At 55.9% G+C, this 136,173-nt stretch overlaps 7 protein-coding genes, 1 long non-coding RNA gene and 1 other non-coding gene across 13 annotated transcripts; 4 read left to right on the plus strand and 5 right to left on the minus strand.

Moving 5' to 3' along the window:
* Positions 1–34,180: 34,180 nt before the first annotated feature.
* On the plus strand, positions 34,181–50,929 carry LZTS1 (leucine zipper tumor suppressor 1). Of its 2 annotated transcripts, XM_032712752.1 has the most exons (4): positions 34,181–34,256; positions 46,832–47,235; positions 47,712–48,545; positions 49,269–50,929. In XM_032712752.1, exons 2-4 carry the CDS (start codon positions 46,888–46,890, stop codon positions 49,932–49,934), a joined length of 1,848 nt encoding a protein of 615 aa, XP_032568643.1. In that variant the 5' UTR covers positions 34,181–34,256; positions 46,832–46,887; the 3' UTR covers positions 49,935–50,929. The 2 variants fall into 2 exon arrangements, with proteins under 2 accessions (XP_032568643.1, XP_032568644.1); XM_032712753.1 differs by lacking the exon at positions 34,181–34,256 and having other exon boundaries at positions 46,706–47,235.
* A 3,785-nt stretch (positions 50,930–54,714) lies between these two features.
* On the minus strand, positions 54,715–55,497 carry LOC116799586. The gene is made up of 3 exons (XR_004361087.1): positions 55,389–55,497; positions 55,009–55,093; positions 54,715–54,918 (listed from the first exon to the last, which is right to left on the minus strand). It is a non-coding gene; the product is annotated as an uncharacterized LOC116799586 (long non-coding RNA).
* Positions 55,498–56,394: 897 nt separating this feature from the next.
* Positions 56,395–65,365, minus strand: ATP6V1B2 (ATPase H+ transporting V1 subunit B2). The gene is made up of 14 exons (XM_032712720.1): positions 65,244–65,365; positions 63,249–63,304; positions 62,518–62,616; positions 61,846–61,939; positions 61,677–61,754; positions 61,062–61,201; positions 60,836–60,937; positions 60,249–60,346; positions 59,950–60,073; positions 59,238–59,388; positions 58,893–58,975; positions 58,699–58,803; positions 58,002–58,131; positions 56,395–57,914 (listed from the first exon to the last, which is right to left on the minus strand). The coding sequence occupies exons 1-14, from the start codon at positions 65,350–65,352 to the stop codon at positions 57,772–57,774; spliced, it is 1,512 nt and encodes a 503-aa protein (XP_032568611.1). The 5' UTR covers positions 65,353–65,365; the 3' UTR covers positions 56,395–57,771.
* Positions 65,366–69,046: 3,681 nt separating this feature from the next.
* SLC18A1 (solute carrier family 18 member A1) lies at positions 69,047–77,674 on the plus strand. The gene is made up of 15 exons (XM_032712616.1): positions 69,047–69,202; positions 69,956–70,316; positions 70,840–70,898; positions 71,147–71,230; positions 71,402–71,494; positions 71,716–71,805; positions 72,668–72,711; positions 72,829–72,889; positions 73,002–73,097; positions 74,683–74,761; positions 74,881–74,932; positions 75,475–75,538; positions 76,274–76,393; positions 76,752–76,885; positions 77,167–77,674. The coding sequence occupies exons 1-15, from the start codon at positions 69,067–69,069 to the stop codon at positions 77,278–77,280; spliced, it is 1,587 nt and encodes a 528-aa protein (XP_032568507.1). The 5' UTR covers positions 69,047–69,066; the 3' UTR covers positions 77,281–77,674.
* Positions 77,675–78,735: 1,061 nt separating this feature from the next.
* On the plus strand, positions 78,736–82,104 carry MAK16 (MAK16 homolog). 3 transcript variants are annotated; one of them, XM_032712688.1, is made up of 11 exons: positions 78,736–78,889; positions 79,209–79,258; positions 79,456–79,565; positions 79,877–79,941; positions 80,307–80,458; positions 80,595–80,649; positions 80,726–80,800; positions 80,908–81,013; positions 81,095–81,100; positions 81,186–81,244; positions 81,507–82,104. In XM_032712688.1, the coding sequence occupies exons 1-11, from the start codon at positions 78,875–78,877 to the stop codon at positions 81,693–81,695; spliced, it is 882 nt and encodes a 293-aa protein (XP_032568579.1). In that variant the 5' UTR covers positions 78,736–78,874; the 3' UTR covers positions 81,696–82,104. The 3 variants fall into 3 exon arrangements, with proteins under 3 accessions (XP_032568579.1, XP_032568578.1, XP_032568581.1); XM_032712687.1 differs by lacking the exon at positions 81,095–81,100 and having other exon boundaries at positions 80,908–81,078; positions 81,188–81,244; XM_032712690.1 differs by lacking the exon at positions 81,095–81,100 and having other exon boundaries at positions 80,908–81,012; positions 81,188–81,244.
* Positions 82,064–85,966, minus strand: TTI2 (TELO2 interacting protein 2). Its single transcript, XM_032712686.1, has 7 exons — positions 85,186–85,966; positions 84,712–84,898; positions 83,932–84,024; positions 83,389–83,582; positions 83,058–83,201; positions 82,434–82,596; positions 82,064–82,205 (listed from the first exon to the last, which is right to left on the minus strand). Exons 1-7 carry the CDS (start codon positions 85,803–85,805, stop codon positions 82,125–82,127), a joined length of 1,482 nt encoding a protein of 493 aa, XP_032568577.1. The 5' UTR covers positions 85,806–85,966; the 3' UTR covers positions 82,064–82,124.
* A 287-nt stretch (positions 85,967–86,253) lies between these two features.
* Positions 86,254–86,347, plus strand: LOC116799587. The gene has a single exon (XR_004361088.1). It is a non-coding gene; the product is annotated as a small nucleolar RNA U13 (small nucleolar RNA).
* A 469-nt stretch (positions 86,348–86,816) lies between these two features.
* Positions 86,817–93,557, minus strand: RNF122 (ring finger protein 122). 2 transcript variants are annotated; one of them, XM_032712692.1, is made up of 6 exons: positions 93,484–93,557; positions 89,371–89,527; positions 88,580–88,625; positions 88,322–88,363; positions 87,369–87,451; positions 86,817–87,298 (listed from the first exon to the last, which is right to left on the minus strand). In XM_032712692.1, exons 1-6 carry the CDS (start codon positions 93,506–93,508, stop codon positions 87,184–87,186), a joined length of 468 nt encoding a protein of 155 aa, XP_032568583.1. In that variant the 5' UTR covers positions 93,509–93,557; the 3' UTR covers positions 86,817–87,183. The 2 variants fall into 2 exon arrangements, with proteins under 2 accessions (XP_032568583.1, XP_032568584.1); XM_032712693.1 differs by having other exon boundaries at positions 87,369–87,448; positions 93,484–93,551.
* Positions 93,558–95,035: 1,478 nt separating this feature from the next.
* Positions 95,036–100,047, minus strand: DUSP26 (dual specificity phosphatase 26). Its single transcript, XM_032712691.1, has 4 exons — positions 99,830–100,047; positions 97,228–97,500; positions 96,368–96,576; positions 95,036–95,772 (listed from the first exon to the last, which is right to left on the minus strand). Exons 2-4 carry the CDS (start codon positions 97,404–97,406, stop codon positions 95,573–95,575), a joined length of 588 nt encoding a protein of 195 aa, XP_032568582.1. The 5' UTR covers positions 97,407–97,500; positions 99,830–100,047; the 3' UTR covers positions 95,036–95,572.
* Positions 100,048–136,173: the final 36,126 nt, after the last annotated feature.

A 136,173-nucleotide genomic window follows, 5' to 3' on the forward strand; every position in this document is an offset into this window, starting at 1 on the left:
TGATGGAAGTTGGGGTGCAGCCCATGCAGGATTTACCACCAGAGCTCTGTCACTCCCCGTCCCTCCCGTGGCATCTTCCTGCTCCTTCCCACACGGATTTTACATCCCCTGCACCCCCCCCCCCTTCTGGCACGATGAGATATTTATATGTTTATCACAGATGGCCTCGGTTTCAAAACCCAACCACGCTGCAGTCACAAGGAATGTATTAATAATTACACAGCACAAAGTGATAATTGCTTCCCAAAGCAGTGTGAGGCAGGTCTTTTGTCTCCCCTGCTCAGATGAGACAGTTATTTCACCAGCGACAGGGAAAGTCAACAAGTGTCAACCACAGCGCTCCGTTCCTGGGCCGACAGCATTTATTAAAACTGCTAATGAATCTAATAATTAAACACATAAATATCAGTTACCTCAGGTATTAAATCTAATTATGGGGCCGGCGAAAATCAATTTTTTTTTTCCCGTGCATATGCAGAATAACAAACGCGGGGCAAAGTTAATTAGAAATGTCCGGATCAATATTTGAATAATTCGGGAGCGACGGAATCCCCGTCTCGGGAGCGGGTCCGGACGCCGCCAGTGAGTTACACTTCAGAAATGAATGCCTCCTCCTAATGGAGTTTACCCCTGTAAATTAATAATACTCCAGCAAATCTGCGAAATAAATGACGAAGAACCTGTTTGCCCGAGCGTTTGCCCTGGGGGAAATCATTAATATCCTTTGTCAGCAGCTGAGGAGGAGGAGGAGGAGGAGGTCAGAGCCCGGGCTCTGCTCCAGCTCCAGTCCTGCTCCATGGGGTGGAGCATGTCCTGCTCCATGGGGTGAAGCACGTCCTGCTCCATGGGGTGGAGCATGTCCTGCTCCATGGAGTGGGGCATGTCCTGCTCCATGGGGTGGGGCATGTCCTGCTCCATGGGGTGGGGCACGTCCTGCTCCATGGGGTGAAGCACGTCCTGCTCCATGGGGTGGAGCATGTCCTGCTCCATGGGGTGAAGCACGTCCTGCTCCATGGGGTGGAGCATGTCCTGCTCCATGGGGTGAAGCATGTCCTGCTCCATGGGGTGGGGCATGTCCTGCTCCATGGGGAGGCCCCTGGAGATGGGGGGGTCTGACCCTCCTTCCCTGCTCCTCCCCACGCTGGGTGGCTCTTGGGCAGCATTCCCACTGGATCCCACCTTCCCCACCAGCACTGCCCCGTCCCCCCGGGGCTCCTGCAGCTCATCCCACCTCTGGCAAAACCCACCAGAGGAATCATCCCACCTGTCCTGGAAATGTGACCCCTGGGAGGGTCCAAGGGCTGGGCTGGGGTAAACCAGGGAAGTGGAGCTGGGGGATCCCGCTCCAACGGCACTGAATCCGGCAGCCCTGGCTCTCCTGGAGCTCTCAAGCCCAAGGGCTGAACCCTCAGCTGATTTTTAAAGGCAGCAAAATCCCTGCCCGGAATTCTGGCGGGGGGAAGCCTTGGAAAAGGAACTCGGGGCAGTTCCAAATTGTTCTGCTTTGCTTTGCTCCAAAGGAAGGGCCCTGTTGTGGCTTTTGAAGCCACAGGTGACATCCCCGACTCTGCTGGCTGCCAGGGGGACCTGAGCCAGGCTTTTGCAGGATGTGTTTTATGAAATCAGAGCCTCAGCGAGATAATTTCATGTGGAACCCTCCTCTGCCACCTCCCCTCACCACACTGCGAGGGGTCAAACCTCTCTGCAGCCCAGCCTTGTAACCCTGGCTCTCCTGAGCAGCAAAATGCAGCCCCAAATGAGCCCCGAATGCAGCAGGAGCATCCCTGTGCTGCCCCATCCAGGGAGCCTGTCCCCTCCACACGAGGACCTTCTGCCTTAAAACCCTGAGGGGAAAAAGAGCTGCCAAGGGAAAACATCATCTCTGCCTCCCCCAGGAGACAAACACCCAGAGCGTGGCTTTCACAGCTGGGCAAAAATCAGTGTCTGGCCCCAAATTCCCCCAGGCCAGCGATGCTGCAGGGGTGAGGGGGACGGGCTGGCTGCAAACAGCATCACCTCGGGTCCTGGTTCACCTCCTGGGGCACTTTTCCCCTCTAATTGATACTTATTTCCTTGAAGAATGGGTCAGTGCTCGTTAAGAAAGGTGCAGTGAGGGGCTGCTGATGGTGTAAAGCCCTGGAGAGGGGTGGGGGTTCCCCAGAGCCCTCCTGGACCTCTGAGTTGAGAGATATTTGGGGAGTTGGCAGCCTGGAGCAGCTCAGTGAGCAAAGCCACCAGAAAATGGGTGTAATGCAGGACTGCTCCCTCTGAAGTGGGTTCTGTGTGCTAATCAAAGGCAGAGGCACAGCTGCTGTGCAATTACAGGCACAGGGACAGGTGGGAAAACTGGAAACCCAGAGGACATCCCTGCTGTCAGGCGGGCGCTGGGCAAAGGGACCCTCCGGGGAGAGGCAGCTCTTGGAAAGGGCAAAGTCGAGTCCTGGGGCAGGAGTTCAGTCGCTGATTTCGGCGGTGGCTCATTTATAAATGATTTATAAAGGCAGAATCTCCACTTCACAGGCATGTCAGGCATGCTGGAGCCACGGTGACCAGTGTGTGGCACGTGGCCGGGGGACAGGAGTTGTTGTGCCTCAGCCTACGGCGGCAAATTAAAAAGAAGCCCTGGAGACAGCAAAGCAGCGGCTTTATTGAGCTGTTGGGTTCTGAAGCAATTAATTCTCCATTCATTAAAACATCTATTTGTCATTTATTTCCCCCCTCCTGGTGCTATTTATAAATTGGTTCTTAATAAAGTGCACTGAGGTGTCACCAGAGCTGCCCCGGGGGGGGGAGGATCTGGAGCTGTCGCCCACAGGGATCCACCCAGGTCTCCCAGACCCTCCCCATCTCTTTGTACAGCAGCTTCCCCGTCTCTATTTGTTTCTGTCTCTCCTTCCCTCTCCTAGGATAACACCATCTTTCAATCTACTCTGACACATTCGTTTCCTGAGGGCAATTTAAACTGAGAATGATTCCCTGATTGCTCACTTTGCCTCCTCCTCTCTTATTCTGCAGGGTTTTTTTTTTTTTTTGAAGGATCATAAAATAACATGTTTAGAAATAATTGCATGATAGGGATGTTTTCTTGCCATGTGAGTGTTGCTCATTTCCTCCCCAGACACTGTTTTTCTTCTCGGCATGTTCGTGTTTGGTTTTCCCCCCGTGGCAGGAGCAGCCCGGGCAGGGCTCTGACGACTGAGTCAGGACATCAGGGAGCTCCTGATGGGGCCAGTCGGGGCAGGGCTGGAGATTTGGGATCAGATTTGAGCCAGGTAAACTCCCAGCACTGAACCAGCCCAGAGTGGTTTGGGTTGGAAGGGATCTCAAGGATCAGCCAGTGCCCCCTCTGCCGTGGGCAGGGACAGCTCCCACCAGCCCAGGTTGCTCCAGCCTGGCCTTGGACACTTCCAGGATGGGGTTAAAAGCATCCTAAACCCTGAGGATTCCCCAGCAGGAGCAGGGAGCTCTGCCCTCCAGCCTAGACCCAACACTCCCAAATTAACCCGGATTTTGGGGGTGGCAGAGACACCGAGCTGTGCCGGGCTGGCAGGCCCTGCTCACTTCACCACAGCATCAATTCCACTCAAGAGCTCCAGAGTGTTTCTATTTAGCTGCAAATTTATACGTATTAGATTACATATTGCAAGTGCAAATAAATTCCATGTATTACCCGAAAGCCACTTGATTCCGTCCTCGATAACGAGCAGGTGCACTCCGAGGCAATTCACACCATCAGAAACAAGAATTATGAACAGGGCTCTGGTTTTCCCCTTCCTTCTTTTTATTTTTTTCTTACTTTAACCTTTTAGAGGCCGCTGTCTCAGGACTTTTGAGCTGCTAGAACAGGGTTTGCAGTTCCCTGTTGCTGTGTGAAGCACAGGCAGCCACGGTTGTATTTTTCTTCTTTTTCCTTTTAAAGAAATACAACTTTCTATTTTTTTTTTTTTTATCGGTGGCTTGCTTTTCATTTTATATCCTTTCCCCTTGCTTGAAATGAGAAAAATGAGTCTCTGCCACAGGCTCTAAAGTTTATATTCCCTCACTATCTTCTCCCTTATCTAATGCCAAGGCAGGAAGCAGAGGGAGGCCGGGCAGATTATGCCATAAAACCTGGAGATAAGGGCAGGGACCAGCCTGGGGGGATGGAAGGAACCTGCCTCCCTTCCCTGCCTCCCTTCCCTGCCTCCCTCCCCTTCAAAGCCAGCCCTTCAATCAACCCCTCAGTGCTGTGAACTCCTTCCCTTAAAATTTGATAACAAGGCCCGTGTTTTCCTTTGGAGATCGGGCCGGAATAACGGTGGGAGGATGGATTGGGGGGAGCAGAGCCAGGGTTTGGGAAGAGCAGCAGCACAGCCGAGCCCCAGGGCTGCTCTGCACGCCTGCATTCCTTGGCTGGTCCCAATAACCCAGCTGAGAGACCACAAATGTCTCCAGCAAACATCACAGGCTGCTCACTGATCTCTGTTTGTTGTTCCTCTCAGTCGTAATTACTCACCTGGATTAAGGGGTTTGGTGCCCGGGTGTGCCAGGGCAGGCAAAGCACCACCCCCGGGGGCAACGATGCCATCAGGGGCTCCATTCCCTTGGGAAATCCCGGGATCCTCCGGGCTGGAAAAGACCTTTAGGATCACCAAGTTCAAGTGTCAGCCCAGCACTGCCAAGGCCAGAGCTCACCCCTGTCCTAAAAGTGCCACATCTGCAGGGTTTTGGGGGCGGGGAGGAGAGAAACTGCTGGGAGGGAGGGAGGGAGGGAGGGAGGGAGGGAGGGAGGGAGGGCAGCAGAAGGACAGGGAGCAGGATTAGCTCAGCCCTGTATTTACTGCTCAGGATTCGGTGTCAGAGATAACAGCTGGTGCCTGAGGGGCTGAACACCAGCACATCCTGCAAGTCCCTCTCCACCCAGGTGATCCTGCTGCCTGCAGGGCCAGGGGGGACAGGGGGGCAGGAGGAGTTGTTAACCCTGATGCTGCAGCATCCAGGGCTGAGCTCCCAGGGGGCTGCTGGGGCAGCAGGAGCAGGGCAGGGATTGTCCCCCTGTGGTGGCACTGCTGGGGCACCTCGAGGGCTGTGCCCAGTTCTGGGCCTTTCATGGTGAGACACTGAGGGGCTGGAGGGTGTCCAGGGGAGGGAATGGAGCTGGGAAGGGGCTGGAGCAGCAGGAGCAGCTGAGGGAGCTGGGGGGGCTCAGCCTGGAGAAAAGGAGGCTCAGGGGGGGACCTTCTGGCTCTGCAACCCCCTGAGAGGAGGGGGAGATAGTGATAAAACTGCCTGGGAGGGGAGGGAAAAGAGGATTTGGTGTATCCACTGGCCTGGGAGAATAAAGGGAGCTGCTGAGAGCAGATTTCCACAGAGAAGAGAGGAAAGGCTGAGGAGAAGGGAGGGATGTGGATGCACCGGGTGAGTGGGACATGGAGCAGATGCTTCTGCCTGCTGTCTGTGCTGCTGAGGCAACGAGAATGCAGCCCTTGAAAGGAGGCAGGAGAAGGAGCAGGGGAGAATTGTGCCCAGCCTGCTGGTCCCTGGCACACGGAGCTCTCACCTCTGACGTGGGGAACTCAGAGCTCACAGGGACAGGCGTGTTCCAGGCGTGCTCCAGGCGTGTTCCAGGCGTGTTCCAGGCGTGTGTGCCCTCGCACGCATCACCTCCCGGTGGAAAAAAAGCGGGGTGGGATTTATCCCTGCAAACATTTTGGGTGTCCCAAGCAGCTCGTCCCCTCGGCGGGAGGAGAAGCCACCTCGGCGCTCCCCGTGCCCTCGCCCAGCCCGACTCCGTGCGCGGTGCCAGGTCCTGCCAGGGCACCGGGACAGCGCCGGGGAGGCTGCGGGAGCCGAGAATTCCTGAGCCGCGGCGCGCTGGCCGTGCCGGAGCTGCGGCACAGATTCGCATTGCCATCTAGCGGGGTCCCCGCCAGCCCGGCCCCGCGGGTCGCAGGGCTTGTGGCTGCCCACAGGAATCCTACACATCACCCCTGGGCTGCTTCCATCGCTCCCTGCCGGCCCCAGGAAGGAGGGTTTGCCGGGACAGGGGGGATCCAGCGATGCCTGAGCCCCGTCCCCTCCCAGCCCCCGGGATGCTGCTCCCCGTCGCAGCCGGAGGAGCTGGAAGTGAACCCTCAGACGGTTTTTGTTCTCTCCAGCCCCGCAGTTCCTGCTTTCCGCACAAACCTCCCCCTTCTCCAGCTCCTTTGAGCCGGGAGGAGGAAGGCAGAGGTCAGGCTTTGCCCCGGGCGGATGGAGCCGGGTTGTTTGGGTTGTTTGCTCTGCTCCCCTCCGGGCAGAGCGCACAGACACCTTCGGGTCGAAGGGAAAGAAAAGACACCACTGAGTTAAACTCGGGGCAATGAGGCACAAACGTCCTTCCCCGGGGCACCGAGGGCACGTTTCAAAGGGGGCCTTTCAGCTGCCTGCGCTGGGATAGCAAAGCCCTTGTGCACAGGGGGGGAGCTGAGGGTCAGGAAAGGGGGAATAACTCGTCCGAGGCCACGTCTTGCAACCCAAAAAACCACTCCCAGGCAGCAGGTCCAGGACCCCCGTGGGATGCAGGGCAGGGATGCCACCCCCTCAAATCCCCTCTCCCAGTTCTGTGTGGATAAACAGCTTTTCTTCCCGGGGCTGGGAGGGCAAAGCACGGCCCTGTCAGGCACTGGGCACCCGAGGAAACGGCCCGTGATGGGCAATAAATGTTTCAGCATTGAGGAAGAAAGGCAGCACAGGGCAGCTGGAGAGCTCTGACTGCCATCCAGCTCCCTCTAAATCATTCATGTCCCTCCCTGCCTGGCCCAGGAAGACCCAATTATCAACATTTTCTTCTGAACGTTGAGATACCCGAAACTTTTTGTTGCAGGAGGAGAGGAGAGGGTTGTTTTTGGCCAGCACTCGGTGCCCAAAGCCCCAAGGTGGATCCACAAAGCTCCTGGTTCAGCTTGGGGAGGGCAGAGCTGAGGCTCTGGGGGTACCAGAGCCCCCTGGAGCACGCCTGGGGAAGAGCAAGGAGTGACAAATCCCAGAACATCTTCACCAGAGCCAGACCCTCTGCAGCTGGAACACAACAGCAGCGTCAGCACTCTTCGGAATTGAAATTTTCCAAATGTGCACTTAATTCGGAATTAATGGGATGATTTTTTTCCCCCCTAAGTTAATTGAAAGGGAAAAAAAAATGATTATTAAACACAGCTTTGTGTCTGAGCCTTGACAACTAGGTAGTAAATATCCATCCAGCACATGGCTGCTAATTCCCAATAAATATGTTTCTTTCAATAACCAGCTGGTTTTAATTTAACAAACAAATAGCTGTCTGGTAAAATCTGAATTAATTGAGTGCTGAGAGACCTTAATGGGAAATAGCAGTTGTGTCTCAGCCCCCACCAGTGGCCTGTGCAACCTCCTCAGCCCAGAGCAGTGGGGATGGTGCTGGTAACATTTGGTGAGGCCCAAAAGTGCCTCTTCCCTCTTTTTCTGGCTGCTCCAGGGTGATGGGATTAATAAATTAATAAATTAATAAACACTTTCCCTGCTTGGGATGCCAGGCAACAGCTTCTACCAAAAAGGAACAGAAAAGCAAATCAGTTATTTCCCAAATCCTCCTTTTCCAACCTGTGGCACTTCATCCCTCCCGTGGAGCAGCAACAAACCCCACGGAGCCTCTTCCCCCTTTGCTTCCTAAAGGGGGTTGCTAAGAGCTGAGAACCCAGCCACAGAGGGTGGTTGGCACGGGAATTCAACCTGGAGAAGTGATGTGGGAATGAGAAATTCCATCAGGGGACTGCAGGGATCACCACCTGCCCTCCATCCTGCTCCCAGCCCGGGGAAATCTCCTTCCAGGAGGAAACGCTTTGAAAAAGCAGCAATGGAGTGACCCCATCAATTGAGTGGAATGGAGGGAAAGTGGCCCAAATTATCCCGGTGGGGGAGCCGGGCACTCCAGCAATCACACCAAATCACCCCAAATCACCACCAAATCACCCCAAATCACCACCAAATCACCCCAAATCACACCAAATCACCCCAAATCACCGCGCTAAGGACCGGCTGTGCCTCCGGGCTCTTGTTTTGGGGTTGGAGTCATTACAACAGATTTGGGAGACTCCAGCAACGCCTGGTGTCACTCAGGAGCCTCCCTTCAGGGTCTGTATATGGAGGAAAAAAGAGATGAACGGCACAAAGTGCAGCCTGGGGGTGAGGGACACCCGAAAAGCTGAGCTGCAACTCCTGCTTCCAGCAAACCTCCTCATCCCCGGGGCACCCGGAGAGCCCAGGGGGGATTTGCCCCTACTCCTCCAGCCAAGGGGCCCTAAACATCCTCCAGGTTCAAATTCTCCCACTTGCCCACGGCTTTTCCAGCCTGTTTTCCCAACACAGCCACAGTAGCCCCTGGAAAATGCACCTTCCCCACACTTTGGGTCCCAGGAGGCGCAGCTGGAACCCCGAGCCCCGGCACATCAGCAGCTCCCACGGTGCTTTCCGGGGGATCAAACCAGCATTCCCAGGAGCAGGAGACACCCTGGCCCTCAAGGGCAAGGCCAGAGGCTCCCCCGGGTCAGGCAGAGGCAGCACAAATCCTGTTTGACCTCCCAAGTTATTCACAGCGTGGTTGGGAAGCGGGAGAGCAGAGGGGGAGCTCGCAGAGCCACAGGTACCAGTGGAAGGGGCAGCAGCAATGCTTTGAAATCCTTCAGGGGTGGTTTGGCTTCACCTCTGGGGGTCGAACCAGGGCTGAGAGGCAGAGAGGGACGGGCTGAGCGTGGCCATGGCCCCCCAGCCCTCCCCTCCCTGCTCCGGGAGTGTCGGGGATTAAAGGGGCCCAGAAAAAAGCTCTCAGCAAAGTGTTTAATCAGAAAATTGCCTCTTGACCAGCAGCAGACGCTGCAGCTGCCATGGAGACCCCTGGCTTTGTGCAGAGTCAAATATCTCTTTATTAAAGCCCAGCCTGGTGCTCGTTGCCCAGAACAAGCTGTGACTTTCCCCCCCCTTTGGAGGTCCAGGAGCCACGACACGACAGGGAGCTGGGAATGAATCCCAGGCATCTCAGGGAGGAGATGGAAGGGCAGCTTTCCTCCCCACAGCCTCCCCCAGGCTCCCACTGCCTGCTGGTGCTTCCCTCCAATCCCACTGGGAAGGGGCAGAGCCGGGTGAGATCCTTGGGATGGTGAACCCAAACAACATCCAACAGCTGCAAATTCCCCGGGAACTCTCCTCCTCCCCAGCCCCGTGCACAGGGAGCTGATTCCCCACCTGAAAAAAATCACACACACAAAAAAGTCCCAGAACAGCTTTGCTCTAAAATCCCAACAGAAAGGAGGAAAGAATGGTTGATGTCTCAGGGAAAAAAAAAAAAGTCATTTCCATCCCCATTTTTCGAGCTGAGTGGGTCACATCCTGCTGGACACCAGCACAACCCTCTCCCCAGGGCTCTTTGGCCCCAGCAATTCCTGCATCCACGGCAGGGAAAGCTTGGAAAAGGTGATATCTGGGGAGAGGGCCCCAGGCTTTAATTAATTGTATCTGATTCCACTCGGTTCCTGTCACAGCCGTGACCGTGTTCTTGATGGTTTTCCCTGGGAAAATGGGAGTTTTTACAGAAACGCTCGTGGTGATGATTGCAACAAATTGGGGAGGAACTGAAAACATCTGCAAGGAAGAGCTGCAACTTTGGGGCTGAAGGACAGCGGGCCAGGGGTTGGGTTTTTTTCTCCTCAAATTAAACAGTGGGTGAATTGGCTCAGAATTGGGTCATTTTAGATGTATTTAATATAAGTGTATGGAAATCAGCTTTTCTTTCCATTTGGGTGTGTGTTGACACTCAAGGAACCAGGGAATTATTTAGAATAGGAGGGGAAAAAAAAACAAACCTAAAAGGGGTAAAAACGCACTTTTAGAAATGCTGGACTGCGACAAAACTGAATTTAATTCCTGTTTAATGCTGGACAGCGCCCCTGGGGGAAAAAAAAAATCCAATACACTCCAAGTTAGGTTTTTCTTTCTGCAAAAAATAAGTTTTCTTTCTTCTTTCTTGGGAGATTTAGGGGCTCCCCACATGTGGAAACACACAAGCCCCACGAGGCCTCCCCAGGAATTGGTCTGAGCCTTATTATAATAAAAGATGTGAAAGTATGAGGCCTCTCTTGGAGTTCTCACTCAGACCAGCTCTGCAGTGACAGGAATTGCGTTTCCACCAGTTTTTCCAGGAGAATCAGGATATTTAAAAAAAACCTCTATTCTACATCAAAAATCAAAGTATCTTTATTTTAAAAAAATGACATTTTCAATACGTTTCTCACAGGGTGAGGGACTCCCCACAGCTCTGGTGGCACTGTCCGTGTTTCCAGGAGCTGGAGGAAGGTCCCGCTGGCACCACTTTGGGGTTACAGACACTTTGGGGGACGCTCAGCATCCCACCCCCCCTCCTGGTCCCCCGGGAGCCGCGTCACCCGGCGGTGCCCCCGATCTCCTCCTCCCACCAGCTGCCGCGCGACTCATTAGCGGCTCCTCATTTCCATGAATTCCCTGTGAATGGGATTCAAACGAACCTCGGCTCGCGGTGATCAAAACAAATCAGGCGAGACATGAAAGCGGGGAGGTTGAAGCAGAGGTGAGGTGCTACAGGAGTCATTTTCATACTTCTATTCTTTTTTTTCCCCCCCCCCCTCTCCTCTCTCTGTCTCTTCCTCTCCATCGTTTCCTATGGAATGATTCGGTTCAGCTGCAGATTTGACGGCTCAGGGATCTGAGGGGCCTCGGCTGCCGGGGGCTGCTCCTCGTTTAGCATCTCTAATAACTCACAGACACCGCGACACCGGCCCCAAAAAACCTCCCAGCGCTTGTCAGACAAGCAGATGACACCAAGCTGGGGGGAGTGTGGATCAGCTGGAGGGCAGGAGGGCTCTGCAGAGGGACCTGGACAGGCTGGATCCATGGGCTGATTCCAAGGGGATGAGGTTCAACCAGGCCAAGGGCCGGGTCCTGCACTTTGGCCACAACAACCCCCGGCAGCTCCAGGCTGGGCCAGAGGGGCTGGAGAGCAGCCAGGCAGGAAGGGAGCTGGGAGTGGGGATGGACAGGGAGCTGAACAGGAGCCAGAGTGTGCCCAGGTGGCCAAGAAGGCCAATGGATCCTGGCCTGGCTCAGGAACAGTGTGGCCAACAGGTCCAAGGAAGTGATTCTTGCCCTGGACTCAGCACTGGTGAGGCCACCCCTGGAGTGCTGTGTCCAGTTCTGGGCCCTCAGCTCAGGAAGGACATTGAGGGGCTGGAGCAGGTGCAGAGAAGAGCAACGAGGCTGGGGAAGGGACTGGAGCACAAGTGCTGTGAGGAGAGGCTGAGGGAGCTGGGGCTGTTCAGCCTGGAGAAGAGGAGGCTCAGGGGAGACCTCCTCACTCTCTGCAACTCCCTGACAGGAGGGGGGAGCCAGCTGGGGGTTGGTCTCTTTGCCCACCCAACCATCAGCAAGACAAGAGGGCTCGGGCTTCAGCTGTGCCAGGGGAGGGTTAGGTTGGAGATTAGGAAGAATTTCTTTGCAGAGAGGGTGCTCAGCCATTGGAATGGGCTGCCCAGGGAAGGGGTGGATTCTCCATCCCTGGAGGTTTTTAAGGTGAGACTGGATGTGGCATCAGTGCCACGGGCTGGGGGATGAGGTGGGGATGGGGCACAGGGTGGACTCGGTGACCTTGAAGGTCGTGATGCCCTTGAAAGGTCTTTCCCAACTTCAGCGAGTCTGTGATTCATTCTCCTCTGTGACTCCGAAATCCTCCCTCCTCTCCCAAACCTGGGCAGGAACACTCTGGGGCTCTGATCAGGACTAAAACAAGCAGAATGTCAGAGCACCCTGGACAAAGCCCCCAACAAACAGCAGCAATGCTCTGCAGCCTCAGCTCCCTGGCACCGGGGGTGGCTTTTGAAGACGACTCAGTCATTTCATCTCTCCATCCAATCTGGCTCTAAAAACAAACTGCTCCTTTCCTCCACGTTCTCAGGTACAAAGCAGCACAAGTGCTTTGTAATTCAGTTGAAAGAAAGGAGGTATTTTCTTTTTAATCCCCTAAGCAGCACTTTTTCCCTTCTGCAAAGCGTCGAATCTCGGGGATTTTTTTTTTTTTTAGGTTTGTTGAGGTTTTTTTTTAATTTTAATTTTAGAGGAGAAATTAATGCACGGAACAAAACACCGCCAGAGAACAAAGCAGAGAGGGTTTGTTTGTCCCCAGCAAAGGCTGGAGATGACAGACAGACAGCCATCCACTGCAGGCACAGACAAGGTTTGAGGGTATTTGTATTTTGCCTTTGATGCCTCAAATGAAAATGTGGTGGATGATGGTAATTAAACAAACAAAAACCCAAAATAAATCCTGAGAACCACTTGGCTTTTTGCATTCATCAGATTCCTCAGCCCTCGTGCCTGGAGGTCAAACCCTGGGAGGGATCTCTCAGACCCTGGGAAGGATCTCTCAGACCCTGGGAAGGATCTCTCAGACCCTGGGAAGGATCTCTCCAGCACGAGGTGTTGCTGCAAATATTCCTAATTGGAGGGGAAAGTGGGCTTCAGTGTGTGAGATTCCCTGCAGGACAACAAGGGTTGTGATGGAGCTGGAGAGCTGAGGGAGAAGGGGAACCCCAAATCCTTGCAAAGGGGGTGGGTCACAGCATCCCAGACCAGTTGGTGTTGGAAGGATCCTCTGGAGATCATCCTGTCCAACCTCCCTGCCCAGGCAGAGCCACTTGGAGCAGATGGCACAGGAACATACCCAGAACTGGGGCAGAAAACCAGGGATTGGGCATTTTCCTCATCACACCCCCCACCCCAGCCTGCACAGCTTCACCTCCCTGTTCCTAAAAACTCCTCCTTATCCCCCTTTTCCAGCCAGGGTGTAAACACAGCCCTTGTGCTGGGCATGGGACTTGCCTGGTGCTCAGCCAGGGAGGCTGAGGGACCCTCCAGGCTCTTTTTGGGGCTCTGCAAATGAGTCACAGAGGGGCCTGGAGGGGACTCCTTCCCCCCCAGTGTGAGTCAGCCCTGGGTGTGCCCCCCCTGCCCTGCTGGGAGCACGGACACAGCCTGGCTCTCCTCCCCTCCCCTGCCCTGGAATGTGACTCATCCTGGCAGTTTGTCCCCGTGGAAGGTCGTGAGGCTGAAGGAACGTGGGTGGAGATGCTGGGAATGGCTCTGGGAGTGCAGGGGAATGATGATGTTGGGGTGGTTGCCACACAAGGGGAAGGGGGTTCGGTGCTGTTTGAGAACTGCCAGGCACAAAAATCACGGAAAAGGCCTCCAGGATCACAGGGGTCAGCTGTCAAGCATCCCCCAGGGTCACATCTCCCTGTCTCAGATCCCCCCAGGGAGGATGTCACTGCCTGAGGAAGAGGGGGAAGGAACTGTCCGAGGTGATTTGTAGCAGAAGGTGAGAGGTGCCCCCCCAAACATCCTTCCCATGTCCCCAGGCACAGGAGACCCCACTGGGCCAAGTCCTGCTCAGGCACTTGACACTGATACACAGAAGAAATTCCTCCCTGGGAGGGTGGGGAGGCCCTGGAATGGATTTCCCAGACAAGCTGTGCCTGCCCCATCCCTGGAAGTGCCCAAGACTGGGTTGGAGCAATCTGGGACAGCAGAAAATGTCTCTGGTCGTGGCAGGGGGTGGCACTGGATGAGCTTTAAGGTCCCCCCACAGCACAGAGCTCATTAAAGCACCTCTGGATTGCAGGAACAGCTGCTGAAGGTCAGTCCTAAAATCAGAATCAAAGTCACGCGGCAAAAATGGGAACTGGCTCTGTGAGCAGCAGCAGCAGCCTGGGCTGAGCCAGCCGGGGGAGTTTGCCCACCAGGAGCTGACAGCAGAAGGAAATCAAGCCCCAAATCCATCTCCTGGTGCCCGGATGCCCCAGGCCACGGCCCGGGGGCTTCGTGGCAGCGAGAGAGGAAACAGGAGCACAAAAAAAGGAGCACAAATCGCATCCCGGGGGAGCAGCAGCGCCCGTTGTTTATCAAAGCAGGGCGAACAAACAGATTTGCATCCATTAATAGCTCCGTGATCAGCTCCTGATAAAGAACGGGCTGCTCCACCCTTGAGCTCGCTGCTCAGGCACTCGGGGCTGGTAACGCAGCCGAGCAAACACGAACCAGCCCACCCGGGGAAACCACAAAGCCTGAACTTAAGAGTGCAAAAGAAATCAAGTCTCCTCAATTTCACTGAATTGATCGTCTGCCAGACCCGAGGAGGTCCACGGGAGTGAAGGGGATGTGGCAACATCTCCTGATACCTCGTGGTAGGAGAGAAACAGCCTCTGTCTTAATTACCTCCCCTGGGAAGGCAGAAAACAGTGCTGGAGTAAACATTCAAACTACACACATTAATTTATGCCGGCTGCTGCCTTCGGATTTTGGAACGAGCTGCACCCTTTTATTTATTTAATTTTTTTTTTGCTTAATTGCTTGATGAAACGTCCCATCAATCCTGTCAACGCGAACAATGCCACTAAATAAGGGATGCCCACGTGCCACCCAAACGGCAGGAGGGGTAATTAGAGCCACAAAGGGGCGAGAGGTGACCCCCCCCCCTCCCCTCCAAGCCACTTCCAGCCCCCCCGCGCTGGAAGGGAGATGGGCTGGTGCCAACCCGTGCCTGTCCCCGCAGCGCCTGGCGCTGATTTGGAGCTTGGCAGCTCTTCCCCAGCCCCTCCCCGCCGTCCCCCCGGGGCTGTTGCAGCCCAGCCGCGGGACTGGATGTCCTGCCAGAAGGACAGATGTCGGCACAGCGCTGTCCCACCCCCTCCCCGGCTCGGTGGGACACCCCAAAAACGCGTCCCCAGCTGTCAGTCACCAGTCCCACCCCAGCTCAGAGCTGAGCTCCGTGTGGTGGGAACTGGGGTGATCCCTCCCAGGCACGAAGCTCTCAGCCCAGCAGGGCTCATAACTCCAAAATAAAAAAAGAAAAGAGGGGGGAGAGGAAAGATTAAAAGAGAAGCAAAATATCTTAATAAACCCTAACAAGGTTTCTGGGTTTGTTTCCGTTCTGTGCTGCCTTTGAGCTGCACGAGGATGATTCATTAACTTGCTGTCTGTGTGCTCTGGATTATTCCCCACTGTTTTGGCTGCGCTGCTCCAGCTAATTTTTGGCAGAGAGAACGAGCAGGTTTTAGTGCTTTTTGAAACAGGTACAGCACCGGCATTGTCCTGACAGGCAGCACCAATAATTGATTTGTCGTTATTAGGGAGATAATTTACTTAAACACGATATCAGGCCCTCGTTGAATAACGCACCAGCTAATTCCAGCCCGGGATTAGTGCAGCCTGATGAGATTAGTGTGGACTCCTGGAGCTCTCAGTCCTGGGTGCTCTCAGGCCAGGAGGGACTGTGTGCTGGAGAGAGGGGCAGGCCTCAGAGCACGAGGGTGTTGTGTCATAAACACTGGCATGAAATCTCTTCAAAATCATCCTGGAGTGCAGGACACTTCACCACCTCCTCCCTCTCCATCCCCTGGGAGGCAAGTGAGCAGCCACGTTCTCCTTCCAACTCTCCAAATCCCAAAGGAGCGACTCAAACCTTCGGGTTTTGTGGAGTTTTGCTCGGTTCTGGTCTCTTTGCAGGCTCACAGGACGGGGCAGGTTGTCTGTGCCTGCATCTGCCCCCCAGAACAGCCACGTTCGGCCACTGACACCCTCATTCAGCACAACCACCCAAAGCCAAGACCTCCAGCTCCACCTGGGGAGAACTTCCACCCCTCAGCCTCTTCCAACAGCCCGGAGAAGGGGCAGGACAAGCTCCGGACGCAGAAAGGGCTGAGGGAGAGAGGCGGCAGCGATCGGGAGGGGATGTGCGGCGAGCGGTGCTCATTAGACACAACCTCGTCCTCCTCCCTCCTTACCTGAGCATCGCCCCGTCACCCGCGGAGCAGCCCCGGGGCTCACACGGGCGCTAACAAAGATGTTGTTTAGCAGCTTGTCAGCAGCTGTAAATTGGCCGAGGAGCGGAGCCGTTTGCATTCTCCACGGGGCTTGAACTGAGAATTAAACCGTGGCAGCAACTGCTGCTGCTGCCTGATGGAGCAAATCAATTCTCTCCCTCCCTTCCTTCCCCCCTCCAGCACCTCCTCGGCCTGGATTCATCGCGGCACTGCCCACGTAGGGCAACATTAGCCAGACAGTCCTTCAGGGCCGGCAGAAAAAGGCAGTGAGAGATCAGGGCAATTAACCTGAAAGGCCCCTGGAGAACGAGAAAGGAGGAGAGATTGGGGTAAAATTCAGGATCCGAGCCCTCCATCTGTCCACACGCTGCTTTAATTGATCTGGGAGTCAATCAAAGCAGCAGCAGCTTTTACTCAGCTAATCTGAACCCTGTGCAAGGTGAGCAAAGCAGGGAGAAGGGCAGAGCAGGATCCTCCGGCATCACTGCCCAGCACAGGGCAGAGCTCTGACTCCGGGAACATCAATCAGGGCAAAGGGGAGGCAGGACAGCGAGGAATCCCTCCCTCACCACCAGCTGATCCGGTGACATTTTGATGTTTCAGGTTAATGACTGCAGAGAAATCCAAAGGCCTGCCCTGACCCGGAGCATCCAGAGGCAAAAACTCACCTGGAGTGACCCAGCGGGGCTGGAGCTGCTCCCCCTGGGCTGGGGGAACTCACTGGCCTGGGGGTTTTGGCCACCTCCTGACACAGCCAAACCCCTTCACCCTCCCCTGGCCAGCGCCGAGTTTTTGGGTGCCCAAAACTCTGCTGTTCCCACAGTGTCCAGGTGCTGCCCCCGAGTGTCCCGGTGCAGCACCAGAGTGATGAACATCAGGCACATCCCAGCTGGGGCTGCCCCATCCCTGGCAGTGTCCAAGGCCAGGCTGGACAGGGCTTGGAGCAACCTGGGCCAGTGGAAGGTGTCCCTGCCCACGGCAGGGGGTGGGACAGAGGGATCTTTAGGGTCCTTTCCACCCCAAACCATTCCATAACTCTGTTAGACTCTCCAGATCTTCCACCCTTCCCCACATCCCACCTGCCATCACAGTCCGGTCTCCACACCCACCCACCCATTTTTAGGGGGGATAATCAACCCCCTGCCTCCAGACCAGTGCTCCCACCCCCGGATTTCAGCACACAGAGGCACAGGCTGGTGTTATCCCTCTCCCTGATTCCCTCAGCCCGTGAAAAGTGAAGCAACCCTTCATCTCCCCGCCCCAGGAGAAATCTCCCAGGCAAAGAATCGAAGGGGGGGAAGCTGTTTCTTTTGTTGTTGCTACAACATTTGGTACCAATCTTCTCCCTTTCAGGTGTTCCGGAGATTGATTTTGTATCATGTGTCTCTCACTCGGGTTTCTGGGCCCGATAATATCACAGCACCGACTACAGAGAGGTTACAGCAGCACAGCAGAGGCTCGCAGGGAACACCATTAGGGAGCAGGATAAGTGACAGCTGCTGCCAGGCTCCGAGAGCAGCTCTAAAAGCAAAGTCTCAGCGAGATGAAAGTTGTAACAAGACTCAGAGCAGCGCAGTGTTTCCCTGTGCTCTCACTGAAAGGGCTGTTTGGCTGAGCCACGGTGCTGGGGATGCAGCAAAGTGCCCCAAACACACACAGCTCCTCCAGCTCTGGGCTCTCCTCCCCGGTTTGGAAAAGCTGAGTGGGTAAGGATTGAAAAAGGAAGCAAGGTGAGTTTGTTGGGCGGCTAAAGGTGAGAGAGTGGGGAATGTGTATGTGTAAAAATCTGGTGTTCCAGCCCTCAGGACTGGGGCTCCCCAGGGAGGCAGAGCAGTGGGTTCCCGGCCACAGCTCTCCATGAAAACACCCCCCAAAAGCAACCACACGGGCTCCAAACCTCAGGGCAGCCCCCTCCCAAAAACACACGGTCCAAAATCCCAGCCGGGATTCTGCGGGTGGATCCAACGCCAGCTCGTAAAGCTGCGCCAAATCCCCCCTTCCCGCGGCAGGGCTGCGCCCCTGGATTGCGGGAAGGGCGGGAGGCAGAGCCCCAAATCCGGCTGGAGAAGGGGATTTTCGCCGCTTAAACACGTCCCAGTCCCCGCAGCTCCGGGCGAGTCGGCGGATTTCCACTGGAGTGGATTTCCAGAGGCGTCTCAGCCCCATCCCGGTGCGTGACTGACTCCTGCCATCTAGCGCTGCTCCCGCAAAACCCCGCTCCCGAAAAATCCCGCTCCCCCCGAGCTCTGCTCCCCCAAAAGGCCGAGGGCAAACCCTCCCCAGGGACCCGGGGACGCGGCCCTTTCCCTCGGGGCAAAAATCCCAGCGCAGGGAGGGAGCAGAGGGCAGAGGAGGAGGAGGAGGAGGAGGAGGAGGAGGAGGAGGGTGTCGGCGGTGCCCCAAGGGGGGGATGGAGAACAAGGGCTCTTCTCTGGCGGCTGCTCCCCAGCGCCCAGCACAGCTCGGGGGCAGAGGCTGCCCTGACCCACCAAAACCCTTCTGTGTGACCTCCTGGGTCGCTGGGTTTGACCCCGGAGTCACCCACGTGCCGAGGAAAACTGGGGGCCAGCAGCCCAGGCTGCCCTGGGAATTATTGGGAGCCCTTGGAGAGGGGTGGGGCCATGGGGGTGACAAATACAAAGTGGGAAAAGCCCCCCCCGGCAGCTCCACTCCTCCTCCCCAGCACTGCTCTGTGCCTTCCCACCCTCACTCCTGCTGTGGCATCCCAGGGGAGTGCCACGCCTGGCACAGGGACAGCCCCAGGTCCCACCTGGGAGCCACAATCCCTTCCCAGCTCTCCCCACTCACCCCAAACCCACACACGGATAAATCCACCCATCATTCAGCTGCAAACGCATCCCCTGGGCTGAGGAGTGTGCTGGGAGGCTGAACCAGCAGGGCTGGGGGGTCTCACCCCCCCCTGCACTCCACTGACACCCCAGGGGGGTGTTCCCAGGCCACTCATCCCCATCCCAGCACCATTCCCCATCCCAGCATCACTCCCCATCCCAGCATCACTCATCACTCCCCACCCCTTCCTCCAAAGTGTTTTTTTGTCATCCTAAGCAGGACTATTAGGCAAATTTTGTTATTGACTGCTTCACATTAGATTACTTTTTTTTTTTTTTTTTTTTTTGGACTTTCACGGCAACAGGACTAATAAAAATGCACTTTATCTTCCTGGATTTATGGGTTCGTAAAGCTGCTTCCGTGTACCTGGGGGAATCAGGGGATTAGAGCTGCATTAAACACCTCCAGTGAAAATGCCACTCAGGTGAAAAGGGGGAGGGAAAAAGGGGAGGGGGGGAATTCAAGGGCAGGGGAGGAACGAGAGCAAACTTGGCAAAAAATACGGTCCTAATATATTATCTGAAGAATAAAAACCTCATCACAAACTTATGGCCGGGCAGGAGGAATCCATAATCCCTCTGCTTGTGAATTCTGCCACCAAGTCCTGCTCTGGCTCAGCCCTGAGAACCAGGGAGTGCAGAGCAAGGAGCCCTCCTCCAGCACCCCCAGGAGGGTCCAGGCAGGTAAATCCCTGTGTTAGAGCTGATCCCGGGCGTTTTTGGGGTCAGAAAAAGCGTTTTCTTGTGCTGTGCGTTGTTGCAAAGTCACATCCCAAGTGGATCAAGGCCCTGTGGTGCCAAATATCCCCCGAGCCCTGAGGTGGATCCCGAGCAGGGGAAGAGCCAAGAACATTTTGGAGGCCAAAGGGAGGGGAGTGGCTGTTTTAAATGAAGGGGGAGTTTTTCAGCTGCTGGAAAAGAGGGATCTATTTAACGGTGCAGTTTTTACCCCAAGAGCCCAATTCCCGACTCAGGATTACTCAAACACACGCACAGACAAAAGCAGAGGGGATTAAATATCCCCAGAGTATTAATTTTCGTGCTCCAGGCCACAGAACCCATCTGGGGGGTGGCTTCACGTTCAGACAAATGTCAAATGCAGTGAGAAAAATTGGAATATACAGATGGTTTTCACCAACCACAGGCAATGAGCCACTTGTGCTCACCCCCTCAACTTCCAAGAGAGTTTCCTTGAGTCTCATTTTCTCTCTGCAATTACCTTTTCTTCCCAACAATCAGACGCTCACAAACAATCATCCAGAGGACCGAGGTAAGAGCCCTGCTAAATACAGGGCTGTAATACAAAAACCCTTGTTAAAATATTGCATTACTTGGCAGATTTGCACAGCACACCTGAGAAAATCCGGGATTCAGCAGAACACACATTCCGGGATTTAAAGGGAGAAAAGAAAAAAAAAGAGAAAAAAAAAAATCTAATTTTGCTCTCCAGATTAGTTAGCAGGGCATCACCACACAGAAACCTTCGGGGGGTGTGTGGAGTCTTTTATAGCCCAAATTACCTCGGTAATACCTTCTGTGGACACACACAGAAGCCTCAAAATTACACATCCTCCCAATTAACGCCAGGTAAAGACACGGCTCTGCTGGGGGATTCGGGAAGTGTGCTCCAAGTGCCACCCTGAAATGTCTCCTCAGCAGATGGAATTTCCCTGCCTTGCCAGGGTTTTATCCAGCTGCTCCAGGGGAAGGTGTCAAGCTGAGCTTTAGGGTCCCTTCCAAGCCAAACCATTCCGTGATTCTGGGAATCCTCTGACTCTCAGCTGCCTCTCCAGGAGCTGCTTTTCCCTCTGCCTTCCCTCATTCCCTTCCTTCCCTGAGCAGCCCAGTGAACACTTCCATTATTGACTTTTAATCACGGGGCTTGAAGGCTTTATGTGAGCGTTAAAGCCTCTGTCGGTGCCAATAAAGCCGTGGAGCTGGAAATATTATCCAGGGAGAGGGGGACACAGGGAGGAGGAGGAGGAGGAGGAGAGAGGGACACAGGGAGGAGGAGGAGGAGGAGGAGGAGGAGGGAGGGAGAGCCAGGGAGAGGGGGACACAGGGAGGAGGGAGGGAGAGCCAGGGAGAGGGGGATACAGGGAGGAGGAGGAGGAGAGAGGGAGAGCCAGGGAGAGGGGGACACAGGGAGGAGGGACAGGGAGAGGGGGACACAGGGAGGAGGAGGAGGAGGAGGGAGGGAGAGCCAGGGAGAGGGGGACACAGGGAGGAGGAGGAGGAGGGAGGGAGAGCCAGGGAGACCCAGAGGACGAGGCTCGGGAGGGAAGGTGAAGACCAGGAAGCTCAGAGCTGGTTTTCTGGGCCCTCAAGGAATCACCTGCAGTTTTCAGGAGAGGCAGGAGGGCTCTGGCACCTGGGAGGTTCCTCCAGCAGCTTCACAGGCAGCACTGCTGGCTCTGCTGGTCTCTCCTGGATCATAAAATCCTTCAGGTTGGGAAAGCCCTCCAAGAGTCCACCCTGTGCCCCATCCCCACCTTGGCACTGAGTGCCATGGCCAGGTCTTCCTTGGGCACCTCCAAACCTCCCAGGGCAGCCCCTTCCAGTGTTTAACAACCCTGTTCTGTGAGGAAATTCTTCCTCGGGTTGTCTCCTGGAGATGATGCTCAAATGATTGTGTTTAGGACAGTGTCACACAAACTCCTTCCTCTGCTTCACCAGGGAGGGGCAGAGAGGGCAGGTTTGCACTGATCCTGGACTGACTCTCCTTTCCAGAGGGCACCTGCCCGCTGGTAACCACCCCCTGCTTGCTGCAGACCTTCCCTTCCCCTACAAAAACTGTCGTGCCTGGTTTTAGTCACCCTCCCCAAGCCCTGACAGGCACACTCGTCGCTTCCTTCCACTCCTCTTCGGGAGATAAAGCTCTGAAACCTCCAGAGAGACCTTCACCCCGAGCTCTGACTGATACAAGGAGACAGAACACGAGTGCACAGAGTCGTCCCGGGGGGCTCCCAGCCTAAAACCTCCTCAGCCGTGGAGTGGAGCCGCTCCTTGCACGGCTGGAGGAGCAGCAGCACCAGGCACAGCCCCTGCAGAGCACCCACAGCTTCATTACCATGTGCCACTCTCCAGCTAAGTACTCCCAGGGTGTCGAGAGGGGCTGGGAAGCGGAGGGGAAGGAGCACCTGGGCTGCAAACATTTAGATATTAATATGAAAAAACGCCTTGCTGATAACTTTTTCTCATTATTTCCCGTGTTATTGTGATTTCATGCCACCTTCTCCTTTCCCCACGCTGCTCCTGACTGCTGCTACACTTGTTCCAGCCTGGATTTGCCCCCCAGCGATGCTAATAATGGCTTCAGGATCATTTTTATTCATTTTCTGTTTCACTCACAGTATTTCATGTGACTTATGTATCCCCCAAAGCTCATATTTCTATTTGAATTGCAGGGCAAGTAGTGGGTTTTAGCATTCTGACTGCACACACATTCTCCTCTCCCTCAAAATGAAAGATCATTTGAACTTTGAATTGCATTAGCATGACATTTTTCTACTAAATTACCCTGGCTGCACTCAGTCTGAAAGGAAACAAACCCCTTTTAACTTCGTGTGGGTTATGAGATGTTCAAACACCGGAGGCAACGCTCAGGGGAGAGGAGGGCAGGGCAGGGGTTTGCTCGGCATCCTCACCCCAGGAGAGGCAAAGTCCGCCTGGGAAAGCTCCAGATCCGAGCCAGGATCCCCCTGATCCCTTCCCAGCATCTCCCTGACCCCTTCCCAGCATCTCCCTGACCCCTTCCCAGGACGGACTGGGAGCACCAGGGGCTGGACATCAGTCACTGGCTCGGCAGCAGCAGCACCTGGGTCGGCCTCACCTCTGCCAGGACAACACCCCAAGCCCTGCAGAGCATCCCCCCACCTCCCACCCCCTCCTGCTCCCTGCAGGACGAGGGACAGGAGTGCCACTCATCCCTTGGGGCTCAGTTTTCAGTGCTCACCCCACGGGCTGCACCTCTCTGGGGGCAGAACATGTCCCTGGTGCCCGTTTTGGGAGGCTGGACGTGGGCAGCAGGATCCTGCTCAGAGCCCAGGGGGGGTTTGGTGTCTTTTTGTGTTTTGTTTTGTTCACAGAGTGGTTTGGGCTGGGAGGGACCTTAAAGCCCACCCAGTTCCACGGGCAGGGATACCTCCCACTATCCCAAGTTGTTCCAACCTGGCCTTGGACACTCCCAGGGATGGGGCAGCCACAGCTTCCCTGGGCACCCTGTGCCAGGGCCTCCCCACCCTCCGTGTGAAGAATTCCTCCCCCAACATCTCACCTAAATCCCTCCTCTTTTAGTTCAAAACCACCACCACCCCTTATCCTTGTCCGGGATTTTGCTGGTTTGGCTTTATTTCTATTTTTTTTCAAAAGCCACCCTGTGGTGCCAACACACGACAAACCCTTCAGGCCTGGAGAAACCCCTGGGCCAGCCCAGCTCCCCCCTCCTCCCACAGCCTCATTTATCCTCCCACAGCCTCATTCATCCCCCCATTCCCCCACCCCCGGCCCTGCTTTGATCCAAGTGACTCAGGCACTTGACCACCGGGGGTTTTTCTCTCCCAGACAAGACGCTTTTCCACGCCCAGCCTGGCTCCTCTCAGGATGGATCTCGGGCTCAGCAGACCTCTGCCTCTCTCTCTCTCCTCGCATTTACAGGCAGCGCATTTCCATCTGAAGGGGAATTTAAAAACTATTAGTCAGGGAGCACAGCAGATAGTAACTATAGCAATGCATCAATCACAGCCCGGTAATTACACAGAGCTGGGCTACCTGGCAGAAAATGGCAGCAATCAGCCAATTGGCAGCACACACAATCCAGCAGCATTTGTAATTCTTAGGGCTCCGTGTTCCTCGGCTGGCAGGGGCTGGATGCTAATCAATGGGTTGCCATGGTTACCCGACATCCCTGACCATCAATACGCAGCGAGTGAGGGAATTAGAGGGGCTTGGGGGGGGGGCAGGGGGGGACCTGGCTGGGTTGGACCCCCCCCCTGTGCCCCTTGGAAGGTTGGAAGGTTGGAAGGTTGGGGCGGATGGTTTGGGTTCTGCTCGGGGCTTTTCGTTGTCACCAAAAGTGACAAGAAACCAGCTTTGTGCCCCCCAGCACTGAACATCCTTCCCTAGGGGAGGACCAGGGTGGGAAATCCACGGTGAATCCCACGGGAATGCAGGAGGTGCCTCCTAACAGGGAGCAGGACACGCTCTGTGCTCCAGGAGCCACCAGGGTGGACCTGGCAAAGGGACCGAGGCTGGGACTGCAGGGACAGGCAGCCAGGGGACACTGCCAAGCTCAGAGCTCCAAATCCGCCCTGGAAAGGGAGCAGGCAGCTCCTGGCTCAGGTCTGGATCGAGGAACCTGCAGCAGAACAGCCCAGGCTGGCCAGGGAAGCGGGCAGAGGTTGCCTGTGGTGGCTGCCAGAGCCCAGGCCCAGCCAAGGTCAGAAGGCAAACCCAGCCCTGTCAGGCTTCCCTTCCCAGGAATTGCAAGGATTGTGTTGTTTTTCTTTTTTTTTTTTTTGCTAATAACTTAATTATGTTAATAGGTATCAGCATTTAAAAAAAAATGACGTTTGATGTTTGCAAAGTTTAAGTGGAGTTACAAATCAGTTCCCTTGATTGTTCTTAATAAAGTAATTAAATCACCTGCTGAGCGCTGGGATCTCCTGGGAAACCAGGAGAGTTCCCCTCTGTTTGGGGGTGTCAGGGATGCACAGCTTTGGGGATATGAGACGTGCCAAGGGCTCTGCTGGCCCTGCAGTGGGAGGGAAAGGGATCCCAGGCTCCAGGGAACGCCCTGATCTGGGGTAGCAGCTCTTTTTTTATTATTTTTAGCTGAAAAAAACCCCCTTCTCCACCGAGGAAAACCTCTCCATAGCAGTGAGTCTTGTCCCAGAGCAGCCAAGGGTGGTTGTGTGCAGCTCTGCCCTTGGGGTTGGTTCATCCCCACCCAAAAAGGGGAGGCTGGACCCCGAATGCTCACCCTGTGCCTCCCTTCCCTCCCTGCTGGAGAGCACGAGGCACATCCAGGATTTCACAGGCCAAGTTTTCAGGGGTGAATGAGGCAGAGAGGGACAAAAACACCCCCCAGGCTCAGCCCTGCCCTGGTGCCAGCACCTTTTCCCAGGGGTGACAGCCCCGCACGCCTGGAAAACGCGCGATCCCTTCACACATTTGGAGGGGAAGGAACTTCTCCCGGGGCCCTTCTGGCCTTGTTTTCCCGCCGCTCATCCTTCGGAGCGAGAGCCGGCAGGAGGATGCGGCGGGAATTAGGGATGTTTCCGAACTGCACCAGCAGCCTCTGGCGGGCGAGGAGGGTCCTACAGCCGGAGCATCGGGAACGCGCGAGCTGTCCCACTGCTCAGCAGGACAGGGGAACGCTTGGATAAGGAAATGCAGCACCACCAAGCCCCCCCAACTCCCCTCCTTCCAGATGTACAAGCGAAAAAAACTCCACTTACCCAGGGCTGGGATGGCAGCAGTCCCTGCTCACCGCTGGAATCTCGCCCCAGCAAACCCTTTAAGGCCAAACTCATCAAGCCCTGACCCCATTACACCTCTGGCAGCTCACAGATCGAACGGAATTAACTCAAAATTACGTTTAAATGTCATCGCGTTTGAAAGGCTTCAACCCGGCAGAATCACCCCGTGAGTGAGCAGTTAAATCAGCTTTCTGCACCTCCTGCACCCTGCCTGGGCTCGGTGCTGGCTCCAAATCACACTCTGCATAGATAAGCCAGCCCTTATCTTGTCAGCAATCCTGTTTTCTCCTCCAGTGTCTCCCACTCAGGCAGGAGCAGCCGTGATTTTATCTCCCAGCGCTCCACGAGGGCCACTCCAACCAGATGCCACTCAACTCGCTCCAGGCAAAACCTGGGATTTACTCAGAGCTGCTGCCTTTAACCTGCCTGCACTTAAAGACAGGGCCAGGAGATAAGCCAGGAGTGCAGAGAGCAGGCAGAAAGGAGGGAAGGATCCTGCCCAACGCCACCCAAACCCCAGAGCTGTGCCAGAACCAGCAGCATAATCCTCTCAGCTCAGAGCAGGCACAAAGTTGTTTAAATCCCACTCCCTCCCCAGCAAAATCCTGCCCGTCCCCACCTCTACAGCCCCACGTAATCATCTTTGCAGCCTCCAAATCCAGCTTTTTTTTAAGTAAGATGGACCGTCTTGAGAGGATACAAATTGTCACTGCAGGGTGAGCAATGGTTGGAGTTTTTGTGGAAAAAACCCCGGGCAGAGCCAGCTCCTGCACACTGACACCCCCCCAGCCCTTCCCAGAGGAGGTGCCAGCCTTTGGAAGGGTTTCCAAGGGAAAAAAGCCTCGGCTCTGCCCCATCCCAGGGTCCTCCCTGCAGCAAACAGGGCAAACCACCCCTCCTGCTCCAGCACAGCCACAGCCCCTCGTGCTCCGTGTGTCTCCTCCTGCAGCCAAACCCAGGAATTTGGGGGAGAAAACGGCATTTCCCTGCGGGGTTTTGGGCCTGGTTATCTCTGGTGGAGGTGCAGCTCCGGGTGTGGGTCGGGACTGAGCTGGGACAGGAACCTGCTGAGCTGCCAATGGGTCCCCTGCTCTCCTGGGGGTGGGAATGTCAAATCTCTGCCTCCCCCAGACCAGTCTTGGCTCAAATCAACTTGAAACCAGTTTAAACTGCTCTGGAGAAAAAGCAGGGAAGAATGGCTGCTCCGGGTTTTGCTCTGATTTAGTGAAACCACCTTAAATCCGTGTTTATGCAGCCCCTGGTTCAATAAATCCCTGAATTATTGCCCGTGTTTACGAGTGATTTAAGTTGATTTACGGGGATTCGGGTTTGCAACAGTGTGGCCAGATCGGGAATTCGCACCCGGGTGAAAGGAATAAACAACTCCTGGTGCCTCCCAGACACCCCCCCCCTCCCAAAATTGGCTCTGCATGTGCTGGCTCCCGTTTCTCCCACAGGAAACACGGGATGCTGCAGCTCCCGAGCTGCTCTGCAGCCCCCAGACTGTCCCCTCGGGGCCTTTTAACCCAGTTTAAACATCCTGTGTTTGAGCTGGGATAAAACCTCCTCACCAGAGCTCAGCACCGGGCCGGTTTCTGTCTGTCCCGGTGGGAACAGCACAAATGTTTCATCCTGCACCGGGAGATCAGGGAATGCCAGAGCGGGTTGGGTTGGGAGGGACCTTAAAATCGTCCAATTCCACCCCCCTGCCGTGGGCAGGGACATCTCCCACTAGCCCAGGTTGCTCCAAGCTGGCCTTGGACACTTCCAGGGTTCCAGGGGCAGCCACAGCTTCTCTGGGAAATCTCAGGTTGCCCCATCTCTGCTCAGCTCTGAGGGCTCCTGAACTGGGACTGCGCCGGAGCAGAGGCAAGGGATGAGTCATGACTTCCCTAAAAATACTCCCTGGCATCCCTTCACGGCTCCTGCCCTGCACAAACACCCCGTGAGTGCCTCCAGTCACCCCACACCCTCCAGTCCTCACCCAAAACCGCAGCAGGGCACCATTTCTCAGGCAAGGGGTTCCCTGTGCCCTCTCCCCATGGCAGGGGGGCTCCCATACCCCACCCCAGATCCCCCCAGGCTGCTGTTTGCCCCCAGCTCTGCTCATCCTCCCACCCAGGGAGGTGCCCTGACCCCTGCCCAGCCCCTGCTGCTGCTCTGATCCCACCTCTGGCAGGTGGGAGCTGGGGCAGCACAGCCCTGGGGTGCTCTGAAAACCCCGTGGAGAACCATCTGGGGTCATTATGCAAAGGACCCGCTCCTTTATGGGGTTTGGGTGATGGTTTATGACACATAAACTGCTTGAACTGCAGAGCACATTCGGTTTTTATGGGAGCCACCAACAGCTGGGCCGGGAGCTGGGAAGAAATGATGCTGGATGAATCCAAACCCAGGGATCCTGTCCCTGTTTCTCTGCTGCAGTCATCCCACGGCGTGGGCTGAAGGGGCTCCTGGGCAGCAGCACCACCATTTTCTCATGACCTTTTTGAGGTTTTTTGAGTTTTTTGGGGGTTTTTTTTTTTGCTGCCACCCCACCCCAGCCCCAATCCCTGGGAGAGCAGTTGTTTTTTTTTTTTGGAGGGGGGATATTCCCCAGGCCATGGCTCTCAGGAGGTTTGGGACCCCCAGAGCCACTCAGGGGGGTGCTGGTGGTGTCAGCCCAGCTGCCACAGTCCCCACTCTGGCTGCAAATCCCACCTTTTATTGTGGTAATTGCCAGGGCTGAAAATCAAATTATTACTGGGGGCAGAGATAAGGCCCAGCCCCAGCCCCACACTGGGGAGGGAGGGATTTGGGGAGAGGGGGGATTTGGGGAGAGGGGGCTCTTTATCACAGGGATGCAGAGGAGACAGGGATGGGAAACGCAAGGAGAGCAGTTGGGGATTTGGGGGATTTTTCACAGCCTGATTTGCTGGTTGGTAGAACAAAGAGGGTCTGACCAGTGCAGGGGAATAACCAGCTTTATTCTTGCCTTTGCAGGATGCCCAATATCCAGAGGGAAGATGGGAGACTCCCAGGTCTGCACAGTGTGATGGTGCAGCCCCTCATGGCTCAGCCTGCTCCCCACTTCCAGCGGCCCCAGGAGCTGCTGCCCCTTTGCTCCCCTCTCCTGGGAGTTCCTGGGCTTTTCCCTGATCCCCCCCAAACTCTCAGGGATCCACGGAAAGGGAGGTGGGAGGATGGAGGAGTGTCCATGGGATCCATCCCCTTCCCAAGCCCTCGGCACGGCTGCTTCTCCCAACAGCTCCGACGGGAGCATCTTGGCTCGACCAGAGGGAACCTTTGCCCCGGGAGGGAGCAGAGGGAGCCCCAGAAGCTTTGCTCTGCGGGGTGATGGAACCACATCTCCCCCCTCAGAGCTCCGGGATGAATTATTTACACCCCTCCGGCGCGGCAGCTCCGCTGAATTATTTAGGAGGATTTGGATTCGGAGGCCAATGGAGCAGAAGCAAACTGAGCTGAGCAGCACATGGAGCAGTGCCAGGAGGACGCCAGGCCCCCTTCCCTCTCCTTTTTTTCCCCCTGGGAAGCAGCAGGGAAGCAGCCTGTGCCACGCTGGGGGTGAGTCCCGGGAGCCAGGCGGACACAGTCAGACAAACTGCTTTTTCCAGCAGAGTATATTTTTTTTTTTTGCTGCCCAACTGGTTGCTGGCGTGTGCAGGGCTGGGAGACAGCATTGCATAACTGGTGAGTAACGCTGAGGAGGAGGGAAGGGGAGGGGAGGGAGGAAAAGGCTGCGGGAGGGAAAACTTCTGCTCCCGAATTCCCGGGTGCGGACGGCGCAGGGGTCGGGATGTTCCAGCTGGGCTGATATTCCTGCTCCTGACCCCAGAATGGGATCCCTGCTCACCCTCCCACCTTCAGCTGCTGAGGTGCCACCCATCAGCTCCCTCCAGGAAGCAGGAGCAGGGTTTGGAGCACGGGATGCTCTGGGAGGTAAAATATTGAGGGTCTGTGGGCGTGTTGCCTTTTGTGCCCCCAGGAGCCACATTTTCCAGCTTCTCTTCCCAGCCCAGAGAACCAGAAACTGTGTTTGCTCTCAGCACTCAGGGAATCAAATGACACCAGGATGGGGCTTCAGAAGAATTCCTGGCTGTGTGAGATCTGGACTGGCCAAGGAAGGCTCTGTGGGGTGATGGGGTGTCCAGCCCACTGATCAACACCAGAACCACAGGAAACTCATCCTTGTTCCAGCTCCACGGGCACAGGAAGCAGCTTTGGTTAACTCTGGACCAAACCTGGGGCTCTGGGGATGTGGTTTGGGGTCATCCCTGTTTTGGCATCAATCAAAGGAAGAGGCCCAAGAGCTCACGAGGAGCTGAGACGTGCTCTTATCATCAGTTTTAATGGGAAAGGAACACAGGAATCCCAGAAGTGGAAGAGGAAATATCAATCTGCTTTTATAAGCTGGGCTGGGATATGATTTTCTCATGACCTTTTTGAGTTTTTTGGTGGTTTTTTTTTTGCTGCCAAACTGGCTGGGATCAAAACCAAAGCCACTGGCTGCTTCTCGGGGCCCCAGGAAAGGGAGCTGGGAGCAAAGTCTGGCCTAAGTAGGCTTGAACTCACCAAGTGACACTCTGCTGCCGGGCTGGGAATGCCACGTGGAGTTTACTTTTCAAGCTTCCCCATCCCTGGGAAGTGTCCCAGGCCAGGTTGGACGGGGCTGGGAGCAACCTGGGAGAGTGGGAGGTGTCCCTGCCCACGGCTGGGGGTGGAATGAGATGATCTTTAAGGCCCCTTCTGCCCCAAACCGTCCTGTGGCTGTTGTATTTTGGATTTTACCTGGAATGACAGAGTGTGCAGGGAGCACAGAGGAGCTGGCAAGGGTTGTGTCGAGGCCACGTCGCTTCTCGTGGCCCTTAAACCCTGTCAGGGAGGAGGACACAGTTGGAGGGGATTATTTGAGTGGATTCTCCCCTCAGCCTCAACCAAAACAAGAATTATGCCCAGCCCTGGCTGGGACTGGCTTTGTGCAACACAATGGGGACAATCTCAGGGATATCAGCTGGTGGCTTGGCCCCAGCGGGGCTGAGCTGGGTCATTAATATGCATCAAGAGCCTTAAAGCAAAGCCCATCTGACACACAAACAGCCCCCACCAGCACCAGCCAGGATCCTCCTGGGCCACACACACACGAGCTCCTCTCTCCCTGTGTCCCAGCTCATGGAATCATGGAATGCTTTGGGTTGGAAGGGACTTTAAAGCCCATCCAGTCCCACCCCTGGGCAGGGACACCTTCCACTAGCCCAGGTTGCTCCAAGCCCTGTCCAGCCTGGCCTTGGACACTCCCAGGGACGGGAGTGGCTGTTCCAGGTCCCTGCCAGTGCTTCTGGCTGCTCTGAACCCCACAATCCCCCCGGGGAGCACACGAGTCCCTGCGGCTCCAACACGGCTGTGCCGGGGCAGGTTCCCATCCTGGCTGTCCTTTGGAATCCACCTGCCCAGCAGAAAGGGTCCAACACCAAACACTCCTTCTTCTCCACTGTATTCCAGCTCCAGCTCCCCAGGCAACCCTCCTGGGTTCATTTCCTCCTCCCAGCCTTGCCTCGCTCTTCCAATATTGCTTCATGGCTCTGTAGGGGAAAAAGTCATTAAATACACCTACTTCTTGCTTTTATCACTGATCTTATTATCTTGTAATTCCCCTCCCAGAGCAGTAAATTAGTGTGAACTAACTTCTATCCAATTTCAATGGATTTGTAAATAATCTGGTAGTAGTAAAAAAAGAAAAAAAAAATCCTGTCTTTGTCATTTCTGCTTATTCTTTATCCTAAAATATAAGGGAGAAGGGGCTTTTTTCTTTTCAATCTATCCATGCAAATCCACTTAGGGCTGTGTCCAGGATGACTATGCTCAGTGATTAAGGAAGACTTAAGTGGAAGGGATGAGGAACTGAGTCACTGCCCCACTACCTGTGCCCGTGCCCTGCAGCAGCCCGAGGTGCCAGACGTGGTGAGCGAGGTGGGTGAAGGTTCCTCTGCCCAAACCTCCTCCGGGGGAAGCAAGTCACTGGTGTTTCACCCCCTGTTTGCAGCCAAAGTGCAAAAAAACCAAAAAACAAAAAAAGTGGATTGTTGTAAATTGGGGTGGGTTTTTTTCAGTTGGATTTTGCTGGAGGGATTTTTAATCCCTGCTGGTGAAGGTGGGAGACAGGGCAGTGTTTGTAGGGGCAGCCCAGCCCCCAGATCTGGGGGGATTCAAGTGCTGCACTGAGCTGGAAGCACAACCAGGATTCAGGGGGGGATCTGCCTGAGCACCCCCCGGATACACACAGCCTGTGCTCCCCAGCAACCAGATCTCCACGAGGGTTCTTCCCTGTTTCTCTCCGGGGCTCCCTTGCCCTGGGAAAGCTTCCAGGTGACTGGGGAGCTGAGGCAACACCCCCTCGCCAGACTCGTTTGCAGACGGGGCGAGTTCTGACACGAGCGAGCGCCGGGATGGAGGAGCCGGGGAGGACGAGTTTGAACCCCAGCACGAGGCCGGGGGGGTGGGAATATCCCCCCCCCAGCCCGGCAGGGACAGCCAAGGGACACAGCAGGGCCCCCCCTGCCACCCTGTGCCCCCCCTCCCGTGATGGTCGAACTCCTGAGCTCCCGGCTGCAAACTCTGCCCCAAAGTCAAGAGGATTCCTGAAAAGCTGCAGATCCAACCGCTGGCCCATCTGGTACAAATAAAACTCCTTGGCTGGGCCGCCTTGTTTTGTTACAGCTCAGCTACAGAAACACGAGGCTCCTGCGAGGCCCAAAATGAATCATAATTTTTGTGGGGTTTTTTTTTGTGCTTTTTCCCCTTGAGTGGAATCCTGCTCAACCATTCCTCCGTGCTCACGTGAATGTGCTTGCTCCTTCTCCTCCTCCTCCTTCTCCCTCTCCATCTCTCTTTCTCCTTCTCCTCCCTCTCTCTTTCTCTCTTGTCCTCCTCATCTCCTCCTTCTCCTTCTCCCTTTCTCTCTCCCTCTCTCCTTCCTCTCCTTCCCTTCAATCTTTTAGCTCCCAAAATAGCAAATTCCAGCTGACTGCTTTCAAGGCAACGAGGCACCCGCGGGATTGTGGGAGCGCTGCTCGAATCAGCAAGAGAAACCAACGGAGCTGCCAGGAAACAATATTAAAAAAAGCAGGGGGTGGATCCCGGCTGCCGAGCGCCAGCTCCATAAATCAAAGCCCTCGCGGTTCGTGCCGGGCTCAAGCCTCGGTGCTCCCGGGGCTCCACCCCGGCAGAGCCGTCCCTGCTCCGTGTCAGGCTGTGCCTCCTGCCCGTCCGTGGGGTGCCAGCCGGGCTCCCAAAGCAAATCCCAGGCTGCTCTCCTCGAGCCGTGCCCCAAAGGCTGGCGGCCACCACCCACGGGACGCGACCCCGACCCCGCGGGGGCCCATCAGAACGGTTTGAGACTGGTTTAGTCACGGTCCTCCCGTCCCTGGGGGTCCTGCTGGACCCCCGCGCTGCCGCGGGGGGTCTGTGTGTGCTCCCGGGGTGGTCTCCCAGGATGATTTTTGGGAAGGGAGCGGCTGCCACGCTCCTGCCAGACACGCGCTGTGCTGGGCCAGCTCCTGCTGGGGCTCCCGTCCTTCCCGGCCCCCTTCCCTCCTGGCAGGGGCAGGCTCGGGGCTCAGGGGAGCTGCCGGAGCGGGGGGATCCCCCCTGGCCGCACACCTGAGCAGGACACGGCCCCGGAGAGGGGGGATCCCCCCTGGTCGCATACCTGAGGGGGACACAGCCCTGGAGCGGGGTGATCCCCCCTGGCCGCATACCTGAGGGGGACACAGCCCCACATACCTGAGCAGGACACGGACCTGGAGCGGGGGGATCCCACCTGGCCCCATACTGGCCCCATACCTGAGCGGGACACAGCCCCCCGCACACCTGAGCGGGACACAGCCCCCTGCATACCTGAGTGGGACACAGCCGCCCGCACACCTGAGCGGGACATGGCCCCGCAGCCCCGCGCGCGCGGGGCAAGTCCAGATGTGCTTCCAGCTGCCCACGGATTCCTGAGCGCTGCGTCAGCGCCCAGGGCGAACTCGGCACAACCTGCCTCGTGCAGGAAGAGATTAGCGACCAGGTGAGGCAGAGGGAGGCAAACAGACCTCCCCCAGGGGCAGATGTGCGGGGAGGGAAGGGATGTGGGAACGTGACTGCACCGCCAGCCCGGTTCCGGGGAGCACCGAGGGATGCGCCGGGTGCTGCTCCGTGCTTGGGAAAGTCACGGCGCGTGGGGAAACCTGGAAAAATCACTCCTGCACGAGCGGGATGGGCCTTACCTGTGGACAAGCACAAACTGCTCGGGCTGCAGGAAGCGGAACCAGCCCGTGCCCTGCAGGAAGGGGATTCAGCAGAGATGTCCGGGGGTTTCCCTCGGCATCCCTCGCACTGATCGGCACTCAGGTGAGGCCAGGAGGGGTCAGGAGGCCGATCCCCCCCACCCCGGTCTGCAATTCCCACAGCAATTCCCAGCCCCACCGACTCCCTTCCCCGTGGTCAGAGGCCTTGGGAACGTGTCCTTATTTTTGCCGTGAGGACTAGTTGTGGCATGCGCCGGTCACACCCCGCTGCTCATCCCCAACTGGGCATATTGGAGGCTCGGTTTCAAGTGCTCGCTCCGAATCAAGCAAAACAGGAACTTCAGCCCGGACCTTCCCCGGCCGGGCGGGCTCCGGGTGCCGGCAGCTTCCCCCGGGCTCTCGGCTCTATTCCCCAAGAGCTTCCCCAAGCGCCAGACTCAATCCCAGTGCCGGGAAAGTCCCAAATCCACCCGCGTTCCCTCTCTTCCAGCACCTCTCTCCTCTCCCTCAGCGTTTGCCCCCAGAGCGAGCGGCCAAACCCCCCCCTTCTCCACCCCGCGGGGCCGAGGCGGGGCTGGGGGCGGCCGGGGGCCGGCACACAAAGGCGGGGGCTGCGCCGGGGCGGTCCCGGGGCTCGGGGCTCCATCCAAGGCTCCTCCTCCGCCGCCGCCAAGCCGGGGATGCTGCGGCCGGGCCGGCACCGGGAGCCCCGCGGAGCCCCGCGCCGCGCCCGGGACACGGCGGCCACCCGAGGTGGGCACGGGGGACAGGCGGGGGGCACCGGGGGTGGGGAGGGGGCCGTGCCCGGGAGCTCCGGGCAGGGGGACGAGCGGGAGGGGGAGGCGGCGGCGAAGCGCTGCGGGACGTGCGGGGGAGCTCCGGGAAGAGGGATGGGGGTCCGGGAGGACCGGGGGGACCGGGAGGGGCTGAGCTGCGCTGGGGGGACTCTCCGCACTGCGATCGGGGCGCGTCTCCTCGGGGTGAACCTCCCACCTCTGCCGGGCACGGGGCGCGGGGCTCGGGCACGAAGGGTCGGGGGGGGCGGCTGGACTCGCCCCCGTGGCCGGCTCGCATCCCCCCCTGCCCGCCCGCGGCTCCCCCGGGGCTCGGCTCTGGCTTTTCGCTTTCCCTCTGAAGTCTGGAAAACTTCTTTTTCGCACGGCAGCGAGAAAATTCTGCGTGTTCAGCACCTCGGTGGTGAGGGCTGCCTCGGGTTACAGCGTCCCCAAACTCCCCGGGAAGGGAAAGGAAAAGGAGCGGATGCCTTTGGTTTGCTGTCATCAGCACGGAGCCATCCCGGCAGAGGGGCTGCGTGCCCGTGCAGGGATTATTTGCCGCCGGAGCCCGCGGGCGTGCGGGCAGCGCGGGGCGAAGGAAGGGGATAAGGCAGCGCAGGGGATGTGCCCGGCGTGGGCATCATCGGGCACCTCCGTGGGAGATGCCAGTTGCGCCTGGATGCGGCATCATCCAGGTACAGACGGGGATCGCTGGAGGGGGCTCAGCCTTCTCTCGGGTGCGCAGCGCTGGCTCTGGCGATGTCCCCTCGCCGTGCAGGGGCTGTGCCTGGTTTCGCAGGCAGGTGAAGGCGTGGGCGGGGGGGGGTCAGTGCCGCGCCGAGCCCGCACAGCTCCCGGGGGTGCCCGCGCGGCTCCGGGAAAGCCGGGGATTAATCTCGCCTTTAAAAGCAGCGCTGGAGAGCTGCCACGGCTGTGGCAGGAGTCAGCTCCGGGCTGTCGCTGCTCACCCCGCTGACGCTCTGCCTTCAGCGCCAGAGCTGCAGAGCCCAGCGAACCCAGCGGGGACCAAGCGCGGGGACGGGTCCCGGGCTCGGCTCGCGGCGCTCCTGTCCTTGCTCAGCCGGCTGAGGAGTGTCCGTCCTGCTGTCTGTCCGAACAGGCCAGACACCTGTCTGGGCTCTGCAGAGACCACCTCGCTCTCTCTCGTGCTTCAGGGGTCTGTGGCCACAGGACAGGTCCCCAGGGGTGTGGCAGGAGGGTCCCACACGAGTGGGACCAGCAGACTGTGGGGGAGCCCTGACAGCTCCCATCCAGGTATGCCCACACACCCCCTACCTGGTACCACCACGTCCCTGCTGCACATCCCTTTCTCCCGGGGCAGTTTGCATTTGCCTTCCCCTGTCCCGTTCTGCCACCACCCCCCTGGCCCCCGTGTCAGCTCCTTCCAGCAGTGCCGAGCCCTCCCTGGGCACCTCCTGCCCTGGCAGAGCAGCGCTGGGGGGGTTTCTCTTTCTCTTTCTGGTGCTCACAAGTGGGGCCCGTGACCTCCTTCCACGCGTGCCTTGCTGTGCTCAGAGGGACCAGCCCCTGACCCATTTTCCCGGGCAGGCCTGCGTTTCCATGGCTGTCCAAATTCCCTCCCCGGAGCCTGTTTTCCACACTGGAGGCTGCGGCAAGTGGAATATGAGCCGGGGAGAAACTCCTCGTGAGCCTCCGCTATCTCCCATCGCTCCAGACACTGATTAACCTCCCTTTGAAATCCCTGCCAGGGCAGAGCCCGTCCGGCTGCTCCTCGCCTGGTCCCAGCCTCCCACGCCAGCCTGGCTGTGCCCTGTCACACACCATCACACAGCTCCCCGTGTGCCCAGCTCACCCCTACACCCCCTGCCAGGCTTCTCCGGGGGCTGCAGAGCCCCCCCCCCGAGAGCCGCAATTAATCACCGGGGCCATTAATCGGCGGGACAAAGGGCTGGAAGCGCAAAACCCTCGGCGCGATCAGCCCGGGGGGGGCAATTAGTGGCAGCTGCCGAAGCGCCCTCGGGGATGCGAGCGCCGGCTCCGGGGATGCTCCGGGGATGCTCCGGGGATGCTCCGGGCTCCCGCGGCCGAGCCCCCTTGCCCTCGGAGCCCCCCAGCCGTGCCCGTGGCCCTCCGGCTGCCCTCGGCACCGCAGGCTGCTAAATCGGGCTCGAGCCGATCCCTCCCACCCGCCCCTTAGTCACTCTTCCCTGGCAGGCGGCGCTGGCAGCGGGTGGGAGGCGAAGGGATGCGAGACTCGGGCAGGAAAAACGAGAGCTCCGGGAGAGCCAGGCTCCTCTGCGAGCCACCGAGGCGGGCACAGGGATTTCCAGGGCAGGATTCCCGTGCCCAGGGTGTGCAGGGCAGACTCTTCCCCACCCCGGGTTTGGGCAGAAGGAGGGGGGGTGTCTGTGCTGGCTGCTGAGCAGGGATGGGGATGCTCCCCCATCCCGCGCCTCCCTTGCTCTGCTGGTGTGTCCTCAGCCCTAAATCACTGTTTTGCCCCTCTCTGGGAGCCTCTGTTTTGCGGTGGGCAGGTCCAGTCATGCTCAGGTGAGCCTCAGGTGAGGCATGTGCAGCACGCAGGGGTGGGCAGAGCGGCCACTCTGGGTGCAACAGGCAGCAAAACCCCGGATCATCGACCTGCTCTCCTTGAGCCCACTGAGAAGCAGCTCTGGCAGCCAGAGCTGAGCTCCAGGGTCCCTCCTGGGGACACTCAGTCACCCACAGACAGAGCTCAGTGCCTGTGCTACAAGGTGCTGCGTGGACAAGTGTGAACACATAGTAGCACTGCGGCTATTCTGGGAAACTGCTGCTAAAACTGGTGCTAGAACTGGTGCTAGAACTGCTCCTAAAGCAGCCCAGGCTGGCAGGGACAGGACCATGGCCCAGCATGGCTCCATAACACAGTGCCACCCGTGCCCTGCACCCCGAGCCGTGGGACCTTAATCCTCCAGCACTTCACCCTGACAGGAAACTTGGAGGCTTTTCCCCCCCCAGCCTCCCCCCTAAGCCCTGACTTGCATGTTTTTAAGTATTTCTTTCTCTTGGGAGGTCTTAAAATCCACCCCCCTGCCTCGTTTCCTTGGTGTTCCTTGTTTGCCAGCTGCCCCTGGGTTTGCTGCTGTGGCTTTTTCCCGGGAGATGCGGAGGTGCAGGAGCTGTGGAAGGGGCAGGATGCAGGGAGGAGACACCAGGGCAGCAGTGGCAGGACCTCAGCGGACAGTTTCCATCAGGGATTAGTTAAAAATAGCCGGGAATGCACAAAGATCTGGCACGTGGCTCGCAGAGACTCCCCTGCACGGGGGTTGTTTGCTCATGGAGACGAGCCCCACCAGGAGCAGGAAGGCTCAGCTGGGTGAGCAATTCCCAAATCCTTCGTGGGAAGCGCTGAGTGTGCTCAGAGGTGGCCACTGCCCGGGTTTGGGGAGCCAAATCCAGGGGCAGGGGCTGCACAAGCTGTGCTGGGGCTCCTGCTGGCTCCTCTCAGCAGCATTCCCGGCCTGTCCTTCCTCTTCCTCGCAGGCAGGAGTTTTCCCCCTGGGCTAAAAGATCTGCCTTTATCTCCTGGTGGCAGCACAAGGCCTCTGAGGAAGCAGCTCCCTCCAGCAGAGGGTAGCAATGCCTGTGCACGCTCCCAGATAAGAGGATTTTTAATGATTTACAGAAGAGCCTCATCCCCTGAGCCTCTGACTTGTGGAGGATGGAGCATCCCTCCCCAGTGGGCACTGGCAGTGCTCAGCTCTGAGAGCTGGAGAGGAGCTTTCTGCCCTCTCCCTGGAAAAGAAAAAGCCTCCCAAACGCCCCTCCAGAGATCCCAGGAGCTGTTGCCATCGCTGTTCTCTCACTTATTCCACGTTTCCTAGATGCAGAGCCGTGGACTTGGCCACTTGCCTAAGCAAAGATAACCCTGTCAGAGGTTCTAGCTCAGGGTGCCAGTTGGAAAGAACATTTAGATATTTAATTGCCTTTTTTTTTGTTTTTTCCAGCGAGCCAGCAGCCAGGACTGTCTCCACAGACCTGCTCCTCCAAAACCCAAGTGCCTGTGTTTAGCTTTTTTAAACAATTTAGCGACGTCTCTCTAAGCCAGTTAGGGATGATCTCCTTTAAAGGTTAATTGAATATTCCTTGCAACTTTGATGTACATTTTTCTGTTGAGAGAATTGCTCTATTTGGCAGCCAGGCATTAAAGGGGTGGTTTTCACCAACGGGCCAAGTCTGAAAAATAGAGGAGGAGGAAAATAGGAAGCGAGAACTGAATTTGCCTTGTTGGTTGGGTTTTTTTCCCCCTTCTGCTGCTGCTGCATTGAAGCAGAGCAGGGATAGGGAGGTAACAGCCTGGGAAACAAGAGAGGGAGCTGAAGGGTGAGGGGACAGCAGCAGCAGATGCTTTTGCAGCAAGGCCTGAGATGGCAGAAGTTGCCTTTTCTCAGCTCCCACCTCACTGAGCATCAGGCAGGGGATGAAAATACCCACATTTAGACAAATCCACGGCATAACTGGTATCACAAATGGGGAAGGGCAGCACAGAAATAATCACAGCTCAGGTTTGGAGCTGAGCTCTGTGAAGTCAAGCCTAGATTTGACACAGAGGTTAGTTTGCTGGAAGGTCCTTAGCTCCTACCCCAGAGAAGTTCTTCCTCTGATACTCCTGGCTTTCCTTAGGGTAAGGACAGGGATTGAGGGGTTTCAGCTACTGCCAGGGCCAGTTATTTCCCCTCCTGTTTCTCAGACAGTCTCCAGCCTGTGATTTCAGGAATATGCCCCAGCCCAGCCCCTGGCTGCTCATGTCCTCACCTCCCTGGCCATCACTAGAGTGAGGGAGAGCAGGGCTGGGCACCCTGGCAGGGCTCCTGGTGCCCCTGAACCCGGCAAGGCTGAGAGAAACCCGCTTTATGGTCCCCCAGACACAGCAGGGAGGTGCCAAAAGTGGCACCTGGAGGAGGTGAGGGAGCAGAGAGGGGACCCAGCTGGGCAGCCAGGGAAGGTGGGCTGGGCAGTGTGGCCACCAGGAGCACGGGGGGCAATGCCAGCCCTGCTCCTGGCTGCTTTTCAGCAGCCTGGGAGAGGGGGGGAGACAATAAAAAGCAGGAAGGTTGCAAACAGAGCCCTGTCTCCATGGCAGCCTGCGGCACCGCTTCTAAATTTTCCCTGAACGTGGAGAGGATGCTTTTCTCCCCTCTGTGTTCTTGGGGGGGGGGGTTTGCAGCAGAAAGGGCCTTAGCCCAGGTGTTTCCTGGTGCCTGGGGAGGTTGGTGGCTTGTGGAAGGATCCCTTGGTGCTCCCATCTTGTCAGAACCCGGGGGAAAGGCTCTCTGCCCCTGGTTTCACCCGTGATTAGGGGGACGGAGGAAGACACGTGCAGAGCCCGTGGAAGCAGCAGAGCTGGGAGGAGAAGTATTTAGGGCTCATCTCGAGTTACACCAAGTCCTGGCTATTTTTAGCCGCACAGAACAAAGCCCTTCCATCAGCTGGACCCCGGGGGAGGTGCAGGGGAGGCAAACCCAACACCAAACCCAACAGCCCCGGGCACGGAGCTGGGGCTGCACAGGCAGCAGTCACAGGGCCCAGGAGGGGATGCACAGAGAGCCCCTGAGCTGCCCAAATTCCCCGCAGCAGGCCGGGTTGTTGGGTGCCCAGCCCTGGCAGATTGTGTGGTGCGAGGTGGGAAGTGGATGCACGAGGAGGGGCCCGGCGGCTCCGAGCTCAGCTGTCGCCCACCCCGGCACCACCTGCCAGCCCCAGACGGCTCCCAAAATAACCCAACCCGGCCCCCTGCACCTGCTGCCTGGCAGGGATGGGCCACCCCGGGTGGGGACCTGCTGGGAGGTGTCGCCTCTCCCCCCCTCCAAAAAAACCCTCCCCTGTCAGCAGAGGGGGTCCTGCCCCGCTGGGTGCTGTGGCTGTTCCCCGGTGGATCTGATGATTCCCGGCGTGGGAGGGGAGTGAATTCACCAGTGGCCGTTCCCTGGTGGCAGTGTCACCACCCAGGTGTGCCCGGCCAGCCCCCGAACCTGCAAAAAGACAAAAGCAGGAGAGGGAGAGCGGCATTTGTGAGCTCCCAATTAGCAGGGCTTTAATTGCAGTATTAGTTGCTCATTAGTGGGAAAAGCCAGATGCTGGGAGGAATTAGCTAAGCTGAAAAGATCTTTCTCTCCACCCCAGGAATATTTAACTATGTCTCATAGAAGTGTTTCCTTTGTCCCCGGAGCATGACTGATATGACTTGTGTGGGTGCCGTTGAATCACTGATGAGCTCCAAAATCCCTGTGACAGGAGGCTGCTGTGACAGGGTGGGAATAAAACTGGGGAGACCTGGGTGGCACAGGTAGGGTTTGGCACGTGGTTGGGAGCTCTGGAGGGCCCTGGAGTTAATTTAACCTAAAACAGAGGGAGAAAGCACTTGGGCTCTGGGCTGAGCAGGGAGCTGGGAATGCCACAGGTAGGACTGAGGGTGACCTGCAGAAATGTGGGGTGTCAGGAGAGTGAAGAAGAGCTGCAGACCAAGCTGAGGTGGATAAAACAGGGAGGACCAGTCTCCCAGGATATTCCCACTGTTCCCTGCTGATGCTTGTGGGAACAGCCCCTGTCTGAGGTCAGACAGGGGCAGCAGGGGAGAGGCTGGGGGGGGTCTGAAGCCCAGCTCCTCGCAGTGCTTGGGTTTCCTTGCCCCTGGAGCTGTTTAATCCAATCTGCAGCTCTCTGGGGAGAGCTGAGGCCTTTCAGCTCCAGAAATCCCTCCTTGCTCCGTGCACAGAGGCACTGGGCTGGCTCAGGAAGTGATGCTCACACTGGACAGCCTCCAGTGGGCTGGGCAGGGAGCAGCAGCTTCCCAAACAGCCCGTCAGTGACACCAGTCCGGCTCTGACCGCTGGCTGGGCGGGCAGGTGGGAGCAGGAGGGGCAGGGGATGTTGTGTCCCCCGTCACCACACTGCTGGGTGACATTCTGAGCCCGAGGATCAGTTCAGAGAATCACAGAACACCCTGAGCTGGAAGGGACTCAAAAGAATCAGAGTCCAGCTCCTGGCCTTGCACAGACACCCCAGCAGCCCCACCCTGTCCCTCAGAGCGTTGTCCAAACCCTCCTGGAGCTCTGGCAGGTTTGGGGGGCTGTGCCCAAACCCTGGGGAGCCTGTTCAGTGCCCAACCACCCTCTGGGGGAAGAACTTTCCCAAATATCCAGCCTGACCCTGCCCTGACACAGCTCCAGGCAGTTACACCTCCCCAGCCCAGCCGTGACTTCCCCACGGGCTGTAACTCCCCACTGGCTTCTCCTGGGAATAAACAGCTTCTGGCTGTGGCTGTGACCTTTCAGCCACCAGCAGCAAGGTTTGTCTCACTTCTACATCCCTCTCGGGCTGTGGGACAGAAGGATTAATAATCCATCCCTCTTCCAGCCCGTGTGTTTGCTCAGAACAGCTGCCCGGGCAGCGTCTGCTGCGGAGGGAACACGAGGCTCTGCAGAAACACAGGTGTTGGGAGTCACAGGACTCTGCTGACACCAGTTTTCTGTGGGTTGAGCAATCGTCCCCGGGCAGGGACAGGAGCCTCTCCCTGCTCGGCCCCAGGGGAGCGGTGGGAGCAGTGTGGAAGCGGGAACAGCACGGTGGGTGTGGAGCCCAGACCCTCAGAGCTCACCCTGCCAAGGTGATTCACTGTTAATTTGAGAAATTCCTCTCCTTCCAGGACTGGCTTCCCCAAACAGTCCCACCTACATCCTCTCAGGGATGATCTCACCCTGCTCTCCCAGCAAAGCCACTCGCTGGCACATCCCTGGGCACATCCCTGGGCAGGAGCGGGGCCTCCATCGCTCCATGGGTGGAAGGGAAGTGCCCGCAGCTCCTCCAAGCCCTTCCCAAAGCTGATGCTGGATTCAGCGCTGATTCCTGGCTTTTCCAGCAGGAGGGAGGGTGACACAAATGCCCTTGACCTGAGCCAGCCTCCCACAGGAGCCGGGTGCAAGGAGGCAGCGCTCGGTGCTGCCGAGGGGCTTCCGAACGGAGGCAAATTGCCTTTTTTCGCCTTTTTTTCCCCCATTGAGCGGTCGCACCTTCGCCTGCAGGGCCTGCAGCAGGATGACCAGCTGCCAGGGCGCACCGGCAGGGCCTCGGCACGGTCCGGGACCGCCGCGCTGGCACGAAGCCCACCCGACCCCCTGCCAAAGGCAGCGAGCGGCTCCTCTAACAAGCGCCGGGCGGGGGGTGTGAATTCTCTCGCTGTTCATTGAAAGAACATTAAGTGTGATGGACTCCCGGGCTATTAGAGTGGATGTAACGTGTAATTGAGGCTGGTTTATTCTTCCTGTCGAGTGTCCCCCTCGGCCGCTGGCAGATCGGGGCGGAACACATGGTGCGCGCTTTGTGCTCCATTCACTGCCCGCCTGCCATCGAAACGATCCCGATGAATGACAATGAAGGAGAGGGGACAATGGCCCGCGGTGAATGGGAGCCTTGTCGTGGGGCCCCGAGCCACAATTGAGCACCACGGGCTGGCGCCTGCCCGGGCAGGCTCCGAATTGCCCCCCCTTAGCGCGGGGAGGGGGGACCATTACGGGGAGGGGGCAAGGTCGGCGCTCTCCAAGCCCTTATTGCTGCCATTTCTTTGGAGACCGAAATGAGCAGGTTTTGGAGAGCCTGGCTCCAGCTGGGCACGGGCAGGGCAGGCAGGAGCTGGAGCGGGGACGGGCAGATGCTCGCACAGCCCAGGCTGGACTCAAAGCGTCAGTCGGATGCTCCACGAGGCACGTGGGGGGCTTTTCGCCCCAGAAAATGCCCACATTTCCCCCCAGGGCCGCATCCCTGGCGCCTCAAAGACCCGAATCACCGCGTGAAACGGGGGCACATCACCTGGCAGCGATCGAGGGAAAGAGGAAGGAGGCTGATCCCCGAGCCGGGCTCCTGGCAGCTGCTCCCTGTGTTATCTGTGCCTCTCCCAACAAACACCCAAATGTGTGGGAGCATCTGCACAGAAAGGATGAATAATAATTCGAGAGGGGAAAAAGAGTGGGCGAGAGATTGCAGGGAAGAAGGAAGCTTTGGCGTTCTGAAAGAGGGAACAGGGAAGAACAGGATCAGCAGGGAGCCAAGTGACACCGCGAAGCCCGGGAGGAAACGAGGGCTCTTTTGCGAGGGTGACCTGTCGGGGAAGGTGGGGGGAAAGCTGCTGCCTGCGCGAGAACTCTGCAGGGGAGAGGGGGAAAGCCTCAAAGAAAGCGTGCTGGGAAGGAGATAAGATTAAATTCCTGCAGCCCATTGAGGAAGGAGGCGACGGGAAGGAGCTGCTCTCCCACGTGCAGGGAAGGCATGACTGGGATGATGAGATGCCATTCATTTTTTCCCCCCTCTCCCTGCACAGGCAGGAGTGGGAGCATCCACGTGCTCAGCCCCGAGCCCGTGGGTTTAGCCCGCACTGCCTGAGTGTTTGTTGGGGGGTCTGTCCCCCCCAGGAGCACCGCGGGACCCCCACACACCTCCCCACTTCACCTGGGGGGTGGGTGACCTGCAGAGCTCCCCTCCCAGCCTGACTGTTGTGTGATTCCGGGATTCAGGGGTTTTGTTCACAGCCCCTGAAGGGCCGCGGAGCACAGACACTGCTCTGGGGGTCCGGGCTCGTGCTGCCGCCCCCCCGGCCCCCTCCCCACCGCGGCGCCGACAAAAGAGCCCGGAGGGGCTCGTTTGCTGAGCGGGAGGGGAAGGCTCGTGTCTTTTCTGGCTTTCTCTCCCCGCTAATTGATGAGTGACGGGGCAAATCGCGGCTCAGGGTAATCACATTTAGCGCCCAGAGCCCGGCGGGGCTGGGGCTGAGCCGGGGTGGGGGGGGCTGCAGCGTTTGGCTTTGGGGACAGAGCCAGGCTGGTACAGTGACATTGCCACCGCAGTGCCCGGGCTGGGGCACCCCTGTTTTCATTGCCTGCACTCTCAGTATCACTTACTTTTCATTTTTTACCCCCCACCCCGTTTTACACTTTGCAGCAAAGCCCGACCCGACCCAACCGTGCCTGTTGCCGAGCTTGCAAACCCCTTAAAAATACATGTGTGCATCCACACAGCCAAATATACCTGTGTGCACGTAATGACTGGGGTTGGGTTGGCTCAGCAGACTGATCTGGCTCCCTGTGGAGCCACACGGTCACTGGATGTGATACAGGGAAGATGCCAGTGTGAGGCTGAACAAGGAGGGGGACAAGTCTGGTCCCCCTTTTGGAGGTCCCCCGAAAGCTGGAGCGGGAGCCTGTGCTGCCTCCAGAGCCTTCCCCTTCCTGCAGACATTGCCCATGAATTCCAACTCCTCCACGGCTTTCAAAGTGTTCATTTTTAAGTGGGAAGGGGGAAGGAGAAGAAAAAGATGTGCCCAACCCTCTCAGGCGTGTGTGGGAGGGCTGGGATTGATTGAAACACCTCCTGCCAAGAGGCTGGAAAGTCCCAGCTCTCCCTCTCGGTATTTCTCCCTTCTCCTGCAGGCACCCAAAAACCCAAGGGCACATCTATCCAAGGGGACAGAGAGCCTGGAATCCCTGGAGCAGCAGCTCCACGCAGCCTGCAACCTCTGTTTTAAGGGATCAAACCTCCCCCTCCCCACCTCTGCCATAGGTGCCTGTAAATACACCCGGGTGTAAAATATGTGTCAGCACACCGGGGCCACTCCCTGGCACGTGTTGAGCCCTGCCCGGGGTTGCTGTCACCGCAGTTGGCAGCTCTGCTGCCTCCCGTGCCACTGATCCCCTCCCCTGCGGCGATTCCTGCCCCTCCCTGCCCTCTCTGCCTCTTCCCCTGCACGAGTGAGGGAAGCCCAAAGTCGTTTATCACCTCTCACACATCAGCATCCCGGCAGCAGCTCAGGCCTCGGGTCTTACTTGCTCCTCCTAATCCCCCCAAAATGGATTTAGGGATTAGAATGGTATCATCTGTCTCTCCAGGACTTTCCTTGGATACTTAAATCAATCTGGGTCCTGGGGGCGTGGAGAAAAGGGAACAGCTGAAGCTGAGGGGTGGGCACAGGTCGGTGTTGCCCTGTTTTTGGGATGCAGAGGGGCTGGCACTGGAGCAGGGGTAAGGCAGGACATATCCAAGAGTGGGAATCACGCAGGAGTGACTGCCTGGAGCTGGAGGATGAGGACGCCCTGGCACACCCCCTCCACCCCCCACCCCTGTGCCACTGCCAGGGGACACTGTGAACCCCCAGGATTCCTGTTTGGGTGATGGGAGCTGGGCCTGGGGTAGCTCTGGAGAAGAGCTGGATCACACAGTGCCAACACCGGGAGCTCTGAGCTATTCCAAAGGAGCAGAAATGTCTCCTCTCTGCTCATCCTGTGCCAACAGGATTTAACTCATTTGGCTTATGTCCTTTCCCCCTTTCTCCCCCTAATTACCTGGATGGAAGGTGCATCTCCATTTGAGCCCTGGCTCTGGGAGCCAAGAGCCACAAAGGCCACCAGGAGCTGGGGGTTTATTTTCTGTATCTTTTTCCCCCCAGCAGAGAGAGCGAGCACAGAGCCCCACATCCCTCTGGGCCCTCCTCACAGCACTCAGCACACACACGAGGCCTCTCCTCCTCTGAAGTGCTGCACAGACATTAAGTGTAATTAAACCTCACTGCTTCCCTTTTCAGGCAGGTTAAGAGGGGCACTGAAAAGTGGAGAATCGGGGGGCACAGGCTGGTGCAGGAGAGGGTTCTGGCTGTGGCTGGTTGGCAGGAGACGGGATCCATCACGTGCAAAAAGCAGGAGCCAAGGGTGCTCGTCGAAATTATGCCTCTTAGGCACCTAAAAATCACTACAAACCCCTTTTCCTCCTCTTGTCATTTTAGAGACCTGTAGAGAGCCCTCCTGCTGTAACCTGCAGGTCCTGGCAAGCCCCCTGGGCGTTGGGCAGGATGCCCCTGGCCAGTCAGGAGCTGTGGCCTGGGGGACTCAGGCAACTTGTGGGAGGCTCCGGGAGCCATCCCTGGGCTCAGGGAAAAGCCCTGCTCTTCCCTGGGTGCCACCCTCCTTCCCACGGGGCTGGGAGTGGGGGGAATCAGCCTCAGCAAACATCCCTGTCCCTTCACACGCACGAGGGGCACCTGGTCCATCTGCACCCACCCCTGGGCACTCAGGGGAGATGTGCACAGAGGTGCCCTTGGCACAAACCCTGTCAGTGCTGGTGTGTGCCCAGCTGTGCCTGCCAGGTGTGCTTAGGGCAGAATCATGGAATATCCTGAGCTGGAAGGGACTCACAAGGATTAAAGTCCAACTCTGTGCAGACACCCCAGCAATCCCACCCTGTGCTGAGAGCGTTGTCCAAACGCTCCTTGAGCTCTGGCAGGTTTGGGGGGGGCTGTGCCCAAACTCTGGGGAGCCTGTTCAGTGCCCAGCCACCCTCTGGGGGAAGAACCTTTCCCTGAGATCCATCCTGACCCTGCCCTGGCACAGCTCCAGCTATTCCAGGGTGCTGTCCCTGCTCACCCAGAGCAGAGATCAGGAGCTGCCCCCGCTGAGCTCTGCCCTCGGTGTCCCCTCTCACCCAAACCCCACCTCGTAGCATCACCCCCCGCTCCCGTGGCTGCTCCTGACCCCGCTGTCTCTGTGTCCCCAGACCCGCCGCCGGCTTTGCTATGAGCTCAGCCGGGCCCTGCCCCCGCCGGGACCAGCATGGGCAGCGTGAGCAGCCTCATCTCCGGGCACAGCCTGCACAGCAAGCACTGCCGCGCCTCCCACTACCGCCTCCGAAAGCCCTCCCACCTCAAGAAACTCAACCGCTACTCGGACGGGCTGCTCCGCTTCGGCTTCTCCCAGGACTCCGGACACAAGTCCGGCTCCAAAAGCAGCAAGAATGAGGACTTCTTCTACATCAAGGTCAGCCAGAAGTCCCACGGCTCCCACCGGGACTACACCTCCCTGGCCGGAGGGGAGCTGGGCCAGGCCGGCGGCAGCAGCAGCATCGACTTTGGGACGCCCACGCCGCAGAAGCTGCTGCCCTTTCCCAGCCAGCTGGAAGTGGTTAGTGGGGGAAAGGTGGCCCCGGGAGCGGGGGGTGCCCCACTGGGCCCCATCCATCCTCGGAGGGGGTGCAGGTCCCAGGGCAGGGCTGTCCTGCCCACGGTCCGTGAGATCAGTTTGCGCTGGGAAGCGGGAGGAGAGGGGCAGCAGGGAGGTGCTGGGGGCACTGTGCCACCCTCTCCTTTTTGGGACTGGGCTCAGTAGCACGCTCCAAAGTCGTGCCATGTGATCCAAGGCACACAGACCCTTTAATTCCCAAACACACCCTTCACCTCCCAGCAGAGGCACTTTCACCCATCGGCGTCTTCCCGAGCTTTTGGCCCTCGAGGGAGAGCGGAGCTGTCCCGCCGTGGGGGTCTCATCCCTGGGGGCAGAGGGTGTAGGGGGGGACAGATGGCATTGTTTGGGTCTGTGCTGATGGTTTGGGTCTGTGCTGATGGTTTGGGTCTGTGCTGACGGGCTCTGCTCTCCCCCAGGGTGTGGACAAGCCTCCTGCCCGTCCCACCGCCTTCAAGCCGGTGCTGCCGCGCTCGGGGGCCATCCTGCACTCCTCCTCCTCCCCCGAGAGCGGGGGACACCTCCCCCCGCCCCTGCAACCCCCGGAGAAAGCCAAGGAGCAGGAGCTGAAGCCCGTGCTGTGCTCGGGGGGTCTGTCTGACTCGGGCAGGAACTCCATGTCCAGCCTCCCCACCCACAGCACCAGCAGCAGTTACCAGCTCGAGCCCCTCGTCACCCCCATGGGCCCCATCAGCCGCTTCGGGGGCTCTGCCCACAACATCCTGCAGTGTGCCATCATCCAGGACAGCAACATGATGAGCCTCAAGGCCATGTCCTTCTCCGACGGGGGCAACAAGATCCTGAACCCCGGCAAAGCCCCTCACCACCACCACGGAGCCGCGGAGAAAACCGCCTGCGTCCGCTCGCCCATCTCCACCGACGAGTCCACCATCCAGGAGCTGGAGCAGAAGCTGCTGGAGAGGGAGGGGGAGCTGCAGGAGCTTCAGTCGAGCTTCGAGGAGAAGGAAATCAGCTCCTGCCAGGCCTACGAGGAGAAGCAGCGGCGCTGCAAGGAGGAGCTGGAGGGCCTCAAGCAGAAGTGCAACAGCAAACTCAAGCAGACCTCGCAGAAAACGCAGCGCACGCAGCAGGTCCTTCACCTCCAGGTCTTCCAGCTGCAGCAGGAGAAGCAGCAGCTCCGGGAGGAGCTGGAGAAACTCGTGAAGGAGCAGAACCTGCTGGAGACCAAGCTGAGGTCCTACGAGAAGGAGAAGACCAGCTTCGCCCCGGCGCTGGAGGAGACGCAGTGGGAGGTGAGTGGCACCGGGGCACCAAAGCTGGGGCTGAGGGTGCCCAGAGCAGAGTGTGAGTGTGGAATGGGGCAGCTTTGGCAGCAGCAATAAATGGAGCCCTTCTCCACCTCTATTCCTGCCTCCCAGCAGCACCACGGGGGGTGCAGGGCTGTGGGACGTGGCTGTTAAATCCAAGGAATTCTGCGAGCTGTAATTGAGGCTCTCACCGCCCCTCTTAACCCCTCAGCCCTTCCCATCATCCACAGTGCATAAAAACGCTCAGTCATTAAAATAACCTGGCATTTCCAGCCTCCAGCACAGGGTTTTCCAGCTGCCTGCCCCAGAGGAGCAGTAAAGCTGCCTTCCCACGTGGAAATAGGAACTACTTGGACTTGCCACGGCCATTTGTTAGAGAGCAGTAAAACCTTCCACTCCCTGCTTAAGCTTAATTTACTCACTCGTTGGGTGTTGCTGAACAAAGAGCCTTAAACTGATGAAAATCCCGATGTTTATGAATAATTATTTTAAATATTAATTATAACTAATAATTAAATTAATTCTAAATCAAGATGAATAACTGCAGTTCGGGGTCTCCACACGCTGAGCCCCCAGCTGAGGTTTAGATTGGATATGAGGGAGAAATCCTTCCCTGGGAGGGTGGGGAGGCCCTGGCACAGGTTGTGCCCAGTGTGGCTCACATGGGGCACTGTCCCTTGACTCGGGCTCTCCATCCCTGCCCCACAGGTGTGCCAGAAATCCGGGGAGATCTCCCTGCTGAAGCAGCAGCTGAAGGAGTCGCAGACGGAGCTCAACACCAAGACCACCGAGATCCTCGGCCTGAAGGCGCAGCTGAAGGAGGTGAGGGCGAAGATGGAAGGGCTGGAGATGAAGACCCAGGACCTGGAGGTGTCCCTGCGCACCAAGGCCATGGAGCTGGAGGTGTGCGAGAACGAGCTGCAGCGCAAGAAGAACGAGTCGGAGCTGCTGCGGGAGAAGGTGAACCTGCTGGAGCAGGAGATCGTGGACCTGCGCACGGAGCTCGCCGTGCTCAGGGAGCAGCTGAGCGAGGCCCGGGAGGGGCCCGGGCCCTGTGCGGGGCTGGAGGAGGCCCAAGCCCTGCAGGGCGAGGTGGAGAGGCTGCGGGCAGAGCTGGAGGCCGAGCGGGACAACAACGAGCAGATGACCTCCGGCTTCCAGCACGAGCGGCAGACGTGGAAGGAGGAGAAGGAGAAGGTGATCCACTACCAGAAGCAGCTGCAGCAGAGCTACCTGCACATGTACAAGAGGAACCAGAACCTGGAGAAGATGCTGCAGCAGCTGGCGGCAGGGGAGGACGGCAAGGAGCCCATCGAGCTGGAGATCCCCGGCGCCGACGTGCCCTACGAGGACATCATCGCCACCGAGATCTGAGCCGGCCCTGCCCTGCCCTGCCCTGCCCTGCCCTGCCCTGCCCTGCCTGCAGCTCAGGGCAGGTGTCCCTCTCCAGGGGGGACATGCTGCCCGTGCCTTGTACAGTCCAGCTGAGCCATGTATTTATCCGGGGGGCTCCCGGCCCCGCTCCCTGCCCGTCCCGGTGCTCCCCGTCGCCTGTCGTGTTACAGAGGTGAACAAGCAACTCGTGCCAGTGGTGACGTGCCAGCAGCTCCCCCCGCCCCGGCAGTGCCCCTTCTGCCCCTGGGAGGACTGAGGAGCCGGCGATGGGGTGGTCAGGGGACAGGAACCCAGCAGATTAACTCCCGTCGATGCACAGCGCCCGAGGGGTGCTCTGCTCCAGGCTCGGAGGGATCAGGGCACAGCTCCGGGGGTGGGGACACCAAAACTCCGGGCAATGGGGACGCCACGGTCCTTCCCACTGCCTTTGGAGGGAATCAGCCACAGCACACGCCCAGCTCCCTGCAGGAAGCACCACGCTGCTCTCACACCTCCTCACCCTTCTCCGTCAGTGCCAATCCCAGAGCGCTGTGGGACCACGGAGCCACCTCCTGCCACTGGCACATCCACTGCTCCCACCCTCGGGCCGCTGCAGTGCCTCAGGAAGGACCCCACCTGCACCCCCCCAGCGGGTTACAGCCAAAACCCCCCAAAATCCCCGTTCACTGAAGGGCACAGCCCACCCTGCACCCCCCCTGCACATCCCCGGGTGAGCCGTGGCCAGCCCAGCACTCCCTGCTCTGCTGGACGAGGACTCGGCGTCCCTTTCCCAGCTACCAGGCAGCAGCTGGATTTCAGAGCTAGGAGAAGTGTCCCAGCCACAGTCTGACCAAGGAATCGGGGTTGTGTTCACCCCACAGCCCCCCACACTCGCTGCGACCGTCCCCTCCGGGACCCCCGGCTGCCTTATCTCCTGCTGTGTCCTTACATCCACGGGATCCCATCGAGAGGAGCTGGTTAAAAGAACCCCCCCCCCCAAAAAAAAAACCCCCACATTCACTTTGTTTTCTACCCCAGCTCTTAAAAATTTCCTCCTGCCACCAGCAAGTGGATAACGAGGCTCCACTGAAGGTCACCAGAGGTGACTCCCGTGTCCCCTGTGGCTCAGCAGGGCCAGGAGGGAGGGAACCAGCCTGGATCCAGCTTCCCAGGGTGGAGATCTCCAGCCAGGCCCCCTCTGTGCCAGTGCAATGATGTTTTCTTACTGCAGGGTGTCTGTTCACCCACTGCCCCAGCCCAGGGGGTTTGGGGGCAGGTCTTGCACAAACCCCCAAAGCCACAGATCGGGCACAAGGGCTTCATGAGCAGCAGAACCCAGCGCCCCTCACACCATTCCAGCCTGGAAAAGCGACACACAGAAACCAGTCTGTGCCTTCTGCACCTGGCCCCGAGCACCCCCAAGTGCATTGCCCCAAGTTATCCTGGCTGGGCGTCCACCCCGACCCTCATCCACGGCCCTGCCAGAGAAAAGCCAACCTCAGATCCCCGTGGCTGTAAATCGGGGCCACGCCGGGTCCAGCCTCTGCCCAGCCCTGCCCAGGGAAGCTCTGGAGCTGGGATGGCTCCAGCTTCGAGGCCAGAAGGGATTCAGTGCATCCCCCAAGCCGTGGCCCCGAGCACCGGGGGCTCTGCACCCCCCTCCCACCCCAGAGCCAAACCCAGGGGAGCAGAGCCCTTCCCTGCCTTCCCAACGCCCTGCTCCTGCTCCCACTGGCCTTGGAGGCACCACCCCTGTCCCCCAGCCCCATATCCCCCTCTCCCAGCCCCATATCCCCCTCTCCTAGCCCCATGTCCCCCTCTCCCAGCCCCATATCCCTCCCTCCCAGCCCCGTGTCCCCCTCTCCCAGCCCTGTGTCCCCCTCTCCAGCCCTGTGTCCCCCTTCCCAGCCCTGTATCCCCCTTCCCAGTCCTGTATCCCCCTTCCCAGCCCCGTGTCCCCTCTCCCAGCCCCATGTGCCCCTCTCCCAGCTCCATATCCCCCTCTCCCAGCTCCATATCCCCCTCTCCCAGCCCCATATCCCCCTCTCCCAGCCCCATATCCCCCTCTCCCAGCTCCATGTCCCCCTCTCCCAGCCCCATATCCCCCTCTCCCAGCCCCATATCCCCCTCTCCCAGCCCCATGTCCCCTCTCCCAGCCCCATGTCCCCTCTCCCAGCCCCATATCCCCCTCTCCCAGCCCCATATCCCCCCTCTCCCAGCCCCATATCCCCTCTCCCAGCCCCATATCCCCCTCTCCCAGCCCCATGTCCCCTCTCCCAGCCCCTGCTCTATGATGTGATGGCCCAGAGGCCTCGACGTGCTGCCTTTGCACAACGCTGTGTGTGCCCGTCCGCATTCCAGGTGTGTCATTCCAGGTGGGAGCCAACCCGGGGTGGGGAGGCTCCTGCCCGGCCTCAGCCTGTACAGAGAATTATTTTTCTGCAGGTTTTTGTTTTGTTTTGTTTTGTTTTTTCGTTCTTTTTTTTTTTTTTTTGGATGTTATTTCTGGTGACTGATGTAAAACTACTGGTAATTTTATGTTTCTATTTATAAATAAAAATTTTGTAAAACTTCTTTTCGACCTCCCCACCACCACCCTTGAGTGCTTGGCAGCGTTCCAGGGGGTTTCCACACCAAAAAAAAGCAGGATGGTGCTTTGTTGTGGGCCCCCCCCCCCCTCAAGCCATCTATCACAGCCCCCCAAGGTCCCCTTTGGGGACATCCCTCCACCTGGCCCTGTTGTCCCCAGCCCTGTTATCTCCGCTCTGCAGCTGGGATAACCCAAGCATGGAAAAGCCTGTCTCTGGCACACACGGAGGGATTGGAGAGGGGGGATAATCCCCCCAGCCTTGCCCCCACCCTGCACCCTCCAGCTTCACCCTCCTGCTCTGCAGGTGAGGCTGATTTTCACCCTGACCCTCCTTCTCCTCCCCCTGTCCCAGGGGTGCCCAACCCACCACCCGTGTCCTGAGGAGATCCAGAGAAAACAATTCCCAAAGGAAGAGGCCTGAACAAACCCAAGGTCATATTTTGACTCTTGGAGCTGTTTTCTCTCCTCCAAACCAAACCGACCTGGAGCCTCTTTGCACCACACGGATCTAAACAGCCTTGGGGGGAGGGTAAAGGGAGAGGCTGAGGAGCAAAAAACGGGGAAAACACTAAAACTGAGCCCCCCACAAGCTGCTCTGTGCCCCCCCCACAAAGGCACCTGGCACCCACTGAGCTTTCCAGGGAAACCTTGGCTGTGCTCACACTGCCCCGGGCTGGAGGGAAGTTTATTTTTAGAGCCTTTGAAAAGCTGCTGAGGAGGAAGGAGACGGAAAACCACGTGGAAAGGCTCTGCCTCCTGAGAGGCACCTTGTGTTGAAGATCCTGCCCTGGCTGGGGGTGCTCCCGGCTCGGCTGAGCCCTTCCCGGGCTGGTCCGTGTAATCCAGGTCAAGGCAGCAGCGAGGAGGAGACCCCTGAGCTGCCAGTTATCCCTGGAGACCCCTGAGCTGTCAGTTATCCCTGGAATAACTCCCAGGAGCTCACAAACTGCAAGTGCTGCAGTGCAGCAGAGACTCGGCAGAGCTGAACAGTGTCAGAGGGAGCAAGGGCAGCTCCAGGAGCAAGGGCAGCGTCCCTGAGGGCACATGCACCCCGAGGAATTCTTAGGAATGCCCAGGGAAGCCAGCCTGGGGCCCCTGGGCTGCTTCTCCCCTTTCCCACCAAACCCCTCCTGAAGCTGCCTCTGAGGACGAGCTGTGCCCTCCCCAAGGTCGGGCTCGGAGCATCCTCTGCCCCAGGCACAGTGGGCACCAGCTGGTCCCTTCAGGGCTGTTGGTCTGTGACAGGATGCTGGGAGAGCACAAGGAAGGCTGGGAATTGGAGCACGGACGTGGCCAGGGCAGGTTGGTCCCTGCTGTGACCCCGCTGCTTCACGGCCAGGAGGGGACACGGCCAAGGAAGGAGCAGCAAGCCCCGGTAATCCCGGGGTAAAGCCGTGCCCTGGGGACACCCGGGTGGATGGCACCAGGCTGTGCCGGGGCTCCAGGGCTGAGGAAGCACCCGAGGGGCACGGTTGGCTCCAGTGCTGGGGGCAAACAGGAGAACCAGCCCAGCTCGGGCATCCCCCCCCCCCGTCTCTGGGGTCCCCGCGCTCTGGGTGAGCTCAGCTCCAGCTGCCCGAGCCCAACCGCCCTCGCACAGAAGGAGTGTGAATTGTTGGACTAATCAGCGGATGCAAATCAGCCTCAAGACGGAGAAAAGCTGATTTGCATCTTCTTTAAACGCCCCGGTGCCACCGCACCAGTGTCTGGCTTTGCGGGAGGGAGGGGGGGGGGAGCAGAGTCAGCCCTAAAATCTCCGCAGCGCCAAGCCCGGGGTTGGCTTTGAAAGAGCAATTAAACCCCGGCACCTCGTGCTCGGGGGCGAAGCTGCTTTTGATGTGCAAATAACCCGCGGGCAGCTCTGCCCACCAGCCTGTTCCCCGGCCCTGCATCTGCCACCCCGACCGACCCCCGGGGGCAAAGGGGGGCCCTGCCCGGGGTTCGCCCCCTCCCTCCGCTCCTCCGCGGGCTGACAGCTGGCGTGTGCTCCTGCGGGGACCGCCTGACACCCGCTGGAGAGGGGGGATAAGCCCCCCGGGCAGCCCCTCGTTAGTCATTATGGAATAAATAAAAAAAAAAAGAGGAATAAAAATAGCAAACGGCGCGTAAATGCAGCGAGGCAGCAGCAGCTGGGAGAGCAGCACGTCCGTGCCCCCCCCGAGCCCCGAGCCTGGTACCTGCTGGCTCCTGCCGGGAAGAGTTGGGCTGTTCCTTTGGCACCCGGCTCAGAGCCGTGTCGGGAGCTCTCAGGGCGCTGCCAGGGCTGGTGCCACGCAGAGGGGGCACCCCTTGACCTGCCCCCAGAGCCCCGTGCTCCCCCCCGAGGGGCTCTGCTCCCACCTTGGGGCTAAAATCGCTGTGCTCGAGCCCCCAGACCTGCTGTGGGACCTCTGGCTGGGGGGAGACAAAGGTGACAAAGGTGCTTTTGTCGTTCTTGTGCCAGGCTCGGGCTGTTCCCTGCCTGGGACAGGGGCTTGTCCTCACCTGGGAAGCTGCTGAGAGCACGGGGTGATGTCCTGGGAAGGGGCTGGAGCAGCAGGAGCAGCTGAGGGAGCTGGGGGGGCTCAGCCTGGAGAAAAGGAGGCTCAGGGGGGACCTTCTGGCTCTGCAGCCCCCTGACAGGAGGGGGGAGCTGCCAGGGGACAGGAGGAGAGGGAACGGCCTCAAGCTGTGCCAGGGGAGGGTCAGGTTGGACATCAGGAGGGATTTCTCCCTGGAAAGGGTTGGTTAAACATTGGAACTGCCCAGGGAGGTTTGGAGTCCCCAGCCCTGGAGGTGCCCAAGGCACTCAGAGCTCTGGGCTGGGGGATGAGGTGGGGATGGGGCACAGGGGGGACTCTGTGGCCTCAGAGGGCTTTTCCCACCTGGATAACTCTGTGGTGCTGTTTTCTCCAGCCAGGAGGTTCCTACTCTCTTTGAGCCTCCAGAGCTGAAGAGCTGCAGTGTTTTATTCCTTCCCCTTTGCTCCCACCAGCTGCAGAGCAGGGCAGTTTAACTGCCATGGATATTCCTATCCTTGCAGAATTCCCTTTGCTCTGTGACACACACACATTCCAGGAGCCCTGTTATCCATAGAGAATCCTGCAGGCATCCCAGGAGAGGCACCTTCCTGCTCACACACCCTTGGGAGTGTTTGTTCAACCTTTGTCCCCAAGCTCTGTCACCTGCTGAGGGACCTCAGGAATTCACTGCACTGTGGAATTTCTCCCCTGGCTCAGTTTTCAGAACCTGTCCCTGAGCCCCAGCTCCTGGATTATTCCCACCCCTAAGCACAGGCTCTCCCTCGAGACAGATTGTCACTGAAGGGGAAAATGGGTAGAAAAGCCAAAAAACACTTGTCCCAGCCAGTCCCTGCTCTAGGGGAAGGTGTCCCTGCCCATGGCAGGGGAGTGAAAGGAGATGATCTTTAAGGTTCCTTCCCACCCAAACCATTCTGGGAATTCAGAGGGGCTGGCACTGGAGTTTGAGCAGCCTGGCTGCAGGAACACCTGAACAACCCCCCCAGTGCTGACCACACCCAAACCCCAAAGCAAACTCAACGCCCAGAACTCATTGTCCAGGAGTTTAATGTTTCCAAGCCTCCTCAAGCACAAACCACCCCTGGAGAGGGATGTGGGAACGGGGGTATCACATTCCCTGCACATTCCTGCAAAGCCTTTCCCCGTGACTGCACCACCCCCCAACTCCACACAGCACTGGGGGCTGAGGCTGAAGGTCAGATCCTCCTCCTCCTCAGCAGGGAATCCTCAGCTCAGGGAATAACATGAGGGTGGCTCAGGGCCCTCCCTGCCCACTGAAATGGCTCCATTTCCATTCCCAGGGGACGTCCCAGCCCCTGCTGAACCACCACAGAACCACAGGAGCCTCCCATTGTCTTCAACACCTTCCATATTTAATTTATTTAGATATTCTCTACATTAAAGTATTTTCATGCCAACACTTCCAACCTCCCACCCCGACCTCGAGAAAAAAAAAAAAAAAAAGAGAAAAAAAAGAGAGACTTGACACAGCTTTGGGTGGAATGCACTGGAATAGAGTCGCTGCTGCAGCCACAGAGAACACAGAACTGGGGAGAGCTGCACATGGAGACGTCAGGGAGCTGGAATTAGCACACTCTGGCAGCCCAGGCCTGTTCACACCTCCCCAGACGGGCACCGAAGGCGTTCGGAGAGGTGCAACATGCCTCAGTGAGCCAGAGCAGAGCTCAGGCTCGTGTGAAGCCTGGGAGAAAAGCGTGGCAGTCTGCCAGCAGCAGGGCCTGGAGCCTCGTCTGAACCCGCTGGAAAAAGAACAGCCCGGAATTGCCTGGCCAAGATTGCAGGGGTTGGGAATGCTGAGCTCAGGGCCACTCAAATCCGGGCCTGGAGTGCAAACCACAACAGCTTCAGACACAGCACGGGCCCAGCACACCCAGAGCAGCATTCAAAATATCCTTTCTGACACTAAAACCTGTTTGGTTTGGGGGTTTTTTCCCTCCTGTTGCATCATTTAGTGCAGGACATTCTGTAAAAGCTGAGCTCCCACCTGTGTCAGGTTGAAGGTGGGTTTTCTCACCCCTCAGAATCCCCTTCAGCAGCAGCACAAAGCCTTGAATTACCAGCAGTTGTGGTGACACTTCTGAGGTCAGAATCACTTGAGCTGCTGGTTTGTGTCCCTGGCATTTCCAGAATTCAAAGAAAAAAAGGGTTAAGTAGGAAACTTAGTCTGCAAACTTCAATTTAAAACCTTTAATTCAGTAATTATGCTACTTCCAGGTAGCAACTCACTGGCCTGTGTCCTCTGAAAGACCCTCTGCTGGTGGAAAAGCCCCCAGCATTTGCCTCCTCGTGTCCTCAGTTCACACAAACCTTTCAGAACCTTAAGCCACGGCTCAAAACTTGCATTTTCCAGACAGGAATGTTGTCATGCAAGTCACGTTTGCCCTTTCATGCTCCCCTAAACCACAGTGTGCAAGCAGAGATTTGCAGTTTCTGGTGATCCTCAGACAACTCCCCTGAAATGCCCTCAAGAGGTTCAGCTCAGGAAGAAACCAAACCTGGTGGTGGCTATTGCACATTTGTCAGAGCTGGCCTAAGTGTTCTCCTGGAGAAGGGATATTTTAAAAGCTGGTCTCGGTGGACATGGGAACACTGGCACGGGTGTCACCTACTCCTGGCTTTGAATCCTAAAAGGGCGACGAGTAAACACCAACACATGGGGACAGAAACCAAACCAGCACCTCACAGAGCAGGGGCAGGGGGAGCAGGGTTAGTGCTTTGCAGTGGAATCCCGGGGGTAGAACTCGGCCAGCGTTGTCTGGGGGATCCTCTTGAGCATCTCCTTGGGGAAGATGCGCAGGAGCTGCCAGCCGATGTCCAGGGTCTCGTACACCGTGCGGTTCTCGTAGGGACCTGCAGGAACAGCCAGGAATGAGGGGGCAGGGGAAGCAGCCCCGAGGTGCTGGGGCCCGTTGGGACGTGCTGGGACACCTCACTCACCCTGAGCAATGAAGTTCTTCTCGAACTTCTGCAGGAACTCCAGGTACAGCAGGTCGTCGGAGGTGAGGGCTTCCTCCCCGACCACGGCCTTCATGGCCTGCACGTCCTTCCCGATGGCGTAGCAGGCGTACTGGGGGGACAGGGAGGGATCCAAAGGGGTCTGAACATCACCAGTCCCACCCCTGCCATGGGCAGGGACACCTTCCACTAGCCCAGGTTGCTCCAACCTGGCCTCGGACACTTCCAGGGATGGGGCAGCCACAGCTTCTCTGCAGATTCCATCCCAGTCCTTCCCCACCCTCACAGGGAGGAATTCCTCCCCAATATCCCATCTATCCCTGCCCTCTGGCAGCGTGAAGCCATTCCCCCTTGTCCTGTCCCTCCATCCCTTGTCTCAAGTCCCTCTCCAGCTCTCCTGGAGCCCCTTCAGGCACTGGACTCCTTGGAGCCTTCACTTCTCCAAGTGAACACTCCCAGCTCTCCCAGCAGAGCTTCCATCCCTCTGATCATCTTCATGGCCCATCATCCACATAATTTCTGTTCCAACTCCAAGGGTCTCCCTAAACACCCAGTCAGTGCCTTAGAGCAGCCTCAGGGATGCTGTGGATCACAACTGCTTGCCATGTTCTTTACAGGCTGGGCAGCCAAAGGTGGGTTTGGAACATGGCTCTGCTGTCCCAGGGAGGTTTTTACCCACCAGCTGGTTGGACACATCAGCATGATCCTTCCTGGTCATCCCCTCCCCAATAGCTGACTTCATCAGTCGAGACAAGGAGGGCAGGACATTGATGGGTGGGTAAATCTGGGGGAGAAACATCCAGGAATTAACAGGAATACTTAAAAAAACCCGTGAAGTAATCTTAAATACATCCCAAGTGTTGCAGCACACACCTGTCTGTTATGCAGCTGCCTGTCCACGTAGATCTGTCCCTCAGTGATGTACCCAGTCAGGTCAGGGATGGGATGAGTAATATCTATGGGGGGAAAAAAAAAAATGGTTTGACAGTTTTCAGCCCTTTTATATCCATTTTAGCACTGATGCAGCAGCTTTTTGCCATTAGGTGACTTCTAAAGTACAAAGCCATCACTGATTCCCTCCATTTATCCCTAAGTGCTCTTGGATCGGGGCAAAGCATTTATCAGCACCACAGAGAAGGCAGCCAAAAAGCTGCAGCGTCCAAGAGGGAAGCTGAAGCTGTTGCCCTGAAGGAGCCCTGCCCAGAGCAGCTCACTCACCGTCGTTGGGCATGGTGAGGATGGGGATCTGGGTGATGGAGCCGTTCCTGCCCTCCACGCGCCCCGCGCGCTCGTAGATGGTGGCCAGGTCCGTGTACATGTACCCCGGGAAGCCCCGGCGCCCAGGAACCTCCTCCCGGGCTGCTGACACCTGGGGAAGGCCACAAAAACATTCCCAGGAAGTCAGGTCGCCCCCTCTGGAGCTGCTGTCTCGCCAGATTTAGCTGCACTAGTCACTTGAGGTACCCCATCCTGCGAAATGCAGCCACACAAACCCCTCCGAGTCACCACGACCCTTTTGTTAAGATACCAAGGCAAAACCAAAATGATGGTATCAAACTGCTAATTCATGGAATCATGGAATGGTTTGGGTTGGAAGGGACCTTAAAAGATCACCCAGTTCCAGCCCCTGCCACGGGAAGGGACACCTTCCATGGGCAGGGACACCTTCCACTGGACCAGGCTCCATCCAGCCTGGCCTTGGACACTTCCAGGCATGGAATTGCCACCAGTCCATTAAACTTAGCTCTGACATCCCACTGAACACCAGCACTCACTGAAAGCCTCCCTGGCTATTTAAGAGCACTGCAGTGAACATTAACTGCAGCAGCCCCAGCAGAAGTTTTGGATTCTCACTTCACACCACAAACCCTGGCTGCCAACACCCAGCTCGTTAACGAACGGGGTAATTAACACCTTAATGGCCACGTACCTCCCGCAGGGCCTCAGCATAGGAGCTCATGTCTGTCAGGATGACCAGCACGTGCTTCTCACACTGGTAAGCCAAGAACTCTGCAGTTGTCAGGGCCAGCCGGGGGGTGATGATGCGCTCGATGCTGCGACACAACGCGGCGCGAGCCGGGATTTAGGGACGGCAAGGGACAAGATTTGGGAGCTGCAAACAGCTCAAAATCTCCTGCTGCGCCCACTGGAGCACCAGCACGGCTCCAGCTCCCCGTGGGGTTTGGTCTTGCCAGGCTTTTCCCACCCAGCAGGGCTGTAAGTACTCACGTTGGGTCGTTGGCCAAGTTGAGGAACAGGCACACGTTGTCCATGGAGCCGTTCTCCTCGAAGTCGGATTTGAAGAACCGAGCTGTCTCCATGTTCACCTAAACCACAGCAGGGAGGCATCACTTCCACACTCCAGCTTAGGATATTTTGCATCACATTAAGGTCTGAGCACCTCGTTAATCATCCATAACAAGGCTCTCCACCATGGAGGCTCCTCTACATTCCCAGAGTGAGTAACTTCTAGAATTCCAGGCTGGAGATCAAGTTCAAGACACTTTATCCTGATCAGGCACACTTTGTTGGAGTCATGGAACGGTTTGGGTTGGAAGGGACCTCAAAGCCCATCCAGTCCCACCCCCTGCCATGGGCAGGGACACCTTCCACTATTCCAGGTTGCTCCAACCTGGCCTTGGACACCTCCAGGGATGGGGCAGCCACAGCTTCTCTGACCAACCTTTGCCAGCACTTCTGCCCTTTGGGATTTTCAGCCCTTCAGCCTCTAGTTGCATTCACATAAAACCTTCTTACAGTACTTCAGCTGCTCTCAGAATTCCCAGTTACTGCTCCCTCCAGCTCCATGGACTCACCCCCATAGCAGCAAACACGATGGCAAAGTTCTCCTCACTGTAGTCCATCACATCTTTGGATTTCTTCACCAAGCCAGCCTGGCGACAGATCTGAGCTGCAATCTGGGGAGAAAACGTTTCAGTCTTTGCATCTGATGCTGCTGCACAGCCCAGAACTTCCATTTCACTGACTTTTAACCCCAGTGAAACACAAGCAAACAAGTTCAGAGAGGCTCTGAGCGCTCACCTCGTTGTGGGGCAGCCCAGCAGCTGAGAAGATGGGGATTTTCTGGCCCCTGGCAATACTGTTCATGCCATCTATAGCTGAAATCCCAGTCTGGATCATTTCTTCTGGGTAGATACGACACTGGGGGTTGATGGGCTGACCTGTTGTGTTTTTTTAAGAGAATATGTTATTCCCTATATGTGTTTGAAGCTTTATTAAGCAGCTGCTCAAGAGGTACCAACCCCACTGTGAGGCCAACAAATCTTTACATGCACCTGGTCACACCTGAGGAGATGCCAAGGCTCTGGAATTCTGTGGTCATGTCACTGATAAGAATGGTTTACAGAAAACCCTGCCAGTTATCAGTTAATCACCTCTGGAGCCTGTACAATTAAGAGTCTACAAATAATAAAGAACAGCCTCCAAGCACTGCAGAAAACTGCTCTTTTCTGCTACCTCGTCCTCCTGCACTTGTGCAACTTGATTTGATGCCACACATAATTAAAGATAAGATTAAGCTCCTCCTAAGTTAGATCCTGTGTTCTAACCCAAATCTACTGTAACATTCAGAAAACAGAAACACCACATTTGTCTCTTAACTCCCCACCAGGAACTAATTAAGAGCATAGAACATACCCATAATGTCCAGGAAATCTTCAGCCAAGACAATGGGGCCTCTGTCTATAGGTTTTCCCGATCCATTGAACACTCTGCCTGTAAGAAACAGCAATAAAAATGTAAATTACTGTGACAGTAAGTTCCCATGGGATAGATCTGCCCACCCCTCAAAGCACTGTGCCCTCACCAAGCATGTCCTCCGAGACCGGGGTCCGCAGGATGTCCCCGGTGAACTCACAGGAGGTTTTCTTGGCATCAATCCCTGAAGTGCCTTCAAATACCTGCAAATATGGCAGAAAAAGGCAAATAAAAACACAGGGTGTTGTGCTTCACAAAGTAACACCTCAGTGCTGCCTCACAGCAGGAGCCCCTGCTCTGCAAAGGGCTGCAAGAGCAGCTCTGCTGCCACAAAACATCAAAAACCCCCCCACTTTTAACAAAATTCATGAATTACATCAACAAAGTTGGAGCCACTCCTTTGATCTCAAGTGTTTCCCTTTGCCAACAGGGTAAAGTTCTTCAGATAAGAAGAAAATTAACAAGACACAGCTCTTTAGAAGAAATACAGCAGCCACAGCAGAGCAGCTGATCCTGAACCTAACAGTGTAACTTACAGTGGATTCCTTTAATCCAACAGCAAAGAAATCCGTGGGGGATGCAAATAAAAATGTCCCTGTGCTCCAGTTTGCAGTCTTTTCAAGTTATTCATCCCACTGGCACTTGGAATAAGTAGGTGATTTATTTCTTTTTCATTTCCAGTGCCAAAAGAACAAATCTCAGGACAGATTCGACTCGGCTCAGACGCACCCTGATTAATAAAATACTAATAAAACATGCAGCAAGAGACTCCTGTTGATACCTGAACCACAGCTTTGGAGCCACTGACTTCCAGGACCTGCCCACTCCTCCTTGTGCCATCAGGAAGGGTCAGGTGGACGATCTCTGCATACCTGGGGAACTGAGGGGGAGCAAACAGAGGGTGGAAAACATCAAAATCCCACAGTCAGGAAACAAAAGCTGCCAGTTTTAAGCAAGCCTAAGCCTAGAAACTACTCAATTTTTAAGAATAATTTTATCATCAGAACAAAACTCCTTCCAAGCACATGAAATCTTTGGGGCTAAAGCAATTTTTACATGAATATACAGTGTTTGCAGAGTGGCAGAATCAGTTCTGAACACCCAGGTAGCCCTGAAACAGCGACAGAAAGCCACAGGGCAGCATCTGACAGGAGAAAAACCTGCAGCAGTTGTTTGCCTTCTTGAAAACAAGCCAGAAGGGTTCAGAGTTTCCTTTCACAGAGCACTTATGTGGAAACAGAAAGGTCAGGAACAAAGCAAACAGGTGGATTTCAGCATTAAAGTTTAAAACAATATTTTGGTAAGACTGAAACACTGTTTCCTTTCTTTCCCCAGCAGCCTCGAGGGCACGGACACCCCTCCCCAGCCTCAGAGCCACGTTCTCAGCAGCCAGAAAGGGATTAAAATTGCTCTGTGGACGCCAGAATTTCCCACCAGTCTGCACTTAACCTGCCCCAGCTTTGCTTGTAAATTCTCCCCTAAAAAAAGCTTCGTTGAGATCCCAGTTTTCACCTTGACTTGATCCAGGATCACCAGGGGCCCGTTCACACCCGAGACAGTTTTATAGGCTAGAAAAAAAAACAAGCCACAGGTCAGGTGGTGCTTCCTTAGAAACATCCCAGATCAAGTTTTCCCAGTTCCATGCTTATCACCAGGCTCAGGTTTAGCAGATCTGGGGCTCCATTTCTGTGTTTATAATGAACTCTTCCAGAAGGATCAGGTACGGAATTGTGTGCCCAGCATCTCACCTCACCCCCTCTGAGGTGACCCTAAAATCCTGCTGGGTTTTTGTGCATCATAAAAATTCACTACAAATCTACATCCAGGGATAAAATGAGCCTGGAGCAACCTGGGCTAGTGGAAGGTGTCCCTGGCCATGGCAGGGGGTGGGACTGGATGGGCTTTGAGGTCCCTTCCAGCCCAAAGCATTCCATGATTTTATGATTCCAGCTGAGGATATTCCATGATTTTGCAGAGCCCAGGGGGAAAGCTGTGAGAAGGCAGCAAGCCCTGCTCCAGGGATGCACCCCTGAGGATCCAGGGATGGGCACACAGCAGGATCCAGGGATATACACCCCCCAGGATCCAGGGATGGACACACAGCACCACTTGACCCTCAGACAGAAGAACTATTGAGTCAGAGCCCTCTGAGGGTCATGAGGTGCAGTGACCACAAGTGTGACAGTTCCCCACTGCTCCTGGGAGAGGGAAATGAGCCACTGGAGCTACGGGGGACACCAGATCACAGATTCCACCAGGGCCTCTCCAGCCTGGCAGCTCCCCAGGCCGTGTGTGCACCATCAACAAGGTGCTGTTTACACTGCAATAAACACCCTGAATGTTGCAATGTGATATCTTAACAGGCAACAATCAAACTGAGGGAGCTCAGGGAGGGAGCTGGGCCAGGGACTGAACTCCAGTTCCTCAGTTTTACTCCTAAAATCCTCCTGAACATCCTGAGACAAAACACGTGTCCCTTAATGAGAAGCAGCAGCTGAGCTGCTCCTGCCACCTGAGCAGGGAGGGATCACCCAGACACCATCCACGAGGGCTCTGCTCACACTCCCAGGGTTTGCAGCCCACAAGGCACGGAAAACATGACCCTGAGCAGAGCATTTCATCCCATGACTGCCTCATGAGCTCTCCTTCCTCAATCTGCCCCACAGGGCTCCCAGCCCCTGCTCTGTCCACAGGAAAACACCTCCCTGGCATCCAGCAGGATTGCTCAGCACCAATCCCCCAGGAAAGCAGCTCCAAATTCCCCTTTCCATTCTGTTCAACCAGTCCCACGACGAACCAAAAGCAACTGGAAATATTTTCCATACCCTGCTTGACGTCAGTTCAGGTCAAAGCCAGAATGGAAAAACCTGGATAGAACATGGAGTCACCTTGGCTCCAACCTCAACAGAAGGCTCCAAAGCCTTGGGGGAGGCTGGAATTGCAAAGATTGGCTTCTCAACCTGAGTGACTTTTCCAGGAGCTCCTGGGCACCCCCCTGCAGGTCCTGGTGCCATTCAGGGCACAGCTGGAGTCACTGCCAGGAAAAACACCCCTTCCCACAGCCCTGCAACGAGGGGATTTCTACAAGGTTCCCGCATTTCCCCTTTTTCACCGGATTTCTCAACTCAGCGTGGAAAGAGCAGCCCCCGCCGCACCCGCACCATCCTCAGCCACTTCCCGTTCCCGCTGCCAACGCCGGGTTCCCAGGAAGGCCCGGGAGCGGCCCGTGTTCCCCGGGAGCCCGATGTGGGGCAGGACACGGTGATTCATTAACCCCAATTAACAGCCCCACTGCAGCCGGACCCCAGCCCGTCGCCCTCGAACGCTCCGGGGAAGGCTCAGGGAACCCGCACACCGCTCTGCAGGGTCCAGGCCCAGGCGGTCCTGCCGCGGGCAGCGGCCAGAAGGGCGCGGGGCTGCGGCCCGGGCTGTGCGCGGCCGCCGAGCGGGGCCGATCCCCCTTCCTCCGCGATCCCCCCCGCGCTGTCCCGGTGCCCCCGCACTCACTGAGGCGCGGCTGGGACAGGAAGTCTCGGGTGAGGGCCGCCGCCTGCTCGCGGGGCCCGCCGGGCCCGGCGCCGTTCACGGCCCCGCGCAGCGCCCGCACCGCCGCCATCTTGGACCGCGACCGCAGCGCCGCGACTGCGCAGGCGCGTTATAGCGCGGGGCGGACCACGCCCACCGCGGGGGGACACGCCCATCGCGGATGGACACGCCCACCGCACAGGCCACGCCCACCGGAGCTGACCCGGGTGCTGGGGGGGGAATGGGAATGGGAATGGGAATGGGAATGGGAATGGGAATGGGAAGGGAGAGGGAAAGGGGGAAAGGGAAAGGAAGAGGGAAAGGGAAAGGGAAAGATAAGAGAGAAGAGGGAAAGGGAAAGAAGAAGGAATAGGAGAAAGGATAGGAAAAGAAAAAGAAAAAGAAAAAGAAAAAGAAAAAGAGGAAAAGGAAAAGAGAAGAGAAGAGAAGAGAAGAGAAGAGAAGAGAAGAGAAGAGAAGAGAAGAGAAGAGAAGAGAAGAGAAGAGAAGAGAAGAGAAGAGAAGAGAAGAGAAGAGAAGAGAAGAGAAGAGAAGAGAAAAAGAAAAGAAAAGAAAAGAAAAGAAAAGAAAAGAAAAGAAAAGAAAAGAAAAGAAAAGAAAAGAAAAGAAAAGAAAAGAAAAGAAAAGAAAAGAAAAGAAAAGAAAAGAAAAGAAAGGAAAGGAAAGGAAAGGAAAGGAAAGGAAAGGAAAGGAAAGGAAAGGAAAGGAAAGGAAAGGAAAGGAAAGGAAAGGAAAGGAAAGGAAAGAAAAGAAAAGAAAAGAAAAGAAAAGAAAAGAAAAGAAAAGAAAAGAAAAGAAAAGAAAAGAAAAGAAAAGAAAAGAAAAGAAAAGAAAAGAAAAGAAAAGAAAGGAAAGGAAAGGAAAGGAAAGGAAAAGAAAAGAAAAGAAAAGAAAAGAAAAGAAAAGAAAAGAAAAGAAAAGAAAAGAAAAGAAAAGAAAAGAAAGAAAAGAAAAAAAAGAAAAGAAAAAAAAGAAAAGAGGAGAAAAGGGAAAGGGAAAGGAAAGGCAACAGGAAAGGCAAAAGGAAAATTAAAGAGGAAAAGGGGTTAAGAAAAAGAGAAAGGGGAAAGGGAAAAGGCAAAGGAGTTAAAGGAAAGGAAAAATAAAATGGGAAAGGGAAAAGAAAAAAGGAAAGGGAAAAGAGTAAAAGGGAAAGGAAAATAGAAAAAGGCAAAGGAAAAAGAAGAAGGGAAAAGCAAAGGAGAAGGAGAAGGAGGTCTCCACGTGCCCTCCTCACCCGAGCAGCCTCTGGCTCCTTTCCCAGGCTGCCCCGGGCCCAGCCCGGCAGTTCTGGGCTCCCTCAGCAGATGGTGGTGCTGCACTGCTCATCCTCTGCCTCCTCTCCACCTGCCGGGAAAGTCATTTCCAGGCCCAGGCATTCAATTCTCCGCTCACGAAACACATTTAAAGGCTTCAGCTCCTGCTCTAATGCTCACCCAGGGAGTTTCTGGGCAGGACGTTCTCATCTCACCTCCTTGGCAATGGTTTTGGGCCAGGCAGGAGCAGACAAACGGCCTCAGTGGCAGATTTATGTGCCAAGGGAGGAAAGGTGAATATGTTCGGGATTTGTTTCCCCTCCCCGCCGTAAATCTCTGTGTCCCAAACGAATGATGGAATCACTTTTGGGGTTTAGAAAAGAAATCATGGGGCAAAGTGTCAAAAGTTTAAGGAAACAGAAATGATGGAATAAAAGAGATCCCGCTGTGAGTGGCCTTTGCAGCAGCTCCCCTGTGCCTGGAGATGAATTTCCAGTCAGCTCTGCCTGGTTGATCCAAGAACTGTCTCCCTGCCCCTGCAGGTAGAACAGACAGGGAGAGGCCGTGGGGAGGTGCCCCACTGGCAGAATCCCCTGGGAGGAGGAGAGGGGGGACCACAAAGAGCTGAACATCCCCCAGAGCTCTGAGAAAGCTCCAGGGTTTGGGGTTTGGGTGCCTGGGGCCAGCCCAGGGGTGGATGAGAGCTGGAGAGCTGGGGACAAACACTCCCAGCTCCCTCCCTCCCGCCCCCAGCCCAGTGCCCTGCCCTGCTGACGCAGAGCAGAGCCAGCTGCAGGGCTCAGGGACACTGGTTTGAGGTTCCAATTAGATCTCCGTGGACCAGGGACACTCCCATCCTCTCCTGAGAACAGGGAACCATAAATCCAGGGAGGATTCATCCACCAGGGCAGCGGCTGCGGCTCCCATGGGTGACAGGGTAAGGGACCATTTTCCTCTGCTCCCCACACCAGGTTTGCAGGGAGAGGGGCCAGGGTTTGTGCTGGAGGTGTTAATCTACATGTCTATATTGCCTCTACTCCCTTCCTCTTCCTCTCTCTCTCATTTTTGCATCTCTGTGTTCTTCTCTGGCGTTAATTCTGTTATTTGCTGTTTACTTGGAGGCACTGGGAGAACCAGCCCTGTTTCCCAGCTCGGTGACACTCACGTTTGACGATAAAGCATTTGGAGTGTTTGCTTTTCATAATTAAAAACTGATATCTGTCACTGCCTGGGATTCCAGGAAACCACAGGGTTTTTTGGGATTAGGGATAGTTCGGGCTCAGCTCCATTAATTTTGCCACTCAGCCCCTTGTTCTCGAGAGCTGTGAGAGCATTAATGGTTAATTGGTTGGCTTAATGCAAGCTTCTGATGGGTATTTTTGGTGTGAGCAGTGTTCCCTCAGCCCTGATCTCCCTCACTTACATCAGGCTTTGAAGTCCTGGATCTTGCCCTGACATTTCAATTAGGTCAGATAAAAAGACACGGAAGGTAAAATGAATTTCCTTTGAGGCCGAATTTAACCTCCAAAGAACAAACACGGAATAAAAGATGTCAGGATTACCTCAGATAAGCTGGAGGCTCGATCTGTGCCTGGAGTCTCTGGGAGGAGACCAAAAGGATGCCTTGAAGCAGGTACAAGACGTCTCAGGAGAGGGAAAATGGTTGGAGCACCACTCCAGCTGTGAATTTAAAAGCAAGCCTGATGAAAACACGGGCTTTGATAGCGAGGCTGGTGGTCCCAGCTCCTGGGGAAAGCACACAGGTTCTGGGAATGGCACCCAGCTCCTGGGGAAGGCACACAGGTTGTGGGAATGGCATCCAGCTCCTGGGGAAGGCACACAGGTTCTGGGAATGGCACCCAGCTCCTGGGGAAAGCACACAGGTTCTGGGAATGGCACCCAGCTCCTGGGGAAGGCACACAGGTTCTGGGAATGGCACCCAGCTCCTGGGGAAGGCACACAGGTTCTGGGAATGGCACCCAGCTCCTGGGGAAAGCACACAGGTTCTGGGAATGGCACCCAGCTCCCAGGGAAAGCACACAGGTTCTGGGAATGGCACCCAGCTCCTGGGGAAAGCACACAGGTTCTGGGAATGGCACCCAGCTCCTGGGGAAGGCACACAGGTTCTGGGAATGGCACCCAGCTCCTGGGGAAAGCACACAGGTTCTGGGAATGGCACCCAGCTCCTGGGGAAGGCACACAGGTTCTGGGAATGGCACCCAGCTCCTGGGGAAAGCACACAGGTTCTGGGAATGGCACCCAGCTCCTGGGGAAAGCACACAGGTTCTGGGAATGGCACCCAGCTCCCAGGGAAAGCACACAGGTTCTGGGAATGGCACCCAGCTCCCAGGGAAAGCACACAGGTTCTGGGAATGGCACCCAGCTCCTGGGGCCACACTCGGTGCCCCTGGGAGCTGCTTTCCCGAGGGAGCAGCCGTGAGCTGTGGGAGGTGTGACCCGGAGTGTTCTCTTTAAAGGTGCTCAGAGCCCCTCACCCCTGAGCCCAGGAGCCCCCCGGAGCCCTGGCCATGCCCCTGGCTGTGCCCTCGGCCCCCCAGCACCCCCCCCAGCGCTGGCTGGCCCAGAGCAGGGGGTCCCCGAGGCTGGTGCTGGTGGTGGTGTTCGTGGCACTGCTGCTGGACAACATGCTGCTGACCGTCGTGGGTAGGGGGGCTCTGGGGGGGCTGCCCGGAGGGGACCGGGCTGGGTCCTTGGGGGGGGCTGCTCGGGGGTGCAGTGTGGGGTTGGGTTCTTTGGGGGCTGCTCAGGGGACTCTTGGGGGGCTGTCTTGGGGGTACAGCGAGGGGATGGGTCCTTCAGGGGTTGCCTTGGGGGTATGGAGAGGGGATGAGTCCTTCAGGGGTTGTCTTGGGGGCACAAAGAGAGGATGGGTCCTTCAGGGGTTGTCTTGGGGGCACAAAGAGGGGAAGGGTCCTTCAGGGGTTGCCTTGGGAGCACAGAGAGGGGATGAGTCCTTCAGGGGTTGTCTTGGGGGCACAGAGAGGGGATGGGTCCTTCAGGGGTTGCCTTGGGGGCACAGAGAGGGGATGGGTCCTTCAGGGGTTGCCTTGGGAGTACAGCAAGGGGATGAGTCCTTTCAGGGGTTGTCTTGGGGGCACAGAGAGGGGATGGGTCCTTCAGGGGTTGTCTTGGGGGCACAGAGAGGGGATGAGTCCTTCAGGGGTTGCCTTGGGGGCACAGAGAGGGGATGGGTCCTTCAGGGGTTGTCTTGGGGGTACAGAGAGGTGATGAGTCCTTGGGGGGCTGTCCCGGGGTTTCGGCTGCTCTGTGGGTCTCTGGGCAATGCCAGCGGGGTCCCTGCTCAGGGCTGGGTGCTGGGAGCTCAGCTTGGCTCTGTGCTGAGCCAGGAAACAGAGAAAAATCCCCAACTAATCCCTTCCCTGGCTTCTCCCCCAGTGCCCATCGTCCCCACCTTCCTCTACGCCACCGAGTACGAAGGTGCCAACAGCTCCGTGGCCACAGCCCAGCCCGAGCCAGCTCCTCCAGCCTTGAAGGCTCCTCTTTTCTCCTCCCTGTTCTCCTACTTTGGCAACACCACGGTGCCTGTCCGGGGCTCTGACAGCCCCCCAGAGGTGCCCAGTGGGACGGAGAGCAGCCTCCCAGCACGGCCCCCCAGCAGCCCCCCTGCACCCCCCAGGGGCTGCCCGGAGGGGGACGATTTCCTCACCAGGGAGAACGTCCGTGTGGGGCTGCTCTTTGCCTCCAAGGCTCTGGTCCAGCTGCTGGTCAACCCCTGCGTGGGCCTCCTGACCAACAGGTAGGTCACAGAGCCGGGTTTGTGGCCCCTCAGGGACAGGCAGGAACAGCCACGGGGCTGAGCTGCTGCAGCTGTGGGATTAGAGGAACTGGGGAGAATGTATCCCTGAAAATAGCAGGAATTGTACCTGTTCTGAAAGCCTGCATGTGGTTTGTGAGTTTGTATCACGATATCAACCTCACTAATGCTCTCCTCAGGTGCTGGCAGGTGCTGTTTGGTGCCAGTAAGCACCAAGCAAACAAACACAGCCTCCCAGCCCGCCATGGTATAATGTTGTTTTCAGATCTCCTTGGCCTGTGTCTCCTGCAGACACTGTGAGCTGAGCTGGGCTGGGAGAGCAGAGCCATGGCTTTGGGTGGGCTCTGCAGGGGGGCACTGGGTGCTCCCCTGACCAGCCCTCAGGGGCTCACCCACCCGTTCAGGAGACACTTCCCAGCCCACAGAGAGCTGTGTGTTAAGGCTGGGCAGCGAAGCCACTTGTCAAAGCTCCCTCTGAGCTGGTGTCTCTTTTTTCCCCTTCCAGGATAGGATACCACATCCCCATGTTCGTGGGGTTCTCCATCATGTTCCTCTCCACAGTCAGTGAGTATTGCCCTTCCCTCTGCCCTTCCCTGGCACCAGGAAATCCTTTGGGCTGTGCCCTCCCCGCTGTCCCCGTGGAGGAGAAAGGAGGGAGAGCAGAGCAACCCAGAACGGAGTGACGAGAAAGGACGAGGAGCCCTCTGCCCCTTTGCCCCCTCCAGCGCCCAAAGTGGTGCCAGCTGAGGCCAGTCTCACCCTCTGCAGGGTTTTCAGGCCCAGCCTGATGCAGCTCTCCCCTCTCCCTGCAGTGTTTGCTTTCTCAGGCACCTACACCCTGCTGTTCATCGCCCGGGCCCTCCAAGGCGTGGGCTCCTCCTTCTCATCAGTGGCAGGTAAATGTTTGAGCTTTGTCCCTGTGTCAGCTCCCCCTGTCTGGGTTCAGTTGTCATCCTCCTCCTCCTCCTCCTCACTGGGCCTGCCTGGCTGGTGCCAATGGGGCACCCCAAAAGAGAGGAGCCCACCCGAATGGAACCACATGTCCTGTGCTCTCTCCCCGCTCCCAGGGCTGGGAATGCTGGCCAGCGTGTACACAGACGACTCTGAGAGGGGCAGTGCCATGGGCATCGCCCTGGGAGGCCTGGCCTTGGGCGTGCTGAGTAAGGACACCTTGATCCCAGTGGGATTTATGACAGCACCTCCATCCTGGATGTGCCTCTTCCCCGTCCCATGGGCTCGGCTGGATGTCCTGCTCCCTCCCCCTGCCCTCCCTCTGTGGGACCTGACACCTTCCAACCACATTTTTCCCCCCAAAAACACCCAGAGAGGGCAGCTGGGGACGGTGGCACTGCCCTGCTGTGACACAGCCTCTCCCCTGCAGTCGGGGCACCCTTCGGGAGCGTCATGTACGAATTCGCCGGGAAATCCTCTCCCTTCCTGGTGCTGGCATTCCTCGCTCTCTTGGATGGAGGTGAGAGGCCAAATGGTTTTTACCTGCCAAAAAACCCCACCAAAAACCAACATGTGAAAAGGTTTCAGTGTGGGTGTTCTGGGGAGGGTCTGAGAGAAGGAAGAACGTGAACACAGGGCGGGTGACACCAGCAGCACTGGTTGTTCTGTTAGTGCTGAATCCCATGTTTTCCGTCTCCAGATGATTGACACAGCAATGTGTAAGAATTAATCCCCCATTACTTAATGAACCCCCCAATTGCTTTCATGGCTTGAAAGGCACGTTCAGCAAAGCTCTCTGAGCTGTGAGTTCTTTGGCAAGGCTTTCCTGTCTGCAGCCTCTTCATGCCACGAAGGAATCAGGCTTTGCCAGCATAAACGGTGTCCTGTGCTTCCTCCCATCGCTGTGTCAGAGATAAAGAGCCTTCCCAGTGCCACAGCAAAGTCACAGGCAGCAGGAATGTGCCTTTTCCGTGGGAAGTACTGAGCTAATTAAATCACAGTCCCAGTTACCATCTTTGCCCTGATGTGAGGCGAGATATCTGTAATGAGGCGTGTAAGAGCTTCTGAAAAACAAAATGTAGGCCTCATACGTACCAGACTTTCTGGTTTAATCCCATTCTTTTCCATATCCAATTCCAGTCATGCTCTGGTGGCCTCTCCCAGCTGGCAGCCAGGTGAGAGCATTTGCACTTTTGACTGTTCAGGGGTTGACAAAACCCTTCCAACACACTCCACTCCAGGCAGTTCTGGTGCTCCCTCCCACCTCCTGCCCTACCCCAGACACAGTTCCTGCATCCCTGGGGGTTCTGCTGGGGGAAAGGGTGGAGCTGAGGGAGAAGCCAGAGGGGAGAAGGAGGATTGAGGGGGTGTTGTCTCCCCAGCCCTGCAGCTGTGCATCCTGCAGCCCTCCAGGATCTGCCCGGAGGTGAGTACAGCCCTGGGCACACCTGAGCGCTGCCAGGTGAGGGAGGGGGCAGTGCCCAGGGCCAGGTGAGGGCACACGCAGCCCCCAGCCCACGGAACCCCCTTGGACACCCCGCAGAGCACCAAGGCCACCCCAATGTCCACCCTGCTGCGGGACCCCTACATCCTGGTGGCTGCAGGTAAAGGTGGAGGCTGGCACACGCTGAGCCCCCCTGAGTAAAGATTCCCTGCTTGAGACAGCAGCAAAAGTAAGGGCTCAAATGGAGCATTTCTGCCTTTTCTCCCCACCAGGAGCCCTCTGCTTCTCCAACATGGGGGTGGCCATGCTGGAGCCCACCCTGCCCATCTGGATGATGCAGACCATGTGCTCCCCACAGTGGCAGCTCGGTAGGTCTCGTGCTTTGCAGCCTCCACTGCTGAGCCTTGGGGGAGTTTAGAATCACGGGATCACTGGGGAAAGACCTCCCAGGTCACCGAGTCCAGCCTGTGACCCGTCCCTGCCGCGTCAACCGGCCCGGAGCACCGAGTGCCACGTCCAGTTTTCTCTTGGACACAGCTCCAGGGATCGAAGAACCACGTCCTGCTCGGGCACTGTGAGCTGGAGTGAAACATCTTTTATATCATTCCAAAAAAAAAAAAAGAAGAAAACATACGACCTCACACACGGGGGGCCAGCGACCCCAGGCTGTGCTTCGCTCCAGTTCCAGCTGGAAATTCCTCAGCGGCGGCTGCACGATGTTATTGAAAAAAACTGCACGGAACCAGGCTCCCCAGAAGGGCAATAACGGGGAGGAGAGGCTGTTTGGGAAGCCTGTGGAAGCCCATCTTCTGCAGGGCGGATAATGGGCTCGTGCTGGGCCGCAGTGGTGGAGGCCAGATGGGCTTTGCAGGGGCTGCTCCGAGTGAAACGAGCCCGCTCAGGGCGTCCCAGGCAGGGCAGGGCAGGACCTGCTGCTTACCAGCTGCCTGGAAAATGGGATGTGGAGATAACACCGCCTGTGTTTGCTGCAGAAGGAAAAGCTAATGGTTATAAAACCCAATTGGCGGAGGAACGACCCCGGGGGTGCCCCGGGCTGCACTTAGATCCCAAATTGGATTCTAGGCTGGGAGCAGGGGGTGGTGAGATTGCTCCTGATCAAATTATCCTCTGGGCAGGCAGGAACATCCATCCAGTAAAAGCAGATGATGCTTCTTTTGAGCAAGGATGGGTGAGGGGGGAGCAGCACCCAAAGATTCTGGCGGTGGGAGGAAGGGGCAGAACACAGGGGAAAAGAACTCAGGGCTGCCCTGTCACCACTGAGCCCCAGGGGAACCTTTGAGGTGACTTAGAGCACCCAGAGGTCAGCAGCCAGCAGAGAAAATCCCAAATACATTCCCTGAGATGTTTGGGTACCTGAGATTTGAGAGCAGCTTGGATTTAGACACAGTCCAGCAACAAACTACCACCTCACGTGCTGTTCTGAGCCCAGGAGGGTTCTCTGTTTATCTCCTTCAGTTCACCCACTCCCATAAACTCTGGGAAAACAACCCTGGAGAGCTTGGACTAAACCTGCAGGATTAACCATGTTCTGTAGCTCTTAGAGAGAGGAGAGAAAATTAAACACAAATCAGTGAGTTCCAACAAGGAAGTTGTCCCAGGGAAATGGAGCTGATCAGTTTTATTTATAGTCAGCGGGAGAGTATATGAAAAATAAACAACTGGTAAAGCAGCAGGCAGAGCAAATATTTAATTTTGAGCTGCATAATGATCCCTGAGCTTTTTACTTAAGCAGTTGTTTTATTCCTCTTTATTTAGCAGATGAAAAGCAGAAGGCAAAGGGGGAAAGGGGGAGGAGGGAGAAACTGTGGCAGGAGGGTGTTCAGGTGCCTGGCCTGGCTCGGGACATTCTCCCAGTGAGGGAATGACAATTGTGCAAATGCCCTGTGTTTTCTTGGGGGTGACACACTGTGTTCAACTCCTTCCCTCTCCCAGGGCTGGCATTCCTCCCTGCCAGCATATCCTACCTCGTCGGCACCAACCTCTTCGGGATCCTGGCCAACAGGATGGGGCGGTGAGTGGGACACCAGAGGTTTTGGCTCAGCCCAGCCCATCCTGGCTGGAATTTCAGCGGGAATTTCAACCCGTGGTGCTGTGCAGGCTGAGAACTCCTGCCCTGTCCCCCCGCTGCAGGTGGCTGTGCTCCATGATCGGGATGGCTGTGGTGGGAGTCAGCCTCCTCTGTGTGAGTACCTGAGGGGGAATCCGAGGCCTCTCCAGAGGACAATCAGCAGGGACTGAGCTGGGCTCCGGCCCTGGCACGGAAAGATGGGCAGTGGTTGCGCCGGTGTGTCGGTTTTGGAGGTCTGAGAAAGCTTCTGCAGATCTTAAGGCTGAGAGAGTTGGGATTGGTGAGCCTGGAAAAGGCTTTGGGGTGGCCAAATTGTGGCCCTCCAGTGCCTGAAGGAGCTGAAAGGTAGGGAGAGACTTTTTACAGGGGCCAGGGCGAGGGGGAATGGCCTCCCACTGACAGAGGGGAGGTTCAGATCAGAGAGTGGGAAGAAATTCTGCCCTGTGAGGGTGGGGAGGCCCTGGCACAGGTTGCCCAGAGAAGCTGTGGCTGCCCCTGGATCCCTGGAAGTGTCCAAGGGTAGGCTAGGGCAACCTGGGCTAGTGGGAGGTGTCCCCACTCATGGCAGGGGGGTGGGATGGGATGAGCTTTAAGGTCCCTCCCAGCCCGGACCATTCCATGATTCCCTGATCTACTCCACGTCTCTCCTCTCAAAGGTACCTCTGGCCACAAACATTTACGGGCTCATCGGCCCCAACGCTGGGCTGGGCTTTGCCATAGGTAAGCTGGGCTTTGCTGCAGGTAAGCTGGGCTTTGCTCTAGGTAAGCTGGGCTTTGCCATAGGTAAGCTGGGCTTTGCTCTAGGTAAGCTGGGCTTTGCCATAAGTAAGTTGGGCTTTGCCATAGGTAAGCTGGGCTTTGCCATAGGTAAGCTGGGCTTTGCTGTAGGTAAGTTGGGCTTTGCAATAGGTAAGCTGGGCTTTGCCATAGGTAAGCTGGGCTTTGCCATAGGTAAGTTGGGTTTTGCCACAGGTAAATTGGGCTTTGCCATAAGTAAGTTGGGCTTTGCCACAGGTAAGCTGGGCTTTGCCGTAGGTAAGTTGGGCTTTGCTGTAGGTAAGTTGGGCATTGCCATAGGTAAGTTGGGCTTTGCTCTAGGTAAGCTGGGCTTTGCCATAGGTAAGTTGGGCTTTGCCATAGGTAAGCTGGGCTTTGCTGTAGGTAAGCTGGGCTTTGCTGTAGGTAAGCTGGGCTTTGCCATAGGTAAGTTGGGCTTTGCCGTAGGTAAGCTGGGCTTTGCCATAGGTAAGTTGGGCTTTGCCGTAGGTAAGCTGGGCTTTGCTGTAGGTAAGTTGGGCATTGCCATAGGTAAGTTGGGCTTTGCTGTAGGTAAGCTGGGCTTTGCTCTAGGTAAGCTGGGCTTTGCTGTAGGTAAGCTGAGGGGTGCTCAGGCTGCTCCAAGGCTCTCTCCCCAGGAGCAGCAGTGCCTGACCAGCCCCTCCTTGCTCCGGGCAGGAATGGTGGACTCCTCCATGATGCCCATCATGGGTTACCTGGTGGACCTGCGCCACACCTCCGTCTACGGCACCGTCTACGCCATCGCTGACGTGGCCTTTTGCATGGGCTTTGCCGTTGGTAGATGCTCTTCTTTTCCTTTTTTTTTTTTTAAAAAACAAACAAACCTCCAAACTTTTTAAACATTCTTTGCCATTATTTTGTTGTGGTTTTTTTTTTTTTTTTTTAATATGAAATACTCGCTGATTTGTAGTATTAGAACCACACGGTAAGTTAATAGTAATTATTATTATTTGGATTATCTCAGAGTACACTCACAGCAGTGAGGGAGCTCTTACTCACAGGGGGACTGCTGGGTGTGTGTCTCACTCTGGTTATCACTCCCTTTCCTCCACACAACCACCGAGTCCACCACAGGTCCCCTCCAAACCTCCTGCTCTCTGGGATTTTTATCCCTTTTGGACATTTCAACGTGCAGGTCCCTCCACGGCGGGGGCCATCGTCGGAGCCATCGGCTTCCCCTGGCTGATGGTCGCCATCGGAGTGACCAACCTGGCCTACGCCCCGCTCTGCTGGTGCCTGCGCAGCCCCCCCGCCAAGGAGGAGAAGATGGTCAGTTTAGGGGGGTCTTATTGGAGTAGAGGGGGGTCACGACCCAGAGATTTGGGGGAGGTAAGAATAAATTCGCTAGGGATTGCGTCTTCTGGGTTGGGTGCCGCTCTGCCCTCAAAAAGGGACAAAAATCTCGGATAAAAGCAGGTGAGTTTAGAGGGTCCTTCCCTTAACTCTCTCTCTTAACTTGTATTCCCTGGGGAGCGGTTGGTAACTCCTGTTAAGTGTTCAAATTAATCACAAGTTTTACCAAAGCAGGATTTCTCCTCTCCTCCACCCAGGCAATCCTGAGCCAGGAGTGCCCCATGCAACCCAAAAGCTACACCGGGCAGAAGCCCCTGCGGGAATTCCCTCTCTCGGAGGACAGTGACGTGGAGGAGGAGAACGTGGAATAGCCAGTGCAAGGATGTGTGCCCTGCATGAAAACCAATATTATGGTTACAAACACAGATTCTACGAGCAGTGTCTGTATCAACCTGCCCTGGAGAACAGCTTTGTCCCAGGCACAGCCTGCCCGTGCCAGAGGAGAACATCAACATCTCTCCCACTGTCCCGGGGCTTTGTGAATGTCTTTCAAGCACTGACTGCTCCTGAGAGAAAATGGAGGGGGGAAAAAAAGAAAAAAGAAAATTATATCAGCTCTGGGAGATTTCTCCAGATCCTGCTCTAAACCCCAGGATGAAGCTGTTCTGTAACAACAGGGCACAATCCATCACAGGGCACAGTGCCACCGCCTGTGAAGATGTCACTGTAATGTCAGTGCTCCACGCTCCTCTGGAGACACTAAAACCCACCTCCATTTCTTTTTGCTGTAGCTCCATGTGTCGTGCTGTTTCCGTGCTGCCCAGAGCTGCCTGTGTGTCCTTCCCGACGTACATTAAACGAATTCATTTGTTTGGAGAACTCTTTAAGAGTCTGAGGTGGAAATAAGGTTTAAACTCCTACACAAAAAAGGCCACTTAGGTCACTCGTGATTAATGTTATTTTTATATATACAAATATATATGTATACACCCATATAAATACAAACACATGTATGTACACACACATATATATACATAGATACATGTCTATACATACATATATACACATGTAGATATGTATATACATAGATACATATATAGATATATGTGTATATATATATTATACATATATATATACATAGAGATAGATACATAGAAATATATATGTATTTCATATATATATATACACACACACAGATAGATACATAGATAGAAATACAGATAGATATATTTCATATATATACACACACAGATAGATACATAGATAGAAATATAGATAGATATATTTCATATATATACACACACAGATAGATACATAGATAGAAAAACAGATAGATATATTTCATATATATACACACACAGATAGATACATAGATAGAAATATAGATAGATATATTTCATATATATACACACACAGATAGACACATAGATAGAAATACAGATAGATATATTTCACGTGCTGCTGGTGCTGCTGAATAGATAGACAGAAAGAGATATATAGATAGATATATTTCAGGTGCTGCCGGCGCTGCAGCTGGAGGGGACGAGGGGATTCTTGGCAGCTCTGAGGGGACGCTTTCCCCCAGAATCTGCCCTTTCCCTCAGGGCTTCCACAGCGCAAACATTCACCCTCACGGCTCCAAAACCGCTGAGCGGGAGGCGCCCAGCGCCTGGCAGGGTCTGCCATGGAGAACACCCTGGGCAGGGCCCATCCAGCGGCCCCGCGGCCCCTCCGGGCTGTGTTTGTGCCACGGTTTTGTTTTATCACCGCCCCTGAGAGGCCGCCGCCATTACGGGGGCCCGCCCTCACTTATGACGTCACTTCCCGTTCCGGTAATGGCGGCGCCCTGAGCGTGTGGGCCGGCACCGCTGTCCCTGGCACCGCTGTCCCTGGCACCGCTGTCCCCGTCCCTGACACCGCCACTGCCGCCGCTTCGCTGTCACCGCTGTCGCCGCCACCGCCACCATGCACTCGGACGATGTGAGCCCGCCTGTCCCTTTGCTTCGGCCCGGCCGAGCGTCCGCCCCACGTGGCCGGTGGGGAGCGGGGGGGCAGCGGGGTGTGTCCTGTCCCCCACACCGGGGGTGGCAGATGGGCAAGAGGGGGGATGTAAATGGGGGTTTGGCAGCAGCAGATGTGCTGTGCCTGCGCCCCTTGTGGCTCCGCACCCTGCCCTGCCAGCGGAGTGTCCAGTGTTTGTGGGGTTCTCCCCGACAGAGCCGCACCGGGGGATGCCGGAGCAGGGAGGAGGGCCGGGTGAGGGGTGTCAGGGTGTGTGACCCGCTGTTTGTCCCCGCAGATTGTCTGGAGCATGCTGGGGAACAGGCAGTTCTGCTCCTACAAGATGACGTGAGTTTTTGGGGGGCACAGGGTGGGCTGAGCCTGGGGGGGGGCTGTGGGAGGAACACACTCGGGGGTGCCCCTCAAACCTCAGCATGTCCCCCCTGTGCCACCACGGCCACACATGAGGCTGCAAGGGGCAGGTGGGCAGTGGGGTCTTCCTGCCCTTCCCTACTTAATTAATTCCCTCTCACCCCTTTTTCCAGCACCAAAACCCAGAACTTTTGTCGCAACGAGTACAACCTGACGGGGCTGTGCAACCGCTCGTCCTGCCCGCTGGCCAACAGCCAGTACGCCACCATCCGCGAGGAGAAAGGTGGGATCCCCTCTCCTGGGACGCCAGGAGGGATTTCCTCGTGGAAAGAGTGGCCAGGCATTGAAAGGGGCTGCCCAGGGAGGTGGTGGAGTCCCCATCCCTGGAGGTGTCCAAGGAATGACTGGACGTGGCCCTCTGGGCTGGTGACGAGGTGGGGATGGGGCACAGGGTGGACTCGTCTTTCCCACCTGGATGTTCCTGTGCTCTGGCAGCTGCAGGGAGCCCGTGGGCGGGGAGGGGGTGAGTGGCACCTTCCTGAGGGCACCCTGGCTCTGGGATGTGCTCAGTGGGATCGTGTTCCCTGTTCCCAGGTCGGTGTTACCTGTACATGAAGACGATCGAGCGGGCGGCGTTTCCCCGGCGCCTCTGGGAGCGGGTGAGCTCAGGGGAGCAGAGGGGTCACAGAGGGGCTCTGATGCCCTTTACTGAGGGGCAGGGAGGGTGTCCCCACGACAAGAGGACACGGCCTCAAGCTGTGCCAGGGGAGGTTCAGGTTGGACATCAGGAGGAATTTCTTCCTGGAAAGGGTTGTTAAACACTGGAAGGGTCTGCCCAGGGAGGTGGTGGAGTCCCCACCCCGGAGGTGTCCAAGGAACAACTCAGTGCCAAGGTGGGGATCGGGCACAGGTTGGACTCGACGTTCTGGGAGGCCTTTTCCAACCTCAGTGATGCTGGGAGGAGCGATGTGACTGCTCCCAGATGTCCCTGCCGTGTAACTCAGCTCTTCCCTGTGCCCCCCAGGTCCTGCTAAACAAGAACTACGAGAAGGCTCTGGAGCAGATCGACGAGAACCTCATCTACTGGCCGCGGTTCATCCGGCACAAGTGCAAGCAGAGGTTCACCAAGATCACGCAGTACCTGATCCGCATCCGCAAGCTGACCCTCAAGAGACAGTAAGGGGCACCCCCAGCGGGCACTGGTGCCCCCCAGGGCACTTACACCAGTTGCAGCCACGTTTCTAGTGATGAAAGTGCTGGTTGTAGCTCCCCAGAGGGTGACAGATTCCCAACTGCCTGTTGTTCCCTGCAGGAGGAAGCTCGTCCCGCTGCGCAGGAAGATTGAGAGGCGGGAGAGGAGGCGAGAGGTAACAACGCTCCTTCTGTCCCCTCTGGTCACTGCTCCTGGGCCTCAGCCTGACAGCTCCTCTCTCTCTCCTTTAGGAAAAAGCCCTGATTGCTGCTCAGCTGGATAATGCCATCGAGAAGGAACTGCTGGAGAGACTGAAGCAGGACACAGTAAGGATCGCACTGGGAGCACACTTTAGTTTGATGCTGCCCGTGTGCAGGCTTTCCAAGTGTGCCTTCCTCCCGTGACTTACAGAAAATCCACTTCTTTTTTCCAGTATGGAGACATTTACAACTTCCCCATCCACGCCTTTGACAAAGCCCTACAACAGCAAGGGGCAGAGAGCGAGAGCGAGTCGGAGGCAGAGGAGGAAGAGGATGAGGTAAAGCTTTCAGCCACTGCCCCATCACTCCTGCCCTGCCCTGGTGCTGAGCTGTGGCACTGCAGGGTGAGAAGAAGACATCAGGAGGGCTCAGGAAGCTTGGCCTTGGTGGCTCTTGTGCCATGAGTTGTGACCCTGTTGTGCTCAGTCCCAGCTCTGACTCTGTTTCTTGCAGGATGTGGGTACAAGGGAGTTTGTGGAAGCAGAGGAGAGCGAGCTCAGTGACTTTGAGGTAGGTGAAGCACCAGGTGTAAACTGTCTGGTCACCTCCACCCTTTGGTGCCTCTGGTGATGGGTAAGAGCCAGCAAGATCAGATTTGTGGAAGGTACAGTCAGACTGCAGTGTATCCACTCCAGCCCAGCTCCTCTGGTCAGACAGCTGGGAGCCAGGGATTATAGAAGGGACTTGGATACAAGAGGTAATTTTGGAGAAAGGGGAGGTTTAGTTGCACAGCTTGCTCTGACATCACTCTTGTCACTCAATTCTTTCTCAGGACATGGATAAGTTGGAGACAAGTAGTGAAGAGGAGCAGGAAGAGGAGGAAGAAGTAGAGAAGAAAGCCTCTCACTCCAAATCTAAAGGGAAAACGCCCCTGAAAGGACCAGCCAGGAGAAAACGTCCCTACATTGAAATAGAGTATGAAGAAGAAACAGAGCCAACCACCAAAACAAAAGCAGCCTGAGGCCTCCCTGATCCCATTTTGTACTGACTGACAGGACTCCAGATCTGTCACCAGCTTTCACCACTGTGCAAGACCTTCAGTAACTCCTTGTTTTATACTCTAGATGAACAATTTTCTCTAAGAAAAGCAGGGTTTCTGTCTCAACCCCAGGCAATGGCAGCAAGTTTGTACAACTGGATGAAGCACAGCTGTAAGGAAAAAGATCCCCCACCTTCTCTACAGCCACAAAAAGCTCAGCTTGGACTGTGCTCCATGACAGGACCTGGCCTGGGGGGCACTGATGCTTTGGGCCGTGGCCCAGGGAGTACACACGTGTATTTTGGGGGACATGGCAGGTGTGGGGCCAACAGGTGGGACAAGACAGGCAGTAACTTTAAATAAATAAACCAGTTTTACTGTACAAAATTGGGGTGGGTGCTGTCAGCCTCCTCACGTGCTCTCCTGCACCTTCCTGATGCATTCCCGCACACGGTTCTCCTCACAGCTGCTGTACACCCCTTCCAGCAGCACCTGCAACAAGAACAGCGTCATTCCTGGTGCCTTGGCACTGGAAAAAGATTCCCAGTGGGCTTTATGGTGTCACCAACCCTCCCCAGCTGTGCTGGGAGAGAGCTGCACAGGGCACGGCTCGATACCTGTCGATAGGTGTGGAGTCACCAATTATTGATGCTCGAGGAAGGAACTGGGCCCCTGCACCCCCCACACTGCCCCTCCTCAGGTGCTGAGCCCCTGACTCACCTTCACCTGCCCTCTGGAGCAGTGATCCAGCAGGATGAGGCACTGGGTGGCCCTTTGGAGCAGGGTGGCTCTGACGGGCTCCGGCGTCGGGCCCGGGTCCGTGTGAACGTCCCAGATCAGCCTCAGCAGGGCTTTGAGGAGCACGGGGAGCCTGCAGGGCATCCTGCCAGGGAGAACAGCACCACACCTCAGCCCAAAGCCTGCCCAAGCCAGGGGGAAGCACAGCTTTGCTGAGCAGTTCCTGGGAGCTGCCTAAGGCCAGCGTGCCAGGAGGGGACAGACCTGGACACACAGGTAACCTTGGGATGGAGTGTCAGGAATGCTGTCACTGCACAGCCTGATTCACAGCACAGGGCTCACTCCACAGACATTTAACTTAGAGCCAAGCTGATGCTTCCAGAACAGGCACAAGTTGGATCAAAATGAGGACCTGGCTTAATTTTCGGGCCAGATTTTTCAGCCAAGCAGCAATGCCAGTGACTCCTCCCTGGGACAAATCCTTAGGATTCCAGGGCCTGTTCCTCAAGCAGCATTAACTTTGGCCCCTAAAGTGGAAACGCTCAGGCCAGGGTTTGTGTCAGGCCAGGTTTTCTGGGCACAGTGCCTGTCACCCCCGAGAGGTACCTGGGCCAGGCGTGCTCTATGGTGCACTGCAGTGTCTCCAGTATTCCCAGTCTGGCTTCTTCCTCAGGGCCATCAGAGACTTCCAGGTAGCCCAGGATGACTCGCTCCAGCCTCTTCAGGTGCCACACCACCAGGATGCCGAGTCTGCAGGCACAGACACGGCCTGAGGGGGGAGGAGACCCTTGGAGAACGAGGCCAAGGCCCGTCCTGGTTGGGTCACTGCTCTCCTCTCCTCACCAAGGCAGGCAGGGCCCCTGTGCACACCTGGTTCTTCTCCCCTCTCCCCTCCCCAGCAAGGGCAGGGTGCCCAGGTACAGCTCTGAGCTCTCACCTCCTGACGAAGGCGGGCAGGATCCCCCCGTAGACCCTCCTCAGCGCCAGCCGATGCTCCCCCTCCATGTGTGTCAGGACCAGCTGCAGCACCTCGTCGCACTGGGAGCGGGGTCTCACCTGGCCCTGGTGCCCCTGGTGCCTCTGGGATCGCTCCAGGATGGGCAGCAGGTCCAGCAGGCACAGCAGCACTGCCTGGTTTGGGGACAGACAGCGGAGCTGAGCAATCCTGGTCACCTTCTCTCCAAAACACCAACCCTCTGACCACCCCCCAGCTGCTGCTGCTCATCTGACAGGCCCAGCTACTCCTACTCCCTGTGACCTGCCCTCCTCAGCAGGGCTGTCACCTGCCATGGTCCTCCCCTCTGCTTTGGTATTTTCCTGAAATCCCCGAGTTACTTTGTCTCCAGGCCACAGGCAGTGGCTGGTAACAGCCTGAGTGGGCTGTGAAAGGGAACAGGCTCTGCCTCCTCCTGCCCTCAGCTCCGGTGGGGCAGATCAACACCCCCACAGGGCAGATGAAAACCAAGCTATGGTGTCCTACCTGGATGAGAGGAGCCTCCCGGGAGTAGAGGTGGTTGTAGAGGGCGTGGAACACCACCTGGGCCCTGTTGAACTGGCACAGATCTGCACCTGGCTGCAACAACACAGAGCAGGGGGTTAGTCCTGGGTACATCCAGCTACAGCCTAAGGAAAGAGCACAGCCCTCCCAAACCCTGGGACACCCTGGGCACGAGGAACTCTGCTCACAGGTGCTGGAAACGCAGGTTAAATGCTGCCACCCTCAGAAGCAGCCACTTCCTTCTCCTTATTTCACCTCCCCAGCTGCTGTAGCACAGTTCCACTGGCAACACTTGCTGCTGTCGGGTTGGGGTGTGAACTGGCTGAGATGTGGCAAAGCAGTTCTCTGCTTTGTGTTACAGATGGAAGAACTGCACAGGTTTAACCACACGGGGACAGCGTGGAAGAGAGGGCAGAACTGCTGGTTAACAGCAGAACCAGGAGGGGAAGTTGGAATCCTAACAGGAGTCCAACCCACCCGAGGGAACGGCTGGAGCTGTGTCAGGGCAGGGTTAGGCTGGAGATCAGGAAAAGATTCTTCTCCAAGAGGGTGGTGGGGCACTGAGGGTTTGGTCACAGCCCCAAGGCTGCCAGAGCTCAAGGAGTGCTTGGACAACGCTCTGGGGGACAGGTGGGATTGTTGGGATGTCTGTGCAGGGCCAGGAGTGGGATCAATGTCGGTCCCTTCCAGCTCAGGGCATTCTGTGACTGACCCTTCCTTCAAACAACACATGAAGGGGATCTGAGGTCTCCCCTCCCTCACCACGTTGAGGACGATGTGGTGCAGGCACCGCACTCCCAGCACTTTGTTCTCCTCCTGGAAGTCGTCGGAGATGAGCAGTGAGGGCGGCAGGACCCGCTCCAGGTGAGGGCCCAGCCAGGGCCGGGTGACGTGGGGCAGCGTCCAGCAGAACACGTGTTTGGTGGCAGGGTTGCGCTTCCAGGTGTCCCTGGAGACACAAACACCAGCTCAGGGAACACTGGGAACAACGAGCACTGCTCTCCTGGGCACTGGGACCAGCTGACAGCAAACCCAGACTGATCCCCCCCCCAACATCTTCCATTACTGGGCATTTGCAAAGCTCCGGGCCTCTAATCATGTGTTTTATTTATTAATTAATAGATATTCTTCATTTACCCCCTTTATATCTCATGTTTGTAACGCCTGAGCTCAGTGCCCCAAAGGTTTCCAGCATTCCCCACACAGTCACCCAAACAGCCTCCCCTCCCTACTCACTTGGTTAACTCCTGTTTCAGGAGCCCCATCACGGCTCCAAACCCTCCTTCCTCATCCTCATCCTTTCCCCGCAGGAATTCCGCCACGGACGCGCAGCCTGCGGCCCGGACCAGCATCTCCAGCAGCTCCCGGGCCACCGCCCGGCTCCTCTCGGTGGTCCAGGGCCGCTCCTCGAGGTGTGTGACAGCGAAGACGTAGATGTGTCCCAGCACACGGCGCAGCGCGGGACCCACCGCGGGCGCCCCGGGGCATTCCTGGCTCCTCCGGGCATCCTCCAGCTTCTTCAGCAGGAGCGCAAACACGGCGCCCACCTGCTGTGCCCTCTCTGCCGCAGCAGCGTGCTCCTTGCCCCGGCCGGGGGGCTCCGACCCGTCCTGCTCCCGCCCCGGGGGAGCCGCCGACTCGCCCAGCGCGGCCGCCAGCTCGCCCAGCGCCGCGGGGCTGCCGGGCCCGAGGAGGAGCCACCGCGGGTCCGCCGCCTCCAGCAGCTCCCTGAGGGCTCCGGGGCCACCGGACAGCGACAGCCGGGCCTGCAGCAGCACCTGCTCGGCCGAGGGGACCGAGGGGCCCGGCGGCGGCTGCTCGGGACCCTCCTTCGCCCTCAGGCCACTGACATCCATGGCGCGACCCGGCAGCGCCTCCCGCGCCCTAAAACCGCGCTAAATACACATCCCTGCCGGCAGCAGCGCCTCCCGGAGCGCGGAGACCCCCGAGAGACCCTCAGAGACCCCGACAGACCCTCAGAGACCCCTCAGAGACCCCCGGTCCCTGCAGCGCCTCCCGCACCGGGGGCTCGAACTGTCGCAAAACACCCCGCTGGCCGTAAAGCCGGCGCACCGGGGGGCGTGGCGCCGCGAGAATAAATTACCATGGATAATTAGCGGCGAAAATGCGGGGAAGGAGGGGCCGTGCGGGGCGAAAAGGGGAAACGGGGGGACGCGAGGGGACAAATCGGTGGCGCGGAGCGCACTGTGTCGATGCTGGGGGAGAACTACTCACGCTGAGGTCGCCCTGACTTACATAGAGGTGGTGCGGCGGTAGGTCTGGGCGCGGAAAGTAACAGGAGCGATCCTTCCGGTTCATGACCATGATGAATGGGATGGACACGCGCCTGCGTGACGTGTGCGCCCTCAGTTACGACATCGCACAGTCCCTTCTGACCGCCGGGGGGGTCCTGACGTCACCCGTGACGTCATATTTACTATTGAAGTGTTAAAAATAGTTGTGTCAGAAAGCCAAAGGAAATATGGGGGGGGCTAATGGCGTCAGTGGAAACGGGGGGCCTGTGATGTCACTGCCGACGTCATCATCACTTAGAGGTGTCAAAAACCAGTGGAAATGGGCAAACTGGGCGGGGCAGGGGAGGGGTGCCCAGCTTTTGGGCTGTGCTTATGCCCTCTGTGGCACTCAGGGGGGGGTGTCTCAGCATCCCCCCCTTGGGCTTTTTTGGGGTCCCCCAAAATGCCCCTGTGGCTCCTGGGGGTCCTCAGCTCACCCCTTGCGCTTTCTTGGGCCCCCCTGAAGTGCCCCCAAGGCACCTGGGTGGGGGTGTCTCAGCATCTCCCCCCCAAACCTTCCCGAACGGCCCCGCAGCCCCCACAGCTCAGACTGGCTGAGAAATCACCATTTAATAATTTTTTACACAAAACTGTACATTCCCTCCACGCCCCCCGAGGGTGTGGGGGGAGAACAGGTACAAAAATACTCTGTGCAGTAAAGTTGGGGTGGGGGGAGGACAGGACACCCCCCTCCCCGACCCCGTGGGGGGCTCAGCTCCCCACAGGGAATCCCGGGCGGTCCTGGCTCCGTGTGGAGCACAAGGGGGACAACGCAAAACCCCAACCAAAGCCACGACCCCCCAGTTAAAAACCCCAGCTGGGAGATTCGGGACGAGCCGTGTGGCCCCGGGGTGGGGGGCAATGCTGCGTGTGTGGAGCTGCGATCCCACAATCCCACGGTGGATCCCACGGGATGAGGCCGGTCTGGGGCAGGGCTGGCTCACACCAGCTCATCCAGGAGGGTCCCGATGCCGGCACGGGGCTGAGCCGGGCCAGCCATGGGCTTGTTGCACATGGGGCACACGCAGCGCACCTCCAGCCACTTCACCAGGCACCTGCAGGCGGGGACACGGTGGAATTCCAGCCCTGCCGGGGAATTCCCCCCTTTCCCGAACCCCCACTCACTTCCTGTGGAAGGCGTGCTGGCACGGCAGCACCCCCAGCTCCTCCTTGGCCCTGAAATCCTCCAGGCACACGGCGCAGGTCTGCTGTGGGAGGTGACACCACGGGGAGGGCGGGTGTGAACGGCTGGGGAAATCCCGGGCGCTTCCAGCTGGGAGCTCAGCTCAGTTCCCAAACCGCCTCCAGGGAGGGGGATTCCCTCCCAGTCCCCAGCCTTGTGGTGCCGGCACATCCACACATCACATCCCAAACATCCCATCCCATTCCATTCCCACATCCCATCCCATCCCAGTCCCAGCACATCCACACATCACATCCCAAACATCCCATCCCATTCCATTCCCACATCCCATCCCATCTCATTCCAATCTCAGCACATCCACACATCACATCCCAAACATTCCATCCCAGTCCCAGCACATCCACACATCACATCCCAAACATCCCATCCCCAAACACTCCATCCCATCCCATCCCATCCCATCCCATCCCATCCCATCCCCAAACATCCCATCCCATCCCATCCCATCCCCAAACATCCCATCCCATCCCATCCCATCCCCAAACATCCCATCCCATCCCCACATCCCATCCCATCCCAATCCCAGCAAATCCACACATCACATCCCAAACATCCCATCCCCAAATACTCCATCCCATCCCATCCCCAAACATCCCATCCCATCCCCACATCCCATCCCAAACATCCCATCCCATCCCAATCCCACCACATCCACACATCACACCCCCAAACATCCCATCCTCAAACACTCCATCCCATCCCATCCCATCCCATCCCATCCCAGTCCCGGCACATCCCCACATCACATCCCTGTCCCAGCCTCCCCATCTGCCCCTGAGCCACCCTCAGCCCCCCCTGGAGCAGATGGGAAGCGTCCTCAGCGTTATCCCTGTGAACCCCAAATCCACCCCGAGCCAGAGGCGGCCCCGCTCACCCCGTGCACGTTCAGCCTCCGGGCATCACCCTTCAAAACCACCTGAGGGAGAAAAGGAGGGAGAGGGTCGGACACTGGGAAGGAGGATCCTGCCCCGGCAGGGGCTGAACGGGGCCGGGCAGGGGCAGGGTGAGCCCGGGGGTGTTTCGGGGCAGGCTGTCCCATCCCACCCCTTTGGAAGGTGCCCTCCTGGGACGAGCCCTGCCCTGTCCCCCCCTGCCCACCCCAAACCCGCCCAGGGGCAGCCCCGGGCGTTACCTCCTTGTACCCGAAGCGCTCGCTCTGCGCCTGGTGCCGCAGTTTGCTGCAGAGGGGGAGAGAAAGGCACCGTGAGCGTCACGGCCACGGGCGAACAGCGCGGCCAGGAACATTCCAGGGGCACAGGGAATCCGGGGAGCACGCCCTTCCCGGCCGGGATTTGGGGAGCAGCAGCTCTGGGGCTGCCTTTGGGCAGCGGGCAGGGCCAGCCCGAGCTGCTCCCGCGGGGCAGGAACGGGATGCCAAGGGCTGGCAGCCCCGATTGTTTGCCTTAGGAAGTCGTTCGCGGCGCAGGAAGCGCTGGATTTCCAGCCGGCAGCTCCCGGCCCTGCCGTGACCTCGGGTCGGGAAAACCGCCTGGCACAGAAACCCGGCGGGAACGGGCAGGAAGGGGCAGTTTGCAGCGGGGCTTCTGCTCCCGGCGAGGCACCAAAACGCGCTTCCACAGCCCCAAAAAACTCCTGGGGGACGCAGGGGACACGGGCAGGACTGAGCCAGCCAGGAACAGCAGCAGCTGCCCCGGCTTTGGGGTTAAAAATAGCCCTCCCCAAAGAGGGAGCGATGTAAAGGCACATCCTCCCTCTCCCTGCCCGACACAATGTGTCCCTCCTGCGTCCCCTGGAAAACAAGAGCCCCTTCCTGCACTTCCTGCCCTGCTCCGGGAGCTGCAGGGACCACGATCCCAGAGGGGGCTTGTCCTCGTGTTCTGGGACAGGACAAGGGGAGCTGGGAAGGGCCAGGGATGCCCCAGGGCTGCCCACCCACCCCCTGGCACAGCCCCCCTGGCTCACCTGATGAAGTAGCAGCAGAAGATGAGGCTGAGCACGAAGATGAAGATGCCAGTGCCAAAAATGACCATGTAGATGTTGAGGGGCAGGTCCTGGAAGGTGAGGGGCGGCATCGTGCAGGGTTTACTGGGGTAAACCAGCCCCAGGCTGCAGGAGCACCCTTGGGGGAGAGCAGAAAAGTCAGTGTTGAGGGTGGAAAAAGGGGGAAAGGAGGTGAAGATGATGTGCTGTGAGTGCAGGGAGAGCCTGGGCTGGCTCTGTCCCCTCTGGAGTTTGCAAAGCGGGCAGAAACCAACGCCAGGACATCGTCCCGTGAGCTGTGATCCTGTGAGATCTGTGAGATCTCCCCTGGAAGAGCAGCAGCCCCTCAGAGCTGCTCAGTGAGGCACCAGCAGCTCCATTTCCACAGCCACCAAACCCTCCTCCAGCAGCACAAATGTACCCCAGGCACAAAGCAGGTGGCTGGGAGACCAGGAGGCCCCGTGCTTTCATCTCCAGAGGAACACATGGAGGCTGGAAAGGGATTTAGGGAAGGACAGAGCGAAAAAAAAAAACCACCCCAGCTTGAAAAACAAGAACAGTTGGTGTCTGTCACTGCACTGTGGGAGCAGCAGAAGCAAGAGCTGGTTTGTCCTCGGTGCTGGGGACGCTGATCCAACCCCCTTTCCCAGCAAAACCACGGGTGTCAGTCCCACCCTGATGCCCAGGACACCACGGGGGACACGTGGGTGTCACACAGGGCTGGTGACAGTGGGAGGGTCCCACTGAACTGAGGGGAACAGGCACAGAGACCCCAAGCCCTGAATACGTCTCAGAACGTGCTCCCCCAAGAGCTGGAGCTCTGATTTCCCCTCAGCTCTCACCCAGACAGGACTTTAGAAGGAGTGGAGCTCCCTCTGTGCCCCACACAGCAGCTCCCCTGGGCCCTTCCTCCCTCTCAGGACCCTCCTCCTCCTCAAAAACCTCCTCCACCCTGCCTCTGGAGCAGCACCAGAGGAGAGCCTGCACTGTAGGAAAGGGGGTTTTGTAGGAAAGGATCTGTTTGCTGGGTCCCTCTGTCTCCTGGCCTCCTGCTCCCAAGACCACCAGGTGCAGGAAAAGACAATAGGAAAGGTTTCATTATTTTTTGCTGTTTCCTTGCTGGAAATGATTTGAGAAATGTTCCCAAAAAAAAAAAAAAAAACCCACCCAAACCAAACCAAAGCATATACAGCTCTGGGAAAAAAACAAACCCACTGAGCAAGGACATGAGGTAATGCTGGTGCACCTGGAGGAGGGACAGGGGTGGATGGAGGAAGCCAGGCTGGGCACAGGGAGGTGGGTGGTGGTAACAATAACGGGCCACAGTGAAACAATAACCCTTCCCATGGGCGTTCCAGGCCATTCCCAGGAGCTGCTGAGGAGCACCAGCCCCTGTGCCACAGGAGTGGGGACAGGAAGGGTCCCAAAGGTAGAGCCTGGAGAGGGGAGAGGGGCTGAGAGCCAGCAGGGCATGGCCTGGACCTGCTGGTGGCCACCTGTGATGAGCTGGAAAAGCCCTTGTGTGGGATGGCAGGAGAAGAATTGGGATGGGAAAGCCCTTGTCTGGGAGAGTAGGAGGAGAATTGGGATGGGAAAGCCCTTGTCTGGGAGAGCAGGAGGAGAATTGGGATGGGAAAGCTCCTGTCAGGGATAGTGGGAGGAGAATCAGCTCCCCAGAGAGCAGGGAAAGCTGGGATGTGCATCCTGCAGGTTTTCCAGGAGAAGCATCAGGTGGGATGGGAAGGAGAACCCCAAGAGACACAAACCCTCCCCAGCACACCCCTCTGTGCTCGTCTGAGGGGCTCCAAACCCAGTGCACGACCCCAAACAGCACCCCCAGCCCCCCTGCTCTGCACGGGGCCATCCCTCCCTCCCACCCCGTGGGGCAGAAATCCCATTCCCCAACCCCAGAGCTGCTCCCTGAGCTCTGCTCCACGTGAAGACACCCGAAATCCCCCCAGGGGGACACATCCACGGGGAAAAGCCCCCTGGGTGCTGGGAGAGGGGCAGCCAAACCATCAGCAGGGGAAGCCTGAGGTGGAACACGAGCTGCTGGAGCAGCCCCGGGGTGAGGGAAGCAGAGAGGAGCTGACAAGTCCCTGCCAGCCACAACACAGCTAATTGTGGACTCACCAGCTCAGCAGGGTCATTCCTGTTCAACAGGGCATCCAGGAATTCATGAGCTCTGGGCTGTGAGGCCAAAAAGTGGCCCCAGGGAAGTGCCTTCATGGGATGGCCCTGCCAGGACGAGCCCTGGAGCTGCTGAGCTCAGCATCCCCAAAAAGCAAGGCCCTCCCATCCCTCCCCTCCCCTCCAGCAGAGCCTGGGGGGTGCCTGGGTGGGTTTGATTACCACAAACCCCTTTGCCTGACAAAGGCACCCGTGTTTTTAGTCCAAGGGAAATGGATCAGATCCAGGCTCAAATGACACAGAATTAAGAGCTGATGAGCACCAAACCCATGTCACCAGCTCAAGTCTCCCAGAATCAGAAATCTCAAAGACTGGAGCAGTTATTTAGTTGGAAAAAAAAAAATGAGAAAAGAGGGATCAGCTGACATGTCCCCACAGACACCTGGGGACTTTCTGGACTCTCCTCCTGCACAAGGGATGCTCAGGAAGGTGCTTTGTTCTGCCAGCCAAGTATTTCTCACCCAAACTGCCAAAGCTTTGGCCCCTCAGACGCCACATTTTGGAGCATTTCAAGTCAGGACAGACACAAGTTTCCACCCGAGCTGCGCAGGCTCAGGGTTTTTGCTGAGCAGGGGCTTCTCCCTCACCCCGATTCTTGTTCAATGAAACAAATGGAAAACTCAGCAGGCCATTAAATAAAACCATTCTTTCTCCTCCCACACAAAGGCTGTGGGGCTTTGCATCAGAAAATTGAATGCAGCTTCCATATAATTTTTGCTGGATGGGGTTTCCTGCAAAAGCTGCCCCTAAGCCAAGCAGTCCTCCAGGGGGGACAACCAGCTCCCCTTCAAATGATGTCCCCTGGGCTGTGGAGTCCTGAACCACAGGTGAGCAACAGGAGGAGAAGCTGTGGTGCAGAGGAGGAGCTGAGATGCCGAGGCAGCAGCTCGGCCCTCGGGCCGTGAGGATGATTTGAATAAACCTATTTGGGCTGAAAATGTGATTTCTTAGTGGATCTCAGACTTCTTCTTCCCACCAACAGCTCTGTAAAGGTCCTGGACAGCACTGGGCCCTGCTGATTTACTGAACATCTGCCAAAGTGCCCGAGCTGGGTGCCCTCAACCCACGCCCCGGCCCCTGAACAAGGGTGGGCTCTGTCCCTGGTGCTCCCCAGAGGCTCTGAAAGCAAAGCCCCTCTTATTCCGGGTGTTCCTTTCAACACAGAGCCGCGCTGGGAGCATTTCCTGACACCCACCCCCTCCCACGTGTGCCAGGGAACTCCCCGTGGGACCCCTCGTCCCCCACGAGCACACCAGGGACTTGTTACAGGGGAGGAAGCCACCGGGTGCATCCTATTTTTAAGCTTCAAAGGCTGTAAACCCTTTTCGTCAGTTAAAACAGCCCGGTCCTTTTGAGCCCGGTCCTTTTGTTGCTCGGGCAGGGCTTTGATGGTGGAATTCCCGGCGCGGCTTCTCAGCTACTTCAGCCGTAAAAAACAAACCACTTCTCGTTCAAACCAAAACCCTCCCTCACATGTGCAGACTCAGCTCCGCGTTCCTGAGAACTTCTTACGGCCGACACGGAGCGTGAGGAGAGGGGAGAGAGGGCTAAAAATAAGTTTATTCCACTTTTGCGGACACACGAAAAAGGGGGCTGGGGGTTTTTTGGTTGGGGTTTTGTTTTTTTTTTTTCGTCGGTGCAACCAGCGAAAAAGTGGCAAATCCATTTCGCCGCCGGCTTTATCCCTGGGAACCGAGCGGGACTGGCTGCTCCGAGAGCAGGACGGTGGCATCGGGACCCCGGGAGCCCTCGGAGCGGGGTCCGTGCGCCCATCCCCGCCGGGGATGCCCCGCTGCCCACGACCCACAGTCCGCGTCCCCCCCACTTCCCGGGCAGGAGGGAGGGGAGCGGCTCCCCCTCCCCATCGCCCCCACCCCCGACCCTCCCCATCGCCCCCGCTCTCACCGTGGCACCACTGGAACGGAGGCATCTGGCAGCCGCTCCGCGGGGCCGGGGAGGCTCGGCCGGGCCATGGCCGGGAGCGGCCGTGCCCGCAAAACCCCGCCCCGGCCCCGGCAGCCCCCCCCGGAGCCGCCCCCGGACCGCCCCCGCCGCGCCGGCAGCGCCGGGACCCGGGGATGGCACGGGCGGGGTGTCCCCGGGGCACCGGACACACACAAGGGGGTCCCTGCCCTGAGCATCCCACGGGGATCCCAGCCCTGAGCATCCCACGAGTGTCCCTGAGCATCCCATGGGTGTCCCTGAGCATCCCGGGGTGACCCAGCCCATCCCACGGATCCCTGCACATCCCACGGGTGTCCCTGAGCATCCCACGGGTGTCCCTGAGCATCCCATGGGTGACCCAGCCCATCCCACGGGTCCCTGCACATCCCACGGGTGTCCCTGCACATCCCAGGGGTGTCCCAGCCCTGAGCATCCCACGGGTGTCCCTGAGCATCCCGGGGTGTCCCTGAGCATCCCATGAGTGTCCCAGCCCTGAGCATCCCATGGGTGTCCCAGCCCTGAGCATCCCACGGGTGTCCCAGCCCATCCCACGGGTGTCCCTGAGCATCCCGACGTGTCCCTGAGCATCCTGGGATGTCCCTGCCCTGAGCATCCCATGGTGAGTGTCCCAGGAAACAGATCCCGCCCTCCCACTCGTGATCCAGGTGGGGATCACCTGCCTCAAATGCCACCTGGCTGGTGCCCAGCCCGTCCTCGGGCACGGACCAGCCCTTTGAGGGACCCCTCCCCACAGGGCACCGGGCTCCTGGAGGCTCTCAGTCTCAGGTTTGGGATGGGATAGGCTGGATATCCATGGAAAAGGCTGTCCAGCCCTGGCACAGCTGCCCAGGGCAGTGGTGGATGCCCATCCCTGGAGAGATTTAACAGAGAGGTGGCACTTGGGGGCGTGGGTTTAGTGGTGGCCTTGGCAGAGCTGGGGGATGGCTGGACTTGATCCCAGAGGTCTTTTCCAACCTAAATGACTTTATGATCGGCGTCTCCCTCCGAGCTGTGGCCCCTGCAGGTGGCTGGTGACCACGGGGCTCCTCTCCCTCCGTGTTTACAGGATCCCAGCACAGCCGGCGCTGCTCCGGCGCCCTCCGGAAGCGCGGGAAGAATGGAGCTATAATAAGAGCGGGAGGACAATGAGTGCTGGGAGCCTGTGGGGCACCCTGGGGCCGCCCCTGCCACACAGACACCCGCTCCTGGCCTTGCCCACCCTCCCGGGCTCGGCCCAGCACTGGGGGAAGGGGTTTGTTGCAGGCTTGGCTGGAGCTGGGTGCTGGATGGAGCCCCTGTGAGTGCCAGCCCAGCTCTGCTCCCCACCAGGAGCCCCCCTCTGTCCCCACTGCTGCAGAGGAAGGAGTGGGGATGCCCAGCACTGTGGGGGCTCAGGTTTGACCCCTGCACTGAGGATCTGGGGGGGATCAGATCCAGCCCAGCCCCGAGCACCTGGGGTGATGCTCTGCCACCCATTCCCATGACAGGTCCCAGCCGGCAAAGGGGGGGCGGATTTTTCCTTAGCACTGCCTTTATTTTCACGGGTTGACACGAGGCATGGAGAACACCCAAACACTGGGACGGGAGGCTGAGCCCACACACCAGGCCTGGTTCACGAGGCTACACACACCGAGAGCACAGGGGGGGACACGACAGGGGACACACAGAGCTTCGGTGTCCGGCGAGGGAGGGACGGGACTGGCTCGGCAAAGGCATCTGCCAGGAGGGAGAACGAGGCCTCGGAGGCCTCCTGGAGCCCACGGGGATGGAGTGACCTGTGAGGTGGGGCCGAGTCCCTCCGGAGGCATCTTGGAGCGAGCAGGCTGGGAGGGAGGCTCTGGTCAGGCCTGCCTGGGTGGCAGGATTGCAGGTGGAGGGGCTGTGCCGGACCACTGGGAATGGCTGGCAGGGCTGGGCACCCCCTGGGCTGAGGCGACCCACGAGCTGCCGAGCGACTGCGCCGTGGGGAGAGAGAGCCTGGTCTGAGCTCAGCGGGCACGGGGTGGGCACTGCTCCCACCACAGCACCCCCCCCTTCTCCTCCTCCTCCTTCAGGAGCTCCTCTTCAGCCTCAGGGCATTGTCCAGGGCCACCAGCTGGCGCAGGAAGCCGCGGTTGGGGATGATGCCACGGTGGTCCTTGACCGTCTTTATGGCTTCTACGAGGGGCATGTGGTGGCGGATCATGAGGTAGGCGAGGACCAAGGTGGCCGACCTGCTCACCCCGACAGCGCAGTGCACGAGGATCCTCCCTGGGGGGCAAACACAGGGGCTGGGTCATGGCACAACACCGATCCCAACCGAGAACCTGCCCGGGGGCTCACCCGGAGCTGGGGGGGGCTCAGGTGAGCAGCACCCGGGTGTAGGGTCCCAGTTGTGGGGTGGCAAAGGGCATCAGCCTGTTGTGGTGTCCCAAACCAGACTGAACCAAACCAGACTGAACCAAACCAGGCTGAACTGAACCAGGCTGAACCAAACCAGGCTGAACCAAACCAGGCTGAACAGGCTCAGCCATGGCTGGGGGCACGGGACACGGGCTGGGGCCATGACCTGGCGGGGCAGCACTCTCACAGAGCCCCACGATGTTCTGGGTTGGGAGGGAGCCCCAGGGATCATGGAGCCCAGCTCTTCAGTGTGGTCAAACCCACTGCCCTGGTGTCACCAGCACCACGAGCTGACCCCAGGGTCACCCACCCACCCACCCTGTCCCCTCCGTGCAGGAGGCACCACCCCACAAACCCCGCCGTTTCCCAGGGTGCTGAGCCAACGGGGTGTCAACCCAGCCTCCCCCTTGCCTCCCTTCCCACCGCTGCTCCCCACTGCCCCACAGAACCCCTGCCCACGGACCTTCATTCAGGGCCTGGTGGATGAAGTCAGCAGCAGGGTAGAAGTAGGGGCTCATGTCGAAGGAGGGCGAGTCGTGGGCCTCGATGCCCAGGTAGCGGATCCCGGTGCCCTCATAGTACTCGGCCCCCCCCCTCCACTTGCTGTGGGAGGCGTTGAGCACGTGGGTGATGCGCAGCTGGGCCAGCTCCCGCCGGTTGGAGGCTATATCCCTGCACGGGGCGGGCCACAGGGCACGGCTCAGACCCCTCACGAGTTCCCAAAGGCTGTCCCGTGCCAGCATTCCCGCCCGACGGAGGTGGGCACGGAGGAAAACCACCAGGTCCTGAAGATTCTCGGGTTTTAAGTCCCTGACCCCATACACACCCCACCACAGCAGCAGGATACAGCTTCTTGGGGAGGGGAAAAAGAGGGGCAGGCACTGAACTCCCGGGACAGGACCCCAGGGAACGGCTGGAGCTGTGCCAGGGCAGGCTCAGGTTGGATCTCAGGACAAGGTTCTTCCCCCAGAGGCTGGTTGGGCACTGACCAGGCTCCCCAGGGCAGTGGGCACAGCCCCAAGGCTGTCAGAGCTCCAGGAGGGTTTGGATGATCCTCTGGGGCACAGGGGGTGACCCTTGGGGATGGGTCTGTGCAGGGTGAGGAGTTGGACTGGATGATCCTTGTGGGTCCCTCCCAGCTCAGCCTATTCCGTGATCCTGTGAACTCTTCACAGCCCTGCTGGGAAGGACTTCCAAGTCCTCCTTCCTTTCTCCCAGTGTTCCACACCCACCGCATCCTCTTCTCCCTCCCTTTCCCAACTTTCCCCCTCCCAAGATTTCCCCAAAGCAGCCCCGTCCCTCCCCCCTGTCCCCAGTACATACTGGTCTCCCAGGTAGAGTCCTGGCCACACCTCATCAGCGTGGTTACAGGCCGTCTTGCCCGTGTACAGGAGCCTCTCCAGCTCGAAGACGCTGAGGATGGGGTGTCCCCCGCGCTCCTCCCGCGGGGCCCGGCTGGGGGACCTGCTGCTGGCCCTGTAGAACCTGGACAGGAAGGCCATGGGAGCTGCCGACACCCAGCCAGCATACCTGTGGGGGCGAGGAGGCCGCACGGGGGCCCGGAGGTCACTTCTGCTGCCGCTGCCACCCACGGTCCTGCCAGGGAAGCAGGGGAGATGCTGTCAGGAGAACGGGCTCCTCGGTGCCAGGGAGACACTGAGGGGCTGGAGCGTGTCCAGGGAGCTGGGGAAGGGGCTGGAGCAGCAGGAGCAGCTGAGGGAGCTGGGGGGGCTCAGCCTGGAGAAAAGGAGGCTCAGGGATGGAGGTGTCCAGGGAAGGGAACGGAGCTGGGAAGGGGCTGGAGCAGCAGGAGCAGCTGAGGGAGCTGGGGGGGCTCAGCCTGGAGAAAAGGAGGCTCAGGGGGGACCTTCTGGCTCTGCAACCCCCTGACAGGAGGGGGGAGCTGCCAGGGAACAAGGGGCAGGAGGAGAGGGAATGGCTTCAAGCCGTTCCAGGAGAAAGTCAGGTTGGACATCAGGAGGGATTTCTCCCTAGAAAATTAAACATTGGTTAAACATTGGAACTGCCCAGGGAGGAGTCCCCACTCCTGGAGGTGTCCAAGGAAAGCCTGGCTGTGGCACTCAGTGCTCTGGGCTGGGGGATGAGGTGGGGATGGGGCACAGGGTGGACTCGATGGGCTGGGAGGGCTCTTCCAACCTCAGTGATCCTGGGATTCTGTGGTGCTCTAACCGGGGACCTCTCACTCGGTCCCTTTTGTAGAAATACTGGCCCAAAGCAGCCAGTTCTCACCCTCCCCATGTCAGGTCAGCCCCCCACTGCTTCCCAGCGTGAGGCCGAGCATCCCCTGCATCCCTTCCAAGAAGGAAAACTGCTGGGAAGAAGTCGGTGCTGCCAGGGCTGGCGAGGCAGCCAGACTGCTGAGCCTCCACAGGCTGAGCTTTTGCTTTTGCTCCAGCCCCACGACTTTGGGCTGAGGCCACATTGGCAGGAGATGCTCTGCACAGGACCACCTTCCTCCTGGGCCCTGGGGCAGTGCCAGCCCGGGGCTGGTGCTGCCAAACCTGTGCTCAAGAGGCGAGGAAAGGCAGCCAGGTCTGGGCAAAACACCAGGGCTGGGGAGGAGAAAGCCCCAGACAGGTGGAGGATTCCATATGGCACCAGGCAGCCTGGCCAGGACCCAGGCTCCTGCAGAGCCCTCCGGGGAGGGAGAGGCAGGATTAACCCCTCCCTGCACAGCAGTGCTGCTACTGCTGCACCCGCACAGCCAGGGCTGGGCTGGGCTGGGAAGAGTTAACTCCAGGGGATGAGAGGGCTCCTTTTATACAGCAGCTCCTCTAGGACACAACAGCTCTGCTCCCAGGCCCTTGGATCGTTGGGATGTTTGTCACACATCTGCAGGAACCCTCCCCCCTGGGAGGTCACAGTCCCTGGGCCAGATGTGGTCAGAGGGGCCTTTTTCTGCTGCTGCCCCAATGACAGTCCCTCCCACGGGAATCAATTCCCTTTCTCCCATCGCTCCCACCCTGGGGGGTGCCCAAAGAACCTCCCCTCCCACTCCCAAGCCCAGCCCAGCCCCGGCCAGTTGTCCCTGGGACTGGAGAGGGGGACACAACGACCTTGGGCTGCCCAGGCTGGAGCAGAGCCCGTGAGGGACGTGCTGCCCGAGGCACCAGCCAGCAGAGCAGAAGGAAGGAGCCTCCAGCCATTCCAGCCCTTCCTTGGCAACGTGAGGAGAAAAGCATTGCAAGGACACGGGGGAGCTCGGAGGAGGCTCAGGGATGTCTCCCTCCCCACTCCCCATTCCAGGGGGGCACTCCAGACCCCGGGGAGCTGTGCAGGGCAGGTCAGCCCTGCCCAAACTGCCCGTCCCTGGCCCCCAGCACAGATCTCACCCTGCTCTGAGCACGTCTGGGCTCCTCCACGCCGGGAATTCAGACTTGGCAGAGCCCACCCGGGGAAAGGCACCGGGCAGGGCCCTCAAACCTTGGGTGACCTTGGCTGCAGCACAGCCACATGTCACCAGCACTGAGAGACAAGCAGCAGGGGGGTCTGGAAAAGCGATGGAATCACGCAGGAAGGCTGGAACTGGAGGAGCTGCAGCCCCTCTTCCTGCCACAGCTGGAAAACCAGCAATCCACACCTTTCCTGGGCCAAAGCTGCCTCCAGCATCCCACCCCCTGCACAGCCCCACGCCAGCCCCCCCGAGGTGTCACAGGGACACTGCCCCACACCCCGGGGCTGGGAGCTGCTCCCCCAGCACTCAGGGCACCCAACCCCCCCCCAGGCACGGGATGTACCCCCTCTGCAAAGAGGGGTCACTCCCCGCTCCCCCCGTGCCAGCTCCAGACCCCCCGTGCCAGGCTGGCAGGGAGGGGGCTCGCCCTGGGTGCGCCCCGGCAGACAGACAGACAGACAGACAGACACACAGCCCCGGCGGGGAGGGGACGCCCACCCCTCACCCTACCTTGGCGAGGGCTGGGATTCCTTCTGGGAGCGGGGGCAGGCTCAGCTCCAGTCGGCCATGTCTCGCCGCTGCCGCCGCCGCTGGAGAGAGAGGCTGATGTATGAACATCTATTTTAAGGCATGACATGGCCAGAGGCAGCTTTGTTTATCTCACGCTGTGCATGGATGGAGCAGGAGCCCATGGCAGCAGCACATCCCAACCCTCCTGCCAGCCCTGCTCTGCCTCCCCCTCCTCCTCCTCCTCCTCCTCCTCCTGCACAGCAACAGGGAAGAAGGGCGAGCTGAGAAAGTGCTGCCCGAGCCATGACTCCCCACACCGGGAATCTCGAGGGGATGAATCCTCAGCTGTTTTACACAGCTGACCTCACCCTCTAACCCTAACCCCCCCCCCAACCAGAGTCCCTTTGCACGGCCAGGGCTCGGTGATATTTTATATTTTATTCATTTGCAAGGAATATAAACCTTGGGGGGGGGGGGAGAGGGTTTATATGATGATAGAAAATAAAATCGTGGAGTGGTTCAGGCTGGAAGGGACCTTAAGGATCATCTCATTCCTGGACAGGGAACAAAGTATTTACAAATTACTGTCAAAGGCAGGGAATTTTTTTTAATTTTTTTGTTGTTGTTGTTGTTCTCTCCACGGAGGGAGGGAGGAAAAAAAAAAAAAGAAAGAGGAAACTGGGAAGATGGAAGGGTTTTGTTTTGACAGCTCCTAAACGACGCCGTTCATTTCACAAGTGGTGCGATGTTTCAGTTAAACATTTCCCAGGCAGGATCCGCTCCCTTCTCCCCCTTTGAAGCGCCGGCTTTCCAGAGAAAAGTTTGACTCAAATCAGAAAGTGGGAGTGTGGTGGGAAAAACAAGCCGAGGGAGAGCCGAGAGAAGCCGTTCCAGGCTAAATGACACCTTTCGAGATTTCTGGCACCCTCTCCCCCAGTCCTGTTCCACTGGAACCAGGGAAAGTCTCCCTGGTTTATTTTCAGCTGAGGTTGTGTTTTTCCCAGGATACAGCCTCAGAAGCTCCAAGGATGAGCAAGGAGGTCCTGGCTGAGCCAACAGTGTCTCGTGGCTGGGCGATGCTGCCAGCTTGGGAAAAGCCCGTCCTGCCCCCTGAAAAAAGGGGTTTGACTCCACTTACCTACAGCTTTTCCCTTCTGCCTGGCCACACTCCCTCAAAAAACAGGCACTGAGTGACCTGAAAGGAAATTTGTCCTTTCACAGCTCTGTAAGACACCTTTTAACGTGGACAAGCAGCAGCCCCCTCCCTCCCCTGCACCAGGGAATTACATTCCCAGGCGGCTGTACAGTGTGCTTTTGAACAGAAGTGCCTCCCACCCCCATCACAAAAGGTTAAATCTGAATTTAAAGAAACTACATGAAATAAAATTAGGTGGATAAATGTTTTGGCAGAGCGCTGCCTGCGGGGAACTCACTGGTCATTTAAGCAGAGGATTAGTAGTTGTTATGTTTTTGTTCCAATAATAATGCTGGAATTGCTTTGTAAAGCAGCCAGAAGTCCCCAACAAAGCCAGGGACTGCTCCTTAGATAATGAAATTTCAGAGGCTTTGAAATGCCTGGGCAGCTGCATCGAGGAAAAGTGTCACCAATCTGCCTTTTGATAAGGAAAGTTCCTCAGACACAGACCAGACCTCTGCCTCTTTTCTCAGACACAGAGCAGACCTCTCTGCCTCACCTCCTCTCCTTGTTTCCATAAAATCAGCGCTGGAGCCCAGCCTGAGCTGCCCCTTGCTCCCTGGCAGGATTTATCAGCTCCCAGTGCTGCTCCTGAAGCTCCTGTCCCTGGAGACACGAGGCTCTCCAGGCCTGGAGCTGCTCCAGAGGCTCAGGGAGGCACAAATCCCCCTCGGGATTTGCTGTGACCTTCACACACATCCTCAGCTTCCCAGCTCCTCCCAGCACCCCCAGGGCACAGCCCTGTCCCTCCCCTGCTTTGCCCTGGGAAGCAAGAACTGCTCTGAGAACCCATGGCCAAGGCATGGGGAGGGAATTTAAAAGCCAGACCCCCCAAACATCCCTTTCCTGGCAGGGATTCTCTCCGAGCTGTTCCCCCTGGGAAGCTCCAGGTGCAGGACAGCACTCCAAGGGATCCTGCACCCTCCTGTCCCTGCGAGCTGGGTCCCTGCACTGCCCCTGAGCCCACAAACCCAGCAGGACCATCCACTCCTGGGCAGGGACAGGCGATGTGGGAGCCCAGAGCAGTGGGATCTGCCTTCCCCGCCCCTCCCGGGCACCTGGAGGGCTGGATGTGGTGGGACAGCACCGGCAGAGGATCCCCACATCCCTGCTGGCAGCCCCCTGCTCCCGGCTCTCCCCCTCCCCGCCCCTCCCCGGCTGGGCTTGGGAGCCGCGACCAAGGGCTGCTGGAAAAGTTCGTGGATCCGACCACTGGAGGCTGCTCTGGTTATACATAAATCACCTCTGAGCACTGTCAGGCGCGGAAAACTCAGCCCAGGGAAACGAAGGGAGGCTTTGGAGAGTTCCAAAGTTGCCGTTCCCCGGTTCTGCTCCCTGTGCATCCAAATCCACCGCGGGCTTCACAGCCCAGATTAAAGGGCAGGGATCAACCCCTTCCCTGGGTGCTGCGTGTCCAAAGCCCCCTGGAAGGCACAGGAGCCAGACTTTGTTACCCCCAGTCCTAAACAGAAGGAGGAGATGTTCCATGTTCCACCCAGCATGTGCTGGTCCTCTGCAGAGGTCTTTTCAGCTGTAACAATTCCATGATTCCAGCCACACGATGAAGGGGCTTTGCACAAATGGGATTTACTGGAAGTGCCCGGGAGGGATTGTGGGCTCAGCTGAGGGGCAAAACCCACCAGCCTGGGGAGGAAAACTGCAGAACCATTAAGGTTGGAAGAGATGTCTGAGATCATCAAGTCCAACCACGAACCCACCACCACATTCACCACTGAACCATGTCCCCAGGTGCCACATCCACATGTTTTTTGAGCACTTCCAGGGGTGGTGACTCCACTACCACATTCACCACTGAACCACATCCCCAGGTGCCACATCCACATGTTTTTTGAGCTCTTCCAGGGGTGGTGACTCCACTACCACATTCACCACTGAACCACATCCCCAGGTGCCACATCCACATGTTTTTTGAGCTCTTCCAGGGGTGGTGACTCCACTACCACATTCACCACTGAACCACGTCCCCAGGTGCCACATCCACATGTTTTTTGAGCACTTCCAGGGGTGGTGACTCCACCACTGCCCTGGGCAGCCTGTGCCAGGGCTCTGCAGCTCCCTGTGGCACAGGCTGTCCCCTGACAGCACTGAGGATGAAGCACTGCAGAGGTGGCTTCTCTGCCTCAGAGTGTGTCACAGGGGATTTATCCCAAAGGCTGAGGTCGTGTGGTCACTCAGCCCAGGGCGGGATCGACCCTTTATCAAAGCAGTGATGTAATAAAGACTAATCTTCACTCTTCACTTGCCTGCACTTAGGTCAGGGATAAGGATTTCTTTTGCTCTGCTTGAGCATGGGCAGAAACCCCAAAGCTCAAGGGGCCCACCCTGCCAGGGGCTTCTCCCCACGTGCAGCCCACCCTCCCCATCCCCTTCACCCCCAGCACCTCTGGGGCAGTTTTGTGCTCTTCAGTCCCCTCCCAGACCAAAAATAAATATCTGCCTGCCTGTAAGAATCGTGCTGGAGGGTTGGGGAGCCTTGGCAGGGAGGATGAGCAGTAACACAAGCCCTGTGTGCCCAGCCCAGCCCCAGAGCAGAGCCCGGGGCTCCATCGATTCTCTGCTGGAGGGGCCACTTGAGCCCTGGCAGCGCTGAGCTGTTTTCCATTAAAAGAAAGGAAAAGGAGGAGGAAATAGCCGGCACCGGGCTCATTGTCTGACAGCTGTAAAACCCGCAGAGCCTCAATTTGTGCGGGCCCCGTGCAGGGGGAGGGAGGGAGGGAGGGAGGCAGCTGCTTTGCTGCAGACTCAGGGTGTTTATGGGCACTTACTCCGACCTGCTCCTGGATGCATTTTTCCTGTCGTGCTCTGCCTTGTTCGGGTCAGGAGCAGCCCAGGATACCTTGAAGTTGCTACAGAGCAAGGAGGTTTAAAAAGAAAAAAAAAAATCAAAGGAAGAAAACCACCTGAAAAAACAAACAAACAACCAACCAGAAAGTTGGTGGTAAAATATGCCGTGAAATCCTGATGTTCTCTGCCGAGCTGGACACTGCAGCTTGTCACAGCCTGTCAGCAGAGCAGCTGGGGTACAGGTCAGGCCTTCTCCTGGCTGGTGGGAGGGGTGGTGTTGACCTGAGATTCATCATGTTCCAACCCTCATGAAGGTGTCAGGTCACAGAATCATGGAATATCCTCAGCTGGAAGGGACCCACAAGGATCATCCAGTCCAAATCCTCACCCTGCACAGGCCCATCCCCAGAGTCCCACCCTGTGCCCCAGAGCATCATCCAAACCCCTCCTGGAGCTCTGGCAGCCTTGGGGCTGTGCCCACTGCCCTGGGGAGCCTGGGCAGTGCCCAACCACCCTCTGGGGGAAGAACCTTGTCCTGAGATCCACCCAACCCTGCCCTGACACAGCTCCAGCCATTCCCTGGGTGCTGTCCCTGCTCCCAGAGGGCAGGGATGGAGCTGCCCCTTGGGAGGAGGCTGGAGGTTGCCGTGAGGTCTCCTCTAATCTCTTCTTCCCCTTCTCCAGCTGAACAAATGGAAGAGAACTGCTCCAGCTGCTCCCCCCTCCAAAGGCAGCACAGCCAAGACATCCACAGCCCCATTAACAGGGATTCTGAGCTCCTCACACTCTCTGGAGGCTGAGATGAAGGTCACATCTCTCTTGCACAGCACAGTGATGTTCAAACAGAGCCAGCCAAGGCTCAGCCAGCAGAGCCCACAGGGCACAGGGGTGGGAGCAGGGTCTGGGTCCCTGTGACTCTCTCCCCCCCACCCTCCCCGTGTGCCCAGAGCCCCATACTCTGAGCTGAGCCCTCGTGACACCCCCTGACTGCAGGAGCTCAGGTTTTTACTCCTGGCAAATCCAAAACCCCTCTGGGAAAATCTGCTTCGGAGGAGAAAGGATTTGCAGCTACGTCAGGGTGGGAATCGGGGCCAAGTCCTTGGCAGATTCCCAGTGACTTCATCCAGGGAGGCTGGGACGTGTCTGTGGTGGTTTCCTGGGCCGAGGAGCTCTGGCTGTGGCCACGGACAGGGAGCTGCAGGGCCTTGGAGAGGCCCGTGGCTGCTGTTCCCACAAAGCCTCTCCATTCAGCGTGGCCGTGGCTCTGAGAACCCCAGCAGCTCAGCTCGAATTTCTAAAGCAGCAAGAACAGCTTAGGAGCTCAAATATAAAGTCAGAGGGAGTTGGGTGCCTAATTCCATTCAATCTCCTTTCTAATTCCTCGCCTTAGGGCTTTGAGGAAGTGGCTGGTTTGATTCGATGGAGGAAAAAAGCTGCTCCATTAGCAGGTCTGATGTTTGAGAGGTTTCTTTCAGGCTGTGATGAAACCCAGCACCCTCCATCAGGCTGTTCTTGCTGCTAGATCCTATTTTCCCTTCAGTGACATTATGTCTTAAACAGGCTTTCACTGTAATAACATTTGCAGTAATGAAATCACCCGGCTGGGCCGCTCCTTTTAACAGCGAAAATATCTGAGCTGGCTACAAAGGGAGATTTAAATGTCACAGAGAATGTGCTGGATGTGTCCATCAGAAGATAAGGTTTCTCTTTGTGGATGAAGGGAGCCGTGGTGGTGACTGCTGGGCACGGGGAGGACAAAGGCTCACCCTGAATAGGGGATGAGGAGGCTGGGGAGGGAAGCAGGGGATGGGACGAGGGAAAGGCTCTGATACAGAGAGCTTTTAAAATCCCTCCCTGGCTCGAGGGCTCCCGCAGATGTGGCAGCGTTAAGGCACTGCACTTGCAAGTGAAATGAGTCAAAATCACCTCTCTTCCCTTATTTTTTCCTCCCTTCCCCTGAGCAGCCCGATCCAGTGGGTGCCCACGGCAGGGAGTGGGATGAGGTGGGCTCTGAGGTCCCTCCCAGCCCAAACCATCCCGGGATCCTGTGCCTTGATCCAAAATTTGATCCAAACCCTGAGGGTTTGCTCTCCCACAGCAATTGCCTGGGCAGGGCTGGGGAGGGAGGGAGGGAAGGAGCTGGAACTGGGGGAGAACAATCCCAGCAGTGCCGCTCTGGGAAGCTTGGGAAGGCCTTGGCAAGGCAAGAGTTAAGGGATGTGAACTTTAATATCCACTTATCCAGAAGGGTGGCCTGGCTGGAGCTCAGCCCCAGTGCCAGCTCCCTCCCACAGCCCCTGGCTCTCCCCAGCAGCCAGAAATCCTCATTTTCCTCGTGGGCATTCGAGACTCCATGGGGCTGATTTGCTCCAGCTGATTCAGACCCCAAAGTGATGTTCTGAATCCAGGAACAGCCCTCCTGAAAAACCTGGCTGCTCGATTTCCCAGTATGCAAATCCCTCCTTGCTTGTCCCAAAGCAAAGCTCTCGATTGATTGATTTATTCCAATAAAAAGCTAAAAAAAAAAATTCCCAAAGCCAGTTGTAAAACTCTCCACACCTCCCAGGCAGGATTTCACCAGCACACTTTGCTGTGCCTCAGGTTTGTTGGTTCGGTTTGTTTGGGTGTTTTTTTTTTTTTCAGTTTCAGGGTTTGTTTATTTATTTATTTTTTTTTGTTGAGAAACAGCTCCGGCAACCACTCGAAGGGTCACATTAGGAACCATCACATCTCACTGCTGGCTCTTAATGGGAACATGACTTGTACCTCCAGCCAGGCTTTCCATCTGCTCCCGGCACAGGCAGTAATGTCACAGCCAACACGGAAAGTACTCGTGTTCCAAGGAGAGCAGAGCAATAAGGGAAGAAGGAAAACACATCAGAGCTGATGATTTAGCCCGAGAAAGGGCAGATTTCCCCCCCCCTCCAAAATGCCCTGTGTGCAAGGAACAACCTTTCCTCAGCAGGAATATTTGGTGCAACGGGCAGAGAGACCAATTCTCTCCCTTCTCCTTTTTTTTTTTTTTGCATGAATGTTAATTTTAGCAAAAAAAAAAATAATAAAATGTAAAGGTCATGAAGGACAAAAGATTGGGAGGTGGTAAAAAACAAACCTTCTCCTCCCTCCCCAAAGACCCGGCAGTCTGAGCTGCTTTGCCTAATGGAAACAGGCAGCAGAGAACATTTTGGCTTTAATAATTCTAATTATTCCACGGTATTGTGAAATAAATTAGAAACCCAAATGAAATCAGCGTCCCATGGCACCGGGAGATGCGCAGGCACAGGATGCAGGTATCCAAACCCATCCCGGGCTCTGTCTTGCGAAGATGAGACGGAAAATAACAGGAATTATGCTCAGGAAGGGGAGAGAAAATTAAACACACAGTGGCTGCTGCAGAGTCGTGCAGGGGGCTGAGGCAAACCCGGCCCTGTGTCACAGCTTTCCTGGTCCCAATGGGGCTGTTTTCCATGTCCCTTCTCCCCAGGGATGCACAGCTGTGATTCCCTGACCTGGAGGCTCCAGCAGCTCCCAGTCCCTCGGGAATGAAGCGCCTCTGGAGCTGGGAAATGCCCAGGGATTGGGCACTTCACGGGCCGTGAAATCCATGAGGATCTGAGGCAGCCCCAGGGGCATTTCTGAGGAGCTTCCTTGGAGACAGTGCCCCACGAGGAGGATCTGAGCAGGGAAGAAATTCCCTTTTATTCCCAGTAAGGGAGCAGAAGATCCCCAGCCCTTATCCCCAGGCCCTGGGCACAGCATCCAACTCTCCAGGAGCCTTCAGCACTTGTTCCTGGAGCAGGTGAGCGGGAGGACAATTCACAGAGCCACAGATGGGAGCTAAGGACCAAAAATAGACTTTCTCTCGGAGGCAGCAATTTATCAGCATCCTCATCCATCACGCTGAGGGATGAGAGGCCAAACAAACCACCCTGCTCCCAGCTGCTGCCATTCCACAGGGGAAGGGAGAACTGGGGAGAACTTGGCTGAGCCCAGCGAGAGCTGCTGCCTGGGCAAGAGCCCTCCCTCCCTGATTTCCCTGGAGGGATCCCAGTGCAGAATTCCTGGCACCTCTCTGGCCGTGGCCATCTCTGCTCTGCCAAAGGGGAGTGTTCCTGCCCAGCCCTCGCTGCCCAGCCAGGCCTGGGGCTGTGGCAAACATCCAAGGAGCAGCAGCACTGCAGGAACCGCCTTTATCTCCTCCTCACACCTGGCACGTTTAACGGAAATATTCTCACATCTGAGGGGGGTGGGTCTGAGCCACCTGCAGCAGGTGTTCAAAGGGATGCCCACGGGGGAGCAGGAAAACGTGGGGAAGGAGGATAACAGCAAGCACTGCCATCCCTGGCACTGGAACACAGAGTGTGACATGGAGGCTCTGAAGGGAAAATCCACAAAGATTCTGTGCAAGGCCCCAAGTTTTTACAGATGACTCACAAAGGGAGAGTCCCTCACTCCTGTCGGTGCCTGAGGGACCCTTGGGTCTCTCCCCAGATCCCCTGGCAGGGATAAATCCCAGAGTGTGGCACTGAAGGGGAAGCAGAGCAGGATCAAAAGGCTGGGCTGAGTTGGTGTGACAGTCACTGGGTTGGTGTGACAGTCACTGGGTTGGTGTGACAGTCACTGGGTTGGTGTGACAGTCACTGGGTCTGTGTGAGTCACTGGCTCCCGTGTTTGCAGGATCACTCTCTGGAGCTCTGTGACACACAGGGACAGAGGGGAGCAGTGGCTGCCCCAAAGGGTTGGCACACGAGCAATCAAGGGAGAACAGAGACAGAGCATGTTTGGTTTGCAGGCAGGGAGCTGAGGCAGGAGGAGCTGAGCTGGTTTACACCGTTCCTGTAGGAAATCTGAGTCGGTTCAGGACCAAAGTGAGCTTGTGCCCACTATCCTGTGTGTGCCCTGCAGCACAGCCCAGCACTGCAGGGCTCCCCAAGCCAGGGTTCAGACCTGCAGATCTGCACCTCCCAGCCCTTCCCTGGCTGTTCTGCCGTCACACTAGCAGGGATTTGGTGAGTCTGGGCACCCAGAGCTGCTCCTGTTCCCTTCCAACCTGCCTTGCTGAGCACCCGGAGGCCGAGGGGGAGCAGAGCCGGTGCCTCTCCCAGGCAGGGCTGGGCTCTCCGGGCTCAGCCCTTTGTTCTCTCCCCTCTGGGGAGCTCTTTCCGCTGCCTGGGACTGCCTTTCTCCCCAAAAGTGACAGTGGCCATTTATTCCGTGCGCACAAATCCCTAAGAATCTCCTGGAGACACATCATTCCTGCCATTATCCCCCTCACAAGGAGCCGCTGCCCCCGTCAGCCTCCCTGGCGGAGGGAAGGAAGGATGCCGGGGATGATCCATCCATCATTTTTACGCCCGGAGCCGCGGCTCCCCGTCTGCATCCCGATCGCTCCCGATCCCCGGCGCCGTTTTTCACGAGGATTGGTGAGGATTGGTTTGTGCTGCCCCCGTTCCAGGGGCGCTAACGACCGACCATTGTCGTCCGGAGCAAAGCTTTAAATTTAAAATTAACCCTCGGCGGGAGGGGGGGGGAAACCTGTCCCAGCCATACATCTTCCTCTTCCCTGCTCCTCTCCCTCAGGGGAGGTGCAAGGAGTGGATGGGGGAGTGAAGGGGTGAGGGAAAGCCTGGCAGGAGGAGTTTGGGTTGTGGGGAAAAGGGGGGAGAAGCGAGGGGAGGTTTCTGTGCTTGAGCTGAGGTTTGGAAACTGAGAGATCCAGTCAAGGGAGGGAGGATGATGCCAGAACATAATGATGGGAGCTGATGGGAGCTCAGGGCGTCCTAATTTCTGGCCCACGAGGTGCAGCTGCTCCTGAGAGCGTGCCAGGCTCTCCGAGGCTGGGCTCTGCCAGGCTCTGGGCACTGGCACAGCGCTGGGCAGGGCACTTCCATCCCAGCCACAGCCTCTGCACTCAGATCTCAGGGTGACAGGGCCAGCCTGCAAGGTTACACGGGCTGGGGCTGGATTAGCTTGGTCCTGCTCAGCCTTGGATTCCTTCACCTCCCTGGGCATTCCCAGCTCTTAAACACTGCCCTTACGAGTCCAAGAGTGGTTATTAACGATGGCAAAGCCACCCAACCACAGCTCCCAGTGCTTTAGGAAGGCAGCAGGACCAGGCAGCATTCCCTCCTTTCCTCTCCAGAGGAGGGTGAGAATGTGCAGTATCTAAAAATAGCCCTAAAACTGGACCTGGAGTGAGTCCCTTCCCTTGAAGAGCTGCTGGACTCCTCCCAACCCCTCCTGTGAGCTGATTCTGAGCCTGGTCCTGCCATCTGGGATCACTGCCCTCCCTTCCCCTGCGTGTTCTGGCACCTCTGTCCATGCGGAATTAATCCCAAATGTCATCTTGTCCCTTCACACGAGGTCAGGAACTGGCTCCTGCTCCCTGGGTGCCTGACTGGACCCCCCCTGCCCTGTCACTCAGACCCTGGGACACCTCATTTTAACGCAGGAGAGCACTGAATGTGGGAGCAAGGGGTTGGAAAAGACCTTCTGGACCCCGAGGTTCGGATCTTTGAGACACAATTCCATTCATGCCCTACTAAAACCATCAGGCTTCCTCTCCCAGTGCCCTCAGTCCAGGACGAGCCTTTCCAAAGCAGGTGTCTCTCTAATTTCCCAAGTTTACCCACACTGAGGTTGCTCTTGAGCCAACAGCGTCCTTCAGTTTAAACAGCAACCCCAACACTCCCACTGACAGCAGGAAGAGCGAATTAGGAGCCCAGAGGGGCTGTTCCTGCCCCAAAAATGCTGTGGTGAGGCAGCTCCGAGGGAAAACACAAGGAGTTGGGGAGAAGTTTCCAGTTTCCAGCTGCTGGGTCCCCTGGGAGCAGGGAGAGGGGGAGAGGGAGGGATGTTCTCTCTGCCTTTGGGCTGGACCTCCATCAGACTCCTTCATGTCAACAGGAGGGAGATTGAACCCTAATGAATCCTTCACCAGTTACAGCAAATTTATTCTTTTGATTTCCCTTTCTCCCCCCCCATCTCGTTTCACGTGGGCTGGGTTGGTTGTTGTTGGTTTTTTGGTTTTTTCCCCCCCCCCTTTTATTTAATGTTCCTTTTCTGGCAGCTCCTTCTTTTTTACTTCTCTCCAATGTAAAACACAGTTAAAAAGCTGTGGTTGATTCCAGTTAAATACCCCCTTTGGGATTACCCAAACACACACACACAAGGACCCCCCCTCTTTGATTGTTTCCATGGCAACGTATTTAAATATCTCATTCACTGTGTCCAAGTGAGGAGCTGAAGGGTTTGGAGGAGCTCTTTCTTTCCCTGCTCCCTCACCTCCCTCCTCCCCCAGATTACTCCTGCTGGAGCTGTGCCTGCTGGGATCCACAGCCTGCCCTCTCCAGGCTTTGGCTGGAGTGCAGGATGCAGCAGGAATCCGTCCTGTGTACTCCTGGAATTCCAGAGGAGGAGGATTAAGCCACTAATACCCGGATTACAACAACACAGAGCTGCTGTGATGGCTCAGGGACGGTGGGGAAGGGCTCTGCAGCTCTGGAATGTGTGTCCTGCTTGTTAAAGGGGCTCTGCAGCGACCTGGGCCCGTCCTCTTGTTCCTTAATGGAAGCAAAAAGCTCTGGAGCCGTTTCCCTCCTCTGCTCCTTCCAAACCCCACTGAAGTCGGTGCAGCAGAGCCCAGGATTCCTCCCAGCTGCTGCTGCTTTAACTCAGAGTCCATCTGCAGGTTCCATTTGCCCTTGTTCTTCTCCTCCTGGAAGCTCTGAGGCAAGAGCAGCTTCCACACTGCCCTGGAAAGACTCCTCAGAGATCAGGGCTCTGCAAACCCCTGATTGATTTGGGGGGGTGGTGTACTAATGTTCCTTGTTTTCCTATTTCATCTCAGCTCTGATTTCTTCCTGGCAATTTTAGCAGCTGAATCACGGCAAGAACATCACGCAAATTCCACTCTTCTTGAAAAGAAAGGGGAAGGGAAATGAAAAAAAAAAAAAAAAGGCTTGAAAACACGAAGCAAGGACCTGCAGAAGCAGAGGATGAAGCTGAGGGGGCCTTTCAGCGTTGCTAAACTTGGGAGTCTTTAAAAAAAAGAGATCAAGATGCTTCTGGGTGATGCTTCATAATTTCTCAGTGCTGGGCAGAGACCCGTGGAAGGGTTCACATCTGTAAATATTTTATTCCTCTGACCAAACCCCATGTGGTTCCAGCACACGTTGCTCCCTGTTCCAGCACAAGGACTGAATTATAAATGACCAGGGTGGAAAGGACCTGGCCAGGAAAAGAGAACAAAAAGCACTTCTATGGGCATGATCTGAGAGTGAGGAGTGAGGTGCTGGTGAGGAGAGAGGGGGAAGAGTTGTGGTTCATCCCAGATCTGCTCAGGGAACTCTGCAAGGACAAGCATTTCCTGCAGCTTTCCCTTCCTCCTGTTTTATCCCCTGTCATTCCAGCAAAGGTCTTTAACAAATGAAAACCCTAGGAGCAGTCAATAGCAATTACAGGGATTTATCACAATTGCCAATCAAGGGGTGTTGGGAAGGCTCATCCTCCTTGTTTAAAGGAGCTTTCAGTGCTCACAGGCCACAGGCTGCCTTTAGGAAATCAACTGCAGGAAAATTCCAGCTGCTGTGGCGTTCCATGACCCCAGCAGACACCTTGGAGCTCAATTCCTCCCCCCAGCTGTTTTCTGGCCCTCGACTCAAAGCCTGAAACAATTATTTCGTGGTTTTGTAGGCAGGGAGGGTGTCAGAACACAGGGAGGGTGCCAGGCAGAACCCAGGGTATCAAACAGAACCCAGGCTGCCCTTGGCCAGTGCTGGAAGGGAATGTGAGAAGGCTCTGGCCACACTTAGCCCTGGGTTTGCTGCTCCACACCTTCCTGGCCAGGAGCTCTGCCTTTGGCTGTGCTGAGCCAGCTGCTGTTTCAACTTGGAGACAAAACCAACACACCTCGAGGCAAAATTCAGCTGTGCCTGGGGGTGCAAACTCTCCCTCCCAGATGATTAATGCACATTTCTGAGGACTTTATTCCCTGCTGATAGTGCTGCCCTGAGGAGAACACTCAGCTGATCTGTATCAGTGCAGCCCTGGCTCTGCAGGACAGGGAAGGGAAGCAATTCAAGCCAATAAAGGGTTGATTTCATTCTGCTGATAAGACTCTATATTCCTGTCTTGTCCAGAGTTATTCTGCCACCCACACATTCCTGTTCCCAGGTTTTGGCCAAGCACATATGTCAGGGACTATATGAACTCCAGACTGATACACTCGAGGAGTTAAATTAGATCATAAAACTGCCCAGGGATTGCTGACTCCTTCCCTTGACCTGGCTGAGCACTTGGCAGCAATTTATGGCTCCAGTTTTCCATCTGAGCAGCCCCTGGGTCTGGGGAAGGACCTGGAGGTGTGGTGGGGCTGGGAGGTAACACTGGAGGGAACCAGCAGGGCCACAGCAAACACTCCCTGCTGCTGCCTCCCATTCCCATCTCCCCTGAATGCCTGTTGCCATCAGCAGCACTATTTGGACTCTTTTCCCTGGCTTCCAGTGGGATCTGCTGTGGTTAAAGGACTTCCAGCATCCAACTGCCACGGATTTCAGAGGCTGTTGGGCACCTAAAGGGATGTTAAAATCCCCACACTGCAGTGATTTTCACACTGGCACAGCCTGCTGACTGTCAGCAGGGCCATTCCTGGTGCTCATTGCTGTGGATAAGCTCCAGCTGACCTGGAGGGCCTTGGCCAGCCCTGGGACAGGTTATCCCAGGTCCAACCCATCCTCCTCCTCCTCTCCCTCATCCTGTTTCCTGCTGCTGCTCCAGCCCCATTCCCCTGCTCCCACATTTACTGGCTGGCTCTGGTCCCATCCTGACACCTCTCCTGGAAAAGGAGTGATTGATTAATTAACAGGGCTCCTCATTTCCCAGGAGCTACACAGAGCAAACACCTTTTCCTCTGAGTTTCCAGGGGGAGGTTTATCCATCCAAGGCACCTCAGTTGACAGGTGCTCAAAAAACCACCCGGATGCCTGTGTCAGCTGCTGTGTTCAGAGGAGTAAATGCAGTTAATTTACCTTCCCCTGGCACGACATGGAGCCTGTCATTTGTGGGGGAGTGGTGGAGCTGGGTTGTTACGAACAGGAACACTCGGGCTCCGGGGGAAAAAGAAAACCAAAAAAGCAAAAAAAAAAAAAAAGAAAAGGCAAAAGGAGTTGATATTTAATGGTTTGAGGATCAGGGAAGACACAGGGCGAAAAATAAAATGGAGTTTATGGAATAATTGCCTGTCTGTTGCAGAGGATGAGCTGGATCAGCCCTCGTGAGGCGTCACCACTGACGGAGTGATTTCTGCTGGTAGTGGAGCAGCACAAAAGGGTTTTAAAGGAGCTCTGCTCCACTCTCCTGAGGCCCCACCTGCAGAGCTGGATCTGGCCCTGGGCCCCCCAGCTCCCTGCCTGCCCCCCTCATCTGGTGTCTCCCCCTAATTAAAGCCAGCAGACCCCTAATGACCATTCTGCAAACAACTTGTGTGGAGCTGGGGGCAGACACCTCATCCATCACGGGAGATGAGGAGCACTCCACGAGCATCCAAGGGATGGGAAATTAAAAAAGCCAGAGCGGGAGAGGAGGCCATCATTTAAATTCCTCAGCTCCAATTTGGTGAGGTGCTGCTAAATATGCTGAGAGGGGCTGGGAGATAAATGGGTCAGGCTTGGCCTTTGTCAGCACTCCTGCATCTCTAAATCTCCTTCCAGGGCTGTCACTGTTTACTGGGTTCCCAGACTTAGGGAGGCTTTTCCTACGTGAAAAACAGTCCCTTCTCTTCTTCCTGCAGACAGTCCCTCTCTGGGTCAGGGGCCACGAGGAAGGGAGTTTTCCCTGCAGGTGGATTCCATTTCCTCACCCTACAAATGGACAGAAGGAGGGTGAGGAGAGTCGTGGGATCATGGAATGGTTTGGGTGGGGAGGGACCTTAACCAGGAGCAAAACCAGCATGAGATCTGAGGCTGCAGGACCACTGAGTGTCCCCTCACCCCAGGGCACTGTGTGCTGGATTTACCCCTCCCTGAGAGCCCAGACTGGGGCAGTGCAGGGGAAAACTCAGCCCTTGGGTTTTAGAGTTCCTACAGGGATAAACCAGCAAAGCAAAGCACAGGGAACTGCTGCTGGCACCCAAATGGGATTTCTCCACCTTTCAAGCACTGGGAGGGGTTTCCAGGTCTGGGAGAGCTCAGACAAGAGTTGTTGCACTCCCCCAGGCACCTGCTGCACATCCTGGCTCCCTCTCCTGGCTCTCAACGAGTGTCTCCCCCTCAGTTAGAACCATAAAATCAGAGAATCATAGAATCACAGAATCACAGAATCACAGAATCATAGAATTATAGAATCACAGAACTACAGAATCATAGAGTCACAGAATCACAGAATCATAGAATTATAGAATCACAGAATCAGAGAATCATAGAATCACAGAATCATAGAATCACAGAACCATAAAATCATAGAATCAGAGAATCACAGAATCAGAGAATCACAGAAATACAGAATCATAGAATCGTAGAATTACAGGACCACAGAATCATAGAGTCACAGAATCACAGAATCATAGAATTATAGAATCACAGAACCACAGAATCATAGAATCACAGAACCACAGAATTACAGGACCACAAAATCACAGAACCACAGAATCAGCCATTTTCACCCTGTCATCCCCTGACCAGGACACTTCCCTGCTGCAGATTTCCCAGGCCCCCCTGGAGCTAATGGGAGGTATTTATTTCCATTCTCTCGGTGCTTCAAGTTTTAAGCACGGCAATAATTCAATGTATCTCGTTTGGGGGGGATGAAAGATTGCCCTTATTTCCAGCTCATTTTTTGGCGTGTTTTATTTCCCCCTCTCTCTCTCTTTTTTTATTGAGCTCTGAACATTAATAATCAACCCTCATTAATTCAGTTAATTCTTCAAATCCTCATATTCTTCATGCCCGGCACTAAAAAGCCGAAGAGGAGACTAATGAAAGCTGAAGACACGGTTAGAGTTATTAAAAATCAATTTTTTTTTTATTTGGTAACCCCGGGGGGTGTCAATATTCTCATCTCACATCTTCAGCGGTGTCATCCCTCCCACAGGAATTCTAAATTCCGAGGCTTTTCGGGGAAGCAGGAGGGCCTCTTCTGGGAAAGCTTAATTTTGAAGTGCTGACCTTCTCTTTGGGGGGCTGCCGACCTTCCTGGGGCACAGGAGGTGGAGGAAGAGCTTTGCAGGCCAGCAGACTCCTGGCATTGCTGTCCATCCTCCCCACAGGTGAGGGCAGGAGGGGACTGGGAGGGGACTGGGAATCGTCCTGCCCCGTTCCTGGCAGGCAGGAGGCTCGTGGTGAACACCCAGCCCGGGTTCCTGCCTCTCACTCGAGGAGGTTGGTGCTGATGGAAGGTGCAGAGCACTGAACACAGAGCAGGGCTGGCAAACAGAGCTGCCCCAGGGCAGGGGGGTGAAGGAGGGGTCACCAAGCTGAGTTTACTTCATGCTTAAGAAGTAAGGGAGAGGTGATTCCCTGGGTTCTGCAAAAGTTCATTCCCTCCTTGGTCTCCATCTGGGTTCCTTTTGGCAGCATTTCCAATCTCAATAACACACCTGCAGCCCCTCTGCTCACCTGTCCCCTGAGTTTGTGGCGCCCTTCTAAATTTAAAGAGAGGGATATTTCCCCCTCACAGGGGTGCTGGGATGCTGCCTGTGGGATCTCAGACCCGTGGTTGCCATCGTGGTACCAGCCTCAGACACGGCTCCATGGCAACTGCTGCCTTCCCACTCCCTCCCTTCGAGGATGCTGCTGCTGCTCCAGCTCCCAGCCCCTTCTCCTTGGGATGAGTGACAACCCCTCCACCCCAGGGGGAGAAACAGCCTTTTGCCAGCACCTTTTTCCCCTCACAGGGCTGGAAAACACGCCGTTGGAGGGGGTGATCCACCCACTTCCAGCCCCACCTCTGTGGGATCAAAGGCTTTGTGGGCACGGGATGCCCGGGACACTCAGCCCTGAGCAGCTCTCACCTCCAGGAGTGACATTCCAGGGGAATTCCATTGTGTATTCCGGCCAGGTTCCTGCGGGGATTCGCTGCTTAAATCTCCTATTCAAACAGATAATTAAAATGTAATGGTGTTTACATTACAGATGGAGCTGGGAGAAAAATAATAATAGTAATAATAATCATAATAAACACTCCTTTGCCGCTCAGGGGAGTTTGTCAAATGGCTCCTGGAGAGGCTTGGCACACTTTAATGAGTTTAAAGAAGAGGATTTACGCTGGGCAAACTTACTCTGTTGTTCACAGGAGGCTGCTGTGAGGTGAAGCAGCATCCAGAACACCCAGAGCAGAGAGTCTGCAGCAGGACAAGATAAAAAAAAAATAAAAAAAAATAAAACCTGAAAGGGTATTAAAATCCCATAACTTTTACAGCAGTGGATATGCAGAATGGAATTGCAGCTCTGCAGAGTCCAGAAGCTATTCTGAATTAATGGCTTGGCTTTTCCAGTCCATTCAAACAAGCTCATTTCATGCAAGATAAATTACAGGACCCTGCCACCCTCCCTCCCTGAGAGGGCTCTGGATAATTCATGATGAGATTGTGAGGGATCTGCTCTGGAGGCTCCAGCACTGGATTCACCCAAAACCAGCTGGAACAAGAAGTTCCTGTCTAAACAAAAAGAGGGAGAGGAGCAAAGGCAACCCCTGGTGCAGCACCTAAAGCAACCCCAGGAGAATTAAGGGTTGTGCTGTTCAAATGCCTTCTAACAACGGGTGGTTTGTCTTGTGGGGCAAGAGAAGCTTCATTTGGGTGCAGAGGAAAGGTGGCTGGAGGACTGGTCTGGTCCTAAACCCACTGCAAAAGGACTGGACAGCCCTGACCTGACAAAGCTGAGAAATCCAGGAGCTGGAACCCTGAGATCCCTGTTTTCCCTGGCAAAGTTGGCTCGGTCAGCCCAAACAGCCCCATTATTGGAGCTCAGGGCTCCACAGGCAACAGCAAACATCCAGTGGGCTTTTCCCCTCAGCACACCCTGTCCCCCTCCTGCCAACACCATCCCTGCTTTTGTCACCCACTCGGGCCACTTAATTCCCTTCCCCTTCCTCTTGGGAAGAGCTGACGTGTGATTCTTGCCGTGATTAACGCCCTTGTGCTGCTAATTGTAATTACACCTTATAATCACCGTCGTGAGCCTCAGTTACTCATCTCTGCCTCATCCCAGCGTTTTTTCCTTCTCGGAGTTTCTGGAAGCTGTCTCGGCCCTGCACACACACCCACAGCAAGCCCAGCATCCCAAATTCCTCTGTTTTCTCCAGAGGGATTAAACCCGAGGCCACAATAATGAATAAAGGCCAGATCATGGGTTGGTGTAAATCAGGGCAGCTTCACTCGTGTCACCACGGTGATTTAGAGCGGTTGGGGTGTTGGATGTTCCACTGAGAAACCGGTGACATCCCAGGAAATATTTCTGCCTCGGAGGCGCTTTGTGATGCGGTTTCCACGTATCGAGAAACGCATAATTTTTCTTTTTATACCTCCATCCTCTTACATATTTTGGAGAAATGAGAAAAAAATCGGCCCTGCTGCATCCTGTATATTATGCAGCATTTGGAAAAAAAGCATTTCATTGTGCACCTCGTGAGCACACTGGGACTGGTTCCCCTCCTGCTCCTGTCGATGTTTATGTGCTGTAGCTGTCAATTGGAATCGAGCAGCTCCTGCTTTACACCCCAGCCAGTGCAAAACCAGCATCAGGCACCAGGTGAATATATCAGTTTTACAGGGAGGGTATTAGAATAAATTCCAATCCGAGCCACAAACAGGAAGCTCAGCAGTGAGAGCCACGTCTTTAACGACTTGCAGAACAATGTGGGTTTCGGCTCCAAAGCTGGGCAGGGTTTTGCCTGCCTTGCTCCAAACCATGGACAGGGCACGAGACTGATTGATTGTGTGGGCACCCAGGAGCTCAGAGTCGAGGCTTGATGGACCTGGAACTATTCTGGGTGCTGAGGAAACACCAAATGGCCTCAGGTGGGAGGCTGCTGGAAAACTGTCAGCGTGGTTTCCTCGCTCCATCCTTCTCTGGGCGAGGGTTTTAATCCTGGGCGTGGGCTCCAGGCTGAGCATGTGCTGCCTTCAGAATCCACCCCCATTCCCAAAGAACTGGAGGGATGAATGAGTAAAGAGGTGAACTCCCAACCTGGAGATCACTGCTGCATTAATAAAGCAACTGTGAGCCAATTGTCTCAGCTGCCAGGGCCAGCCAGGATTATTAAACCAGGTCCCTGATTTAATTAGGGCGCTCAAAACTCGTGCTAAACCCCAGAAAATGCAGCTCTCAGCTAGAACAGGGGCTTTGTGCAGGAGGGGTCACTGCAAAGGGCAGCTCTGCCCGTGGTATATTCCTGATTATTGAATCAGAGGCTCCCCAGCAGGAGCCTGTGGCACCCTGGGCTGGCAGTGCAGCCTCTCCCCAGTGCCAATTCAATTAGATGCCCCCAGCCTGAGTGGCAGAAAATGGAGCTGAAGCAAATGCCTTGTGACTGACTAAGCATTACACACTATTTATTCTTCCACTCTCACTCTGGGTTTGAACTGTGACTGCAGGAAAAAGCCACCACTGCCCGTGACTGGAGCTGGGAGCTGACAGGAAGCTTTTTTTTCCCCTTTTGAAGAAAATCAATTTTCAGACTTCAAAGGCTCCACACCTCAACTGCTTTTTCCTGGCCCAAAACTCTGCTGCATGTTTTTTTTTCCTCAGCTGACTAAAACGATCAGCATGACTGGGACTTACTCCAGCATCTGAAAAATGCCATAAATCATATTTCTGCCCTTTTTCCCCAGCATTGGTACCCAACCTGCATCCTCTGCAACACACCAGCTCTGAGATCAGAGCACAGACTCCCTTTAAAAAGTGACAAGCACTGAAAAGGAAGCAAAGGCAAATTAAGCTTCAGAAAAGAAAAGTTAAATGACTCCATTGTTATCTGGGTGGTTTTCAAATGGACCCGTCAAAGTTCGGAGAATTAATTTAATTGATAGCTACAGATCAACAAAAAGATAAATGGAGAGATTAAAAAGCAGCCTTCACACTCAGCTGGGGCTGCAGGAAATCGTCAGCCCTGGCTAATTGTTCTATTTTGCAGTTTTAATTAAGTGCAGCCTCCTGAACGAGCCGCTCCAGAAGTGCCCCAGCCCCTGCACATCAGAGCTCCCAGAGCTCCCTGGATGTGCTTTTACTGCCCTGGAACCAGCTCCTGACCTCAGGGACTGGGGTTGGTCGGTGTTTTTGCACTGGGTGAGGTTCCTCAGAGGACCAGCAGGGAAAGGATGGATTTAATGGAGTTGGGACAGCAGATGTGAGGCAGCTCTGGGCCGAAAGAGGGGGAGCAGGAGATGCAGCGTGTGCCTGTCGTGCAGCTTTGGATGTGCAACAGGGGGATCCATCTCACCATCACTGCTTAGCAAAGTTTTTAGCTGTGTGCTTAACTTTAAACAGCAGATAAAGCCAGAGCAGCCAACAGGAGTCCTCTGTGTATTTATTCACATGATCACAGATCTTTCTCGTGGAGACTCGTTCTCAGCACTGTCACACCTATAAAATGCTTTTCCTCCCTGTCTGTGTTCCCGATTTTTGGGGTGTTTTGCCCAGCCTGGGCACTGGCTGTGCAGGGGAAGGGTAGCACAGGGGGCACTGTGTGGGTTATTCCCTCGTGTCCCTGCTCTCCTCCTCCCCAGGCTCTCCCTGCACCAGCCACGCTTCCCTGACCACACCAAAATCAGAGACATCTTCCAAAAATTCAGGTTGTACTCAACAGCCTTGTCCTTAATCCCTCCACTTGAGTGTATTGATAAGAAAATACCAATTAAGATTCGTATTCCCACGCCAGACCTGTAGTCAGAGACTAAGGAGATTATGTGATCACTCTAATTTCACACCCAGGAATGTTAAATAATTATAACTTTATCTCACTCGAGCAGCAATGGCCCAGGAGCTCCAGGGGCCTTTTGGCCTATTTGCTGGTGCCACTGCAGATGTCCCCTGACCTTCAGTGGAAAACAGCCTGGGTGGCCTCTCTGTACCTCCAGGAGGGAGATTTCTGCAGGAGAAGCAGGGCTTTGGCAGCCTGGCTGCACCAAAGAGCTTCCCCAGGTCCTCAGGCACGTCCAGGCGTGGAGGACAATATTCATGAGGAGCTGCCAGACCAGGAGTGATGGCTCAGTGCAGCACACAGGGGGGAGCTGAGGTTTGCTGAGGGAGCAGAGATAAAGGAGGGCTTTCACACACCTGAATCCACCAGGCCCACGTGAAATCCAGCAGGAGCAAAGGGACACAGAGTCAGAATGGTTTGGGTTGGGAGGGACCTTAAGGCTCATCCCATCCCACCCCTGTCATGGGCAGGGACACCTTCCACCAGCCCAGGTTGCTCCAACCTGGCCTTGGACACTTCCAGGGATCCAGGGGCAGCCACAGCTTCTCTGGGCAATAATTTGCAAGAGAATTCCAAGCCAGAGCTGGCAGCTGTGGGATTTCCCCCAATTTTGCCTCCACTTTCTGTGAAGTGAAAACAACAAATGTGGCTTTAGGGGGAGTTTTAATGACCAGCCATCCTCGAGAGCCCCCAAAACAGGGACTGAACTAAGGAAAGCCTGGTTCATTTTCCTTTGGAAAACCAGGGGGAATGTGGTATGGATTTGGAAATTCTAGTGGAAAATTCACAGGAAGAAAAAAAAGGCACACCCCCCCCCCTCATTCCGTGGCCACTCAGGACCCCCCAGCCCGGGCAGGGTGAGCCCAGGTTTTCACTTGGCCACAAAGGGAATGGCCTGACCTTTCCCAGTTAATTTCTGAATGCTCCAAAACGAGTTATCTTTTCATTCTTCTTCCATCTTTTCACTGCCAAGGGAAAGAAATCAGGACAGGGCTCCTGGGCTGGCTGGATCTTGCAATATTTATCACCTGCAGCCTTGTTCCCACCAGGAACACTCAGCACTGCTTGAGCTCATATGAAACCAGTCAGGGAGACTGGGACAGCACTGGGAGCACCATCCTGTGGACAGCCCTGAAGGGAATAAGGCCATTCCATTTGGGAAGAGCCACATCACTTACTGAATGTCCCATTTTTATGTTGCTGTTGGGGTTTATTTTGAGTCAGGACCCAGAAGAGGGAGACAGCAGCAGGAGGAAGATGGAGGGAAAGAAGAAGAAACAAGACAAAGTGTGAATGAACAAGAACAAGGGAAGGGTTTTCAGAAAAAAAAGGCAGTGGGGAGGGATTAGGATTCAGGCCAGCCAAGTGTGCAGCCTTCCCAACATATGATCTGTGTAAGGAAAAGGCAGCAGCACATCTGAGCAGAATTACAGGTGGCTGAATTAATTAGCTCCGAGTCCCAACACCCCCAAACATCAGGCGCTGGGATTAAGGACTCAGAGCTAGTTTGCTGCTGAATCCCAAACCTCAGATATTATTTGGATTCAAATTGGAAGTGTTGCAGATGGGTTTGCTTAGGGAAGGAGAGAGAGCTGTCTTTTCCTATTCTCCCTCCAGCTAAAGCAGAAAGGCACCTTTCTCTTTCCTTCAAACGTGGTGTGAAAATCACTGCAGCCTTCCCTGCCTTCCCTCTGGAACTGCTTCCCACCTTAACAACATTCCAGGTCTCTTCCAGCGTCCCTGGAGCTGCAGGATGGGCAGGCAGAGAATCCCTCTGAGGTCTCTTTCTGTCCCCTGTGCCCGTGGGACGTTGTGCCACAGGAATTTACTGCCCTTAAATGCTGGAAAATTGTGACTGAACAAAGGGATCTGGTGACAAACGGCACCTGGAACACGGACAACTCCTCTTGATTTTGAGGCAAAGCCCCCAAAGGCTCACCAATAACCAGGCTCAGAGAGGTTAATCAGAAGAGCAGACAGGCATCAGAACTACGTTGTTTTCCTGTGATAAAAATGGGTTGTTCCCTCTAAAAAAACAACCCTGGGTTGTTCCCCATGAGATGGAAATAAACCCTGGTTCGGCAGCAGTGGTGGAACAAAGCCCTTGTGCTGGTGAGACATCAGACATTCCCCTCCTGTGGATGGGGGGGGACAATCTGTGCAGGTGGAAGAGTTCATGGATCTGGGGGAAGAACAGACCCTGCAGCACCTCCTGCTAAATCAGGTGAGGAGATTCCACCTGCCAGGACCACCCTGTGCAGGGCTAATTATGTGCTGGCACAGGAGGTGCAGAGGCAGAACTGGCAGTGCTGTTGCCTCGTCTGGAGGTGCCAAACGAGCTGGTGAGTCCATCCCAGCCCCTGGGCAGCATCCAGGAGCAGCTCCCAGGGACACAATTAGTGCTCCTGTGGCTTTGGACGGGATGTGATCAGAGGCCTTGGAAGAGATGTGTGTTTGTCACAGCTCTGGGGCCCGGGCTGGGCTGGAAACACAGGCACTGCTGCCGTGCTCACTCAGGGGAGGATTATTGGGTGGATGGAAAGCTTGGGAAAGCTGGGAGAAGAGGAAAGGAAAAGGAAAAGGCAGTTTTGGAACAGTGCAATCAGCAGAACACTGAGTGTGGCAAGAGGGATGGTCATGGAGAGCTTCCAGTGTATCCAGAGCCACACCACCTGCCCTGGCAGGGCCTTTCTTGAGGTGGGGGGACATTAAATTGTGTCCTTGGATGGGCAAAGCCTTGGAGAGGGCAGGAGCCCCATGGGCCTGGGTGAGAGGTGGGATCTCATCTAAATTAACACCTCAGGCTTGGAGATGATGGATGTGCAAACCCATCACAGGCTGGATCTTTTGCACTGGAGCATCCCACGGTGTCCCCTTGGAGGAAAACCCTCCTTCTGGAAAGGGAGAGAAAGTCTGGCAGGGGAGAATCCTCCTGGAGGATTCCTGGCAGGAAGAGCCACGTATTCCTGTTATCTACAGCACCTCTCCCTTGCTCCAGGGAGCCATGGGGGTGCAGATTAAAATCTGAGCAGCCCAGAGTGCACCCCTGAGGTTCCCAGAGGGCAGGGGGGCACAAAGGGGGGGGTCAGGCAGGGTGGGGGACTCCAAACCTCTGCCTGCAGCAGCTCCAGCCTCCCAAACCCCACAGCCCAAGGGTGCAGCCTCAGCCCTGGGGCAGGAGGAGGGACCTGGGTGTGCTGTGGAGCTTTGCTGACAGCACCAGAGTCAGAGATCAGGAAGGAACAAATTCACAGCGAAGAACACGCAGCAAACAATTCCTTTGTCAGTGATTAGTTAGTGGAAAATTGCCCCTGACTCTGCAGCCTCCTGCACTCCTCAGGACATCAAAGACCTCATTCCACACCAACTCTCCCCTATTCTTTCCCTCTGGAGTGCAGGGGAGCAAATCCCATCCCCGGAGCCTTTGTCCCCCTCTCCCAGTCCCCGCTCCCTGGGCAGGTTTGCAGCGTCCCCACCGCGACAATAAAACTCCTGCTGTTTACAGGCAAAGGAAAAACCCACCTCAGCACTTCTTTTTTTCTTTTTTTTTTTTTTGCCGCGGGAGGAAAATGGGGAGGGGAAAAAAAAAAAAAAAAAGGCACATTTTCAAGCACTTTAGATCGTGGCTCCTGCAAATTAGAAAGTGCAGGCGCTTTCCCCGGCTGGAATAGAGGCAATTACCCGGTGAAAGCGAGTCCCATTTGCAGCCCTGTCGCCTCCCAGCCCCGCCAATGCTTTTAAGATACACAAGATACACTTATTTGTGGCTGGAGGATGTCCACCTTCAGCGGGTTGCGTCTGCTCGGAGAGCAGGGAACGAGCAAATAGCTCGGCTTTGTGTTGTTCTCACACCGGTTAAAGGAAAGTTTTTTGAAAGCCTTGGGCTTTTTATCCACAAAAGCTGCAAACTTTTCCTCCTCCGCAGTGTTCTTCAGGCCCCAGACCTGCCGTGGCCTTCCCCTGCTGGTTATTCACAGTACCGGGTATTTATATAGAGATAAATATATATTTATATAAATAAATAATATATAATAAATATATTATATATAAATAATAGATATAGTATATAAAAATATATATTATACAACATACATAATATATATTTTAATATATAATTATATATATAATATATACATTTTATATATATTATATATCATATATAATATATATTCTATATATAATTATATATAATGTATAATTACTATAATAATCATTATTATACATAATATATTATATAATATGATAACATAATAATTATATATAAATATATATAATTATATATAATATAATATATTATAATATATAATCATATAATATATGATTATATGTTATATATTATTATATAAAATAGAAAATATATAAATACGTAAATAAAAACTATAAATATATATAATAAATATAAATATATAAAAATAATATAACAAATAAATACATATATTCCACAGTGTGTGTGTCTATATATATACACACCTCAGAACTTGCTTAACAATTTCTGTGTGCAGGAAAAACACCCTGAAATAATGAATAATATTGCCCCTCTGATTCAGTTTGTTCTGTCAGGATTGTTTTGGGGGTTTTTTCCCAGCTGCCCTTTCCTTTGCAGCAGCAGAATATTGCATTATGTTTTTCCTCCCCCCCCAGCCACCCCTTTCTCACTCCATCTGTGGCTGGAGGGGCCATCGACCAGCAGAAAATATGTTTAATCAACTTTTAATACTTCCACAGGCTATAATTAAGAGAAACATTCTGGCTTTCCCTCCTGGCAGAGGGGCCCCAGCCCAGCTCAGAGTCCTGCCGAGCCTGAATCCCATTCCCTGCTCAGGATTCACCAACAGCAGACACACAAAACCTCGGGAATCAGGAATTTACATCCCAGCTGCTCTCCAGAACAACCAGGAAACTTTTCCCGTGGGGAATTATCAGGGCAGCAACTGCCTGAGGCAGGGAAAGGAGCCTGAGGGGTGTCAAAGGCAGGGCTCAGAATGCCAAAGTGGGATTCCATTTATGGGATGTCTTCCAGGCTGGAGCTCAGGTTTCCCTCCCTTTGCCCCGGGGCACAGGCAAGGCACATCTGCCAGTTTATCCTCCAAACCTACCAGGATTACAAACACTGGGTACAAACATGGGGTACAAACTTTGGGTACAGACATTGGGTACAAACTTGGGGTATAGACATTAGGTACAAACATTGGGTACAGACATTGGGTACAAAAATTGGGTACAAACATTGGGTACAGACATTGGGTACAAACATTGGGTACAAACATTGGGTACAGACATTGGGTACAAACATTGGGTACAAACATTGGGTACAAAAATTGGGTACAGACATTGGGTACAAACATTGGGTACTAACATTGGGTACAGACATTGGGTACTAACACTGGGTACAAACATTGGGTACAGACATTGGGTACAAACACTGGGTACAAACATTGGTTACAAACATTGGGTACAAACATTGGGTACAGACATTGGGTACAAACACTGGGTACAAACGTTGGTTACAAACATTGGGTACAAACATTGGGTACAGACATTGGGTACAAAAATTGGGTACAAAAATTGGGTACAGACATTGGGTACAGACACTGGGTACAAACTTTGGGTACAGACATTGGGTACAGACATTGGGTACAAACACTGGGTACAAATGTTGGGTACAAACATTGGGTACAAAAATTGGGTACAAGCATTGGGTACAAATGCTGGGTACAAACATTTGCTTCCCACGAAGAAACAAGTGCTGGGTGCCAAGATCCACGTGTAAGCACATCCCTGCAACAAACACAGCCCCAAGAACAAACAGGAAATAGAGAGGCTTGTACTGATACAATCACAAACCCCGGCAACATCCCAAATCCCCTCGGAGAATCTCCTGCCTTATCCTTAAAAGCCTGAAATCCCGAGCAGTGTTTGCTCAGTCGATTCTTTTGCTCAGTAAATTTTCCTCAGCTCTCTGCTCTGGCTGGGGGGGTTTGGGTCTTTAAGTCTTACAGGTCTGCCTGGAGCTGGATCATTATTTTTATTACTATTATTATTATTATTATTATTATTATTATTATTATTATTATTATTATTATTCCCACTCCTAACTGGCTCTGCCATGGATTGTGTTGTACGAACCCAATGTCCTTTTGGGACCCTTCTGCATTTACACTGCCACAGAGGAACTCTGGGCAGAGGAAAAGAGGAGTCAGGAACTTAAAAAAAAAAACCCCAGTGCTCTGCTTTGGTTCAGGTTTGCTTTGGGCTTGCTCGTTGTATTTAATGGCCGTGTTTCTTTTCGGCCCAAAAAATTATAAAATATCTAAAACCAAAGCTGTCAGTTTTTTTTTTTATTTATTTTTTTAAAGACCACTTGTAGAAGCATATAATATATATATTATACATCATATATATTTTATATATAATTAGACATAACATATGTATAATTGCTGCCCTGATAATTCCCCAGGGGAAAAGTTTCCTGGTTGTTCTGGAGAGTCACTGGCATGTAAATTCCAGTATATATTATATATATTATATATTATATAGTGCATATATATATATAGTATATAGTGTATATAGTTGTATATATTGTGTATATAGTGTATATAGTGTATATATTGTATATAGTGTATATTATATATTATATAGTGTATATATTTTATATATAGTATTTTATATAAAAAATAATATATAAATATATAAATAAAGGAAAAATAAATATATAAATATATAAATATATAAATATATAAATAAATATAAAGATATATATAAATATATATATAAATAATATAACAAATAAATACATATATTCCACAGCCTTCTCCCCATCTCCTCCCTTGGATTAGTATCATCACAAAATCAAGGAGAATAAGCCCTGAATTATGCTCCTGGAGCCTGGAGTTTTATCAGAGTCACATCTTTTGACGCAGCACCTTAAATTTTAAGCACGTGGTTACGCTTTGCATCGAGCACCAGCTTGAAATACTCTTGTTTTGGCCCGGCAGAACCAATATTTCACATCCTGGTTCTCTGCAGGGCTAAGGAATAAATATGCAGCAGCTCATTATTCAAGCAAGGAGGGTGGTTTTGTGTTTTTAACTTCCCAGCTCTGCCCGTTCCTTCTGCCACTGGGTTTATTGGGGCAGAGCCTGCGGGTGGAGCAGCACAACCCCGCTGGGAGGGCAGGGAAATCAATGCCAGACCCTGCCCCCAAAATGCTGCTACCAACTGAGTCAGCCCCTGCAAATGTTCCCTCATTTCCAAGCGGGGCGTGAGTGTGTGTTTGGAACCCGCCGTTTATTCGGGTTAAACCCTCCCTGACAGAGTTAATTTGGAGGTGGCTGAGCCAGCATCACCCAGGAGATGGTGTCAGTCCCCCTCATTATCCCCCGTGGGAGGTGTGTCTGTGCCACCGGGGGCTGGGTAATGAATGTGGGGCTGCAGAAACACAGCCCCCCCTCAGTTCAGCCTGTTCCTCGCCCTCCCTGTGACTGGCACAGCCTGGAATAACCCAGCGGGCACCCACTGCCACACCTGGCTGCAAAAGAGGGGAGGAATTACCCCTGGAGCCTCCAATTCCTTTGCTTCAAAAATTCCCCCAGCTGATGGTGCTGCGGGTTTCCATGGGAGCCACTGGAGCTCTTCCTTTCCCCCCTGGAAAGGTGGGATCCCACACACCTTCCCATCCTCATGGAGTCAGCCAGCAGCAGCTGAACTCCTCTGGAAAGGGCTTTACGTGTTTTATTTGTCTGTGAGTGTTACCCAAGTTAATTTACTGTGATTAATGTGGCCCCTGTCCGTTGGCCTGATTTCCTGTTGAGGCAACACCAGGAGCTCCAAACACACAGGGACCAACACCAGGAGCTCCAAACACACACAGGGACCAACACCAGGAGCTCCAAACACACAGGGAACAACACCAACAGCCCTAAACACACAGGGACCAACACCAGGAGCTCCAAACACACAGGGACCAACACCAGGAGCTCCAAACACACACAGGGACCAACACCAGGAGCTCCAAACACACAGGGACCAACAGCAGGAGCTCCAAATACACAGGGACCAACAGCAGCAGCTCCAAACACACACAGGGACCAACAGCAGCAGCCCCAAACACATAGGGACCAACAGCCCCAAACACACAGGGACCAACAGCAGCAGCTCCAAACACACCAGCAAGAATAGCTCCTGTTGGAGAGGGGCAGCTCTGAGACCATTCCCTGGATTGTGTGTCCTGAATCACCACTGCTGGAAGAGCTCCACACACATCTGGAATAATGGGACTGGCAGCACCCCAGTGCCAAAGAGAGCAGAGCTCTGGGAATGTCAAACACAGCCCAGACATACTAAAATACACTAAACAGTGTGGCTATATTATACAATAATATCTATTATTATATTATATAGACAATATACTGAAATATACTGTGGGAAACCATCCAGTAGCAGTGACAGAGCAGCCAGTCTCGGGTAATAAATGAGCTGGGTAATGTGTCTCCTTGTCCTGCCCTAATTTTCCTGCAGAGCACTGAGATACTTGAGAAGGTTGATCCTAATTAACTAACGATGTGAATTTAGTTAAAACACATTCAGCCTCACGGGGACACACACTCAGGAGTGAGGCAGCTCTCATTCCATCCAGGGACAAAGGGTGGTGTCGGGGGCAATCAAGTTACCAGAATTAATAACCTGCTTCATATCAGCCAGGACCTGCCTGGGTGTGCCCTCAGCCCTGGAAAAAAATACTCCTTTTGCTAAGATTTTACTCCACAGTTGGGCCAGGGTGGGAATTGCAAGGCCCTGACTCTGTGGATTTCAAGACTGTGAAAAAATACCTGCCTTTAATTTCCTCGGCCAACTACAGGCCCTTCCTTCACATAAATAATAATCAATAGGACTCGTGCAGATGGGCTGGGAGAAAAAGGGGCTCCTGTAAAGTTCTGCTATCAGTTTTTACGTCCCAAAATTGATTCAGATAATCATCTGAGATTTTCTGTGCTTATCTGAGCCTCCGAGAGCCTCTGATACCGGGGTAACATTGTTAAATGTATTTATCACACACACACACAAACGCAGCGGTGAAATTCAGGGCAGCTTTGTGCTCAAACACGAGCCTTTCCTGGGGGAGATTCACCTCGCCAGGGGGGAACAAACTCAAGGTCAATACCCCGCTTAGCTCCAAAAAGCCACGGTTCTTAAATTCTTAATGGGACTTTTCAAGAAATCGGGGCTATTTTATTCCAGGATCTCAGGAAGGAAAGAGTGAAAAAAAAAAACAACCCCACACCAGCCCTGCTTCCAACAGCCGTGCTCTCCGGTTTGCTGTTCCCTCGGGGAAGTCAGTGGAACTCTGCAGACGTGCACCAGCTGGGTGTCTGACTCTCAGGCACCAGAAATCATCGCTGCTTTTAAACAGAACAATGGGGGAACAGCAGCATTACCAAGTCTTTGCTGCAGTTGTGATTTACTTCGCAAACAGGCGGCAGATAAACACTTAATTTCCAGCGTTCTGGAGATCGGAGGGAGGGACTGCTCTCCCTGCTCACACACTAGATTTATCACCACTGAAAAGCACCCCCCGGGTCGAGCAGAGGGCAGGGATCAGTTGTTCCATCTGAATGAAACATCCTTCTCCTTTAAGGGCCTTGGAGTTGGCTCCGTCCCTCCCTCCATCCGTCCTGTCCTTCGGCTGCAGGAGGATGATCCCTGACGCTTTTGGACTGGACCTTCAGCTCTGCTTCTGGGTGCACAGAGAAATAATCGTTCCTGAAAACAATTTCCCCGTGATTAAAGATCTGCCGCTGCTAAAAATATTTAAAGCAGGAATCATCCCGAATAATGGACTTGGCAACGTGCACCAGAGATGACAGGAACTGCTGGCACAGTGCAGAAAACAAACATCAAAAGACAAAATAGCATCAGACACTGTGAAGCACTGGAGGGTTTTTTTTTTCCTTTGGCTCGTGCCGTTTTGCCAAGGTTGTTTGTGCATCCCTGTGTCATTCCAGCTAATGGCACGAGTCCTTTAATTCAAGATATTCTTTGAGGTCTCCCCGGGATGGCACCTACACTCATTCTGCTCCCGTTGTGAGCCACCCTCTTGGTTCTAAACGAGAAACCACATTCAGCAGCAAAACTGTCAGGGCTGTTCTATTCTGCAGCTTTTATTCCACCTCATTTGCTTTCCTTTTTTTCCCCCTAAAGGAACGTTGGGGCAGTGGCAGCATGGCCTGTTCCTCCCTCCCCTTCCTGCCAGGGGACTCTCCCAAGATACATCTGCCTGTTGCCTCCCGTGGTCACTGCTGTCACCCAGCTGCCCTTTATTGATAACCCAGCCAAGAATTGGTTCTAAGGGATGTGATTGGGAGGCTGGTGAAGGGCCTGAGCCGGAGCAGTTCCCTGGATTCCTCCCTGAGGGGGCACAACACTCCAGCACCAAGGTCAGGGCTGGCAGTTCCCCAGGGAAGCGCTGGCACAGGATCAGGGGGTGTGTCAGAGCTGCCGTCAGTTCTTGTTCACAGGGCTCAGCCCTGCCAGGGCTTTGCACTCCCCTGGAAAAGGTGCAGCTTTCCCTGAACCTCCCTGAGACACACCCGGGGAGAACAAGGCACACACAGAGCGAGTGTTCCAGGGTTCAAATCACTCTGCAGGCCCCCAAAAAGACACTCTGAGGGGCCTGACAGCATGAGGACGAGACCACAGAGGAGATCAGACAAGTTCTTGTGGAATCAGCCCCGTGCTCGGAGCTGCAGTGTCAGAGCCCAGGGGAAGGCAGCAGAGCAGGGTGAGATGAGCCAAGGCCGATGGGGGTTTGTCCTTTCCGCCCTAGGGAGCTGATCTTTCGTGGCTGTGCAGGGGCAGAGCCTCTCTGCTTTTCCTATCGTTGCCTCGGAGGTGGGGGAGGGAATGAAAAGCAGGGAGGTGGAACGGGCCAAATCTCGCCTCACTGATGTCGCTCCTTTGAGCATTATCAGCAAGTGAACTCTGAGACAAACGCACAGACACTTCAAATGCCACACGGGGCCACATCCGAGGAGCCTTTTCAATTACGGGGTCTTAGAAGAGCCCATCGGAACTGCCAGGAGGGGCCCGGCTGGAGAGTGTTTGGCAGGAGCTGAGAAAACCCCTTTGGGGAGCTGAGAAACAGCAACAGGCATCAGAGAGAGCCTGGGAGGAGGGAACGGCAGAGGAACATCAGAGAGGTGAGGCAAGGACAGAGGAACATCAGAGAGGTGAGGCAAGGACAGAGGAACATCAGAGAGGTGAGGCAAGGACAGAGGAACATCAGAGAGGTGAGGCAGCGACCTCGCTCAAAGCCGAGCGGGCTGAAGGCTGACTGTGCTGAAGGGTGACTGTGCTGAAGGGTGACTGTGCTGAAGGGTGACTGTGCTGAAGGGCCGCAGTGCCGGGGACATCAAGCCCGAACACAAAGGCGCCGATTCGCGGCTCCGAAATGCAGAGAGGGTCGTTGATCTCCGCCGACATCAAGCGCAGAGGATCAAGGCTGGGGTCGTGTTTACACTCCCACACAAACACCTACAAAAGCAAGGGGGGTTTGGCCGGGTCTGGCTCGCGGTGGAGCCCTCTGAGTGGCATCCAGGCTGCCGAGCATCTCGGACAGGGCGCAGGGCGAGCTGTGCCCTGGCTCCGGGAAGGCACAGGGAGCAGAGACACGGCAGCAGCACGAGGAGAGCCCATCAAAGCGTGTCGGATGCTCCTCACACACGGCAGGGCCAATTAGAGCCAGAGCTGTGCAGTCAGTGCCCCTGCGAAGCTGGGAGGGCTCTTTTTTTTTTTTTTTTCCCAGGGTCAGAGGATAACGACCCCGAAAGTTTAAAGACCTTCCAGCACAGCGGTACAGCAGCCCTGCCAAATCCCGCTGTCAGTTTGAAGGCTTGTTAGCAGCAACTCCTCTGGTTTGTCTCCGGGTGATTAGTGGGTTTCCAGGCTCTCGGACCCTGTGAAAGAGGGTTTAGATTTGGCCTTCCCCATATAAAAGCAACAGCATTTTTACTTCATTTACTTGGTTGTTTGGGCCTTTTGCTTTGTTGTTTGTTTTTTGTGTTGTTTTGTTTTTTTTTTTTAGAGGGAAGCGTTGCTCTGGTCAGGAATCTCACTTTCCACATGCTCTGACAGTAATAAATGTATCCAATTACCTCTACTGGAGTTTTTTAAATTCACTGGTATTTGTGCAAGCACTCCCACGTACACACAGAGTTATACAGGGATTAGATCCTTAAACAAGCATAATAACTGTCTGTGCAGGCACAGGCACCATCTATAGATAGATCCACACAAACACAAGGCATCAGCACATCCATTGGGAGCACAGGAACCCCGGGATGGAGCCACATGGATGTGTGTTCATGGAACCCCTCATGCAGAAACGTGTCCATGGACAGCACAGGCGTGTGCAGGAGGCCAGTGCATGTGTTTATCAGCACAACCATCACGTCTGCAGGCTCAGTGTGTTCGCACAGGCTCCTGCACCCATCTCATGCAGCTCAGCCAGAGGGAGAGGTTCAAAACCTTCTTTCTGGAGGGAGAGAAAAAAAAAAAAAAAAAGAGTCTTGCTCTTCACAGAGCTAATTTTTCTCATTAAAATGCTCCTGGTCAAACGCATAACATTAGCATGAGTTATTGCCAGATGGCAAAAACAGGGATTAGAGGTGGGAAGACCTGCAGGAGCCTTGCCTGTGGGTGCTGGCGCTGCCAAGCCAGAGCTCATCCTGCACACAGAGCTGTGCCCCTGCCATCGCCGGGACCCCCGACAGGGCCCCCCCAGCCCTGCGGCCCTTCCTCCCTTCCCCAGTTTTCCCAGTTTTCCCGGTTTTCCCAGTTTTCCAATTCCCGGGAAATCTCCGCCGGGGCTGCGCTTCCCTCCGCCGCCCACAGGCGGCGCTGCGCAGTCGCCGTTCGGCCCCAAAACTCCGCGAAATCGGGTTTCTTTTCGGGTTTTTTTTTTGTTGTTTCTCTTTTTTTTTCCCTTTTTTTTTTTTTTTTTGTTGTTGCAGAAAACGCCAAATCGAGTTGCAGATGAAAAGCCGTGCGCTGTTTGACTTCGCGGGCCGTGTCTGAGCCTGGCACCTCCCGCGTGTGCCCTGCGGGTCCCGCACAGGGGCAGCGCCCGCTCCGGGCTGTCCCTGCTCAACAGCCTTGGCCGCCTGTTTTCAGACATCCCACTGGAAGGACGGGCCCTCCAGGCCCTCTCCCAGACCCTCTAGTCCCGGGAGAGGTGTGTTGGTTCACAAACCCCCTTTGCAGCAGAGGGGACTGTGGGACCACAGCCACTGAGGGCACAAAACCCAACCCAACCCCTTCCACAGCAAAATGCCCAATTCTCCAACTCTCAGCCTGGGTAGGTAAGTGCCCAATTCTCCAATTCTCAGCCTGGGTGGGTAAGTGCCCAGTTCTCCAATTCTCAGCCTGGGTGGGCATTCAGTGCCTCTCTGGCCTCCACAGCTCCTGAGCAAGGATAAAGATCACCTCCCATGCAGAGCGTCAGAGCTGCTCTCAGCAAACAGCCCAGCAGGAAAATGGTCAGCCCTCAAATATCAGCAGAGGTCAGGAATGTCAGTCCATGAATGCCAAGCAGTTTTAGGGAGCGCAGGTTCCACCCAGCTAATGTTAATGGCTCATTTCTGGGCAGCAGGCAAAGCAAGGGGGCAAAGGTTCAGCTCCTTGCCACTGTGCCCCATGGGGAGGGCTCCTCTTGTTCCCAACCAGGAGGAAAGATCAGAATTTAAAGAGGTCAAAGGTGCGAAGCCTGGGTCGAAAAAGTTTAAATAGCACTGGAAAAACACGGGGAAAAAAAAAAATAAAAAAAAAATCCAGGCTGTATCTCCTCCAAAAGCAAATGCTGTTAAATTTTTTAAGTCACCTACTCGTGCTGTGACGCCCACAAGGAATTAGCTGAGTCAGCCATTTCTACTCTTGTATCTCAGGAATTTGTCTGATGAATGAATTGCTTGTTCTTCCCGAGGGGAGGAAAAACAAGGACGCTGAAGGAGGAGGATGGAAGTGGGCAACACTTTCCAGTCGCGGACTTCGGAGTGAATGCCACCCTGAATTTTAGGGAAATACCTGCAGCAGGAAGGCTTTCCTTGGCTGTTTTTACTGAAATTAAACTCCTTCCAGCCCCTTTCCCTGTTCCTTTCAGGCACGAGGCCGTTTCTCTTTGGCACAGCCCGAGCAGGGGAAGCAGCAAATGTTCTTCCAGGGATTCGCTGGCAGGAGAAGGGGGAGGCAGAGCAGCTCAAGGCAAACACAGACTTTAGAGTCAGTGTTGTTCCTTGAGAATAAACCCCTGAACAAGGACCAGATCTCCAGGTAATTGTCCAGGTGACTCTGTTTTGACAGAGACCTGTCAACCCACTTGTGTTACCAAGTGCTTTGTGTTGTCTCCAGATGTTCCTCCAGTGCTCCAGCTGTGCACGAGCTCCCATCTTGCTCTGCCATTCCCACCTGGAAGGGGAGTTTCTGCACTAGAAGAGCAGCCTCTTGTGCTGATTGACTTCGGGAAAAGTGGGCTGGAAAGAGCAAACAGCTTGAATTATGGAGAGTAAAGAGAAAGGAAGAACTCGAGCCACCTCCTCCCCGGGGCAGGTTAAAAAGTTCACCTCATAATTAATGCCCTGGCACAGGGCAGGCAATTCCCAGCCCCAGCAGGTGCTCCAGATGGAATCTGGGTGTGTGGGAGGGTGTCCAACGTCAGTGTTACCCCACCTGAACAGGAGCAATGCTGATCCCTTTGGGTTCTGTGTTGTTGGGAGGGTGGGGAGGAGCTGGAATGGAATTCCCAGAGAAGCTGTGGCTGCTCCTGGATCTCTGGAAGTGTCCAAGGCCAGGTTGGAGCAACCTGGGCTAGTGGAAGGTGTCCCTGCCCATGGCAGGGGGTGGCACTGGATGATTTTAAGGTCCCTTCCAAGCCAAACCACTCCCTGATCATAAATTCTTCCACTTTGGGGCTGCCTTTGTACGTTTGTACAGCTGGACTTTGCCCCCAGCCGGGGTTCCCAGCTGGGAATGGTGAGGATGGATGCAAAGCAGAAGGGAAGGTGCCACCAACACTCCCCTGGCGAGGTCAATCCACAGGTTGACAGGCCTGGCAGGGCAGTTTGGCTCCTCCCTGACCCCTCTCTCTCAACATGTGTTGCAGCAAATCCCCGTCTCTGGCTCCGTGCCCGTCACAGACACACTCTTTGAGTGCTCTCAATTTGCATCTGTCATTATCCTCTGTGTGTGCCGGGGTTTAATGCGCAATAAAGGCAAATGACTGATGTATATTCTGCATTTTATTAGCTCTCATCTCTCCCTGGCAGCACACACAGGCCATTCTGCCTCACAGGAGCTGCCTGCTGGGCCACCAGAGAGGCCCCAAAATGGAGGTTTGGTGCCTTGGCACTGGGTTTTTCCTCCTGAAAAATCCAGAGTGGGA

Source organism: Chiroxiphia lanceolata, chromosome 28 (assembly GCF_009829145.1).
Source record: "Chiroxiphia lanceolata isolate bChiLan1 chromosome 28, bChiLan1.pri, whole genome shotgun sequence".
NCBI lineage: Eukaryota > Metazoa > Chordata > Aves > Passeriformes > Pipridae > Chiroxiphia > Chiroxiphia lanceolata.

What these genes read in the sequence shown, in the direction of transcription:
- RNF122 (XM_032712692.1), bottom strand. Translation starts at nt 93,508, where the DNA reads ATGCCTCCGTTCCAGTGGTGCCACG. An exon ending in AGCGCTTCGGGTACAAGGAG is followed by an intron (nt 88,364 to 88,579) that starts GTAACGCCCGGG and finishes TTTCTCCCTCAG; the next exon opens with GTGGTTTTGAAGGGTGATGC. An exon ending in GGAGGCTGAACGTGCACGGG is followed by an intron (nt 87,452 to 88,321) that starts GTGAGCGGGGCC and finishes CACCTCCCACAG; the next exon opens with CAGACCTGCGCCGTGTGCCT.
- MAK16 (XM_032712687.1), top strand. An exon ending in AAGCTGACCCTCAAGAGACA is followed by an intron (nt 80,459 to 80,594) that starts GTAAGGGGCACC and finishes TGTTCCCTGCAG; the next exon opens with GAGGAAGCTCGTCCCGCTGC. An exon ending in CTGAGCTGTGGCACTGCAGG is followed by an intron (nt 81,079 to 81,187) that starts GTGAGAAGAAGA and finishes TGTTTCTTGCAG; the next exon opens with GATGTGGGTACAAGGGAGTT.
- LZTS1 (XM_032712752.1), top strand. Translation starts at nt 46,888, where the DNA reads ATGGGCAGCGTGAGCAGCCTCATCTCCGGGCACAGCCTGCACAGCAAG. An exon ending in TTCCCAGCCAGCTGGAAGTG is followed by an intron (nt 47,236 to 47,711) that starts GTTAGTGGGGGA and finishes GCTCTCCCCCAG; the next exon opens with GGTGTGGACAAGCCTCCTGC. An exon ending in TGGAGGAGACGCAGTGGGAG is followed by an intron (nt 48,546 to 49,268) that starts GTGAGTGGCACC and finishes CCTGCCCCACAG; the next exon opens with GTGTGCCAGAAATCCGGGGA.
- DUSP26 (XM_032712691.1), bottom strand. Translation starts at nt 97,406, where the DNA reads ATGGCCTTCCTGTCCAGGTTCTACAGGGCCAGCAGCAGGTCCCCCAGC. An exon ending in GGACTCTACCTGGGAGACCA is followed by an intron (nt 96,577 to 97,227) that starts GTATGTACTGGG and finishes CGCCCCGTGCAG; the next exon opens with GGATATAGCCTCCAACCGGC. An exon ending in CCACCAGGCCCTGAATGAAG is followed by an intron (nt 95,773 to 96,367) that starts GTCCGTGGGCAG and finishes TTTGCCCCCCAG; the next exon opens with GGAGGATCCTCGTGCACTGC.
- ATP6V1B2 (XM_032712720.1), bottom strand. Translation starts at nt 65,352, where the DNA reads ATGGCGGCGGTGCGGGCGCTGCGCGGGGCCGTGAACGGCGCCGGGCCC. An exon ending in CTGATGTGTCCAACCAGCTG is followed by an intron (nt 58,132 to 58,698) that starts GTGGGTAAAAAC and finishes CTGTCCCCCCAG; the next exon opens with TACGCCTGCTACGCCATCGG. An exon ending in GAAGAACTTCATTGCTCAGG is followed by an intron (nt 57,915 to 58,001) that starts GTGAGTGAGGTG and finishes CTGTTCCTGCAG; the next exon opens with GTCCCTACGAGAACCGCACG.
- TTI2 (XM_032712686.1), bottom strand. Translation starts at nt 85,805, where the DNA reads ATGGATGTCAGTGGCCTGAGGGCGAAGGAGGGTCCCGAGCAGCCGCCG. An exon ending in CTGAAACAGGAGTTAACCAA is followed by an intron (nt 84,899 to 85,185) that starts GTGAGTAGGGAG and finishes TTGTGTCTCCAG; the next exon opens with GGACACCTGGAAGCGCAACC. An exon ending in GGGAGGCTCCTCTCATCCAG is followed by an intron (nt 83,583 to 83,931) that starts GTAGGACACCAT and finishes TCCCCAAACCAG; the next exon opens with GCAGTGCTGCTGTGCCTGCT.
- SLC18A1 (XM_032712616.1), top strand. Translation starts at nt 69,067, where the DNA reads ATGCCCCTGGCTGTGCCCTCGGCCCCCCAGCACCCCCCCCAGCGCTGG. An exon ending in CATGCTGCTGACCGTCGTGG is followed by an intron (nt 69,203 to 69,955) that starts GTAGGGGGGCTC and finishes CTTCTCCCCCAG; the next exon opens with TGCCCATCGTCCCCACCTTC. An exon ending in CTCCTTCTCATCAGTGGCAG is followed by an intron (nt 71,231 to 71,401) that starts GTAAATGTTTGA and finishes CCCCGCTCCCAG; the next exon opens with GGCTGGGAATGCTGGCCAGC.